The sequence below is a fragment of the Oreochromis aureus genome, linkage group 4, assembly GCF_013358895.1.
Source record: "Oreochromis aureus strain Israel breed Guangdong linkage group 4, ZZ_aureus, whole genome shotgun sequence".
NCBI classification, from domain to species: Eukaryota; Metazoa; Chordata; class Actinopteri; order Cichliformes; family Cichlidae; genus Oreochromis; species Oreochromis aureus.
In genome coordinates this window covers 1,598,604-1,742,782 of record NC_052945.1, presented here as the reverse complement: position 1 = coordinate 1,742,782, position 144,179 = coordinate 1,598,604, and the positions used below count along the sequence as shown (strand labels likewise).

The 144,179-nt window shown below is 43.3% G+C and overlaps 3 protein-coding genes and 1 long non-coding RNA gene across 8 annotated transcripts; 2 read left to right on the top strand and 2 right to left on the bottom strand.

Annotated features, from left to right (window-relative positions):
* Positions 1 to 72,313: 72,313 nt before the first annotated feature.
* LOC120439777 lies at positions 72,314 to 98,036 on the top strand. The gene is made up of 3 exons (XR_005612755.1): positions 72,314 to 72,941; positions 95,813 to 97,398; positions 97,927 to 98,036. It is a non-coding gene; the product is annotated as an uncharacterized LOC120439777 (long non-coding RNA).
* A 6,676-nt stretch (positions 98,037 to 104,712) lies between these two features.
* On the bottom strand, positions 104,713 to 122,098 carry si:ch73-366l1.5 (FILIA-N KH-like domain-containing protein). Of its 4 annotated transcripts, none has more exons than XM_031739078.2 (5): positions 121,658 to 122,096; positions 114,089 to 114,683; positions 112,583 to 112,682; positions 110,598 to 110,673; positions 106,180 to 106,608 (listed from the first exon to the last, which is right to left on the bottom strand). In XM_031739078.2, the coding sequence occupies exons 1-4, from the start codon at positions 121,904 to 121,906 to the stop codon at positions 110,640 to 110,642; spliced, it is 978 nt and encodes a 325-aa protein (XP_031594938.1). In that variant the 5' UTR covers positions 121,907 to 122,096; the 3' UTR covers positions 106,180 to 106,608; positions 110,598 to 110,639. The 4 variants fall into 4 exon arrangements, with proteins under 4 accessions (XP_039467278.1, XP_031594938.1, XP_031594939.1 ...); XM_039611345.1 differs by lacking the exon at positions 106,180 to 106,608 and adding an exon at positions 110,284 to 110,407; XM_039611344.1 differs by lacking the exons at positions 106,180 to 106,608; positions 110,598 to 110,673 and adding an exon at positions 104,713 to 104,935 and having other exon boundaries at positions 121,658 to 122,098.
* A 2,401-nt stretch (positions 122,099 to 124,499) lies between these two features.
* Positions 124,500 to 134,939, bottom strand: jmjd6 (jumonji domain containing 6, arginine demethylase and lysine hydroxylase). Its single transcript, XM_031739075.2, has 6 exons — positions 134,523 to 134,939; positions 132,713 to 133,101; positions 131,259 to 131,545; positions 129,419 to 129,554; positions 129,127 to 129,265; positions 124,500 to 127,081 (listed from the first exon to the last, which is right to left on the bottom strand). Exons 1-6 carry the CDS (start codon positions 134,649 to 134,651, stop codon positions 126,950 to 126,952), a joined length of 1,212 nt encoding a protein of 403 aa, XP_031594935.1. The 5' UTR covers positions 134,652 to 134,939; the 3' UTR covers positions 124,500 to 126,949.
* A 160-nt stretch (positions 134,940 to 135,099) lies between these two features.
* Positions 135,100 to 141,814, top strand: LOC116319673 (methyltransferase-like protein 23). 2 transcript variants are annotated; one of them, XM_039610564.1, is made up of 6 exons: positions 135,100 to 135,353; positions 136,458 to 136,821; positions 138,674 to 138,778; positions 139,165 to 139,402; positions 139,927 to 140,011; positions 140,782 to 141,814. In XM_039610564.1, the coding sequence occupies exons 2-6, from the start codon at positions 136,762 to 136,764 to the stop codon at positions 140,975 to 140,977; spliced, it is 684 nt and encodes a 227-aa protein (XP_039466498.1). In that variant the 5' UTR covers positions 135,100 to 135,353; positions 136,458 to 136,761; the 3' UTR covers positions 140,978 to 141,814. The 2 variants fall into 2 exon arrangements, with proteins under 2 accessions (XP_039466498.1, XP_031594940.1); XM_031739080.2 differs by lacking the exon at positions 136,458 to 136,821.
* Positions 141,815 to 144,179: the final 2,365 nt, after the last annotated feature.

The following is a 144,179-nucleotide window of genomic DNA, read 5'->3' as shown; positions in this document are numbered from 1 at the left end:
GTTAAGAGTCAAATTGTGAGATGTTTTCTGATGATTGAACAACACAAGTGATTACTGATGGAAAGAAAATTCTCTTTTGTGAATTTAAACATGATCTTAAGAATTTGAACATGTGCATGTTGTCCTGTCAACTTGGTGAGTTATGAGTTGAATATATCGTGAGAGAAAAAAAAAAAAAAAAAAGGGGGGAGAGAAGGCTGACACAGGGCCTGGCCCGGTGTTTCTCCCCTCTCGTTGTAACACAGCCAACACAACATAATTTTCCTGTTCGTACACTTCTGTTTGTTTTTGTTTTGTTTTGTTTTGTTTTTTTGTTTTTGTTTTTTCTTTATGTTTAATTACAGGCTGCTTTGCCGGCCCTGGAAGCCGAGGCTGACCTGGACTCCTGCTCTCCCCTATACGTGACCCTGACCAAATGCTGCAACAGCTGGACCCACAACAACAACCTGAAAAGGTCAACAGTGCTGCAGGAATGCGATCTCATGCAGCAGAGACGGAGAGCACTAAACCTAAGGCCCGTTTCACTACACGGGGGAAAATTCTCAGACAGCTTCAGCTGACAGAGCTGTGACGAGACGCCCGCCAAGCCCGAATGAAAAGTAAGGCCGAGCAAAAGAATGCTGACCTTGATAACTCTGCATTTACATTGTGCAGGACAGTGATGGACCAACACGGCAGCAAAATGGGCGTGACAGAGACAGGAGGAGCAACTGAGGTCAACAGGCACCTCAGAATGGACAAAAACACAGAAGAAGATGCAGGTTTCACCTGCGGTGAGCATGGACATTGGAGAAAGGACTGCCCCAATTGGGGTCAGAACCAGGATGGACAGAACTTTGAGCAGCAGCAGCAATGGTCGCAAATAGACTGAAAAGGAGGAGGGCAGGACCCCAGGGGATGCTTCAGGCTGTGGTTTACCCAAGACACCAGAACAGGAAAGTGATGAGCACAAAAACACACAAACACACACATCTACATACACTGATGAAAAGAAACACACACATGAACAGATGTGCACTTGTTTTTTGAGTGAGAAATGACACACACACACACACACACACGCACACAAATTGAAATGCTGATTCACTGAGAAGTGATCCACACACATACACATACACATGCACACGCTTGTGCAACGGAGAGTGATGCGCACACACACACACGCTGATGCAATGAAGAATGCTTTGCTAACAAATGCTTATGCTGATATGCAAAATGCTGCACACAAATATCCCAATACATAATTTTTATGAGGAGCCATTGATTACCATTGATTACTTAAAATGTGTTTTATGTCACCCAAAGGGCATTTATGTAGATTTTAGGGGTAAGGTCTGAAACAGTTTGGTTATGAAAACAATGTCTGTGCGTGATGTCTGTTTATGGCTCAAGGCCTTGACTGAATTCTTTGCTGTGCTTCACACAGCCCTGATGAGGAGCAGAGGCACAGAGTGAAAATGATGAATTAATAGTGTAAGTTTTAGGTCGAAGTACCGCATTTTCTGTGATTGAGATTTAAGTCAAGGAGGAACAAAAGGTGCTACGGTACCTGAGGTTCTCATTCCCACACAATATTGTCCCGGCAGGAGGCAAAACGTTCCTGTGAATTTCTGGTTGATTTTTTGGTTTTGCTTAGTGCTAGCTTGATTTTATCAGTGAGCTTTGGGTTGTGTTCTTTCTCGTAAGCGAGAGAGGGATAGTTTTATGCTTGGACATGTCTGCAACGGGCCCTAGTTTGTGTTGTTTTTTAGTATTTTGTTGGTTACGTCTGTTTTCGTTTTTGTTACAGTGCACTGAGATAAGAACATCTGAGAGGTGTGATCCACTGGTGGTGATATTTTGTGGGTTCATGATTTAACAATCAGCTCTTTAAACCAGGCCTGAAAGATTGAAATTTAAAGCGCTATAAAATATTATTACTGAAAACAGTTGCAAAGTGTGTTTCTCCATGATTGTAATTGGCTTGAGAGAAATTCACTTATATGGGACATTGATCACGTGAGAAGTCCTGAGTCTAAAAGGATTGCAGCGAGTCAATCCAGTCCAAAAAACAAGGAATTGTTTTCCTTTAAAATGATGACGTCATCTTGCTGGTCATGGATACTCGAATAGGTCGCGCGTGAGACTCCATTATCAGCAACATCTGGTATGAATGTGTGTGAAGGAATGCATGTGACTGGACTGGGATGGACTGATGACTAAAAGTTTTGACTGACTTGATACTGAGACAATGACTGCACCAACTTTAGGATTAGTAAATTCCAACAAACAATTCACCCAGCCGGCAAGAGAAGGGTGGATGCTTTGCTTTGTTTTGTTTTGTTTTTGCAGGAGCAGGAGGATAAGAGAGACTGAAGAGGAGACGGTAGCTTCACATGAGAGTGTGGAACTGCAGATTTAACTCGTTGGTTGCTAATTTTGAGTTCTGAGATATGATGTCACTAACCTTCTCTTTTAATTTTCTAGCTCCGATGGATTGACACATGGGAGTGTGTCAAAAAGGGGGGAGTTGAGTCTGAACATCAAACAATGGTTTTATGAACAGTTTATGACTTTATTTGTGTGTTTAATAATTTAGGTATGGTAAAACTTAAGCTTATAGTGTGTTAGACTTAGAAATGGTTCATTAATTTTTGATTTCTTTTTTTTTGATTTCCATAGATTATGATTAGAATAAGTCCCTGGGTCAGAGAGTCCTGAACATAATATTTTAAACCAAATTTGAATCATTAGAAGAGCAATGGATAACAACGTTAGATTATCAAGGCTGGGGAGAGAGGTGTTTTGGTTTTCTGTCTCTTACAGAGAGAGGAACAGACACCAGACGAGGTACAGAGATACGAGGACCCTTCACAGCAGAGACAGATGTAGGGACTGCCGAAACAGCAACTGGGGTCAAGTGTCATGGCGTTTGGGCTCCTTGAGAAGATGGATCCCATAAACACAGCAATAACCATGAAGGGGTTGGCGAAAATCTAGGAACACCAGACCAACGAGGTTCGAGAGGCTCTTGGCAAAAAGGGGGACACGGCGGTGACCCCCCCAAAAAAAATTACACAGATCTTTGTTTGAAATCGGGGCAGAATAATCCCCTGATCTGTGCACCGACTAAAGGGTGGTCTAACCCCGGAGGTCGAAGAAAGAAGCTGAGAATCACCCAACTGGAAGATACTGGTAGCTGCAGCAATAAAATAATGGTTAAAAGCTCCTTAGACAGAGGTTCTAGTCTGAGTACATTTGAAAGGTATAAGGTGGCACCAAAAATGGGAGTGGGAAACTGTAGCACCAAAATAAAGCTGTGGGAGAACTGGGAGTGATGGGAGTGTCATCTGTAACTGCTGTTATGGTTGTAAATCTAATTTTTCTTGCATCTGAACTGCGTAAACACAGAGGTCATCCCACATATGGTCCACCCGTTAAAGGGGGACAGAGGGCCTCAGGACCAAGAAGAGCTGGACCTTGTAACGCTGGAGTGTATGTTATAAGTGATCTCTTTTTTTAAGAGATCAAAAGGGGGAATTGTGAGATTATTCTGTTATCATATGTTACCTTATATCTGTAATCAAAGTAGTTGAATTATGATACTGCTGTAGATCATATTATACCCCTTAATATAGAGTGTGTGATCAGTATGTAGTTTTAGTTTGCATTATACTTCTGACTTAAAAGAGTGTGAAAATCATTAGATCTATTTGATTGACCTGTATTATTCGACACTGTTGAATGTGTTACACTGTTTCTTGACATTTCATACTGCTGAATCATGAAGAGAATGTTGTGTGCAGAAGACCTTGTGTCTAGAATAGAAGAAGAGAAGACCACATTCCATACCCCCACCTTTACAGAGAGCAGAAAGACAGGGAGCCGAGGTCATAACTTAGGCGCCGTAAGAGAGAAAACATGTGAATGTTTAGGCTTTTTATGACTAGGTGGGGGCTACGGGAGGCTATAAAAGGCTGAGTAACCCGTCACCATTTTGAGACTTGCTGTGACCCTCTGCAGGCAGGTCTCCCCATCATGATGGTTCTTATGCTCTTAAGTGTTGAATTATATGGAAATAAATAATTGTTGATTGAGCATTTATACACCGAGTATTGTCCTTCCTTCAGCCCAAAGATTAAAAGAACTGGGAGATTTTAACAGCCCAAAGGCTGTCTTTTGATTCTCAGCTTTTATGTGTCAGGATAAAAAATTATCTGATTCTTACTGGTTCTTAAAATGATCTAAAATCAATCTCATATGGATAACACATAACTTATTAGATCATCATTATTTATTTCACAAAAACAAATCCAAATGAGGTTTGTGGGTATTTGTTTATGCACAACTCTCTGAAGGTCCCAACACAGCGTCCCAGTCAGGCTGAGGTCTGGACTCTCTCTCTCTCTCTCTCTCTCAACCCAGTCCAGTTTACTATCTCTGTGTACTCTGAGGTATTTATAGTCCTCCACATTGACCTGCTGGATTGAAACAGGGGCCACAGGTTTCCTGGTCCTCCTAAAGTCCACAATCAATTCTTTGGTCTTTGTCACGTTGAGCTGCAGATGATTCTGCTCGCACCACATGACAAAGGAGTCGACCACAGCCTGGTACTCCATCTCATCACCCTCACTGATGCATCCAACCACTGCGGAGTCATCAGAAAACCTCTGAAGATGGAGGTCTCTGTGCAGGGGCTGAGGTCTGTGGTGCAGAGGGTGAAGGGGAAGGGGGAGAGGATGGTCCCTTGTGGTGCCCCTGTGTTGCTGATCACCTCACTTTACAGCACTCATTTTACAAAGCTCAGACGTAAAGTATGAAGTTGTTCTTGGTAAGTGTAACGGTGGCAAGGCAATGTGAAGGGGACCAAATGGAAAAACAACCACACGAGCCTTCAATTGTTTTCAAAGCTTTGAATATATTCTCTCTTTTTCTGGTACAGAGGTTTTTTTGTCATGCTCACCAGCAACACATCTAGAAATAACCAAACAAGCCGCTCAACAAACCCCACCTTAAATAGATGCTGGTCATACCATCACCAATAAAATGTAAAAGGTCTTCCCACCCCGACACAGCCCAGCTACAAAAACCTATACAGTGAAACATTGCAGTTATTTTGACACACCTCACAAATATCTGATTACAAAACACCCCCCAGCTAAACAATATCCCAACTAACTAAATCAAATCAAACTGAAAACTCAACCCACTCCCCCCCCAGCTCCCATCAGATGGTTCAACCCACTATCAGTGGGTGATTGGAGAACTCCTTTCAGGTGAACATCATTAGGCCATAATCATGTGTGCACTCCATGACTAAGGCCTTCAGGAAGTTGACTTCAAGGGAGAGAGAGAGAGAGAGAGAGAGAGAGAGAGAGAGAGATTAATGGACTTCAAACAAAAACATAACAAAATCAAAACTTCCTATCAGACACTGTGAGTGCGTGCATCACTTAGTGAGGGAGATGCTCCCCAGCACCCTCACAGTAAGATTAGAGAACAAGATTGCCCTGATAGCTGACATCTGGAAGAGTGTTGCCAGACAGTTACATATCTCAGCATCACTTGTCACTTTATAAGTGATGACTGGGAGCTCATGAGCTTCTGCCTCACAACCATGCCATTAGAAGAATGACACAGTAGGCCAAATATTGCTGTTTGGATTGAGCAGACTGTGGAAAACTTTGAGATTCTTCCAAGAAAAATTTGCATTTGTTCGTGACAATGGCTCCAATATAGTGCAAGAAAAATACAGTCTGTCTACTGTACTGATCACACTTTACAGTTGGTATTGAATAAAGCACTGTGATCAGTAAAGCACTTGGAGCAGCGAGGCCTCTCATAAAGCATTTTAAACAAAGGAAACTGACTTCAAGTAAATGGAAGCAGAGGCAGCTGGGGATGCAGGAACACAAACTTGAATGAGATGAATTATCCTACTGTCAAAGAAGAGAGGAAGTCTGACTGCACAGCATGAGCAGATGCATTAATTAAATGTTCTGTAAACCTTTCATAGTTATTTTACACTGGAAACAATTTTTGAAATTTAATTTGAAGCCCTGTTTGGTTTCTTGGACAGAGGCCACTTTTACTGACCTATTTGCACATTATCTTTTTGTTTAAAGATTTTATTTTTTTGTCACATTAAATAATGTTAAAAAAGATTTAATTGTTTTAAAAAATATGTTTCATGGGATTTTCAGAGCTTTGGGCTGTTTTTAAGTTACTTATTTGCACATTATCTTTTATGTAAAAACAAAAAATTACTTGCACTTTAATTTGTATTATTTATTTGATTTGATTTATTTGATTTATTTGATTTTAATGTGATGGTCAGATTAATGTTAAAAATACATTTCACTAGTTTCAAAATCATTTCTTCCATGGGTCATTATTTTATTTGCTGTGGGCGGTGAGGTAAAGCATGCACTGGAGCCTAGAACAGACGGTGTGCCCACAGAAGGCGGAGATCTTGGAAATTAGATTTTTAATTTCAGTGGGATATTTACCTGTTTAAATAAAGGATTATTAAAAAAAATAACAGAAATGAGTGATTGAAACAATGGTAGACTAATCGACTAATCAAAAACATTACTGACAGATTAGTTGACTACTGACATCTTTCTTTAGTTGCAGCCCTAGACATCCACTCTTGGGAAGATTGCCACCTCAATACTCCAAAGCAGCAACCTGAAGAAAAATGATAAAATAAAAGCACAATTCTAGCTGTCAGTCAAAATGGCCACGACCCTAATATTACAAACTTCAATACAATTTAAACAGGTGAGTTATAAAAACATCTATCCCTGTACAGGTGTTATGAAGGGGGACATTTTCTATAGACATCAGAACAGTTTCTGTATCAGGCTATAAAGTTATGCATTTTAATCTGGAAGTCTACGGGACTGACTCATGCCCCCAGTGGACATTAGAGGAATTACACATTTTTGTGCATTTTTTCACAATGAATTTGTGGCGTTACAGATGTGTCATTGTTGGTATTTGCCAGTACAGAGGGGTTTGCTACCTATGCAAATGGGCCTGCATGCAGTCGTCCAAAAACCCAACAGCACGTAGCTCAACATGGATGAGAGCCCGTTCCCATTCCTGACGCATAACATACCGGCGATTACCTTGGGCGCTCCCATGATACGCTCCGGATTCTGAATGACATCCAATAGAATGACGGTTCCAGCGGTAACACACGTTCCAGCCATGTATTCCAGCCCTAACCATAACCTTATGCCTAACCTTCACCACAACATTAATGGTGTTAGATGTTTTCCAAAAAAATAAAATAAATGTAAATGTGCAGATTCAGTCCAGACGGTTCTCATGTTTCCTCCTGTTTCCCAACGCGTAACATAGAAACGTGTTGGGTGCCCGAAAGCGTAACATCCCGACGATTTGTCACATAGCGTAGTATGTTACGCTTTGGGAGTGAGAACGTGTTGTGAATGATGCCGTGTGTCCATCGAATGCTGATTGGGGAACATTTTTGGTGAGAATAGAGAACTTAAGCTTAGCTCTTTGCATTATAACATCGTGCTTCCCCGTGACTGAAGGACCAACAACAACACAAGCAAGAGTCTGGATGATCGGGCATTTGTGACACCTCCCCCTGGTGACAATAAACAGTTACAACATGTAGACAATGACCGCTGTCCATGGGGTCTGTGAAAGACCACCACAGAGCCGTGTTTTCCTCCTTCCTCAGTGTTTGGTTCATTTTTCAGCCCTGGAGGTTGAGGGGTTATTTGCACCTGGAATGTTTTATGTGAAACTTTTAGCTTGTACATGAGAAACACATGGATGTTGGTTTTCTTGTAATGTTTCCAGTTGTCTTTATGTAATGATGTAAATGAGAGAAGATTATGGGTGAGGAGGTAGACCCATGGGGATGCACTCTGCTTGATGCACTTTTTGTTCAGCCCTCTGATTGGTTCTTTTCAACCACAGTTCTGATTGGACAGCCAGTGTTGTAGGGGAGGGACCTAGCAGCAGGCTTTAATATAGAGGTGACATGGAATTGTAACCACTCAAAATAAGTCATGGACTCTCTTGAGCTAGCACGGTGTTGCAGGGTACCTGTTCCCAGTGAAGATCCAGATAAGATGGGTGAGTGTATCTGTCATGCACTGACAGTCATGGTGGTGTTTAGTTTGATATTTGGGACAGAAATTACAGTAAAGACAGAAGCCAGTGGCAGCTCCTTCTTTGTGCTTTACTGTGAAGTTATTTTGTTAGAAATTCATTTTCAGCCTCGTTCTGAAATTTACAGTTTTTAAGTCCAGAGATGTCAGATTGTTCCTTTATGTTAAGTTTAGAGTCTGATTATCACCAACCTGCATTTAGAGAACTTTTCAGTGGAACTGAGTGCAGTGAGTGTGAGCTGCTGACCAGTTCAATATGAAGGATTTCTACTTAGTTAATCAACTAATAAAACTATAAACATTGATATTTTACAGATGTCCTAAGGAGAGTACATTTTTTCTTCAACAATGACCTTCTATATATTACATTATATTAAATTGTAACTTTTATGTAGAATACACATAATGTATATCATGAATGTAGGGCATAGTTATTTAAGTTTTTCAGAGTAGGTCAAACATCTGATCCTTTCAACTGAAGAAGTTGAACTAAAATAAAGTTTTTTTAATTACTTTCTTAAGTTATAAGGTTATATCTGCTTTATGGTTTGATTTTCTCTGTTTTAGGAAACTGCAGTTTGATTTATTCACATTTTACAGATAAAACAAAATGATCCTCAGATCAGTTGATGATAAAAATGAGTTAGCTCTCCTCTGGTGATTTTTACACAAACACTCAGAAAAAGAAAACAATCCCAAGCTCTTTTAAATATTTTGACTTCATTCAGTAGGTTTCATAATGAGTCCTGATGTTGTGATTGGTTTTGTTTCCTTTATGATGTTTCTCGTGCTTTGGACGTGTCCATTTTAATCTGGGAGAATAATCTGTCTGCACACGTGACTGCATTTTGCCGCCATTTCACTTACGATTCTTTAAATGTCTTTAACCTCTGTGGTTAAACGTGATGCTGAATTTTGATTTGATACTCCAGTGAAGCTCGCCTTAAAACTGAAAATTAGGACTCTGCAAACATTTTTCTAGGTAAGTAAACAGAATAAATACATTTTCTTCTACGATTTATACAGTTAAATGAATGAAAATGACAGCTAGCAGTTAACCAGCTTTGTTGTGGTAGATTAGTATCAGTAGGATTAGCTTTTTGTGTAGATAATGAAGCAGCTAATGAATCTTTGAACAAACTAAACATCAACTTCTAGGGCTTTAAAAAGTCTCCCTGTTAAATCCAGAATTCCTTTCCTTTATGCTAAAGCTAAAGCATATAGTTAGGGCTGGACCAGGTGACCCTGAATCCTCCCTTAGTTATCCTGCAATAGGTGTAGGCTGCCGGGGATTCCCATGATGCATTGAGTGTTTCTTCATCACTCACTCACGATTGTTGGGGTTTTTATCTCTTTTCTTTGAATTATTGTAGGGTCTTTAGCTTACAATATAAAGTGCCTTTAGGAAACTGTTGTTTTTATTTGGTGCTATATAAATTATAAAAGTTGTAACACATATTATATAATAATATGAAATATATATGATATAAATTGAATTTAATTGTTGAAATGAATGTTTATCAAGTGTGTTGGACATTCAGGTGTGGAGCTGGGTGAAACTGTCAACTGATCAGTACCTAGTGGTGTCTTGGATTAGGTGGCACAGGAGAATGGCAGAGCGGCCTGGTCCACCTAACCATAGAATGAGGGTGTGCTAAATAGTGTATTTTAAGTTTGCCTAACTTTCTTATCTCTAGAATAGAATAGAATAGAATAGAATAGAATAGAGTAAACCTTTATTATCCCACGAATGAGAAATTTGTTTGTGACACAGCTCTCATAGCAAGGGGAATATAAAATATAGAAGGAGGACACAAAGTGCTCCTACATACATAAGTAACTGAGGTTTGTATATACAGAAACACACAAACACACGGTAAATAGATAGTTCTCCCAGGTTCACAATTCTAAGCACACTAAGTCACGGCTGCTCTATCTTGTGTTCCAGCGTTAGCTGTTGTCTGACCACACCATTAAAAAGGTCTGCTTCAGGATGGTAAATGATTAGTAGCAGCCTGTGAGGTGATTAAGCCACAGGTGCGGCGGCTCCTGCACGGAGCACTCCTTCCGGGTCAGCTGCCATTCGGTGCCTCGACTCCCAGAAGTACATGCGCCCACATCAAAACAAAAACAAACAACAGGACAGAGAGGAGAAAACAGCAAAGTGCACACAAACACAACCCGAACAGGCAGGTCGACTGGCGAGGACCGTCTGGCCGTGACATCCTCGGCATGGGTGACATCCCATCTCTAAGGGAGTGGCCAGCCACCCTTAGGAGAAAGCTCATTTCCGCTGCTTGTATCTGCGATCTCGTTCTTTCAGTCACTACCCACAGCTTATGACCATAGGTGAAGCTAGAAATGTAGATCGACCGGTAAATTGAGAGCTTGACTTTCACACTCAGCTCTCTTTTCACCATGATGGACCGGTACAGCGTCCACATCACTGGAGCCCCAGCACCAATCCATCTGTCGATCTCTCGCTCTCTTCTCCTGTAACTTGTGAAAAAGACCCTGAAATACTTGAACTCCTCCACCTGGGCAGGAACTCGTCCCTGACCCAGAGTTCTCTCTCCACCCTTTTTCAGCTGAGGACTATGGCTTTGGATTTGGAGGTGCTGATTCTCATTCTGCTGATTCTGAGGTGCTGATTCACTGCTTCACACTCAGCTGCAAACCGTTCCAGTGCGAGCTGGAGGCCATCATCTGATGAAGCCAGCAGGACCACATCATCTGTGAAAAGCAGAGATGAGATTCTGAGACCACCCAAATGACAGCTTTCCTCACTTGGCTACTCCTAGAAATTCTGTCCTTAAAAATTACGAACAGAATTGGTGACAAAGGGCAGCCCTGGTCGGAGTCTATCAGCCACTGGAAATAAGTCTAACTTATTGCCGGCAATGCAGATGGTTGTATAAGGATCAAATGGCCCGTAGCAATGGGCCAGACATACCATACTCCTGAAGCACCTCCCACAGGACATGCCGAGAGACACAGCCGAATGCCTTCTCCAAGTCCACAAAACACATGTAGACTTGCTGGGCAAACTCCCATGCACCCTCAAGTATCCTTGAGAGGATAAAGAGCTGGTCCAGTGTTCCACGACCAGGACGAAAACCGCATTGTTCCTCCTGTATCTGAAGTTCGACTAGCGGATGAACTCTCCTCTCCAGCACCCTGGCATAGACTTTCCCAGGGAGGCTGAGGAGTGTGATCCCCCTGTTGTTGGAACACACCCTCCGGTCCCCCTTCTTAAAGATGAGAACCACCACCCCAGTCTGCCAGTCCAGAAGTACTGTCTCTGCTCTCCACCATTGTACAACATTGTAGAGGGATGTCAACCATTAAAGCCCTACAACATCCAGAGCCTTCAGCAACTCAGGGTGAACCTCACCCACCCCAGTGGCCCTGCCACCAAGGAGTTGTTTAACTGCCTCTGGGACCTAAGATAGATGAGTTGTATCCCTTGTCCCCAGACTCTGCTTCCTCCACAGAAGACATGCCAGTGGGATTAAGGAGGGCCTCAAAGTATTCCTTCTACTGACTGACACTGTTCTCAGTTGAAGTCAGCAGTGTTCAACCCACACTAAACAGTGCAGGTAGAGCACCGCTTTCACTTCCTGAGTTGCCTGATGGTTTGCCAGAACCTCTTTCAAGGCAGTTCAAAAGTCTTTTTCCATGGGCTTCTGAACTCCTCCCACACCTGAGTTTTTCCTGCAGCCACTGCCTGAGCTGCGTCTGGTGCCTTCCTTCACCTCTGGTGTCCACCATTTGGTTCGGGGGTTACCACCACAACAGGCACCAACCAGCTCAGTGCAGCGGCTTTGGCAATCGAGGTGCTGAACATGGTCCATTCAAATTCAATGTCCCCAGTCTCCCTCGGAATGGTGTTGAAGCTCTGCAGAGGTTTTAGCTTCTGCTAGGAATTCCCAGCGCACCCTCACTGTACGTTTAGGTGTGCCAGGTCTGTCCAGCATCCTCCTTCACCACCTGATCAAACTCACCGCCAGATGGTGATCAGTTGACAGCTCAGCCCCTCTCTTCACCCGAGTGTCCAGAACATATGGCTGCAGATCTGGTGATACAATCACAAAATTGATCATCCGCCTGTGGCCTAAGGTGTCACATCCACTTATGGACAACCTTATGTTCGAACACAGTGTTTGTAATGGACAAACTCTGGTTTGCACAGAGGTCCAGTAACAAATCACCGCTCGGGTTCAGATCCGGGAGGCCGTTCCTTCCCATCACGCCCCTCCAGGTCTTGCTGTCATTGCCCACATAAGTGTTAAAGTCTCCCAGTAGGACAATAGAGTCTCCAGGTGGAACTCCCTTAAGCATCCTGCCCAGGGACTCCAAGAAGTCTGGGTACTTTGAACTGCTATGCGATGATGACAGTCACAACCTGTTTCCTGATCTGAAGGCGCAGGGAACAAACCCTATTGTCCACTGGGAGAAACCCCAACGTAAACCCCAACAGACTTTGGCAGCAAGCCGAAGTCTGAGAATGGAGGACCCATCAACAGCAGTGCTGCAGTTTAACACGTCTTTATTGGCTTTCCAGCTGCCCTGCTCCTGTAGCACAGACACCACCCCCTCCTATGGTCCCTGCATGATCTTTAACAGGAGAGAACTGATTAGATGATGGGGTCAGGTGTTTGAGTCAGCCTCCCCAACACCACACTCTGAACCCACTGCTGAACCCACCCCTCCCCTGCAGCTGAGCCACAATCCACATCCCGCCACATACCCCCATCGCCCGACTTAGGCTGGGGAGCCTGACAACCCATGACAACCTCCCCATTGTGTGCAGCTTTGCTCTAAGATCCAGAACATATTGAATCTAATTTTTCGCCGCGCTCGGACCTTCCTCTCAGTTTCTTTAATCAGGTCCAGCACTCCCTGCGGCTTCCTGCCAAACAGCCACTCAAGGGGAGAAAATCCCATGGAGGCCCGAGGCGTCTCCCACACTGCAAACAACAGGAGGTCTAACCATCCCTTAAATCTGTCCCCTGAATTAAGGGATGCATCAGGTGCGGGCTAACCGCAGCCCTCACTGCAGGGCTGCAGGGCTGCAGTTTTCCCTTGTATTTAATTTGCAGCAGGACTATGGGACAGTGGGACATGGGGCATAGGACATTCGTGGAAGTCCCCATTCACAGACGTAACCTCCACACACTTTGCCTCCAACAATGCCACGGGTCAAACCAGGGTTTGGTGAACCAGGGTATGCTTGATACCTTACAAGTACGCTGTACGTCCCTCTCAGTCTGAGGGAGTTTGTTGGAGGGCCGGCGACACTGAAAACTTGTCCTACCTCCATCTGTGGGCACTCCCGTTGGAGATGTCCCAGTTGCCCACACTTCCAACATGCCTGCCCTGGCACTTGTTCTGTTCCTGGTGAGTGAGGTGCAGTGTGTGTACTTGCCAGGACTTGTGCACTGAGTGCAGAGGGGAGGGAAGTTAGTGTCCGCACGCAGCCGCTGTTCCAAGGCGGTGAGCTGCGATAGTGAAACATCCCAGAGCGTCCTCCTTGGATCTGGCAATAGTCCTCAGGCGTGAGGCCAAAGTGGTTCACTACTGCCTGCTGCGGGTAAGCTGAGAGCTGCCTGCAGCAAGCTGCCTGGGCTTCACCGGACAGCGCGGGAGGCAGCCTCAGCGCCCACTCCTTCTCCGGCCAACAGCACGCCACCGCTGTGGCCCGAAATACCTCTGGGAAGGCATGAGGGTCATCTCCCTCCACCATGCAGTAGTGGGACATCACAGGCTCTCACAGACAGACTATCTTGGGCTGCTGCTGCCTCTAAAAGTATCTTTTATTCTCAGTGCTGTGTGCTCCGTCCCTTTCTCTCTCTCTATCACTCTTCTTGTCCTCTGTTTTTCTCTCCCCCTCCTGTTAACTTTCTCCCTAACTTAACGTTCTTTCTTTTTTTTTCTTTTCTTTTCCATCCCCCGGTCTTGTCTGTTATGGTTGTAATAATCCAAAATAAAAAATCCTAATAAAGCTCTAATAAAATATGACTATCAAGTGAACCATTATAGTCAATGACGCAATGCTCCACTTGTGAAAGTTAATTTGTTTGGCATGACAACAATTCTGATTGACACCCAGTTGTTGTCTAAAACTAAAGAATAATAGATTTGATCAGCTGGTCTCTCAATGCAATTTACACGCTGTTCTCAACGAGAAGCCTGGGCTTGGGCAAGCCTGATTGTCCTGCAGAGATGTTTGAAAAGTGGCGCATCGTCTGCCTGGCGGCACTCTCGATGGAGGACATTGAAGACATCTACCTATTCGGAACCACGACAACAGAGTTCTTGCTGATTGGAGCTGGCTGGGCGCTGGCTTATCGAAGAATAAAGAAAGTGGTCACAGCTGTTCAAAACCGCACAAGACTGGACGGCATGATTGAGTAATGTTTAGGGCCGTGAGTACTCAACTCAGACTGTGCTTATGACTATGCTTATTGAACACAATATTGATAAGATCTTGGAGAAGCTCACGGCTCTGCAAAGGAAATTGGATAGACTCGGGTACCAGTGACAGATATTAGATTACATGCATAATTACATACAGCCTGCTCGCTCTAATGCTAAATCAAATAACTGTGATCTCATTTGGTTACCCATTGCTAGTTGGAAGGCCTCAAGGCCGAAGCTGGCTGGAAAAACAAATTCTTCCTGATTATGGAACTGTGTTTTGATTCTCTGCCCAGACCCTTCAAGGTCACCTGCGTTGGCTGGAGGACTGTTGACTTTTGCTTAAAACTAGGTGAAAAGACACTCTCTCTTCAGCTGATACAGGATACACACACACACACACACACACACACACACACACACACACACACACACACACACACACACACACACACACACACACACACACACACACACCAGACACACACACATATACAATCACACTCCTTCCCCCCCAAATGCTTCCAATGCACGTTTTTTATGTTTTGAGGTGTGAAGATTCATGTGCTGGGTTTTTGTGGAGAGGGGGGGGGGGGTTAAAAGTGATACAATGATGGATGCAACATTAGCAATAAACTTAACATTAAAAGAAAATCTTGTGACACTAAATGAACATTTTTCTCATGAACTTTCTGAAAATTCAAGACACTGGCTAACTTTAGGACGGTCCCCAACTTACATACATATATTTATAAAATTTGTCACTCGTCTTGTGGGCTTCTGTGGGCCTCTGTCAAAGGCCTGGGAGCTTCAGGGTCCTGTGCAGTGTCTTTGATATTCCTACGACTGTGCTCTTGTGTACAGAGATCTTGGACGTTGTTCGTTGGGTCTGGTGGAGCCACTTGCCCAGATTGGGGGGCATTGCCCCAAGTGCTTTGATTGCCACTGGGACCACTGTTACCTTCACCCTCAACATCTTCTCAGGCTCCTTACTGAGCCCTTGGTACTTCTCAGGCTCCTCATGTTCTTTCTTTCTGATCTTGCTGTTACTTGGTATAGCTACATCTATCACTACAGCCATCTTTCTCTACTTGTCCACCGTTAGCCATCACCAGTTTGTATCTCTGTATCTGGAAGTCCTAAAGGATCATTCTCAGCACCCTAGATGGTGGGAAGCCCTTGGGTCTCTGGTCTCTGGGCCCAGAGCTCGGTCTGCTCTGGCGTAGCTGGCTGCCAGTGGAGCCTGTGGGCTGCTGGGTGACCCCCCCTACCCTTCCAGTCCATTGGTGGGTCACCCACTTCCTCTGTCTGCTGGTGGTACATTTCATGCAGGGGCCTGTCCTTCCAAAGGGGTTCATCTTCTTGCTCCTCTTTTTTCTCAGGCATCTGTTGCCTGAAGTATTCACTGAGCACACTATCAGTTGTGGCTTCTTCCTGATGTACTCATGAAACTTTGTTGTCTCATCCTAGATGGTGGTTTTGACACTCACTAGTCCTCAGCCCCCTTCCTTCCACAGTGTACAGTCTCAGGCTGCTGGACTTGGGTTGAAACCCTGTCCTGCCCTGCCTTATTACAAAACCTGCCATTACTGTGCATTTAGGTGACCATGATGAGAGAGACAGAGTCTGGCTGGCAGTTCTCGCTGCAGTCTACCAGTAGCGTCTCCTTTCAGGCCAGGATAGACGAATGTCACCGAGCAGTGACTAAGTTTGTGGTCAAAGGCTTGCACCCATTTGCCACAGCAGATGCCCCCGATTTTCGGTAAGTGAATGTGTTTAATTGTAGGCAGGGACATTACTGGATATTCTTGTGTAATTGCTACAGAATAATTTATGTTATACTTTGTTATTGCTACAGAAGAATATTTATTTTATTGTTTTACATTTACAATTTTTTCCTGGGGACCCTGTGACACCCCATTGAAGAGTCAGTGGGCTGTGGATCTCTTAAGATCTCACTGTTGGGTTTGTAAGGCCATGTTACTCCTAAATTTCTATCTTGTTCAAAGAGAAGATATAAAACAAAGTTCTAAGCTAATCGACCTTAGTGTTCTCCTTTTTAAAAAGAATCGATAAAGAATCGAATCGTTAAACAGAATCGAAAATGGAATCGGAATCGTGAAAATCTTATCAATACCCATCCCTAAACATGAGTCTATCTACTGTTTGTGTGTGTGAGTGTGTCACGACCTCAGCATCCACTCGGCCTCACTCCGCCCGTTGACGCTTCTGACCTTTTGCCAGACAGAAGCTCTCTGTGTAATAATCTTAACTAAGAACGTATGTAATCTATTGAATAAATGCTTTACCAAAATGCCACTACGCAAAGCTTAACAAAAAGGATATAAATGAATAAAGAAATACTAATGGATAACCTGATATATGTGTTTTGTAAGCGTGTTCTTTCCATAGCTCAAAGACTGAGCTTCAGCTCTTCATGAAATGCAATATGTGTATACAATAATTATAGCTGCACCTGTAATAGAAAATGTTAATATGAGGTCAGCATGTTCAATAACCATCTTAATGCAATATCAATGCTGTAGATTATATTATTAATGCAATGTTAATGCTGCAGAATATATTGTAGCTGCAAAATAAACTCTTTAATCCCACAGCGCCCAGGAATATTCTTTGTTCTTCCCTTTGTCGTCTATGAGACGAGCAGGTCAGAAGTTTGAAATTCCAGCAGAGATGCCAGAGGGATCAACAGCTGCCCAAACTGTGGACTTAGTTTGGTTTTGTATTTTTTTTTTTTTTTAACCCAGAAGGATTTGGACTCCCATCGTTTTCCTGGCAGAATGCAGTTTCCCGAGGTTTCCAAGATTTTCCCTGTGGATTATAAAGTTGAGAAGATTTGGATTTCCACAGTATTCCTGAAGGTGTTAGGTTTAGGCTGTGTGCAGGCAGGAGTGGTGGTAAGGAGGACCCACAGTGCAGACTCTCGGAGGCAAAAAGGTGAACTCAAAAACAGCTTTAATGCTGAACTCAAAATAACAATCTTCCAAAGTGCAAAATAAACTCAGGCAAGCAGACAGAAACACACAGCATAGTAAACGGTAGAACGCGACAGAGAGCACAGGAAAACACAGGGCTTAAATACGCAGAGGGGGTAATCAGGGAATGGGCAACAGGAGGGAAACACAGCTGGGGCAAATCAGGACTAACGAGACAAAGAAGCGTAAACTGAACACACTGAGAAAAGACAGACCCTTCAAAGTAAAACAGGAAACACAACACAGACTGAACTTACAGACACAGACTGACTGGACACGGGATATAGCAACTAAGGATACACAGAGACGCCGAACTAGACAAGGGATACAGCTGACAGGGGAGACAGAGCAACTAGAGACGACAGAGACATAAACCATAAGACAGAACTCAAAGAAACCAAAGACTAGAAATTATAAATAATATAACAAACTCAAAAACCCTGGGTCAACGACCCAGGCCTCCTAACAGTACCCCCCCCCTTAAGGGCTGGCTTCCAGACAGCCCAAACCAGAATCACCAAAAACGAAAAACAACCCAACCAGGGCGGGCGGTGGGGGAAACAGGACGGAGGGCTCGAAACAAACCAAACAAGGAGCCAGAAACAAAAAAAAAAAAAAAAAAAGCGCAAACAACGGAGCCCAGAAAGCAACATAACAAAACACACAGGCGGCCAGAAAAAACAATTCACACAAAGTTCAGGGGGCCGGCCCGGAGGACGATGGCCCAAGAGTCCAGAAAAAAAGTACAGGAGGCCGGCCGGGCGGGAGGCACCGGCGGCGACGGAGCAGGTCAGGAGGCCATCCACGACGGCGAGGACGTCTAGTCATTGGCCTGGAAAGCGGCCGGACAGGACGTGCAGGGCGAGCAGGGCGTGCAGGGCGGACAGGACGTGCAGGGCGTGCAGGGCGGACAGGACGTGCAGGGCGTGCAGGGCGGACAGGACGTGCATTGCGGACAGGACGGGCAGGACAGAAGGGCGAGGACGTGCAATCAGAGGCCTGGAAGGAGGCCGGCACTGTCGAGGCGCCGGCGCGGGAGCCGGAGATGTTGGCGCTGCAGGCGACGCTGAAGCCTCGGAGGCCGGACCAGGCGACGCTGAAGCCTCGGAGGCCGGACAGGGCGAAGGCGAAGCCGGCGAAGGCGAAGACTCGGAGGCCGGACGGGGCGAAGGTGGCGCTGCAGGCAACGGTGTGGGAGCCGGAGATGGTGGCGCTGCAGGCGACACTGAAGCTGGACCCGGCGACGGCGGAGCTGAAGCTGCCGCTGCTGCTGGCGGCGTGGATGAAGCTGCCGCAGGCGGGGATGCTGCAAGCAACGAGGTGGGCGCTGCAGGCGGCAACGTAGGTGGTGGCTGAACGGTCTCCCCGGAACCGTCAATAGAGATGAGGATGTGTTGGCTGGGTCCTCCAAGACCCCAGCCGACGAGGCAGGAGGCTGAACGGGCTCTCGGACCTCCAGCGGAGACAGGTGGCTGTGGCTGGACGGGCCCCTCGGACCTCCAGCGGAGACAGGTGGCTGTGGCTGGACGGGCCCCTCGGACCCTCCAGCGGAGACAGGTGGCTGTGGCTGGACGGGCCCCTCGGACCCTCCAGCAGAGGCAGAAGGCTGGACGGGCCCCTCGGACCCCCCAGCGGAGGCAAACAAAGGCTGGTGGGGTTCTCCAGAACCCCCAGCGGGAACAGAAGGCTGGAAAACTAAACAATCCAAAGAAGCATCTTGGCTAACAGTCTCTGTATTAGCTGGCTCAGATGAAACAGAATCCTCAGAGTGAAACACAATGTTACTCACAGTGGATGTGACGTCAGAATGTCCAGAGTCAGAATGCTCAAATGGAGCATGCAATAAACAGTCACTGTTTCCCCTGAGAGGAGTCTGCTCAACAGTGCTGGAGTGGCGGCGGCATGAACGCTGTTTCCTTCGGGATGAGGAAATAGGAACCGTGGAGAAACGGAGACCTCCTCCTCATCCCCTGACCACATAGCCGCCAGGAAAAAGGCAGGCGAACGGATAGGTGAATGAGATCCGCTGGCGTGGGGAGGAGAGGAAGTCTGTGGCAGCGGTGCGGAAACTCTGTCCCGCTGTGGTGACCGCTGCGGAAACTGCTTTACGGCGAGCTCAGACCGCTGCTGCATTGGCGTGGTGAGAGAGAGGGCGAGCTCACTTGCCCTGACCTGCTCCCTCCATGCAGCGATCGTGCTGCCCAGATTGGCATCCGAAGCAAACTGCTGAAGCCGGGGCTGGTTCTCACCATTGCTTCCACTGTGCTCAGTCCCACAGACATAGCCCGTGGGCTGTCGGACTGGGATATGCGGTCCAGCAATTTAACCAGCCTTTCCATCTCAGCGCCTGACTCAAGTGAAAACGTCTGCGGGGTCCATGTTCTGGTCGCGTTCTTCTGTTAGGTTTAGGCTGTGTGCAGGCAGGAGTGGTGGTAAGGAGGACCCACAGTGCAGACTCGGAGGCAAAAGGTGAACTCAAAAACAGCTTTAATGCTGAACTCAAAATAACAATCTTCCAAAGTGCAAAATAAACTCAGGCAAGCAGACAGAAACACACAGCATAGTAAACGGTAGAACGCAACAGAGAGCACAGGAAAACACAGGGCTTAAATACGCAGAGGGGGTAATCAGGGAATGGGCAACAGGAGGGAAACACAGCTGGGGCAAATCAGGACTAACGAGACAAAGAAGCGTAAACTGAACACACTGAGAAAAGACAGAGACCTTCAAAGTAAAACAGGAAACACAACACAGACTGAACTTACAGACACAGACTGACTGGACACGGGGATATAGCAACTAAGGATACACAGAGACGCGAACTAGACAAGGGGATACAGCTGACAGGGGAGACAGAGCAACTAGAGACGACAGAGACATAAACCATAAGACAGAACTCAAAGAAACCAAAGACTAGAAATTATAAATAATATAACAAACTCAAAAACCCTGGGTCAACGACCCAGGCCTCCTAACAGAAGGATTGAATATCCAAGAGATGCTGCTTTCCTGTTGGATCTTTTTCATTAACATGGAACACTGAGATGAGATCTTCAGGCCTGGATGCGCCCGTATCTTCTCTAACCTCTCTCCTCCCAGTGATAACAACAAATAAGGCTTAGCTCAGAGTAGGTTAATGAGAGAAGTCTAATGGATGGGATTTGATTTTTTTTTTTATTTTATTCTGCTTCATCAGTAGAAGAAATGTTTCATCGTCATCCAGGTGACCTCTTCAGTCTCAGCTGACTGCAGGTTTCCAGCCTTATAAACAGTACATTTGTATGATGACTGAACCTAGCCCACTGACGGAACAACAGGCTGTGACGTCCAATTACGTGAAAAGGGAAAGACCATCTCCGAATCGAGGAGGTGGCCTAAAGGTACATCTGTCACCATCTTACAAAGCTGTGATTGCAGCCATTCCCCAACTCTCTGTTAATGGTACTCATGTCCATCAATTAGTGGTCAGTTATCAAAGACAACTTGATTTTAAGCCGTATTGGGAGTGTCCCTAAGAGGGTCGTGGACCCTCTGCCTAATCACACGACCCATTGTGAGACCTTGCCCTACCCTATCATATAATCGGGTGGGGCAATTGCTCTGAGAACTGAAGAAGCTTCTCTGATAAAACATCTTTAAGAAAGTTAAACAAGTCCAGATGATTTTCTTTTCAAGCTCCTTAGACTACGATGACCTGGATGACTGAGAACAATGACGATGTAACTGACCTCACAGCGCATTGTTCCTTCAGTGGTGCTAGTTTCAGTCATTATGTAAATGTTCTGTTTAAAAGGTTGGAAACCTGCAGTCAGCTGAGACTGAGACTGAACGTTTCTCCCACTAAAAACATCCAGAAAAACAGAGCCTTTTGTGAAAGGCCCTGAGGGCCAAAAAACAGTCCATAACCAGCTTAGCGGCCGACTCGAAGGCCACCGGCCCAACAGTCCACAGTTCAGGGGTTCTGGGTGTCGACCCGGAGGGTCACAGCACCAGAGCATCAGGTGACAAAGTTCGGGTGGCTGGCCGCGTGGAAGACGGTGGCAGTGACAGAGCTGGTCCAGAGGCTGGCCACATGGAAGACGGCGGCGGCAGCGACAGAGCTGGTCCGGAGGCCGGCCGCGTGGAAGATGGCGGTGGCGACAGAGCTGGTCCGGAGGCTGGCTGCATGGAAGATGGCGGTGACACAGTTCAGAAGGCTGCTCACGCCAGCCGACCACAGGACCATGCGAGGCAGGACCAGACGAGGCATGGAAACCGCAGGTGGTGGTGCTGCAGGCTGGATGGATACCTCGGACCCTCCAGCGAAGACTGAAGACAGGTGAACGGGCTCTCCAGAAACCCCAGCAGACACAAGGAAGTGCTGGCCGGGCTCTCCAGAACCCCCAGCGGAGATGAGGTAGTGCTGGCTTTGCTCTACGGGAACCCCCAGCAGATGGCGGCGTGGGCGCCACGGAGTGCTGGACTGGCTCACCTGAGCCTCCAGCAGGAGCGAATGCAGGGCCAGAAGGTATGGAGACCCCTGGTTGAATATGTAACTGACCAGGTGGTGGAGTGACAAACAGAATTGGTGGGTGAGCTAACGACCAGATGTTTAACTGATTTGCTAACAGTGGCTGAGCAGGAGACTGAGCTGCTAAGCGCGACTGAGCAGGAGACTGAATTGAGAGCAGCTGAGCAGGAGTGGACTAAGCTAAAGACTGAGCAGAAACCTGAGTGAATGTCTGTAGTGATGGCTATGATGGGAGAAGAGCAGGGCCAGAAAAAGACATTTCTGTGGGAGTAACCTTTCTCTCAACATGAGCAGATGCAGTTGAGAAACGTCCCTTAATAATCTCTGGCTTTAAATTAACAGCGCTGGGCATAGTAATTTCAGGCTCGGAAGAAACAGAGAAAACACAGTCATTCTTACTCAATATGGGCTCAGAAAGTCTTAGAAAAGTCTTAGAAACCCCAGAATAAACTGTCCTATTGTCTGAAAGAGAAAAAATGTCCTTCTCGCTCACCACAGCCGGCTGTTTTGAAGTCCCGACATCCGGCTGTGGGGTGATGTGCCAGTGGCACAGCCGCTGCTTCCTCTTTGGAGGTGGCTCCAACAGGCCGGGTAGTACAACATCTAGCGGGCAAGGCCCTAAAACCTCTGGCGGGTGAAACTGACACAGCTGCTCCTGGGTGGACTTTGTCCGCTGCCGCTGGACAAAGTCTGCTAATTCCCGAGCTTGCACCGCCTCCCGTGTTTCATGCAGACCTGCAATTAGGTCTATAAATCTTCTGACCTGGTGGAGGTGGGGATTTCCCCCGAGGATCGCTTCTATGGCGTTTATTCCCTAAACCATCGCCCTTGTATTCGAGGTGTGGGTGATCCATTTAACCAGGCGTAGGTCTCGTGTGAGATCACTCTCTCCAGGTAAATCCTCTGGGTCCATGTAATGGTCGCGTAGTTCTGTCAAGATTCGGCTGTGTGCAGGCAGGAGTTGGACACAAAATGCAGACTCTCGGACACGAGGGATGAACTCAAAAACCACAGCTTTATTGCAGGCAAAGGAAAAGGCATACAACACAAAACTAAACTAAACTAAACTAAACTGGGAAAGAATAAAATAAAATCACAGGGAAACACACAGAGAAACACAGCCATGAGGGACGACGCGACACTGACACAGAGAAACACAGGGCTTAAATACACTGGGGAATAACAAGGGGAATGTGTCACAGAAGGGGAGCACAGCTGGGAGAAATCAGACATGACGAGACCAAAGGGAAGTGAAACTCAATACATTCACATAGGACACAGACCTTCAAACTAAAACAGGAAACATAACACTGAGACACGAACTTGACTAGGGGATACAGCTGACGGGAGACAGAGCAACTGAGAAGCACAGAGACCAAACATAAGGGAGGCACAGAGAACACTAAATACTGGGAATGATTACAAATAACACAAAACACTGGGTCACACCCAGGACCATGACATCTTACCTGATTGTTCTTTAAGTTTGGAAAGTTCTGATCAACACTGAGCCATTGCTTCAGGTTTAATAAGTACAGGCTCCACTCTGAAACCGTTGTATTATATTGAAATCTGTGATTAGTCACCATGATTGTCATCATTATTCTCAGACATGGCAATAGGTCATCCAACTAATCAGGTTGCTTTTGAAAGGAACATTACAATGTGTATGTAATGGAACTGAAGTTTATAAAGGTGAAAAGGAACATGTACATGCAGCATATTCAGTGATGTTTACTGCAGGGCACTGCATCCATGACATTGTGATTGGGGGCTGAGCTCCCAATCACAATGTCATTTTAACGTAAATGACAATCACAAATGCTCCCTGGTTGGTTTTTACTATTAATACCAGCCTGAAATGGCCTCAGCAGATGTCCTGCAGCCACCAGAGGGCAGTGTTTCATTAAAAATCACAGTGAGCAGCAGCGACTCCTTTCCTTCATCCTTCTTTTCTCTGGAATTTGCTTTTGTTACCTCAAAAAGCTTAAATGAGAGGTGATGTTTGTGGATGCAGCTTGTGCTCAGCAGAAAACCTGCTGACCTCCCGTTCCAGACAGGTGGGGAGTTGAGTTATTGGAACCCAGAGGGAAGTCCAAAGACACAGTCAAGTCAAGTCATCTTTATTTATATAGCACATTTAAAAGACATCAAGTGTCAGCCAATGTGCTGAACAGAGGGATAATATGATAAAAAGAATTAAAATAGATGAGATGAAAACATTATAGAAAACATTGTGAGACATCCATATATGTTTGTAAAAAATATGTGTACATGCAAATATGTACATACATATACAAAAATGTACACATTCACACACAAGCACACATAGGTGAACATAAAATACATGTATACGTGTCTACACATGCAAACATCATCCAATGAGATAAAAATAGCCGAACAGCTAAAACAAAAGTGGTGTCAGAGAGACCTGAAAGCCTTGGAAAATAGGTAGGTCTTCAGATTCGATTTGAAGACTTCCAAGGATGAAGAGGATTTTATAAAAGAGGGAAGAGTGTTCCAGAGTCTCGGGGCGGCAATGGAGAAAGCCCCGTCACCTCTAGATTTGAACTGGGAGCGTGGAACTAATAAAAGCATCTGACTGGAGGAGCGCAGAGTTCGAGTGGGTAAGTGCAAGCTAAGAAGATCTGAAATGTAACCTGGAGCCAAACCATGGAGAGCTTTAAAAACAAATAATAAAACCTTGAAGTCAATTCTATATTTAACTGGCAGCCAATGTAGAGATGTGAGTATCGCAGTAATAGTCTCTCTCTTTCTGGTGTCCGTCAGGAGACTTGCGGCTGCATTTTGTACAAGTTGCAGGCGGGACAGGCTTGAGTGACAGATGCCTAAATAGAGAGAGTTACAATAGTCGAGATGTGATGATATGAAAGCATGGATAACAGTTTCCAGGTCTTTAGATGACAGGATATTTTTGAGTTTAGAAAAAACTGCTACGAACAACTGAGTTTATTTGCTTGTCCAGCTTGAGGGTAGAATCAAAAATGAAACCAAGATTTTTTTACATGGGGATGTACATTAGCTGAAAATGGGCCCAAGTCATATAATGTCATATATACTCTGTTAGTCATATAAGACCAACAGAGTCCTGCTTACCAAAAATTATAATGACTGGGCTGCTCAGTCTGAAAGGAGCAGATGGAGCTGGAGTGTTGAAATTTCACCACAAATGCTTCATGTATATAACAAGTATGGTTTTTCACTGTAATTCAGATTTTAGCCGAAGGGCTCAGAGGTATGCTCCCGCTGACCAATACTTCTTATCTGTGCCACACTTTGGAGTCATTTCAAAGACAGAATAAGTGAATTGGCACAACCATCCATGTTAACAGTGAGCTACACACAGCTGTTAGCCTCCAGGGCTGAAAATGAAGCTAACACTGAATTGCCAAAAACTTTGTCTTCATCTAATCTCTACTTGAGCTGATCTGGTACAAACTGACAGAAAATCTAATGCTGACCAACATACAGACAAACAAACTGAGCTACGAACTTCCTTTGTACTTCCTTTATTAAGTAAGGATGTTTCTATAAGTCACCTGTTTAAATTGTATTGAAGATTTTAAGGTTAAAGTTTGCATTATTGGGGGTGTGGCCTCTTTGACAAAACTAATTATCAGGATCTTCTGCTGCATATTTGCTTTAGCAGCAATAATCTGCAGTGACGGATTTTTGTGTGATTTTTTTCCCTTTGTCACATCACTGTGGAGGAATTTTGGTCCACTCTTCTTGACAGCATTGCTTCAGTTCATTGACGTTTGCAGCATTATTTATGCACAGCTCTCTGAACGTCCCATCACAGCACGGTTCAGGCTGAGGTCTCGACTCTGAACCACTGCAGCATCTTCATTCTTCTCTTTTTCAGTCGCTCTGTTGCAGATTTGCCGCTGTATTTAGAATCATTGTCCTGTTGATAAACAGCTTTGGTCCAAGCTTTAACTGTGGGAAAGATGGCATCACATTTGTTCATGCAAGGTGCTCAAAACATGCAAAAAACCACCGCCCTGACAGCTGGTCTGAGCTTTCTGCGGTGCATTATGGACAAACATCTTCACTTTGGTCTGAGACTGTTCAGATGTACCTTTGCCAAGCTAAACTGCAGCACCATGTTCTTTTTAGAGAGTAGAAACTTTCTCCTGCAGCCCTTCCAAACAAGCCAGACTTTTGTTTAGTCTGTTTTTTAATTGTATTGGCATGAACTTTAAACTTTAACCTGCTAACTGAGGCCTGCAGACTCTGACGTGGAGCTCTTGGGTTTGTTGCAGTTTCTCTGAGCACTGCACTGATGTTGGGGTGAATTTGCTGGGATGATTAGCAGCACTTGGCTGATACTTATCCTCTTAATTCCTGCGGAAACAGTAAGAGTGCACTGAGTTTTTAAATGTACCACATGTGGCAAAAAATACAAAGAGAGGACATTTCCTGCTGTGACAGACATGGAGAAAAATGTGCCCTGTGACTGATGTACTGATTTATGACATCGACAGATTATTAAGCAAGTTTTTCTGTTTTATAAAGATTATTTTCATGGTTATTTTCTCCATTTTTGTTTAGCTTGTACATATTGAGTGTTATCAGAAAGAAGACTGAACTTTCCTTTAGATGAACTCACGATGTCAATGTCCCTTTAACACTGAGCCACTTTAAAAGGGGTTAACAAACACTCCATGTGTTGGCAGTATTTGCTTGGGTGGTTATCAGTCTCTTCTGAGGAACCGAGGAAGGGCTCATTAAAGGAGTCATGCACATGATATAAAAGTCTTACTGATACAGCAGTCATAAAACAAATATTGACAGTAAAAAATAAATGTTGCATTTGAGCGAATCAGAATCCAAAGACTGTAATCTCCCCGGGGGAAACTGCTTTGTTCCAGAAGCTCAATGAAAAAACATGAAAGACAGAAAAATGTAAACTCTTAAAAATAAGATCATCATCAATGTTCCCTCTAAACTGCGCGCGTGCGCAATTGTGCACTGCTGGCACGATCTCCGTGCACAAAAAAAAAAAAAAAAAAATCTAACCTGAATTGAAATTAAAATTAAAACTTGAACAATTCTGTTTTGCAGTGTTAGTAAGTGACTGGCTGCTCCCGTATGGGATTAGAACGATGCCACCTTATCCTTTAGTCCAGCCAATAATGCGATTCACATTCGTATATACGCAGCTAATCAACGTCGTTGACAGGCTATGACAGCGTCCTTATGTGCCGACACCGGTGTTTTAGCTAGCAAAGCGGCGTGGCTGATGTGCAGTGAAGCCACGTTAATGACAACGTGTACAACCATTGGAGATGTGAGCAGGACAGACGGAACAACTGACGGGAAAAGTGTGGACTTTATACCAGTTTTTAAATTGTGTTGATCGGCCACGTAAAACCAGAGTTATGATGAAAATATCTGCAATGTTTGGTTTTCTTCCTGAATACTATCGTTGTTTATATTTACTGCGGGAAGAAACGGTAAAAACGGCGTTTTATAAGGAAAACGCTCGAAAGCCTGTGAGCAAAACCAAAACCCACCCCCGACCCTTTCCTATTGGTCAAAAAAAGTACCGTGTCGACCAATCAAAAAATGATATGGCAACGTGGCATCTAGATGTTTAGGAAGGGGGAAGTTTTAGGAGTGACGGCGGTGTTCTGAGATGTGAGAAATTTGAGACGTTTAGCGCAAATCTTGTGTAGTTAGTGTGTAGTTAGTGTGTAGTTAGTGTGTAGTTAGTGTGTAGTTAGTGTGTAGTGTAGTCAATAGTTTTGTTGTGTGTGTCAGAACAATGAGGCGGCTGCTGAATGTTACAGGTGTTACAGCAGTGATACATCTCCTGTTGTCAGGCCTGCAGGTATCAGGCTGTTGTTCTCCTTTATCTCATAGTGGACAGAAATGATTTTTTGGAGTGGCACAAATAATTTGTGTGGCATCAGATTTGATGCAGAACAGCTGATTGTTCTGTAAATAGTTTGAAATGTTTATTTAAAAAACGCCTTGGCTGCATTTTTAGGTAAACAGCTGCAAAAAACTTTGTTGTTTGCAAAACTCAGTTACTTTTTTGAAGAAGTAACTATATAATGAATTGCCCAACATTGGTCATTATATACTGTATTTTGCAGACAGAGTTACAGACTCTCTCCCAGACCACAGACTCATAATACAAGTCAGAGCTTTATAAAAAAAAAAAGAAAAAAGAAAAAAAGTTGTGTTTTCAAAATTGGAGTTCAAGTTATTTTTACTTCCAATAGTGTTAACATACTACACAGGTCATGAACAAGATTTTTTAAAATATTCATTGTAAGTGGGCTAAAGCTGTTAATTAAAAGTAGTCTAACATAAATGTAAATGCTGTAATTTGATTATTTTAATAAACCATGTAACTTGGATGGATTAGATGCTGGCGTGACCACAGTGCACACGTCTGATGTCGCTCACAGTGGTCCAAGGGACGCTCAGGGAGTTTGTGTGTTTGCTCAGACACGTGAAAAATTAGAGGGAACATTGATCATCATTAAAGCTCCCACAGCCTCACTGGATTCATGGATCAGTCTGTTAGTGTCCACCACCCTCAGTCTGCTGCCCCATGATGGCACCACAGACTCAAAACGTCCCGAGCATCATCCAGCAGATGTTTAAGGATCTCCATCGCGTCAGCAAACAGAGAAGCTCTTGTGTTCTTCTATTGCGTGTGAAGTCCAGTTTCAAGATTTCAAGATTTTTATTTGCTGTTTGCACAAAGGACCAACGTCCATACACATTGGAACTCTAGTGCAGAGCTCTCCAGGTCAAGTCATACTTTTACAAGATAAAGACAAAGCGACTAAAAAGGAAAATATTAATAAAGTAAGGAATGGAGCAATCATAGTATTTACTATTTACAAAAACACTGTACAGAGAGGGTTGTAATACACTTCCTAATATTGCACATTTTCACAGATCTGTTACACAAGTTTATTGTCAGTGTGAACATCAAAGTACTTCTCATCCTCCACTGTCTCAAGAGAAACCTCGTGGATGGAAACAACGTTCATCCCATCTCCATGAGAGACGTAAGGAAAACTAACAATGCAGAAGAACAAGAAGAAGTGTAAGCATGTATTTTAACATAAATGACAATGTAATTCTTTTTACTTACAAAAGGCTGAAATGAGGTAAAATCAGGCTTTAACAGGAAACAAAGAAATTACATTTTAATTAAATGTTAGCAGTGCCTAAAATCTTTTTAGATACATCACTGTCACGTTCCTGGGTCTGTGGACCCAGCGTTTTGAGTTTTAGTTTATTTTGATGTTTATGGTTTATAAGTTCATTAGGTTATCTAAGCTCATTTGTTTATTTAGATTCCCCATGTGTCTTCTTCCCCTATATTTAAGTTTCCCTCACCCTTTGTCTGTGAGGCTGTTTTGACTGCGTGTCTTATGTTATCAAGTTTGTATTGTCATGTCTGCTTCACATGTTTCCTGTTTTATTTTGAAGGTCTGTGTCCTATGTCAGCATAGTCAGCTTTGCTTCCTTTGTCTCGTTATGTCAGATTAGTGTCAGCTGTTTCCCCATGTGTTTCCACTTCCCCTAATCACCCTTGTGTGTATTTAGTCTGTGTGTTTCTGTTCATTCTTTGTCAGGTCGTCTGTTGTCCACGCCATGTTTCTCACGCCATGTTTTCAAGTTTCATGTCTAGGTTTTTCTTGTTGTTTGTTTAGTTCTCCCAGTTTAGGTTATGTTAGTTTTACTTCAGTTTGCCTTGCCCTTTCTTTGTACCTTTTTTACCAGCCTTATTAAACAGCTCGCTTTTGGTTAACATTCAAGTTCTGTTCCAAGTTACTTCGTGTCTGCATTTTGGGTCCACTCTTCACAACACATACAGTCTGCCTCAGCCAGACTGTGACACATCACACTGTAAGTAATTCTAAGCTCAATGTAATTGTGTGGAGAAAAAAAAACAATTTTCCCTGACCTTACAATGTAAGTACACTGTACTGTTTGGGGTGCTGACTGTATTAATGAGTGGCTTAAGTTCCAAGTGTTTTACAGGAAAGGAGACACTGCTGTTTAAAGTTATTTTATGATTGTGAAATAAATAAAAAACCATGAACTCTCCATCATTACAGGGTCTCATAGCCATGTCGTTCTCACATTTATATTGGTAAAATAAAAGGACAGTTGAATAATAGAACACACATTCTGCATATCAAAATAAATATAAAAAAGATATAAAAAGGCAAGATGACCCGTACCCTGAAAATTACAGCATATTGTTACGGAAATTTTAACAATAACCTGCAACACACGCACTGAGCGTTTTGAAGTAGTTTAATAAACACATTGCAATGTGGGATGGTTCCCACATTGCAATTGCTGATCCCAGCCAAACACTAGGATCACCCCTGCTCCATGGCCGCCACCCACACATCTTATATACACACACAGACAAAGACAATCCACAACTCTTACATGTTGACTGCTTGGCCATCACCTAAGGATTTACATCCCTGATGAGCAGAAGGTGTCTCATCTTTTTAACGTCTCCCATGAACTAACAATGGCCTCACTGTGTGTGCATATATGTGTGATAGAGCATAAGGCCCATCTGTAGTGCACATGCATACAACTAAATGAGAAAGTGATATTACTATTAGTAAAGTGATATGATTAAAATATGTGATTAATACATGAATAAAGAAATCTGCCAGTACAATATTTATGATGTAAGTGTAACCACGGTAACATCTGACCCCACTTCCGCCAGTCCCTTTATTGTGGCGGGAATGAACCCCGTATAAGTTCCGGGTCAATCAGCTGCATGTTCCCTGCTCCTCTGGCTGCGGTTGTCCCTGTGGTTGGCGTACTTGTCAGATATCGACAAATTATACACTACATACCAGTTGACAGCGTGCAATAACCCGGCCGATTCATTCATCTTTACACCACCTCACAATCGACTCAACGGTCAGGTTTTTTTTTTCTCCCGCGATCAGCCCTGATCAGTGCAGGGTGGCGAGCCACCCGACCATCACTGTATTGCGGTAGGACTTGTGAACCTTTGGACTAAACTGAACTGTTGACACATGACCTATCACAGGTCAATGAAACTGAAGTGATGTTATACTGGACTAAACCTCATCCCACCTCCTTTTTGGAATGTAATAAGCTGTTTTGTATTGTCAATATTATTTTTGTTTGTGATATATATGCATATATTTTTTTTTATTTTTTTGTACATCTGTCCGATTCGAAATACTGAGATCCACAACAAAATACCAAAGGCCCAGAAGGATGCAATCAAACGGAAGAGTTTATTGAATACACATGCGGGGAGGTACGAACTGCCAAACATCAGTTGTAGAACTCCGCCCAAAAATACACTTCAGATTGCTTTTATAATATCAGGGTTGGTTAACGCCCCTTCATGCGTTTACAAACATTATGATATGTCAGTTACAGTAAATATTCATTTTAATAAACTAGAATAGACATAGAAGTTCCTGTTTTCTATCACAATTTCCATATAAGGCCACTCGCTGCATCCTCCAGATGGTCCTTGGGGATGGTAGTCATCTGGCCACCTCTTCTGTCACCTGTATCTGGGCAAACTCAACTGCAACAAGAAGCTGAATACATTCAGGCCTTCACTCCAGCCTGTTTCTTGATTAAATGTATTATATGTGTTTTGTAGGCGTGTATGCATTGAACCTTCCATAGCTACAAGCCACTTACTCCATGTTTCGCCGGGACATTCACACCCAACGGAGCTTTCAACCTTCTAACCAATTGACTGAGCCACAACTCTTTAATAAGCACCAAATTGCAATGTGTATAACATGATTACAGTTGCGCCTACAATGAGAGATTATTATGTGATTATGATAACACCTGTAATACAGACTTTAATGTAATGTCAGCAGCTTCAATAACTGCTTCAATGAAGTGATTATTATATGGTTTAATGCAATGATCATGACTTAATGCAAAGTTAATTAATGCAATCATAATGCTGATAATAAGTATGAGTAGCAGTAAAATATTTCCCTTATTCCACAATATATTTCTCATAACATACATAATATATATATTTTTTGAGCTCTATTTTGGTTTCCTGTGTTTTATTCACACACTCAGGCTCCATAGTCGAAACTACTTCTGTTTGCTCAATATCTATGAAGCTGCAGTCAGGCGCCCCGGTCCTTTACTGCATTACATAAGACGGAAAATTTTGGGTGTTTCTCAGCAAAACTGCTGTGAAGTTGCACACTACTTAAAAGTGCTTATGCAGTACTTCAATTTACTTATAGTATAAATATTTCATGTTCTCCTGTAGTCTAGTGTGCCTACTGTTAAGTAGTTGTAGGTTAATATAATTCCATCATCATTTCAAATAAAATATATTGAAATACAATTTAGAATTGTACATAATCTGTTCATAGCTATTCCCACCTTTTAGCCTGACCCCTATCAGTATATAATCTGCTCTTATTGCACTCCTGATTAGATGCAAACTGTATTTCATTACCCTGTATTCATGTGTAATGACAATAAAGTCTAATCCTAATCAAGCCCTTAGTGTTATAAAGTGTTATCTAAATGTCAACTGTAAAAACGTAGGAGTGCACACTGAGGTGTTATCTTTTACATCTAAACAGGAAGTGTGGCTCCTCTTTAGTTTGTGCTCCTATCATCTACAACAGGGAGGCTGCTGAATAAGAAAATACAAACATTTTGTAAGCTGTTAGCTTTTCCAAACTTTACGTTTCTAACTAATGATGATTTTATAATTAATGAATTCACTTTTTTTCTTACTTTCTCTCTCTCTCTATGCTGCATTTTGCACATATCTAGTGTTCTCAAATGAACTTTTAGATCAAACTTTTTACTTCTCTAAAGTAGCAACAACCTTTGATACCAGTTTAATCATCAACAGATAATTAAACAATCATATTGCTCTGTGTCGTTCTCAGTGCGTTGAGCAGCCGACCACATGCCATGCAGCTGCCACATGTCTTCCCCTCTGTCTCACTGCCCCCGCTTTCCTGTCCTCTCTACACTGTTTCTATGCAATAAATTAAAAAAAAGGTCAAATCTGACAGAGAGGAGAATGATAAGAAACTATTTAAATAAAGGCTTTGTAATACTCCTGGCTCAGTGTCCGTCTGTTCTCTTGTGATCATTTTTATTACCACAAACATAAAAACATCTCTACTTCAGTCTGGTCTGTGGGAAGGACAGGGTCCAGAAGTTTTGTGCTTTGCTCAGATGCAGGTTTGCAAAGCTGCATCTGAAACCAAACAAGCCATGTTTGTCCAGTCTGTTTCTAATTGTACTGCCATAAACTTTAACCTTTAACGTGCTAACTGAGGGTTAGAGAGCCTGAGATGGAGCTCTTGAGTTTGTTGCAGTTTCACTGAACATTACGTGGCCTGAATTTGGAAAATTAAGACTTGAATACTCCGAAATACGACAGAAAGTGTCAGTGTCCCTTTAACACTGAGCTTTAAAAGGAGTTAACAGTCACTCCACATGTTGGCAGCGCTCGAGTATTTACTCCAGTGGTTATCAGTCTCTTCTGAGGAACCGAGGAAGGGCTCATTAAAGAAATCATGCACATGATATAAAAGTCTTACTGATACAGCAGTCATAAAACAAACATTGAAAGTAGAAAATAAATGCTGCGTTTGAGTGAATCAGAATCCAAACACTGTGATGTTTCTGGGGGGAAACTGCTTTGTTCCAGAAGCTCAATGAAGAAATATGAAAGGCAGAAATAATACTCAGTTCTGAGGAACTCGCCTTTTTTCTCATCAATACTTGTAATGATAAAAACGATAAGAGGAGAACATTACCCAGTTTCATTTATTAGTCTCCTCTGGGTTAATTTCAGATGTTATCAAATTCCATGCAAAAGGACAAATCACCTGTCCCGTTATCAGTTTGTGTTGTTACTGTTAGGCTTGTCTCGCTGATAAACTCGAGGATGTTTCAACTTCAGAGCACTTCATTTTAAGCACACATCCAAAGCTAAGTGATAAATGATGTCTGAATGACTTTTTTAATTGCAGGCTTTTCATTGTGGTGCTCCAAATAACATTCAAATACAACAACAACAACAACAACAAACTTTATTTATATAGCACATTTAAAAACCAGTGGTGTACCAAAGTGCTTAACATTCAAGAGGGTGAGATGAAGTAACAGGGAGAATGAGGGCTATGGCAAGGTACCAAAACGTGCTAGCAGGTTGAATGGCATTAAAAGACACAAAGGCAAAAGAATTGCATATAAAAGCATAAAAGAAAGCTAAGTGTAGAGGATAAAACAGTCAAAAATTAAAAATGAATTTAAAAGTAATTAAGAATAAGCCGAAGATAAGAATAAGCATTAAGCTAACTATCAAGCAAGCGTTAAATGGTAGAAAAAGCGAGGCTAAATAAGTGAGTTTTTAACCGCGATTTGAAGGAATGGATGGAATCAGACTCGTGTATAGCGATGGGGAGGTTATTCCATAAATCGGGTGCAGCCAAGGCAAACGCGCGGTCACCTCTAGTCTTCAGCCGAGATCTCGGCAGTACCAAGAGTGACTGGGAAGATGATCTTAATGCTCTAGTAGGGGTGTATGATCTAAGTAGCTCAATGAGGTAGCTTGGCGCTATATTGTTAATAATTCGGAAGGTAAGCAGCAAGATTTTGAATTGAACGCGGTACTTAACGGGAAGCCAATGCAGATCAGCAAGGACAGGGGTAATAGAGACACGCCGCCCACTACCAGTAAGGAGACGAGCAGCTGCATTCTGAACAATTTGGAGTCTATGGAGGAGAGGAGAGTTAAGACCGAAGTAAAGTGAGTTGCAATAATCCAACCTAGATGTCACAAAGGTGTGGATAAGCTTTCCAATGTCCCTATGTGGAACATAATGTCTGGCCTTGCTAATAAGACGCAATTGATGGAAACAAGATTTAACAACAGAAGACACTTGTTTATTGAACTTAAAAGAGCTATCCAAAAATACACCCAGGTCACTAACAGTGTCGGTGATGAAACTGTTAAAGGAACCGAGGGCGTCAAGGAGTTGGCCACGGGGGACTCTACTGTCAAACACGATAATTTCCGTTTTTCTGTCGTTTAGAATAAGAGCGTTACCTGCGAGCCAATTTTTGACCTCACGCATGCACTCGCGAAAGCCGTACAAAGACATAGAGGAATCATCAGTTAGCTCGAAATACATCTGTATGTTGTCGGCATAACAATGATGTGCGATGCTATACTTCTCAAAGATTGTGCCTAAGGGGAGCATATACAGTGAGAAGAGCAGGGGGCCAAGGACAGATCCTTGAGGCACGCCGCAGGAGACAGGTGCAGCAGAGGAGAAATAAGGGCCAAAATTGATCGAGAAGGACCTATTAGAGAGGTATGACTTAAACCAATCTAGGGCGGCACCTCCAATGCCAACTGTGTGTTCAAGCCTCGCTAATAGGATGTTATGATCTACCATATCAAAGGCCGAGGATAGATCTAGTAGGACCAAGACTGAAGAGCATCCGGAGTCAGCAATCAGAAGGAGATCATTGAGGACTCTGAGCAAGGCCGCTTCAGTACTATAACAGGGTGTCATGATGTGCGGTGTGGCAGGCTGGGGTAGGACCCAAAATGCAGGACTCAGAGGAGGAAACGTGAACTCAAAACTCTGCTTTAATGCAGGCTAAGAAGGCTTACAAAAACAACAAACTAAACTAGGAAATCCAAGAATATAATTTCACAAATGAACACACAGCACGAGAGAAAAACCGACATTAACGACGCGACAGAGAACAAAGGAAACACAGGGCTTATATACACACGGCAGTAATCAAGGGATGAGAGACAGGAGGGGAACACACCTGGAAGAGATCACAGCTGACGAGACAGGGGAAACGTAAACTGAGCACACTCACATAAGAAACAGACTTCACAATAAAACAGGAAACTCAGACACGGGGAACCAGAGAAGATGCTGAACTAAACAGACAGATTCACAACAGACGGGGTGACACCATAGACAGACAGAGACTCAAAGGCAGGCCGAATATAACACATAGAACTCAAACAATAATAATCATCATCATAATCATCACAGAATATAATTATAATCAAAACAGTATCACCAGAGACGAACTAATGCAGAAATAAACCAAGACATAAGAAACTCAAAATGCTGGGTCGAAGCGACCCAGGACCGTGACACAGGGTTTGTAAGCAGACTGAAATTTATCATAGATGGCATTCGTATCCAAATACGGCTGGAGTTGTGAGAGAACGATCCTCTCCAGTATTTTAGACAGGAATGGAAGCTTAGAAATCGGCCTATAGTTCCCAAGATCGTTATGATCAAGGTTCCTTTTTTTAAGAACGGGCTGGACAACAGCGTGTTTGAAGGCTAAAGGAACAGAGCCTGCAAGTAGAGATATATTCATTAGAGATAGGATGCTGGGTCCAATTACACTGAAGCAATCCTTAACTAAACGAGATGGAAAGATATCATGAGCAGGAGAGGTGTTCTTTGATTGGTCAATAAATCGCTTGAGAGTATGGAGTGACACCGGCTCAAACTGTTGAAATGATGATGAACAACCAGGGGTGGGAATAAAACTCGACACTGAAGGGAGCGAGGACTTAAGATGTAAAACTTTACAAATAAAATGAGTTAAAAATTTTCACAGAGAGAAGGAGAGCACGCCAGTGGCAATTCAGGACAGGGGTTAACCAATGAGTTGAAAACATTAAAAAGGGATTGGGGGTTGTGACCATGAGTAAGAATGATTTTAGACAGAAAGGCAGCTTTGGCCGTTTTAGCAGCAAGTTGGAATTGCAACCGGCTGGCACGCAAGATATCATAAGAAACCTGGAGTCTATCTTTCTTCCATCTTCTCTCATCCCGGCGGCACACACGTCGCAAAGCACGTGTAGAATCATTTAGCCAGCATCGGGAAAAGGATCTAGGGTGCTTCATTTTAACAGGGGCAACAGTGTTGAGGATGGAGGAGCATGTGGAAAAAAAGGTGCTAGCAAAGTCATCAATCGTGGAAGCCAGGGAACAGTCAGGAATGGAAGAGGCAAGTTTCAAAAAAGACATTGAAAAATTCTCCACAGTTCCAGAATTAATTATACGTGTAGGGCGTAGGAGAGCATCAGGGTGAAGTTCAGAAGTACATAAGTTCAGAATCAGAATACTTTATTGATCCCTGGGGGAAATTAGTTTTTGTTACAGTGCTCCATTATAAACCAACATTAACAAAACAGACAACACGCTAACTAAGAATAGTACAATATATATATATATATATATATATATATATATATATATATACATATATATATATACATATATATACATATATATACATACATATATATATATATATACATATATATATATATATATATATATATATATATATATATACATATATATATACATATATATATATATATATACATATATATATATATATATATATATATATATATATATATATATATATATATATATATATATATACATATATATATATATATATATATATATATATATATATATATATACATATATATATATATATATAATATATATATATATATATATATATATATATATATATATATATATACATATACATATATATACATACATATATATACATATATACATATATATATATATATATATATATATATATATATATATATATATATATATATACATATATATATATATATATATATATATATATATATATATATATATATATATATATATATATATATATATATATACATATATACATATATACACATATATACATATATACATATATACATATATATACATATATATATATACACATATACATACATATACATAAGTCACACATTAATAAATAGCTGGAAAAGAAACATGTAGTTGTAGCAGTAACCAGTGTGTTAAGTGGATGAGTTGTACAGGGAGCCACAGGCAGGAATGATTTCCTGTGTCGTTCAGTGGTGCATTATGGGTAATCTCAGTCTCTCACTGAACGCGCTCCTGTGACTGACCAGCATGTCATGGAGTGGGTGGGAGGTGTTATCCAACATTGTCTTTATCTTGGACAACATCCGCCTCTCCGACACCACCTTGAGGGAGTCCAGCTCCATCCCCACAACATTACTGGCCTTACGAATCAGTTTATCGAGTCTGTTGGCATCTGCGACCCTCAGCCTGCTCCCCCAGCATGCAACAGCAGAGAGGATCGCACTGCCCACAACAGACTCGTAGAAAATCCTGAGCATTTTCTGGCAGATGTTGAAGGACCTCAGTCGCCTCAAAAAATAGAGACGACTCTGGCCCTTTCTGTAAAGTGCTGTGGTGTTTGTAGCCCAGTCCAGTTTATTGTCAATATGTAGTCCAAGGTATTTATAGTCCTCCACAATGTCAACACTGACCCCCTGGATTGAAACAGGGGTCAAGTGTTTCCTGGTCTTCCTGAAGTCCACGATCAGTTCCTTGGTCTTTGCCACGTTGAGCTGCAGATGATTCTGCTCACACCACGTGACAAAGGAGTCGACCACAGAAACGATGTGGGCTTCATAGATAATTGGCAAACCTTCTGGAGGAAACCTGGTCTTGTTAGGAGAGACGGCATCCATCCCACTTTGGATGGAGCAGCTCTCATTTCTAGAAATATGGACCAATTTATTAAACCCCCCAAAATATGACTATCCAGAGTTGGGACCAGGAAGCAGAGTTGCAGTCTTACACGCCTCTCTGCAGCTTCTCTCCTCCTGCTACCCCCAAAACCCATCTCCATTGAGACTGTGTCAGCTCCCAAAAAGACAAAAACAAACCAAAACCAGCAATAAACAACTTAAACATAAAAAATCACAAAGAAAGAACAATACAGTATCCACATCTGAACCAAAAGTAAAACAGTGAAATGTGGATTATTAAATATTAGGTCTCTCTCCTCCAAGTCTCTGTTAGTACATGACTTAATAATTGATCAACAAATCGATTTACTCTGCCTTACAGAAACCTGGTTGCAGCAGGATGAGTATGTTAGTTTAAATGAATCAACACCCCGAGTCATTCTAACTACCAGAAATCTCGAAGCACAGGCCGAGGGGCGGTGTGGCAGCAATTTTCACACCAGCCTATTAATCAACCAAAGACCAAGACAGACTTTTAATTCATTTGAAAGCCTGATGCTTAGCCTCGTCCACCCCAGCTGTAAAACTCAGAAACCAGTCTTACTTGTTATTATCTATCGTCCACCTGGGCCTTACACAGAGTTTCTCTCTGATTTCTCAGACTTTTATCTGATTTAGTGCTCAGCTCAGATAAAATAATTATTGTGGTGATTTTAACATCCATGTAGATGCTAAAATGACAGCCTCAACATGGCATTTAATCTGTTATTAGACTCAATTGGCTTCTCTCAAAATGTAAATGAACCCACCCACCACTTTAATCACACCCTAGATCTTGTTTTAACATATGGCATAGAAACTGAACATTTAACAGTGTTTCCTGAAAACCCTCTGCTGTCTGATCATTTCCTGATAACATTTACATTTACAATAATTGATTACACAGCAGTGGAGAGTAGACTTTATCAAAGTAGATGTCTTTCTGAAAGTGCTGTAACTAAGTTTAAGAATATAATCCACCCACTGTTATCATCTTCAATGCCCTGTACCAACATAGAGCAGAGCAGCTACCTGAACGCTACTCCAACAGAGGTCGATTATCTTGTTAATAATTGTACCTCCTCACTACGTACGACTCTGGATACTGTAGCTCCTGTGAAAACTAAGGTCTCAAATCAGAAGTACCTGACTCTGTGGTATAATTCTCAAACACGTAGCCTAAAGCAGATAACCCGTAAGCTGGAGAGGAAATGGCGTGTCACAAATTTAGAGGATCATCATTTAGCCTGGAGAAATAGTTTGCTGCTTTATAAGAAAGCCCTCCGCAAAGCCAGAACATCTTACTATTCGTCACTGATTGAAGAAAATAAGAACAACCCCAGGTTTCTCTTCAGCACTGTAGCCAGGCTGACAAAAAGTCAGAGCTCTACTGAGCCAACCATCCCTTTAACGTTAACTAGTAATGACTTCATGAACTTCTTCACAAATAAAATTTTTATCATTAGAGAAAAAATTACCAATAATCATCCCACAGATGTAATATTATCTACAGCTACTTTTAGTACCATCAATGTTAAGTTAGACTCTTTTTCTCCAATTGATCTTTCTGAGTTAACTTCAATAATTAATTCCTCCAAACCATCAACGTGTCTTTTAGACCCCATTCCTACAAAACTGCTCAAAGAAGTCCTGCCATTAATTAATGCTTCAATCTTAAATATGATCAACCTATCTCTAATAATCGGCTATGTACCACAGGCCTTCAAGGTGGTTGTAGTTAAACCTTTACTTAAAAAGCCATCTCTAGACCCAGCAGTCTTAGCTAATTATAGGCCAATCTCCAACCTTCCTTTCATATCAAACATCCTTGAAAGAGTAGTTGTCAAACAGCTAACAGATCATCTGCAGAGGAATGGCTTATTTGAAGAGTTTCAGTCAGGTTTCAGAGCTCATCACAGCATAGAAACAGCTTTAGTGAAGGTTACAAATGATCTTCTTATGGCCTCTGACAGTGGACTCATCTCTGTGCTTGTCCTGCTAGACCTCAGTGCAGCGTTCGATACTGTTGACCATAATATCCTATTAGAGCGATTAGAACATGCTGTAGGTATTACAGGTACTGCACTGCAGTGGTTTGTATCATATCTATCTAATAGACTCCAATTTGTACATGTAAATGGAGAGTCCTCTTCAGACACTAAGGTCAATTATGGTGTTCCACAGGGTTCAGTGCTAGGACCAATTCTATTTACATTATACATGCTTCCCTTAGGCAGCATCATTAGAAGACATAGCATAAATTTTCACTGCTATGCAGATGACACGCAGCTCTATCTATCCATGAAGCCAGGTAACACACACCAATTAGTTAAACTGCAGGAATGTCTTAAAGACATAAAGACCTGGATGGCCGCTAACTTTCTGCTTCTTAATTCAGATCAAACTGAGGTTATTGTACTCGGCCCTGAAAATCTTAGAAATATGGTATCTAAGCAGATTCTTACTCTGGATGGCATTACCTTGGCCTCCAGTAACACTGTGAGGAACCTTGAGTCATTTTTGACCAGGACATGTCCTTCAACGCACATATTAAACAAATATGTAAGACTGCTTTCTTCCATTTGCGCAACATCTCTAAAATTAGAAATATCCTGTCTCAGAGTGATGCTGAAAAACTAGTTCATGCATTTATTACTTCCAGGCTGGACTACTGTAATTCATTATTATCAGGATGTCCTAAAAACTCGCTGAAAAGCCTTCAGCTAATCCAAAATGCTGCAGCAAGAGTCCTGACAGGGACTAGAAAGAGAGAGCAGATTTCTCCTGTTTTGGCTTCCCTTCATTGGCTTCCTGTTAAATCCAGAATTGAATTCAAAATCCTGCTCCTCACATACAAGGTCTTAAATAATCAGGCCCCATCTTATCTTAATGACCTTGTAGTACCATATCACCCTATTAGAGCACTTCGCTCTTGCACTGCAGGCTTACTTGTTGTTCCTAGAGTATTTAAAAGTAGAATGGGAGGCAGAGCCTTCAGTTTTCAGGCCCCTCTTCTGTGGAACCAACTTCCAGTTTGGATTCGGAGACAGACACTATCTCTACTTTCAAGATTAGGCTTCAAACTTTCCTTTTGCTAAAGCATATAGTTAGGGCTGGACCAGGTGACCCTGAATCCTCCCTTAGTTATGCTGCAATAGACGTGAGCTGCCGGGGATTCCCATGATGCATTGAGTTTTTCCTTCCAGTCACCTTTCTCACTCACTATGTGCTAATAGACCTCTCTGCATCGAATCATATCTGTTATTAATCTCTGTCTCTCTTCCACAGCATGTCTTTCATCCTGTTTTCCTTCTTTCACCCCAACCGGTCGCAGCAGATGGCCGCCCCTCCCTGAGCCTGGTTCTGCCGGAGGTTTCTTCCTGTTAAAAGGGAGTTTTTCCTTCCCACTGTCGCCAAAGTGCTTGCTCATAGGGGGTCATATGATTGTTGGGTTTTTCTCTGTATTTATTATTGTGCTATCTACTGTACAATATAAAGCGCCTTGAGGCGACTTTTGTTGTGATTTGGCGCTATATAAATAAAATTGAATTGAATTGAATTGAATTGGTCCAGATGGGTGTAGACACGATTGGGCAGGTAGATGATGGCGTCCTCAGTTCCGAGACGAGGCTGATAAGCGAATTGAAGGGGATCCAGATGTGGTCTTACTATGGGTCGCAGCTGGTCCAGGGTGAGCCTTTCCAGGGTCTTCATGACGTGGGAGGTCAGTGCCACGGGCCTGTAATCCTGGGGGCCACTGGGACGTGGCGTCTTTGGAATAGGGACGAGGCATGATGTCTTCCACATCACTGGGACCCTCTGCAGACTCAGACTCAGCATAAACAGTTTATGAAAGACTCCACACAGCTGGGGGGCACAGGTCTTGAGGAGGCGGGGACTCACTCCGTCTGGTCCAGCAGACTTGCCTGAGTGGAGTCTCCTCATTTGCATCTCAACCTGGTATTGAGTGAAGGTGATGGGTGGGGGAGGGGTGTCAGGAATCTCACAGGAGGCAACAGCGCCATGTGAAGAGAGAGGCTGGCACAGTGGTGTGGCTCTGGATTCCAGGCTGACTACAGGTGAGGTTGTGGGGGTGTGAGCAGACACTGTGGTGTCGAATCTATTGAAAAACAGATTAGCTCGTTAGCTCTATCCTCACCTCCCTCAGCTCCCCTGCTGTTGGTTGGCCTGAATCCAGTGATGGTCTTCATGCCCCTCCACACCTCTCTCATGCTGTTCTGCTGGAGTTTCCACTCCAGCTTCCTCCTGTAATAGGGCTTTGGAGTTGACGTCACTGGAGGTGGGCCACGCCCCCTTTCCGCCATGACAGTAGGCTAGACACGGGATACAGCTTCAGCTATGGTTCGTACGTGTTGTGTTATCAGTTGCAACGTTTGATCACACGATCGTGAAGGCAAGAAGCTGGATAATGGGCTCTCTTTTCATCGTTTTTCAACCTGGAGGCAATGTGAGGGATCCCATGTATCCGATATTACTAAACAAAGACGTCAGGCTTGCATTGCAGCGGTGAGACGAGCGGATCGAGTTCTGTGCAATCCCCAGCTTTTTGTTGGTTTGGTCTCTGCATCTTCTTTCCGGTGAGTTCTAAATTAATTCATATCACTATTAAAATGCTTTTAGTGTTATTTTCAATGTGCTGAGGTCATAGATAATGAGATAAAACATGCTAATGTGTGATGCTGCAGAACCACGTCATGTCATCATGTCGACTGAGTAGCTTATGATTTAGCATTATTGCAGGCAAACCAGCATATGAAATGGATGTAACAAATCCAGACTGGGCACCAACACTGCTCATGGGCCTCTAAAAACATACTAAATTGCTCTCATTGTACACTAATCCGCACATAACTTCCAGATGAATCACACACCTGTCATGTGCACTAATTTTATCTTACAGGCTTTTATGCAGCTGCAGAGTCTGAAGGTGTGCCCCGTGCAGAAGTAATTGATGAAGATCTGACAGAAGAACAACAACAAAATTACAATGTCATAGCTGTGGACAGCAGTTGTGTTGGACAAGTGGAGGTTGAGGTACCACCTGTAAATGTGGACAGTGGTGATCGGACAGACAGCATCACAGAAGCTAAAGGGCAGACGAAGCATTGTGTGTGCAATGAACAGGGCAGAGCAGAAATAAACACAACACTGCTTGATAAGATTGTTAAGGTTTGCTGTGTTTTGGTGAATATGTGCCCCAGTGTGGTTGTCAAACCAGCGCCAAGTGACATCACGCTCCAAAGCCCTATTGTCCTTAGCCTCTCTGATCTTGTCCTTTAGTAACACCTGGACCTTCCTCACCTCCTCTTTGTTGCCCGCTCTGAAAGCCCTCTTCTTGTCGTTGAGGAGGGCTTTGATGTCCTTAGTCACCCACGGCTTGTTATTTGGTAACAATGAACAGTCTGAGCTGGAACAATGGAGTCGGTGCAGAAAGTTATGTAGTCTGTGATACACTCAGTTAGCCCATTGATGTCCTCGGCGTGAGGCTCACAGAGTGTTTCCCAGTTGGTCACCTCGAAACAGCCCTGTAGTTCCGCTAAGGCCTCCTCTGACCACCTCCTAACGTTCCTCGTGGTCACAGGTTCCCTCCTCACAAAAGTCTCCTGTATCTCCTGTATCGTTTCTTATACAGATTAAAAGGGGGTAGGCAGGGAAAGCAAGTGGGGGGGTCTGGTCGTAGTGGGGCAGCAAGTCCCAAAGTCCAGTGTCGATCGAAGCGATGTGAATAGGAGAAACGGAGGTCTAGGAGTGTTTGCCGGTCGTATGTTAATAATGCACAGCCACCTGATGAGCATAATATAAAGAAAATAAAAAGTACTATGCCATGATCCAGAAGCCGGGATAAAGAGGGTAAAGAGCAAAGAGGCAGATGCAGGCGAGAGCGAGAGTAAAGACGGCCAGCCATAGACACCGGCGCCATCTTGCAAGCCTGAAGCCTGAAATACAAATACAACAAGAAGGAAAATCAAGAACTAAACTCTAAACTTCCATTTGTTGATGAGGTCCTGATAAGAGGCAATGAGTTCCACAGGTACATGTTTAAGCTGTTGTTTTTCTTTATTGTACCGTGCTAATTTACTGATCTGAAGCCAGACTGAAGGAGCATGCAGCGGATTCTCAGGCAGTCCAGTCTTCCTACCTCCCTCCTTTATATGTGAGCAGAAGTGTGAAGTTGCTCTACTGAATTTATTTTATTCATACAGGGATGTGAGCTTCCTCTGAGACACAGGGGCAAAAAACTAAAGGTAAAGCACGAGAAATAAGGTCTTGCAAAGAGGAAGTAACTATGTGGCGTTTGTGTTGGACTCTGTTGGGCTGGGATCAGCTCGTCTGGTGACAGTAATTAGCAGACTCTGTTATTAAGCTAACATGTTGTTGGAGTTTTACTCAGCATAACTGCGATGGATTTCTTTCCCATGTTCATTGCAGCTGCACAGTATATCCATAACAGTTTGTCTATGGCGACCAAATGCCACCTCATTTTTACAGATCAAGCTGGCTGTAGTTAAACCTTTACTCAAAAAGCATCTCTAGACCCAGCTGTCTTAGCTAATTATAGGCCAATCTCCAACCTTCCTTTCATATCAAACATCCTTGAAAGAGTAGTTGTCAAACAGCTAACAGATCATCTGCAGAGGAATGGCTTATTTGAAACGTTTCAGTCAGGTTTCAGAGCTCATCACAGCATAGAAACAGCTTTAGTGAAGGTTACAAATGATCTTCTTATGGCCTCTGACAGTGGACTCATCTCTGTGCTTGTCCTGCTAGACCTCAGTGCAGCGTTCGATACTGTCGACCATAATATCCTATTAGAGCGATTAGAACATGCTGTAGGTATTACAGGTACTGTACTGCAGTGGTTTGTATCATATCTATCTAATAGACTCCAATTTGTACATGTAAATGGAGAGTCCTCTTCACACACTGAGGTTAATTATGGTGTTCCACAGGGTTCAGTGCTAGGACCAATTCTGTTTACATTATACATGCTTCCCTTAGGCAGCATCATTAGAAGACATAGCATAAATTTTCACTGCTATGCAGATGACACGCAGCTCTATCTGTCCATGAAGCCAGGTAACACACACCAATTAGTTAAACTGCAGGAATGTCTTAAAGACATAAAGACCTGGATGGCCGCTAACTTTCTGCTTCTTAATTCAGATAAAACTGAGGTTATTGTACTCGGCCCTGAAAATCTTAGAAATATGGTATCTAACCAGATTCTTACTCTGGATGGCATTACCTTGGCCTCCAGTAACACTGTGAGGAACCTTGGAGTCATTTTTGACCAGGACATGTCCTTCAACGCACATATTAAACAAATATGTAAGACTGCTTTCTTCCATTTGTGCAACATCTCTAAAATTAGAAATATCCTGTCTCAGAGTGACGCTGAAAAACTAGTTCATGCATTTATTACTTCCAGGCTGGACTACTGTAATTCATTATTATCAGGATGTCCTAAAAACTCCCTGAAAAGTCTTCAGCTAATCCAAAATGCTGCAGCAAGAGTCCTGACAGGGACTAGAAAGAGAGAGCAGATTTATAAACACACCTTTATTTGGAAACAAGGAAGTCCATGAATGCGATAAATCCAAAGAAGGCAAGCCTAATCCAAACAGCAGGCATAGAGCTGATATACATACCCCAAGAAGAGTCAAAGCCAGCTGAGGCGTTTTGTACACACTGAGTAAAGGGTAATAATAATACATTTTATTTGAAAGCTCCTTTCAGAACACTCAAGGACACTGTACAAGGTAGAATCATAAAAGCAACATAAAAGCAAACAGTTTACACAATAAGAAAAGCATAAGACATAAAACAAATTTAAAATAGGAGAGTGGAGAGGTTATGTGGGATGAGCTATTTTGAACAAGTGAATTTTGAGTTGGGACTTAAAGAGAGAGAAGGAAGAGATATTTCTTAAATCAGGAGGTCGGGAATTCCAGAATCGAGGAACAGCTCAAAGCCCTGCTCCCCATGGTGGCAAGACGGTGGGAGGGGATAGAGAGAGAAAGGGAAGAAGAGGATCTAAGACACGGAGATGGGGTGGTGATCCGAACCAGATCAGAGAGATATGGAGGAAAGAGATGATGAATAGCCTTAAATGTGTACAAGAGTATTTTGAAATTGATACGATGATTGACCAGGAGCCAATGAAGCTGCTGCAGAACAGGAGTGATGTGGTGGACAGAAGGGGTCCTGGTGATGATACGGGCAGCAGAGTTCTGGACGTGTTGAAGCTTGTGGATGGATTTTTGAGTAAGACCAAAAATAAGTGAATTACAATAATCAATCCGAGAAGTAACAAGGCTGTGGACAAGAATGGCAGTGGCATGTGGGGTGAGAAAAGGACGGAGACGATTAATGTTGCACAATTGAAAATATGCAGACCGAGTGACATTATTAATGTGTGAATTGAAAGTCGAGGATGACACCAAAGCTTTTCACAAAGGAGGAAACGAAGACCGGCGAGTTATTGATAGTAATAGAGAAACTGTTGGTTCTGGATAATGTTGATTTAGTGCCTACCAAGAGAAGCTCGGATTTATTACTATTGAGTTTGAGAAAATTAGAAGAGAACCATGAACTTAGTTTGGCTAAACAAAGGGTGAGGGAGGATGGGGGAAGAGCAGAATCAGGTTTAGTGGACAGATAAAGCTGGGTGTCATCGGCATAACAGTGAAAATGAATATTGTATTTATGAAAAATGTGTCCGAGCGGTAGAAGGTAGATAATGAAAAGAAGGGGCCCCAGGACAGATCCCTGGGGCACGCCAGTGGTCAGAGGAAAGGGCTGAGAAATAAAAGATTTGAGGTGAATAAACTGAGTGTGATCAGACAGGTGCGATTTAAACCAGGCCAGTGGAGTATGGGAGAGACCGATGGAGGCTACTGAGAAGAATGGAGTGAGAAATAGTGTCGAAAGCAGCGCTCAGATCGAGGAGAGTAAGAATGGAAAGTAAACCGGAGTCAGCTGCCATAAGAAGATCATTGGTTATTTTTATAAGTGCTGTTTCAGTGCTATGGGAGGGGCGAAAACCAGACTGGAACTGTTCATACAGATTATTATTAGTTAAATGTGAGTGGAGTTGTGTGGCAACTATCTTCTCATGAATTTTTGAAAGGAATGGTAGATTGGAAATAGGCCGAAAATTCTCAAAATTACTGGGATCTACACCAGTTTGTTTCAATATTGGTGTGATGGCAGCAATTTTGAGGGAAGCAGGAACAGTTCCAGTGGTAAGTGAAGAATAGATTATGGCAGATATTAGGGGAAGCAAAGAAGGTAGACATGCTTTAACCAAAACTGTAGGAATGGGATCTAGCTGACAAGTAGAAGGTTTTGACTTAAAGATGAGATCTGAGATATCAGTAACCGAGGGGAGCTGGAAAGCAGAAAAACAGTGTGATGGGAGAGGAATTACACAGGAAGAGCTAAATGGAACATCGGAAACCAGGTCTTGGTGTATTTTGTGAATTTTCTCGATGAAAAATAACATTAAAGAATCACAGAAAGAAGACGAGTAAAGGTGAGCAGGTAAAAATTCTGGTGACCTGAAAGAAGAGTTGAACAGTGAAAACAGTATCTTGGTTGAGTCATCTTTTGAACAGATAATGGAGGAATACTAAGCAGATTTTGTTTGATTAATACACTCTTTATAATACATAATATGATTATTAAACATTTCCTTGTGGATATTCAGACCAGTTTTCTTATAAAGGCGTTCAAGTCGTCGTGCTTTTGCTTTCAGGAGCCCGAGTTCAGCTGTAAACCAGGGTGCTGACTGAGAGAATGATACAGATTTGGTTTTGAGTGGGGCAACAGAGTTTAGAACACTATTGAGACTACAGTTATAATAGGAAACCAAGTCTTCTTGGGTGAGCAGGTTATGAAAATACAAATGACTAGAGAAAGCAAAAGATAGAGTATCAGGATTGATTTTCTTAATATTCCGAAAAGAAATGGTACGAAGGTTCTTAGTTATAGAAAAGGTCATTTTGACATTGAAAGAAAGAAGCAAGTGATCGGGAAAGGAGTAAGTCCAGAGCAACAAACTAGGTCCAAAGTATGGCCCTTAATATGGGTAGGAAAGTTTATGTGTTGTTTAAAGCCAATACTATCGAGACAGGATGAGAAGTCTTTGGTGAGAGGAAAAGTCTTTGGTGTTGTCCATATGAATATTAAAGTCTCCCAGGAGTATTATATTAAGGGAAACAGTAGCTATGTGAGTCAGCAGATCAACAAAGTCACTTATGAAGACAGAATTAGACTTTGGAGGGCGGTAAATAACAGCTATGACAGTTGGAACAGGTCCTGAGAGTTGACAAACAACGGATTCAAAGGAACTGTAGACAGGTACAGACAACGGCGTGACTTTCCAGTTCTCGTGATAGATTACCGCGAGACCTCCACCACGGCCGGACTTATGAGGTTGGCAGGTGTAAACAAACCCTGGGGGAGTGGAGTCGTTGAGCGACGAAAAGTCATTGGGCTGTTGCCACGTCTCAGTCAAACAGAAAAAGTCAAACTTACGATCTGTGAGTAGATCCCGAATTAGATGACCCTTGCTCGTAAGCGAGCGGATGTTAAGGAGGCCGAAGTTGACATCGGTGCTCTCAGACTGGACAGAGGTGTTATCTCCAAAAGTTGATTCTGTTCATCTGGACGTAGCGTTTTGTGGGAGAAACGTTTCCTCACTCATCCAGGTGACTTCTTCAGTCTCAGCTGACTGCAGGTTTCAACCTTATAAACAGGACATTTGCATAATGACTGAAACCAGCCCACTGAAGGAACAATGGGCTGGAAGGTCAGTTCCTTCATCATAATTATGCAAATTCTCATGACCATTGATCAACAACCACTGACCAAAACCCACTGATCTAAGAACACTGATCAATGTCCATGAGTACCATTCACAGAGAGTTGGGGAATGGCTGCAATCACAGCATTGTAAGATGGTGACAGATGTACCCTTAGGCCCCCTCCTCCATTCAGAGATGGTCTTTCCCTTTCCACGTAAATGGCCTCCTTGACTCCGCCCTCAAACCAGCGTTCCTCCCTGTCCAGGATGTGTTCATCCTCATCTTTGAAAGAGTGTCCACTGGCCTGTAGGTGTAAATAGACTGCAGAGTCCTGGCCTGACGAGGTAGCTCTTCTGTGTTGTAGCCAGAGGTTGTTTGGTTTCCCCGATGTATAAATCCTGGCAATCCTCCTGGCACTGAACAGCGTACACTATGTTACTCTGTTTGTGTCGGGGGACCCGATCCTTGGGGTGGACCCATTTTTGACGCAGCGTGTTTTGGGGTTTGAAAGCCACAGAGACCCGGTGTTTAGAAAAAATGCGTCTCAATTATGATTAAGGAACTGACCTCACAGCCCATTGTTCCTTCAGTGGGCTGGTTTCAGTCATTATGCAAATGTACTGTTTATAAGGTTTGGGGAAACCTGCAGTCAGCTGAGACTGAAGAAGTCACTTGGATGAGTGACGAAACGTTTCTCCCACAAAACGCTACGTCCAGATGAACAGATTCAACTTTTGGAGATTTACTTTCCTGGATGATTGAGAATGCATCAAGACGACAGAGGTGTTAGTCGACCTGGGCAGGCTGGCTAAAACACTGTGGTCAGCAGCCCTGTCGGAGTTCCGTGGAGGACGACGAGAAGTGGACCAGAGGGTCTGTATTGGCTTAGAGTTGTCATGGTGGAAATTCCAACAAGAGCCCCAGTGAATGTACTTTCGGCGAGGGAAGAAGGCGATATCTGTGTGGAGATGAAGCGGCGGTGGAGAAGCGAGGTGAAAGCGGAGGCGGAGAAGCTCGTCAGCTGAGTATTGGTAAAGTCCAGCACTAGGTCGGTAGACCAATGACATAAAAATCCAGACCCATACGAGCAAGACACAGATCCTGCTAGGCCACATCACGGACAGTCAGGTAAGCCAAACAGTCAGGTGTACGGATCCAAGGGAGAAAATGGCCAAACAAACAGGCAGATGGACTAGACCCAAAATACTCAGGCACACAAGTTTTACAAGCAAAGTTATATGCAGCCATTTACCTTTTACCTTTTTTAACATAACAATTTCAAACTATTTAGATAACAATCAGGTGTTCTCCATTAAATAAGACACCACACAAATTATTTGTGCCACTCCAAAAAATAATTTCTGCCCACTATAAAGGAGAACATCACAGCCTGATACCTGCAGGTCTGACATAAGGTCATATGCAGAGAGATCTTGCTAGCGCTGTCCTTAGACGGTAAATGTGACAAAACTATTCAGGAAAAAACACACGTATAAATTGTTTATCATGACTCTGGTTTTACATGGCCTATTAACACAATTTATAAACTGGTATATATCACCTCGTTGCTTTGTCATCTTGAAGTGGTCATGTGATTGGCTTACAACGACTACTTTATTCTTCCTCAGTCAAACAGCAGCACTCATGCGATTATTTTGCCTCCCTTAGCTCCAGGTGTTGTGCCAAAAAGTGACCGTCTGCCAGAAAGTGATTGCTGTCCGCGGGAGCGCGCAGCTGCTTAAAGCTGTAGCGTCCAGATTACTTACAGCTACTTCCGTGCAACTGATATAAGATGCAGTAAGCTGAACACAGCTTCAACCGTCTGTTTATTGAAAAATAGTAATGGACCGCATTTTCTTGTTAGTAACTGTAACGGCGTTGTAACGATAGAAATAGTAATTAGTTAGATTACTCGTTACTGAAAAAAGTAACGCCGTTAGTAACGCCGTTACTTATTACACCACTATTCCCATCACTGGGACTGACTTCAGGAATTTCTTAACAAAAAAAATTTTAATCATTAGAGAAAAAATGACTGATAATCATCCCACAGATGTAATATCATCTACAGCTACTTTCAGTACCATTGATATTCATTTAGACTCTTTTTCTCCAATTGATCTTTCTGAGTTAACTTCAATAATTACTTCCTCCAAACCATCAACGAGTCTTTTAGACCCCATTCCTACAAAACTGCTCAGAGACATCCTGCCATTAATTAATTCTTCAATCTTAAATATGATCAACCTATCTCTAATAATCAGCTATGTACCACAGGCCTTCAAGCTGGCTGCAGTTTATCTAATAGACTCCAATTTGTTCATGTAAATGGAGAGTCCTCTTCACCCACTAAGGTCAATTATGGTGTTCCACAGGGTTCAGTGCTAGGACCAATTCTATTTACATTATACATGCTTCCCTTAGGCAGCATCATTAGAAGACATAGCATAAATTTTCACTGCTATGCAGATGACACGCAGCTCTATCTATCCATGAAGCCAGGTAACACACACCAATGAGTTAAACTGCAGGAATGTCTTAAAGACATAAAGACCTGGATGGCCGCTAACTTTCTGCTTCTTAATTCAGATCAAACTGAGGTTATTGTACTCGGCCCTGAAAATCTTAGAAATATGGTATCTAAGCAGATTCTTACTCTGGATGGCATTACCTTGGCCTCCAGTAATGCTGTGAGGAACCTTGGAGTCATTTTTGACCAGGACATGTCCTTCAACGCACATATTAAACAAATATGTAAGACTGCTTTCTTCCATTTCATTTCATTGGCTTCCTGTTAAATCCAGAATTCAAAATCCTGCTCCTCACATACAAGGTCTTAAATAATCAGGCCCCATCTTATCTTAATGACCTTGTAGTACCATATCACCCTATTAGAGCACTTCGCTCTTGCACTGCAGGCCTACTTGTTGTTCCTAGAGTATTTAAAAGTAGAATGGGAGGCAGAGCCTTCAGTTTTCAGGCCCCTCTTCTGTGGAACCAGCTTCCAGTTTGGATTCAGGAGACAGACACTATCTCTACTTTCAAGATTAGGCTTCAAACTTTCCTTTTTGCTAAAGCATATAGTTAGGGCTGGACCAGGTGGGGATATGTTGAGCAAACCTGGAGAAGCTTCAGCTCAAGATATTATTGTTGTCATTGCTGTGGATCTTTACCTGATACACTGACTTGGTGAGTAAATGTTTACTCTTATTCAAAGTGATTTTGTGGCTTCTCTTAGTTTAGCACCAGGTTTATAATCTTGCTAGCTACTTAGTGTTAGCCTAGCGTTGCTGCTGCCGCTGGGCTCATGTTACTTAAAAATTAACACCACAGCCTTAAAAAGGAGGTGCAGCCGTTACGGGTGGGGTGTGGGGGGTATTTTCAATCTGTAGCTATAACTAACTAACTATATATATCATGTTTAACCTGAGTAGCAATTGACCGCAGGGGGGTTGAAAACAATACGCCAAGAGTTAGCTGTGCTCGCGGACTCTATCAAGCCTTGACCTCCCGGTCAGCTATCGTGCTGGTGGATAACAGAGCTCTCCGAAAACGTCCAAGCACTTTTGCAAATATGTGATATTTTGATAAATTAAGTAGATATTTGAGCATTACACAGCTACATTCTCGCCTGAAAATATCTTAAAAGTTTATTTTGTGACCCAGAAAGGGTAGTCTGGGGAAAAGGAGGATCGCATTTGTCGGCCGCGGTTGTCTGAGCCTGTCTATGCGTACTTGTGTGTACTTGTGGTCTCGTGGACTTGTGATACGTCGGAGACCAAGTACTGTTCCAATTCAAAGTACACATGAAGCCGAGAACGCGAAAAATTCCGGGATGTGAACTAGTTTTTCAGCATCACTCTGAGACAGGATATTTCTAATTTTAGAGATGTTGCACAAATGGAAGAAAGCAGTCTTACATATTTGTTTAATATGTGCGTTGAAGGACATGTCCTGGTCAAAAATGACTCCAAGGTTCCTCACAGTGTTACTGGAGGCCAAGGTAATGCCATCCAGAGTAAGAATCTGCTTAGATACCATATTTCTAAGATTTTCAGGGCCGAGTACAATAACCTCAGTTTGATCTGAATTAAGAAGCAGAAAGTTAGCGGCCATCCAGGTCTTTATGTCTTTAAGACATTCCTGCAGTTTAACTCATTGGTGTGTGTTACCTGGCTTCATGGACAGATAGAGCTGCGTGTCATCTGCATAGTAGTGAAAATGTATGCTATGTCTTCTAATGATGCTGCCTAAGGGAAGCACGTATAATGTAAACAGAATTGGTCCTGACACAGAAGATACCTTCTTTTATTCAGTCTTACGAGCTGGTTAAACGTAAGCACTTAAAAAGCACCTGGTTATGTTCAGGCACTGCCAGCCACCTGGTTAGAGCTAGTTCATAAAGTTCGTAGTTTGAGTTCAAACACATCCATTTACCACCTGTGACCTTTTGTGCTGAAAGGTTGGACGTGACAGCCACATGTGACTCACCCCAGTCAAAGAAAACCTTTTGTGTAAATGAGACAGCGACCTCAGTACATGGAACTGTTTTCTGTGTCAGGTAAAGAAGGACTGGGTCGTCTGCAGGTTTAGCTGATAATCTCTCATGATTCTTACAACATCTTCTTGCTGTCATGGAAAGGCCAACAGGCAAGAAGCACCAACAAAAACCACCCTACAGTTCCATCATTTGTTAATTCTGCTCCATGCAGCAATAATTCACATCCGCTACTGAAGATTGAGGTTAACGACTGATAATACCAGATTAGAAAGTTCATTCCCCAGACTGCCCTCTCTAAATCCAAAGACAATTTTTCTCTAAAGCAGACCATTTGTTAGCTTCCTTGATTTGTCTTCTTTGGGAGCTGCATTCCAGGTAAAGGTAAGTGAATGCCACAGCACCCATACCACATGGGAACAGGTATAGTAACATATGATACTATAAATTCTATATAAAACACTGTTTATATGAAATTAAAGGCAACTAAAATGTGCTCACATCTAAAGTAAAGTGGACTTTTCTTAGCTGCTTGCACAGATTTTGTTTTCTGGTCTCTGATTGGTTGGCTTTTTGTCAAACCAGTGAGGTAACAGATGACCTGTCTTTAGTGGGAGGGATCTAAAGGCAGTTGAAAACAAACTGTACAAACTACAACTACACCACATCAACTCTCCCAAGACTTCTGAGATCAACCAGGACCAGGAACCATGTCCAGCTCTGGTAAATATATTTTAGTTGCATTGAGGTTGTAAACCAGCAGAGCAATGCCATTTCTCTTCCTGTTACTGTTTTCAGGTCTTATTACCCACCAGAAACTTCTCACTTATCACAGTACATCCTACACTTTTATATATTTTAATGTCAATCTTTTTCACCTGCAAATGTTAGTTTGCTCTTTGTGTTTTAGTTATTTTAGTCTTGTCTTGTTGACTTCCCAGCAATATACACATGCTGCTTCAACTCACAATTACTGGCTTATACTGATGTTACATTTTTTACATTGTTACATTACTCATTCATGAATGTGCATAAAAGTCTAGAGATTTCTGTCTGATAACTTTATCATGAACTGGCACCAAAAATTTCCAGTGTAGCAAAATAAAGCAAAACCATGTAACTGATATTATTGTAGGGTCTAACTTACAATATAAAGTGACTGTTAATAAATAAAACTGCACAGATGCAGTCAGTATCAGTAGAGTATCAGAGCAGCTTACATGTTCATTTTTAACCCTTGTATGAGCCACGTGCCAGCTTTGATGAAACAATAGCTGCTATTTGCATTATTTTACATTGTTTTGATTAAATTAATTAATTGGGCATTTTTTGTTGTTTTTTTGGGGGTCTTGTTCATTTTATAGAAAAGCTGATAATGGCAGACTCATAACTGACGATTTACTGAATTATAAAGAGTTCAGCTGTAGACTGATTTCTTTGCACTGCTGAATTTATTAATTTTCTACTTAATGGTTTAAAATCTTTTGAGCTTACATTTTATTAAGAAATTACATTCACTATTAAAGTATGGTTTGCTGAGCCTTGATTACTCAATATTAAAGGAGAAATTAGAAGAAAATTGGGTGCCAAATCTAATTTCAGACATATGTCAATTTAAAAGATATATAATATATAATATACATTTGCCATGAGTATTGAAAGGTTTGGATCTTAAGTGTAGATTTGAATATTAAATACAGAAAAACTAACCTTTATATTGGCGAGGATGAACAAATCAAGTGGGGAAAAATTCACAGGAAGACAAAAGACAGAAATGGAAAGCAAATAGTAACAATGAGCACATTCAAACTGAGGCTTTAAGTACATGGGAGGCTTATGTGAGAAAACGACACAGCAGGTAAAGATAGAAACAGGTGAAAGTAATCAGGTAACAAGACACGTTCACTATCTGATTCAGTCCAGGGACTGTTTGCACAGAGCCCTGCTGCCCGATGCAGGCAGTGTACAAAGTATGTGGTATAACTGGCCTCTCGTCCTTGTGCTGTTAGTGGTTCATCAGCCAGTCACATAGAAGAGCAAAGTCATACAAAATACAAGGAGCTTTTGTTGGTTCTCCCATTCCTGATGAACTCCCCTCTCTGCTCTGGCTGAATGTTGATTGTCAACCAGTCAGTCTGGACTGCATGGGAGCGTGTCGGGGGGGACGATCCCTCTCCTGTCACACTTAAATGTTTCAGATCATCAAACAAGATTAAATTAAAGATGACACAAGCAAACACAATGTGCAACTTCTAAATGAAGGCGTTTATTATTTTGTTTGGGTGTTTGGGGGGAAAAACCCAAAACCACATGGTCCTGTGGAATGAACAAGTCAAAGTCCTGAACTGAATCTGATGAGTCTGATTGAGATGCTGTGGCATGACCTTCAAACGATGGTTCGTGTTCGAAACCCTCCAACGTGACCAAATTACAACAAGTCTGCAAAGATGAATGGGTCAGAATTCCTCCACAGCTGCCATTGCCAGTTAATGCAAATGCTTGATTGGTTGCCCACCTTTTCACACAGGGCCATATATATCTTTCCCCCCCCCCCCCCCGTGTCTAATATTTTAATTTGTTTGATGATCTGAAACATTTAAGCGTGAAAAACATACAACAAATAGGAAATCAGCAAGGCGGCCAACACTTTTCACAGTTCGCTGTATAAGTTGAGAACTCCTAAAGCCAGATGACTGCAACAGAACGTACATGGAATAATAACTATAATGATATATGTCAATATAAATTCTCCAACAGGGCCGAAGGAGCTGAGGATTGTCTTCATTGGAAAGACTGAAATCTTGACTTCAAAAATTGAAGACTTCCTGAAAGAAAATGCTGTGCAGGAAGACTTTACAATGGTTTTGGTGAAGACTCTGATCCAAGACAGTCCAAGTCAAGTCGACGAGACAGAAAACACTGAAGTGTCAAAGGAAATGAAGAAAGGAACTACAGCATCCATCTTCTCTCCTGGTCCCCATGTGTTTCTGTTCGTGCAAGACTGGGAGAACGGCTTTAAAACACATGACGTGGAGCGAATGAAACTCGTTAGGGAGTTCTTTGGTGACGAGTCAGTGCGTTACTTTTTACCCTTGATCACCCACGAAGATAAAGAGTTGAAACCAAAGGATAGAAATACAATAATGAGTTTCATTGAGACACAATTGGGGTGTGAAAAAGAGAAATGCAGTGATATTAATGTTTATAGTGACAAGGTCCAAGATCAAGTGAGAAAGTTAGTGGACAAGCTGAGAGAGGTGGCTGAAAACAACAAATGGGAGTGTTACACAGAGGAAATGTTCAAGAAGGCACAGGAAGCCCTCTGCCAGAAAATGCAGGAATTAGAGAAGACGGGACAGAAAGATAATGTGAATGACACACTGACCAAGATAATTGAGTTGGTAACTGGAGGGGGCGAATTAAGCAAGTTCCTGTTTCAACTACATAGAAAAGTGTCAGACTATTTCAGTAAATACACGGAGAAGGTGGCTCAGAAACACAAGAAATGAGGATAAAAAACTGGCCTCTATTCACAAAAGAATCACAAAGTTAAGAGCAAGTTAATTAAATAACGGAAGAAAGAATGAGACTTTACTCATGAACCAAAAATGACTGATTAATCAATTCTGTTGTTATTAAATCTGCAGCTCAGTCAGAGAAACAAACAAGAGGGAAATATTTGATGTTTTTAATCCGAGTTATTAATCTGACAGACTCGGTTCCTCTGCAGACTGAGATCAAGACAACAAATAAATCGATCATGTTTTTTTTTATCATTATTATAATTTGCATTATAGCAGAAATGACATTTGCATGCTCACAGATTCAATTGGACTCCATATTTTCCAGCTGCAACATTATATTCTAAATGATTTAATGCAAATACTTCTCTGCTTATTTTCATTGTGTTTTTTTTTTCCTTTTATTGATGGTGAACAAGGAATAATCAGGAAAAACAATAAGAGCAGGATATACATGTGTATATATGTGGGGCAGGAGTAACTTTTGTGTCTTCTGTGTGGTAAAATTGTAAAGATTTCTTCTCCATAAAGATCTGAGCTCTTTCTGCGCCTCTGCTGCAGTTACAGGGAAACCTGAGAACAGATGTTTTCTGGAGAATTTGCAGCACAGACTGTATTTTTCTATCAAAACTTCTAAAACTTCTTTTCTTTTGTTTTCTGAGAAACATGTTAAATGTTAAAGCCTGATGGATTTTGTGCTTCCACTCAGTGGACGTGTTTAAAAAAAAGAAAGATTGTTTTCTTTTTCTTTTCCTTTCTTTGTGGTGCTTTTTCATTCCTTTCTATGATGTAACAGAGTTAAGATGCTAATGTACGAATCAGTGTGTGAAATGATGCAGCTTCAGTCAGATATTAACAGCAGAATCTCATCAATAAATCAAACATGACTGAGACAAATCTGTTTCTCTCCTGTCATTATTCAGCTGATTAAGAAATGATTCATAGAAGAAATTAACTTGAAACTTTGTCTTTTAGTTTTTGGTTGTGTGTCTCTTTGTGTTAGCCGTGCATCAGGCTGGCGGCCTGTCCAGGGTGTGCCCCGCCTCTCGCCCTACGTTAGCCACCCGCGACCCTGACAGGGATAAGTGGAAGAGAATGGATCGATGGTTTTTAGGGACCTCAGTGTAAATGTGTCTCTCTTTAAAGCACTTTGGGTCAGCTTCTGTTATTTAAATTTGTAATGTGAATAAAATAGACCTGACATTAAACACAAGTGGCTCTAATATTCAGACGTAATAGATTCATTCTTGATGTTCGAGATATGTTTTTTCTTTTCAAATAAAATTATTTACTTAACACAATCCAGTGGGCTGAATTTATTACCTGAATGTCTGGATATAGTCTGCAGGTAATCAGTCTGAAAAGTAACAGCTATCAACAAACATAATTCATGCTGAATACCTGGCATCCGTTATGAATGAAACATTATTTTCAGCACTGTAGAAGCTACCTGGTAATTCTTTGCTTATCTGGAGGGACTGTGACAGTGACCTCTGACCTCTGTGCTGAGGTTGTGCGTCCGTTTGAAGAATTTCCGTCCTTCTTTCTTCTTTTCTTTTGCTGCTTGTTTGCTGCTGTGCTCAGTGCTGCTGAGTCACATGACCACAGAGGGGGCGGAGCAAGGCGTGTCTGCATTAGAGGAGCAGAGGTTGCACAGATGTGTCCATTCTGTGATGAACAGCAGCCACGTACTGACCTTAGAGAAGGCGAATCACTGAAGTACTGATCCCATCACACTAGTAATGATCTGACATCAGTACCAGTGTTGTATCAATACTTTAGATATTTAGATCGATCCATGCCTAACTAAACAAACTGCAGTCGACCTCTCCACCACCTCCAAGATGAGCCCAGGATGTGCCGGTCCATGTGGCACATGCAGGCTACGCCCAGCTGGGCTCACTGTGTTTTACTTGGCTCTCTGCAGAAAAGCTGCATTGCACTCAAACACCTACTAGAACTGATCACAGACTCAGAACACCTGTGATTACACCTGACGGTGTTTCACACAGAGCACAGAGCAGCTTTGAAGGACAGGAAGTGAGGCACAGAATGTCATGGGTCTGGTTGTGGGTTTAGGATGCGTTCTTGGTTTGGGCTTCATGCTTTGATTTATTGATGTTTATGTTTTATTTAGCATTTTGGAGTCCATGGTTTCTGTTATAGTTAAAACTAGTGTTAGAGTTTCTTTTGTTCCTCAGTATTCGCATCCTGTTCTATCAGCTCCCCTATGTTAAATTCATGCATTTTCCCATTTCTCACTTCCTGTTTTATTTTGATGGTTACTTGTTGTGGCGGATATGGTTTGTGGCGTGGCTGCAGGGGAGGCCGACACACCGGAGCTCAGCAATCACGCCTCCCCTGCATAAAAAGAATGAACTGTGTCCTGAGTTGTTGTTGTTGTGTGTAGAACGCAGCTAGAAAGCTGCAGCCGAGGGTTAGCTACAACAACCGAAAAAAGGCGCTGGGCTAAATGTGGGCTGAGCTGGCAGCTATGCAGACGGAGCGGGCGGCGGCGTTTCGCCACCAGGTGGAACATTTGCAGGACCGGTCCGAGGGCTGGATGAAGCTAATAGAAATTTTGGCAACTCGGATTGGTTCCTGGCTGACACCGCTGCCAGCCCTGCTGGTGTCCCTTGACCACATGGGGGAGGGAGGTGATCCCCAAGGGCCGGAGGTCAGCGTGTGGGAGGGACCTGCTCAGCTCAAGCCAGAGGTCGGTGCGCGGGAGGGATCTGCTTTGGCCAAGTCTGACGTCGCCATGCCATCCGGTCCAGAGGCCATATGGACGTGCCTAGTCTTTTCCAGAGGCCAGGGCGCTGTCAGGACCTCCCCGGCCTAAGTCGGCGATGGGGGTATGTGCCACACTTCTCTTTATTGTCTTTGTTAAATTCTACTGCCCTTCTGTATTCTTGTCTTGACTGATCGACTGCACCAGCTGTGTCCACTTTGTCCCAGGATATGTTGCTGCTCCTGGTGTCTTATGGTATTTTGATTATTTAAGACCTTGTGTGTGAGGAGCAGGATTTTCAGAATCAGAATCAGAATACTTTATTAATCGCTAAGCAAATTATGTGGGGTACAGTTGCTCCAATACAGTTACAGACTAAACTATTAGTCCATATAAACAATACAATATGTTACAGATTTACAAATTTAGGAAATAGCACTAATACAACTGTAGAGGCTAAGCCTACGCTTGAAGCCACTGAGGTGGCCGTTAACGGGGGGGGGTGACGCGATGTCACTGGTATGGATGAATTAAGTAATCAGTCCAATAACTCCAGCTGTACTTATCTTGTCCTTTTTGTTCTTTATTCCAACATCATCTTGACATAACAGCGCAGCGGTCACAAACTGTTTGCCTTCTCACACGTAACGACACACCTGACGCCGATTACGTGCGTTTACCTTAAATACCTTTACATCAACAAAACAGAAAGGTGACCTCTAGCGGCCACATAAGGTATTAACCCAAAAATGGCTCCTACACCCCGGCCCCTAATTCCAATGGCTATCAGACATGGCAATTTTAATCATAAAGAAAATAAGGAGCCACTAATACAGTCAACTTTAGACATATACATTCACATAAATAAACATAAGTAATAGAGCACTTAAACACTTTTAGATTACAGTCTCATGTAACAAGCAAAGTTTAGTTACAGGTCTTTCCAGAATATTAGTCTTTGTTTTTAAACGTGCAGATCGCACAAGTCCCTTTTTGTCATGAATGGTTTCCAGAACTCTTCCAAGTAGCCAGGAACCACGCGGTGCAGAGAAATCCATTATAATGACTATATCACCAGGTTTTAGATTCTTCTTCTTTTTCTTTCTCTCTCTCTCTCTTTCTTCTTTTTCTTTTTTTTGTTTCTTCTCTCTTCTTTTCCAAACTCTCTTGGTTGTATACACCTTGTAACCTTGAAATGGGAAAGCATTTGCAAATCACTGAGCCAACCTTTCCACCTTTGCAACATGGTTTGGGGTATTGGTTCATCCCATCCCAGTTTCCTTTTGCAAAGCTCCTGCTGCATTCTTTTGGCAGGCAGCAGGACTGGTGCAAGAAATCCCAATGGATCATAAATAGAACTTGATATTGACAACATTCCACGCCTAGTACAGGATTTTTGAGGAACATCCATTTTGAAGTTGAATGTATCAGTTTCCACACACCACTGCAAGCCCAGAGCTCTTTCTACCGGAAGTTTGTCTCTGTCAAGATTTAATTCTTTCAAGTCTTTAGCCCTTTGCTCCTCTGAGATACTTTGCAACAGGGTGCTATTGTTACTAACCCACTTGGTCAGTGTAAATCCTCCCCTTTGACAAAGTGCTGAAAGATCTTTGACCAAATCAACAGCATCTGAGGTGGAGGCCACACTCTTTAAACAGTCGTCCACATAGAAGTTCTCTTTTATTGTTTCACATACCTTGTCTAGGAATTCAGTTTGGTTGTCCTCAGCCGTTTTTCTCAAAGCGAAACTGGCACAGCTCGGGGAAGATACTGCACCGAACAGATGAACAGTCATTCGAAACTCAGTTATGTCCTTGCTCAGATCTCCATCTGGCCACCACAAAAAACGCAGAAAGTCTCTGTCCTCTTTGGCAACTTTAACTTGATAAAACATTGCCTTTATCTCACCCATAAATGCGACTCGTTCCTGTCGAAATCTAAGCAAAACCCCAAGCAATGTGCTTGTGAGATTAGGACCCTGTAAGAGCTGCTTGTTTAATGATGTCCCCTGGAATGATGCCCCACAGTCAAATACAATTCTTATGGATCGTTTTCTGGGATGGTAGACTGCATGATGAGGAATGTACCACTTCTGACCATTTTCCGAAGACAGCTGCTGTGAAGGTATTTGCTCTGCATATCCATTACTTATCATCTCGTCCATAAAGCTTTTATATTCTTTATGCAACCGTTCATTGTTGAGGAGTTTTTGTTTTAGACTTTGCAATCTTTGTTTAACTATGGAGAAATTGTTTGGCATCTTTATGTTATCCTTTTTAAAAGGTAACTTCAAACAGTAGTGTCCATCTTCCATTGTTACAGATTTTTCCATGATCTTCATGAACTTAAGGTCTTCCCTTGACAAACCCTTTTCCTCGGTAACCTTTTCATTAAAGTCATAGTTATATTGACTTTTCAGCATTTCCTCCAGCTTACAAACAGATATCCTATTTACAACTGTTGGTGGGTGCTCACTGTCCAAGTTGTTTTTCCCATCCTCCATGGGCCCATTTATGACCCAACCCAATGCCGTTCTTATAGCATATGGGCCATTCCCCTGGCTATGAATGACCTCCCATGGTTCCAATAACTTGGGAGCGTTGCATCCAATCAACAGGTCCACGTTAGCCATTATGTGGGGAATTTGAACCTTTGACAGATATGGCCACCTGACCAGATCTTCTTCCTTTACGAGGTTATCTGTGGTGACAGGCATCCTTTCCTGTGTTAGGATTTCTGGAAGTTCATAGAAGGCATTGCTGCCTAAACCAGAAACTTCAAGACCAGTAAGTGAGTGGGCAGAGACGACCTTTTCTTGACCCATCGTTTGTAACAGGAAGTGAGTTCTTTTGCCCACAAGATTTAGCTTTTGCATGAGGTGCTCTGAACAGAAGCTAGCTGAACTGCCAGGATCTAAAAAAGCATATGTCTGTATGACATGACTACCTTTAACAGACTTTATTTGAACTGGCAGAATGGAAAGCAAACTGCTGTCTCTCCCGGCCCCTGTATGACCACAAGTTTTCATAGGAGTTACATTCTTTGGAGAGGAGGGCTCTCCAGCGGTTTCTGGACTTAAACCATTGTTATCAATATGGAGGACAGTGGGATGACCTTTACCACACATCCTACATGTCAAACGCTTAGCACAGTCTTTACTTATGTGCCCAGCACCTAAGCAACCAAAACACAGCCCTTTCTCCTTTAGAAAAAGCATTTTGTCTCTGTGCTTCTTCCGCTGAAACTGTTGACACTCCTCCAGTGTGTGTCGTTGAGTACAGCAGACACAAGATGGCTTTACTGTGAAGTCATGGTTTGTTGTGGTAATCAACCTTTCCGTGCTGTAGGTTTTATTCATGTTCATGGGCGTGACTGTAGCAGCAAAGCTGTTCCCTTTAGTTTGTTTGATTGGTTGTGATTTCAGCCTGCTGTCAGCCTTTGAGACAGGGATTGTTGACGTTACAGTCTGAATGTCCCCAAATAAAGGATCCGAAAGAATTTTCACCTGCTTTTCAATAAATGCAACCAAATCTTGAAACCGAGCTCTGTGTTTAGAAGTTTCTAATATATCATATGCAAAGGCTCTCCATTTCTCTCTCATTTTATATGGCAACTTGCACAAAATGATTTATGTTCACTGGCATGTCCAGTTCGTGCATATACTGCAATGTTTTCATGACATTACAACTCCCACGTAAGAAAAGAGAATATGCTTGCAATGATTTCACATCTTCATTTTTAATTGCAGACCAAGATAATGCCTTTTCAATGTAGGCAGTTGCAATTTTATGTTCATTTCCGAAGTGTTCTTTGAGCAGTTGCTTTGCTTGTGTATAGCCTTGTCCTGCAGCCATATGTTGACAACTGCGTACCAGCTCTCTCGGCTGTCCTGTTGTAAACTGTTCCAAATAATACAAGCAGTCCTTCATATTGGCCTTTTCTTCTACTCCTTGTTCAAACGCATTAATGAAAGAGATGTACTGAAGGGGATCACCATCGAATACAGGTATTTTCCTGGATGGTAATGACGATGCACGCTGATGCTGAACAAGGGTTGCAGTCATTTCATTTTGTCTTTGTAAGATGGTACAAATGTCCTCCGACTGTCTTTCTCCCGTTGTAGGAATCGGCCTGGGCGGTGGAGGATCCACATTGTGAAATTGTGTTGTGATGACCATTTGAGCTTGTGGCTCACTCATTTCTGTTTCTGGCAGGATCCTTGCAGATATGTTGCTTTCAGTCTGTAATATTTGCTTTGCAGGTTTATCTTCATTGACTGGTGTACTGGGCTTGACTGCGCCTGAAGCAGCCGTTTTCCAGATTTCCCTTTCATAATATGAAGTCATAGCATTGGACGATATGTGAGATACACTTTGAATTTCAGCAGCTTGGAGAACAGCTAACTTTGCAGAAGAGGCAGAAAGCAAAGCTTCAAGCTCGAGCTGTTCACGTTTCCTCCTTAGCTTTAGTTCTTGCTCCTCCAAAGCATGCTTCTCTTTTAGGACTGCCATACGAGCGAGTAATGCTGCCTTTTCTGCTTTTGCTTTTATTTTGGCAGAAGAAGTTGTGCTCACTTTACCACTAGATCAGCTTTTAGTGACTGAAGATTTACCAACAACATTTGAAACACTGTCCTCTGGCTTAACATCATCATCAACACCATGTTCACCCTTTAAATGTAAATGTTCGCAACCCGATAACCATTCTCTCACTTCATAAGCAAACTCATCATAATGCATTGTTTTTGCTTTAAACCATGTTTCATGCTTTTCTTTTTCATCATCTGGTAACAAACACATCAATGAACCATGAACTGTTTTTGCTTCATTACACAAACCAACAAAATCATTGAATGATGCTTGAACCATAAAAGTTTCATTTTTTTCCATTGAGACCCTTATACTCTCTTTTAAATTATTAGCTTTATTTAATTTAACTTTTCTATCACGTTGCAGTCTGTCCAGTTTCTCTGCAAGTGCCTTAGCAGTCAATTTCACCACTCGTTTTTCCTTTTCTGAATACATCCCAGCCTTGCTGGCGTTGCTACTTTGCACAGCTGATTCTGCAGCAGGCTCAGGGGGCCTGTCAGCAGCTTCGTTTGTGTCCATAGTTCAAATTTTCCAAAACTCAAATATTTACCAAGTATTGAGAGTTTATGCGCACATGCGAAGTTTGTTTATAAATCTGATTTATTATGTTTGACCACCAATGCATTGGAATTACGTCTTCTTAAATAAGTGTGCACACTTTTTATGAATGGCCATTTATTAGTAGCGCTACTCATACCTTGCGTTGGGCGCCGTGCTGATTCCGATGAAGAATTCTGAGTCCTCTCCAACATCCACTGAACAATCGCCAGAAATCCCACGTCGTCAGCTGACAGACCGATACTCCAGCTGTCCGCTGCTCGTGAACCCTCCACGCTAACGTTTCCAAACGGCATTCAGCTCTCCACGGCGATTGATCACTCAGACTTTAATTGTCCTGTTTGCGCCGAGCCCCCAAAACACCGCGGCGCAGTTGGCGTAAACTTTTCCCCATAGAAAAGCAAGTTTGTGACTCTAATTGTAGAGGCTAAGCCTACGCTTGAAGCCACTGAGGTGGCCGTTAACGGGGGGGGTGACGCGATGTCACTGGTATGGATGAATTAAGTAATCAGTCCAATAACTCCAGCTGTACTTATCTTGTCCTTTTTGTTCTTTATTCCAACATCATCTTGACATAACAGTGCAGCGGTCACAAACTGTTTGCCTTCTCACACGTAACGACACACCTGACGCCGATTACGTGCGTTTACCTTAAATACCTTTACATCAACAAAACAGAAAGGTGACCTCTAGCGGCCACATAAGGTATTAACCCAAAAATGGCTCCTACAACAACTATCAAGGATTGACAGAGGTGATTATAAATAAATATTAAGAATATTGACAGGAATTTTGATGGAATTTTGAATTCAATTCTGGATTTAACAGGAAGCCAATGAAGCGAAGCCAATACAGGAGAAATCTGCTCTCTCTTTCTAGTCCCTGTCAGGACTCTTGCTGCAGCATTTTGGATTAACTGAAGACTTTTCAGGGAGTTTTTAGGACTTCCTGATAATAATGAATTACAGTAGTCCAGCCTGGAAGTAATAAATGCATGAACTAGTTTTTCAGCGTCACTCTGAGACAGGATATTTCTAATTTTAGAGATGTTGCACAAATGGAAGAAAGCAGTCTTACATATTTGTTTAATATGTGCGTTGAAGGACATGTCCTGGTCAAAAATGACTCCAAGGTTCCTCACAGTGTTACTGGAGGCCAAGGTAATGCCATCCAGAGTAAGAATCTGCTTAGATACCATATTTCTAAGATTTTCAGGGCCGAGTACAATAACCTCAGTTTGATCTGAATTAAGAAGCAGAAAGTTAGAGGCCATCCAGGTCTCTAAATGTATGCTATGTCTTCTAATGATGCTGCCTAAGGGAAGCATGTAAAATGTAAACAGAATTGGTCCTAGCACTGAACCCTGTGGAATACCATAATTAACCTCAGTGTGTGAAGAGGACTCTCCATTTACATGTACAAATTGGAGTCTATTAGACAGATATGATACAAACCACTGCAGTGCAGTACCTGTAATACCTACAGCATGTTCTAATCGCTCTAATAGAATACTATGGTCAACAGTATCGAATGTAGTATTATGCTACTGTCCCGTACACAGTTGCTGACTGCAATCTGTAATCTCAGGTCATCAGTTTTGTTGGTTATGGACCTGAGGTTGGAGAGGAAAATACTCAGAAGGCTTAAATGGTTGTTCCTTTAGCTGGGGGCTCGCCCTACAGGCACGCTTTTACCTCCCACCGCTGGAAAGAACCAACCATGGAGAACCTGGAGTTCTTATTATGTCCTCCGGAATGCTGTGGAAGTGGTGATAGTCTGATGTAATGTTCCTTGCACAGCATAATCCCAAACTCAGAAGGTCCTGATGACTGTAAGTAGAGTCTACGCGACATAGAGTAGTAGAAAACACATACAACCTCACATATTCACGTACAAAATATAAAAAACAAAGCACCGAACGTGAGGAGCAGTGAGCCACTGTGTCTATGCGTGCCGCCATCTTAGTACATCTGTAAAGTGCAGTGGTGTTTTTAACCCAGTCCAATTTATTGTCTATGTATTAGTGCTGTCAGCATTAAAACAAGCTAATCCACGTTAACGAGTTAACACAGATTGGCCGTGTAAGGGGTTACTCAGCGTTAACACGTTAATGCGGCTTAAATGCGTTAACGCTGTCATCACAATTAACGCGAATAACAAGTAACCCATCAATTAATCGCGATAAACACTAATGTGATTAATGCTGACAGCACTACTATGTATACTCCAAGGTATTTATAGTCCTCTTCAATGTCTACATGGACCACCTGGATTAAAACAGGGTTCACAGGTTTCATGGTCCTCTTAAAGTCCACAATTAATTCTTTGGTCTTTGTCACATGGAGCTGCAGATGATTCTGCAGCTCCATGTGACAAAGGAGTCAACCACAGCCTGGTACTCCATCTCATCATCCTCACTGATGCATCCAACCACCGCAGAGTCATCAGAAAACTGTCATGGTCAAGTTGAATGGCTAGAAATTTCCACTAGGTTCCTGAACTTCCCTTGTATCCGCCCATGGGCAGGGCCGCCACACCCTCTTCCACGTTGACCTGATTAAGGACATTAGACTGGGAGGATTTAAGCTCCATGCTGACGTCCCTTCTCTGCCAGTTTGTCGACTACTCTGTGTAGGTAACCAGGCCTTATGCTTCTTGTTTCTTACCTTAGATGCTTTACTTACCTTGTTTTTTTTTTTTTTTTTTTGCTTCAGTGCTCCCAGATGCTCCACGGTTCTGAACCACGCATCCTTTTTCATTTTGGGTTTACATCTTTGTTTTCTGGGTTTCACTCCATGCCTCATCTGTCTACCTTCCTGCTGTCCCTCGGCCTCGGAACCAAAGGAACTCAGGTCAGCCAAATCCACATCATCAAACTCACCTGGACCCACGCTTCAATGCATCCATTTCTCTCCTGCAAAGTAAGACAAAAGAATTATTACACTGACTTTCTCTGGAACACCCCTCTGGCTAAGATCTAATTTAGTTTTCCTCTCTCCCAAGTGTGACCATACGTACTAGTCCCGCTCTGGTTACCTTCTCAGTCCTGCCCCTTTGTTTTACCTCAGCCACGTCTACCAAGCCCCTGTGTAGTTTGTCATTGCCTAGTAGTACTCTTGTGTTGATCAATAAAACATTGTTAAAACTTTCCCTCTGCCTCCACTCCACTCTGCCTCCACCCTGCGATTGAATCGCAGGGGTTAGAAGTTTGTAGGTCATGATGGAGGGTCTCACACTATACGGCCCGATGCTCTGACGCGATCTGAGCAGCAATGTCCATCCAACTCTTTTCACAGTTGTTATGGTCGTGATAATTTTGTGAGGCCACATCAAAAAGGCTTGGATGAGCCAGAGTTCTAAAGTTGTGCCTCCATCGCTTGAGTGCAGATTACATGCCGCACTGCTGTGCTGCTACGTCTTTTTCACCTTTATTTCTGTGTTTGCACGTGCGCAGTGTGAGAGGCTGCGGTGACACCCTCACGACGGGCGAAAAGATTTCAAGCAGGTTTGATTTTCTTGCGACCAAACGATTGATGATCGGGAGCTGGTCGTGAGGTGTTAATCGCTTCTTGTTATTGCATGTATACTACAGGATGCACGACATACGATTAAGGCGAAACTCGGGGCGATCCCCAAAACAGTCGCACGACTAAAAATTGTCTCAAAATGGGACAAAAGTCGCACAGTGTATGCCCAGCTTAAGATTAAAGAACAAGATTGCCCTGATAGGTGACACCTGGAAGAGTGTTGGCAAACAGTTGCATACCTTGGCATCAACTCTCACTTCATAAGTGATGACTGGGAGCTCATGAGCTTCTGCCTCACAACCATGCCACTCGAAGAACAACACAGTAGGCCAAATATTGCTGTTTAGATTGAGCAGACTGTGGGAAACTTTGAGATTCCTCCAAGAAAAAATTGCATTTGTTCATGACAATGGCTCCAATGTAGTGCAAGAAAAACATGGTATGTCTGCGGCACTGATCGCACTTTACAGTTTTGAATAAAGCACTGTGATCAGTAAAGCACTTGGAGCAGCGAGGCCTCTCATAAAGCATTTTAAACAAAGGGAACTGACTTCAAGTAAAACACAAACTTGAATGAGATGAAGTATCCCACTGTCAAAGAAGAGAGCAAGTCTGACTGTAAAGCATGAGCAGATACATTAATTAAATGTTCTCTAAACCTTTCATATTTATCATAGTTATTTTAGTTTGGAAAGAAAAAAATAATTTGAAGCCCTATTTGGTTTCTTGGATAGAGGCCACTTTTACTTACCTATTAGCACATTATCTTTTTGTTTAAAGATTTAAATTTTTTGTCACATTAAATAATGTTCATGGGATTTTCAGATCTTGGGGCTGTTTTTAAGTTACTTAATTGCACATTATCTTTCATGTAAAAAAAATAAATAAATAAATAAATCTTGCATTTATTTGATTTTTAATGTGATGGTCACATTAATGTTAAAAATACATTTCGCTAGTTTCAAAATCATTTCTTCCATGGGTCATTATTTTATTTGCTGTGGGAGGTGAGGTACAGCATGCACTGGAGCCTAGAACAGACGGTGTGCCCACAGAAGGCGAAGATCTTGGAAATTAGATTTTTAATCTCACTGGGATATTTATCTGTTTAAATAAGATAAGATAAGATAAGATAAGATAAGATAATTCTTTATTGTCATTGCACAGTCATACATAGTACAGTAGTACAATGAAATTGGAAAAACTGTCCTCGTCGGCACTACATATAACACAACACGACCACGATATGACACATCACAACATAACACAAACAACACAACACAGTATATTAACTTAGAAATAAAAAGAAGAATAAGTGTTATGTGTATTGCACACTGTTATTATTGCACATTAATTATTATTGCACCTTGTTATAAATATAAATATTATTATTGTTATTGTTTTAAACATTGTTACCTCTCCTAAAAAAAGTCCAGGAGGTAGCCAATCAGGTCAGCTATTTGCATTGATCAGGGCTGTTGCCCTGTTGTAAAAGCTGTCCTTGAGTCTGTTTGTTCGGGACCTCAGCAGCCTGAACCTCCTGCCAGACAGCAGCAGCTTAAACACCCGGTGTCCTGGGTGTGTACAGTCTCGTGGGATGCTGCGTGCCCTCTTGAGACAGCGAGTGCTGTACAGGTCCTTCAGGGAGGGAAGAGGATGTCCAATGATTTTTGGGCCATATTGATGACCCTCTGGAGTGCCTTTCTGTGTGCTGTGGTGCAGCTGGAGAACCATACACCGATGCAATATGTCAGCACACTTTCAATGGAGCAGCGGTAGAAGGCGGTCAGCAGCTCCTTCTTCAGGTCCATTTTTCTGAGGATTCTCAGAAAGTGGAGACGCTGTTGGGCCTTCTTTAAGACCGCAGAGGTGTTTGAGCTCCATTGGAGGTCTGTGTCTATGTGCACACCCAGAAACTTGAAACTGGAGACCCTTTCCACGCACTCCCGTTGATGCTGACAGGCTGCAGCTCGGACTTCCTCCTTCTGAAGTCAACTACCAGTTCTTTTGTCTTGGTGGTATTGAGGTCCAGGTTGTTATCTACACACCAATCTGACAGCCTCTGAACTTCAGCTCTGTCGCTGTCTCATCTCCCCTGAGATGAGCCCCACCACGGTGGTATCATCTGCAAACTTGATGACTGCGTTGTCTGGGTGGGTACTAACACAGTCATGTGTGTACAGAGTGTACAGTAGGGGACTCAGTACACAGCCTTGTGGAGAGCCGGTGTTAAGGCTGAGGGCTGAGGAAAGATGAGGCCCCACTCTAACTCTCTGTACACGGTCTGACAGGAAGTCTCTGATCCAGCGGCAGGTGGTAGAAGGAAGTCCGATTTCCAGCAGTTTAACTATTAGTCTGTCCGGGAGTATCATATTGAAAGCAGAGCTAAAGTCAACAAAGAGCAGCCTGGCGTAACGGCCCTGCACGGCCCCCCAGAGATGGTGGTGTGGAGCGTTGTAGCAATGGCATCTTCAGTTGATCTGTTAGCTCTGTATGCGAACTGGAGTGGGTCGAGTGTGGGTGGCAGGCAGGACATGATGTGACGTCGGACCAGTTTCTCAAAGCACTTCATTATAACAGGTGTTAGAGCAACTGGTCGGTAGTCGTTGAGGCTGCTAATGTTAGTACGCTTTGGCAGTGGGACAATTGTGGCTGACTTTAGGCACGGTGGGATGCAGGACTGGGACAGTGAAGTGTTGAAGATCTTAGTGAAGACCCCAGCCAGCTGGTCTGCACACTCTTTTAGGACCTTTGCGGTTACCCCATCTGGTCCGGCGGCCTTCCTGGGGTTCACTGCCCTCAGTGTGCGCCTCACCTCATATTCCTGCACTATGAGGCTTGGGCTGCTGCTGCTGTCCGATGTTTTTGCTGCTGCTGCCTCTGGTCCCTTCACCTCAAAGCGTGCGAAAAGTGGTTCAGCTCCTCCATAGCTCCGCATTGCCCTCAGTCAACGTGGTATTGCAGGGTTTGTAGTTGGTTAAGTGCTGAACTCCTTGCCATACCTGTCGTGAGTTGTTGGTGCTGAAGTGGTCTTCGATCCTTCTCTTGTACACTGCCTTGGCTTCTCTGATGCCTCTTTTCAACTCAGATCTGGCTGCACTGTACTGCACACCATCACCGATCTAAAAGCAGCGTCCACGTTGCTTCAGCAGGACCTGGACCTCTTTAGTCATCCAGGGTTTCTGGTTGGAATACACCGGAGACGTTTGTCCACAGTGACACTGTTGACACAGAAGTTAATATATGAGAGCACTGATGTTGTGTGCTCTTCGAGGTCCGGATGTTCAAACACGCCCAGTCCGTGTTTTCAAAACAGTCCTGCAGCTGATGTGATGCACCTTCTGGCCAGGTTTTCACAGTTTTTGTGACTGGGGGGGCTCTTCTCCTAATGGGAGTGTATGCAGGGATCAGCAGCATGGACATGTGGTCTGACAAACCTAGATGTGGTAGAGGGGTTGCTCTGTAGCCTTTTTGGATGTTGCTGTATGCTTTATCCAATGTGTTTTTCCCCCTGGTTGCACATTTAATATGCTGTTCAAATCTGGGGAATACTGACCTTAAATCAGCATGGTTGAAGTCCCCAGCTATAATGTGCACTGCGTTTGGATGGGAGTTCTGCTGGTTGCTTATTGTCTTGTGCAGCTCCTCCATGGCCGAGTTAGCATTGGCATCGGGTGGTACATACACGGCCGTTACCATGACAACAGTAAACTCGCGAGGTATGTAGACGGGTCTGCACTTCACAGTCAAATATTCCAAATCCGGGGAACAATGGCTGTCTACAGTCTTTGTGTTTTTGCACCAGCTGTCATTGGTGTAGATGCATAAACCCCCTCCTTTGTTCTTACCGGAGTGGCCGTTCCTGTCGTGACGGTGGACCGTGCAGCCTGCTAGCTCAATAGCCGAGTCCGGAATTGATGGCTGCAGCCAAGTCTCTGTGAGTAATATTATGCTGCTGTCCCATACACACTTGTTGATTGCAATCTGTAATCTCAGTTCGTCGATTTTGTTGGTTATGGACCTGACGTTAGAGAGGAAAATACTCGGAAGCGGTGGCTTAAATGGCTGTTTCTTTAGCCGTGCTAGTGGGCCCGCCCTGCAGCCACGCTTTTGCCTCCTTTGTTTACGTTTCCTCTTTGTCTTGCCGCTGGGAAGAACCAACCACGGAGACCCTGGAGCTCTTATTATGTCCTCCGGAATGCCGTGAAAATGGTGGTAGTCCGATGTAATGCTCCTTGCACAGCGTAATCCCAAACTCAGAAGGTCCTGACGACTGTAAGTGGACTCTACTCGTTGTATAATAATAAAAAACACACATCCACACAGATACACGTAGAAAAAGTAAAAAAACAAAACACCGAACGTGAGGAGCAGTGAGCCGCTGCGTCTGTGCGCGCCGCCATCTCTAGTGATGGATTATTTAAAAAAAAAAAACAGAACTGAGTGACTGAAACAATCGTAGACTACTCGACTAATCAAAAATATTACTGTTATGAAGGGGGCATTTTCTATAGCGATCAGAACAGTTTCTGTATCAGGCTGTAATCAGGCAATGAAGTTGTGCATTCAAATACTGGAGTCAGGGAACTGACTCATGCCCCCAGTGGACATTAGAAGAATTACACATCTTTTTCCAAAAGTTGAATCTGTTCATCTGGACGTAGCGTTTTTCTCCCATCTGAACAGATTCAACTTTTGGAGATTTACTTTCCTGGATGATTGAGAATGCATCAAGACGTACACATTTTTTTTTTTTAAACACGGAATTTGTGGCGCTACAGTTATGACAGTGTTGGTATTTGCCAGTACAGAGGGGTTTGCTACCTATGCAAATGGGCTTGCGTTCAGTCATCCAAAAACCCAACAGCATGTAGCTCAACATGAGTGAGAGCTCGTTCCCATTCCCGACGCATAACATACTGACGATTTGTCGTGCCATGAGAACCATGAGGCGTGCCATGAGACCACGAAATGTAACCTTCCGCGTTCCCATGATACGCGCCAGATTCTGGATGAAAACCCATAGAATGATGGTCCCGGTGGTAACACACATTCCAGCCGTGTGTTCCAGCCCTAATCTTAACCTTAATGGTGCTAGACAGTGTTTTCCAAAGTGATTAAAATAAAATAAATGTAAATGTGCAGATTCAGTCCAAACGGTTCTCATGTTTCCTCCTGTTTCCCAAAGCGTAACATAGAAATGTGTTGGGTGGCTGAAAGCGTAACATCCTGACGATTTGTGACATAGCATAATATGTTACGCTTTGGGAGTGAGAATGTGTTGTGAATGATGCCGTGTGTCCATCGAATGCTGATGGGGAACATTTTTGGCTAGAATATAGAACTTAAGCTTAGCTCTTTGCATTATAACATCATTCTTCGCGTGGCTGAAGGACCAACAACAACACAAGCGAGAGTCTAGATGATCGGGCATTTGTGACACTGTCTCCTGGTGTTAATAAACAGTTACAACATGTAGACAATGACCGCTGTCCATGGGCTCTGTGAAAGACCACCACAGAGCCACGTTTTCCTCCTTCCTCTGGGTTTGGTTCATTTTTCAGCCCTGGAGGTTGAGGGATTATTTGCACCTGGAATGTTTTTTCTGAAACTTTTAGCTTGTTCATGAGAAACACATGGATGTTGGTTTTCTTGTAATGTTTCCAGTTGTCTTTATGTAATGATGTGAATGAGAGAAGAGGGTGAGGAGGCAGACCCATGGGGATGCACTCTGCTTGATGCACTAGTTGTTCAGCCCTCTGATTGGTTCTTTTCCACCACAGTTCTGATTGGACAGCCAGTGTTGTAGGGGAGGGAACTAGCAGCAGGCTTTAAAACAGAGGTGAAATGGAATTGTAACCACTCAGAATAAGTCATGGACTCTCTTGAGCTAGCACGGTGTTGCAGGGTACCTGTTCCCAGTGAAGATCCAGATAAGATGGGTGAGTGTATCTGTCATGCACTGGTAGTCATGGTGTTGTTTAGTTTAATATTTGGGACAGAAATTACAGTAAAGACAGAAGTCAGTAGCAGCTCCTTCTTTGTGCTTTACTTTGAAGTTATTTTGTTAGAAATTCATTTTCAGCCTCGTTCTGAAATTTAGTTTTTGAGTCCAGAGATGTCAGATTGTTCCTTTATGTTAAGTTTAGAGTCTGATTATCACCAACCTGCATTTAGAGAACTTTTCAGTGGAACTGAGTGCAGTGAGTGTGAGCTGCTGACCAGTTCAATATGAAGGATTTCTACTTAGTTAATCAACTAATAAAACTATTAACATTGATATTTTACAGATGTCCTAAGGACAGTACATTTTTTCTTCAACAACGACCTTCTATATATTATATTATATTAAATTGAAACCTTTATATAGAATACACATGAATGTGGAGCATAGTTATTTAAGTCTTTCAGAGAAGGTCAAACATCTGATCCTTTCAACTGAAGAAGTTGAACTAAAATAAAGTTTTTTAATTACTTTCTTAAGTTATAAGGAAAAAATTTATCTGCTTTATGGTTTGATTTTCTTTGTTTTAGGAAACTGCAGTTTGATTTATTGACATTTTACAGATAAAACAAAATGATCCTCAGATCAGTTGATGATAAAAATGAGTTAGCTCTCCTCTGGTGATTTTTACACAAACTCTCAGAAAAAGGAAACAATCCCAAGCTCTTTTAAATATTTTGACTTCATTCAGTAGGTTTCATAACGAGTCCTGATGTTGTGATTGGTTTTGTTTCTTTTATGATGTTTCTCGTGCTTTGGACGTGTCCATTTTAATCTGGGAGAATAATCTGTCTGCACACGTGACCGCATTTTGCCGCCATTTCACTTACAATTCTTTAAATGTCTTTAACCTCTGTGGTTAAATCTTTAAACGTGACGCTGAATTTTGATTCGTTACTCGAGTAAAGCTCGTCTTAAAACTGAAAATTAGGACTCTGCAAACATTTCTAGGTAAGTAAACATAATAAATACTTTTTTTTCTACAATTTATACAGTTAAATGAATGAAAGTGTCAGCTAGCAGTTAACCAGCTTTGTTGTGGTAGATTAATATCAGTAGGATTAGCTTTTTGTGTAGATAATGAAGCAGCTAATAAATGTGGAGATTATATTTCTGTAAATCTGTAAATCTTAACTGTTTGTTGGAACTTTCCATGCAGTAATCTCTGTGAAATTAATCTTTCTGTCTGAATGAAATTAGGGCTGGGTATCGTCACTGATTTCTAGAATCGATTCAATCCACGATTTAATTCAATTCGATTCGAATTGGGGAAATTTTGCCTCAGACAGTCAGAAATGTTATAATTCAGATCATGCATCAGTACATTTCCATATTTTTATATCTATAAAAAGAAAACTGACACTTGCGAAACTTTATCAAAGGTGTAAGCATCACAGCAGATGCCTTTGTGTCAGAGTAACTGAGGATAAAACACAGAAAAACATGTAGGTGGTTTTCCTGGCCTGGGATTTATAAAAATATTCTGCAGTAGGTCAAAAATGAAAGAAGACCATTAATCAACATCTGAACATTACCTGATGCTGCTGAAGTGAAGCAGAGCAAAGTTACAAAGGTTTGATTACAGACACAGCGTCTTGCAATTTTGCATAACTTTAAAAAGTTTAAATTTGTTCAGTAGCCTATTGAACAGCAGAAATGAGGTTTTCTTTTCGGAAGTATGTAAAAGGAAAAACACAGCGGCCGACAGCGCCAGTTGCGTGTCCAGCGGGGTGGCCTGGGGGGGGCACAGGCCACCCCCCCAACCAGACTGGCCACCCCAGGTGCCACCCCGAAGCTAAAACAATCAAATTCAATCAAATATCAAATGTACAATTATGTTTTCACAGTGAAGCTCATATATCCGAGTGTAAGTGAATGCAACATCGGCTTCTGCAACATGAGAATCACGTTAGCGAAGGTAGGAGAGCCAAGCATGAAAGAGGCACCACAGAAAACTGAAACTTGAATTTTTCGGCGAAAGAAAATGAGGAGAGATTAAATGTCCCGGTAAGTAATATCAAGTTTGTTGAGTTTAGTAAACTTCGGTGAAATTAGAATACCAAGGAAAAAATAACACTTATAGAATTATTGCAACCGTAGAATATTTCAGACAGTAGGCTACTGGGGGGAGCTAGCATAAGAGTTATGAGTTATAAGATATAATCCGAGTCGTAACATAGCTGTATGGAGCTGCAGATTTGGTTGCAGGTTAACATAGCTGGACTGGCCATCGGGCATACCGGGCATTTGCCCGGTGGGCTGATGACTTATTATTATTATTATTATTATTATTGTAACGGCATGAACAATGAGAGGTGGTGGATTGTCCAGATGCTGGTCGATGTGTAAAAATAACTCAGTTGTTTGGTGGTTGCTGTGGCGGAGCTTCCACAGAGGCAGCAGGTGGATGAGGGAAAGGGGAGGCAGGAGGAGGAGAGACCCGAGGCAGCCGCCAGTCCGAGTGTCAGGTGAACTGAACTTCAGGTAAGAAGTTATGACCTGCAGTCTATCTGGGTCAGATATAAACCAAGTTTAGTTTATTTTCGTTGTGCTGACTTTTACAGTCAGTTACAATAACTCGTACTGCGTACTAGCTAGCATGACGGAGTTTCTACACAGCTGGGTGGGCGCTATGATGTTACTGATAGTGAACTTTATTTTATTCATAAGGTTAGTTAATAGAGTTGCCAACTGCTCCTTAAAAATGGAATCGTCCCTCATTCAGAGAAAATATTACGCGTTTCGTATTGAGCTGAGAAGAGACACAGTTTGTCCCGGACTTTAGCTACAATGAAAAAGACACAAAGCTGGATTTATTCTGCATCTTTACGCTGCACAGCTGCCTCTTCTTTTCTGATTCTCTCCCCTCCCTCTCCTGTTCTTACTTCAATCATGAAACTGATCAATGATCAGCTGATCGGCTTTTCTCTCTTGTTTGTTTATCGCCCACTTTGCACCAGAAAGAGGAAACCAGCGGATGTCGCGCTAAACTACAGCAGCACGTTTAAACTTGATCAGCTGTTGTTAGAATTGATTTAATATTAATTTCTAGTATCAGCTGATGTTTGCTGGAGCCACAGCTGTAAAAGCTGCTGGTCATGATGTCGGTTTGGATATGTGGTGAGAGGGAAACATGAAGATGAAACCAGGAGATGTCCTGACTGAATCATCAGAGCTGAACAGGTGATGGAGAAACAGGTTTACCTTTTAGGTGACATGAATGAGTTGAAGGGAAGTTATGAACTGTTTCTGAGAGACAAATAACACCAGGATCCTTTTCTATGTAGCTGACAGCTGGTAACTGTGCAGGGGCGGGTCTAGCAAAGTTTTGCCAGGGGGCCAGGTAGGGCATTAACAGGGAAAGGGGGGCACAAAGAAATACTTTCTTATTCTCATTTAAAATATCTCGCTTTTATTAAATAATTATCTGAATCTTGCGAACAAAGTTTTTATGTTACGTAAAATGTATAGAAATCATACATATACCAACAAGACTGTGCATCACTGTCACAACAGCGTTTGTTTTCATTCAAAGGCTTCATGGCTTTAATACCTGGTGGGCTGGTCTCTGGTCAAAATTTGGCCCAGTCCAGCCCTGCAGGTTAATACTGGCAGTGTCACCATGCCAGCTGACTGTATTTCATCATCAGCCAGTGTTGTTCTTTATACATCAATATTACCAAAGTTTATCATAAGGCAGCATAGAAAGTATTTACTTGCTTTCAGGTTTCATTCAAATGTTAGTCTTTTCAGTTGTTTCCCCACTTTTTCCTGTTTCAAAATCAAACACTAGTTTGTGAGAAAGATTATCTTCTTTTTTAATAGGCAGATAAAGTTTTGCATTGGCTAATTTGCCAATTGTATGTTAAAAATGTTTGTATTTTAATATTCAAAAATGTTTTTGCCCAAAACATATGTGCCCTATATGTCAGTAATAATACTATGCAAATATTGCTGTCCTTGAATGCTGACTAAACACTGACAAAGCACTGATTGTATCTCTTGTACTTTATCAACGCAGTATCTAAAAACTTTGCACTGTAGTGGTTAAAATCTCATTCTAATAACAGTTAAAAGTGCATTTGGTTATTAGGTTTATAGGGTTATTGAATTATGGTTAACGGTTGGTAGAATTTTTTTTAAACATTATCTGCCACCCTTCTCCAAATCTGTGCCCCTACCTGGCCCCCCCAACAAAAATTTTCTAGACACGCCACTGGACAGCGCTGTAAACAACGGTAGACTTGTGCGTAACAAGCAAGCGAATAACGCAGAAAACAGATTTTTAGACGGGAAACTGTTCTTGAAGTACAGAGAGAGAGAGAGCTGTGCATGAAGTGTGATTTCATCATGGTGGAAGCAAAACAGCAAAAAGAGGGAATTCATGACGATGTTTATGTGAAGCGTAGTTTGGATCTTCTTTTCCTGCTGGTTCACTCAATATTGTTTGGAGAGAGATAAAACCTGCAGCTTCAGAATCTAACGCAAAAAGGACGTAAACACAAAGCGCGGACCCGCTGAAACATCAGAATCAGCGAGCTGCCGCGACATCTCACTGATTCTGATCCGTCGGCGGCTCCGCGCTTTGTGTTCACGTCTTTGTTCAGAATCCGTGTTCCTGCTCTCATTTACTGTTTTAGCTGTTTGGTGGTTGTTGAAAAGTTGTGAGGTTTAACCTGAGATTCTGGCGTTTCGAGGAAAATAAATTTATATTAAAAAATCGATTCAGGATTTTAATGAATCGATATCACGTTATCCAAGCAAGAATCGATTTTAATCGATAATCAAAACCCACCCCTAAATGAAATAGTTGGTGATCTAATCGGCATTTCCAGAGCTTTGAACAAATTAAACATCAATGTGCTGTCCTCACCACACGTGACAGCCAGCGAACAAAATAGACGAGATCTCCACACAAGGCTTGCTTTTCTTGATTTTAATGAAGATCCTCTCTCAAGGCTTCTCCTTGCTGTTTCTTTTTTGTAACTGAAATATACAGAAAATGAAAATAAATTGCTAGCTAATACACATCTTAATGACAAACTTAATGATTAGCCTAGCTTAACATGTGCATTACATTAGCATCACAGTTCACTCCATGTAAACACATATAAAAGTTGTTTCTGAACACATTAATACTCACAAAGACGAACGTTTTCCAAGGTACAAGTGTGTAGGGCACTTTTAGTGTGTACATGCGCTTATTCACTGTTTTACTACTGCTGAAGCACTTTTCACAGCGTTAACGGAGAAAATACATCATAGATAGGTTAATGAACAGAGCGCTCCCTCGCTCCCATTCCCGCACATACAATACAAAGATCGCTTGCGATAAAGATGTCTCACTCTGAGCAAATTTCAAACCCACACATTTTAACTGTTTTTAGCATGAATTACTTATAATGTTTCTTAACTTTGAACTTATTTATCACCTTGCTAACGTAACTTAATCAGATTATGCACCAACTACTGACTTTTGACCAAAAGGCATAACACTCCCCACTTGACACATTATATCACCATAAACATCAACACAACATATTCAAACATTATTTAGCATCGAAGAATATTCATTCAGTCTCTGAATGAAAACTGGTCTGAGAAACATTTTAACAGTCCCATCTTTTAAAGTCCGCACTTCCACTTTTCGGACCTTCTTGTCACTGCTGGGGAATGTTTTTACTACTACTCCCATAGGCCATTCATTCCTGCTGGCTTGGGAGTCCTTTAGCAGGACCACATCTCCTTCTTTGACATTAGGTCTAGTCGCAGTCCATTCCACCTTACAACTGTAAGGTGGACAAATATTCTCCTTTCCACCTTTTCCAAAAGGTATCAGCAAGGTGTTGAACATGTTTCCACTGTTTCCCAAACAACTGCCCTGATGAAAAGTTCCCAAGTGGAGCAGACACAGCACTCATCTTCTGCGTTAGTAGCATTGCTGGAGTGAGTACTGCAGGACTGTCAGGGTCAGTGGATATGGGGACAAGAAGCCTTGCATTAATAATTGCCATCACCTCGGCCATGAAGGTGCACAACACTTCATGAATAAGACGTGTTTGTTCAGTCTTACTGGCGACCCCTATAAGGGGCTCCCATGAGCCTCCCATGTGATACGCATGAGGGGGGTTGAATGTCCAAACACACCCTATCTCTTGCAGGTACTTTCCTACTGCTCTGTTTCCTGAGTCTAGGCCTAATTCCTTACAAGCGCCCACAAAATCAGTGCCTCTGTCTGAGCGCAGAAACTTGGCTGGGCCCCGAATAGAGAAGAGCCTTCTTAATGCATTGATAAAACTGTCAGCAGACATAGTCTCTATCAGTTCGATATGCACAGCTCTAGTTGACATGCATGTGAATAACACAGCCCAACGTTTGTTCTGGGAACAACCACCTCTTGTACGACGCGTCACAATTGTCCATGGCCCAAACACATCTAGGCCTACAGTGGTAAAGGGTGGTTCAGGGGTGACTCGGTCTGCGGCCAAGTCTGCCATTTTCTGGATCTGCATTTTCCCTCGCAACTTGCGACATGTGACACACTTATGAATGACAGATGACACAAGCCGCTTCCCTCCAATTATCCAGTACCCAGCACGACGGATAGCTCCTTCAGTTATGTGTCTTCCTTGATGAGCTACTTGTTCATGATAGTGAGTTACAATTAGCATGGCGATGTGGCTGGTAGATGGGATAATCAGAGGGTGCTTTTCATGTTCTGTGAGATCGGCAGCAGAAAGACGCCCACCGACTCGTAAGAGACTGTCTTTGTCCACTTTGGCTCGGGTGAGTTCTTGGACATTTGGTGTCTCACTGAAACTTTTCCATACCCTTTGTCCACTTGTCTTTTGTGCAAAGGATGCAACTACATGAATGAGTCTGGCTATGACTCTGCAAAGTGTGGTCCAGTTTGAGTACTTTTTGAAATGCTCAGAACCTAACTGTGGCTCTGCTACAGTAGTTTTCATTACTTATATTTCTGGATGTATCTCTTTGTCTTTTTCAAGTTCGATGAGCGTGAAAGGAACAGTGTGTGGTTCTGTGTGTGTTTCAGAGTACAGAAAGGTTGGACCTGACAACTGGGTACTGTTCTGCAGGTCTGCTGCTGGAATGAACCGAGTGGCTTGGTCAGCTGGATTTAACTCAGTTGGTACATTATGCCATTGACTCGGATGGGTGGATGCTCTAATGCGCGTAACCCTGTTGGCAACATACATGTAGAATCGTCTGGAGGTATTGTGTATGTACCCCAACACAATCCTACTGTCTGTGTAAAATGTCACAATGTCTACTTTAATGTCTAACTCGTCTCTGATGAGCTCAAACATTTCCACCGCGAGCACAGCAGCACAAAGTTCCAGGCGTGGTACTGTATGTGCGGGGCGGGGTGCGAGTTTAGACTTCCCCATTACAAAGCCAGTATGACACTGTCCTTTACTGTCAACTGTACGCAGATAGACTACTGCACCTATAGCTACAGTGGAGGCATCACAGAAAATGCATAGTTCTTTCGCTTTTGTTGTGCTTAACGTACCTGGGCTGTAGCACCTCGGTATTTGGAGGTTTTCAAGGGCTTGCAAAGAGTGTTTCCATGAGTCCCACCTCTCCTGCTTCTCAGGGGGTAAGAGTGTGTCCCAGTCTTTCCCATCAGATGACAGTTCTCTGAGTAATGCTTTGCCCTGCATTATTATGGGAGCAGCAAATCCCAAAGGGTCATAGAGGCTATTAACTGTCTACAATACTCCCCTCCGTGTGAATGGTTTGCTCTCGTTTGATACCTGGTAAGTGAAGCTGTCAGATTGTAGGTTCCAACAGAGTCCCAAGTGTCCATTATTGTCAGGAATGCTTTGTCGTCGAAAGACATGGCTTGTTTGTTATCACCCTCAGATCTAACAAACACAGAGTGTCCCAAATCGTCTGTGACGCAGGTAGCATTCATAGTGACCCCATAATTCTCTTTAACGTGAATTGTGTTTGGGCAAGGCTCAAAATAGGATGCACGTCCATTATCTAAGGTGTGTGTTTTGTAGACATTGACCTCTGACTGACTGTGCGCTTTTCCTAGACACACCTCCCCCACAGTAACCCAACCCAGGTCTAGCCTTTGGGCGTATGGTGCATCATTGGGTCCGTTGATTTGCTCACGTACCTTATGGACCCTGAGGACGTCCCTTCCTAGGAGCAAAAGGATTGGGGCGTGGTGGTCGACAGGTGGGATGTTATCTGCAACTGGAAGAAGATGTGGGTGATGCTGGGCAATCTCTGTAGAGGGTATTTCAGATCTATTATCAGGAACAGATTCACATTCAATTAAAGGGGGTAGTTGGATATTGACTTCTCCATCCAAGGACTCGAGGAAGAAGTTTACAGCTCTCCTACCTGAGGTTTGTTCTCTGCCAGAGCAAGTCTTTAAGGTGTATGGAGTGGGTCTGGCATTGATTTTGAAAAGGCTGACAAACTCTGACTTGTTGGACTGTTCATCTATTACTGCATACAATTTTATAGCTCTCTCTTTTTGGCCTGTGGGATACACTTTGACTAAACTGATCTTAGAACATGAAGGTGGGCTATCACTTTGGCCACATACCTCTGTGCACTTCGACTCAACTGAAGGTGAGCTCTCAGTTTGCTCTTTATTGTCGCTGTTTCCTGGTGTAGTACTCTTAGGGGCAGGAGTAGGACCAGGATGCATTGCAGATAAGTGTTTAAGGCTGTCACACTCGATACACTTAACCACTGCTTTACAGTTTTTTGCAATGTGTTGGACAGACCCACAGCATATGTAGCAGATGTGATGCTCTTTGAGATAGGCTTGTCTTTCTTCAATTGGTTTGTCCCTAAAAAGCTTACACTTTTTGAGTGGATGTGGTTATTTGTGGATTGGGCACTGGCGATCCGGTTCCTCCATTTTCTTTGGACTGAGACTATTCTGGTCGGGCTCTGCTGTAATGTCCATTTTGTGTGCTGACACTGTAGGTTTGCGACTATATGACCTCAGTTTTTCTGTGGAAGTTTATCCACTATTTGCCTGACTCCTCTAGCTGTGTCCAGGTAAGAAAGTCCTGGTAGTGCGCCATCTTGTTTAGCACACTGTAGCTCCGATAAGATGTCACTAAGTTCTTGCAGCTTAACATTGTCTTTATTTGTGAGTTTGGGAAAGTCCTCTATCTTTTTTAAGAGTGCGTCTTCAATAGCCTCAGGTGAGCCATAGTACTCTTCAAGGCGTTGCCAGACCATCTTGGCACCTGCGGCAGGATTGAGGGTGTGTACAGCACGAATGCGCTTAGCCTGTTCGGATGATGTTGGACCCAACCATTTTGTTAGCAAGTCTAATTCCTCTCTTGGAGACAAATTTAGATCTTTGGTTGTGCTGATGAATGAAGTTTTCCATGCCCAATAGTTTTCAGGTTTGTCATCAAATTGCAAAAGACCTGTGCTGACTAGTTTTTTGCAAATTAGGTATTTTGCAAACTGTTGCGTTTCACTTGATTCAGGTATGCAGTTGTTAAGGTTGGGGGAATGCTTTGGGGAGTTGGACCAGTACGTGTCCACTACACATGTGTTCACTGTTTGCTCCTGTTTCCTTTCTCTGTTTGCAGGTGGTGGTTTCGTTTGAGTGTTGGTTATAAAAGGATTAGTTATTTGTGTACTGTCTTGTACATCTACTTCATTGTCATTCCCTTTAGGAAGCTGTGCTGGGTCGTGCTGAGTGTCTGGGAAGAGTAACTCACATTGTTGTTGAACATATTCGTTAGTGCGGTGCACTGTACTGATGGGCTCAGCTTCCTCACAAAGTTCTCCATAGAGCTCCCCGCTCTGAATCTCTACTTTTTCATAGGCTGAGGCCTCTGCTTCAGCTGCAGCTATTGCTTTTTGGCACTGGAGGACATGTAGATAAGCATCCAGTTCAGCTCTCTGTTTCATTGCATTGGCTTCCTTTTCAGCGAAGGCCAGTTGAGCTCGTGCTGCTTGAGATTTGGCGTAGGCCCTTGGAGCTGCAGAAGCTGTTGATGAGGATGTCCGTTGAGACCGCCTTGTCGATGTTCTGGATTGCTGCGACTTGGTGTTGAATGGCTGAGACCAAAACCCTCTGCTGTCTGATCATTTCCTGATAACATTTACATTTACAATAATTGATTACACAGCAGTAGAGAGTAGACTTTATCACAGTAGATGTCTTTCTGAAAGTGCTGTAACTAAGTTTAAGAATATAATCCACCCACTGTTATCATCTTCAATGCCCTGTACCAACATAGAGCAGAGCAGCTATCTGAACGCTACTCCAACAGAGGTCGATTATCTTGTTAATAATTTTACCTCCTCACTACATACGACTCTGGATACTGTAGCTCCAGTGAAAACTAAGGACTCAAATCAGAAGTACCTGACTCTGTGGTATAATTCTCAAACACGTAGCCTAAAGCAGATAACTCGTAAGCTGGAGACGAAATTGCGTGTCACAAATTTAGAGGATCATCATTTAGCCTGGAGAAATAGTTTGCTGCTTTATAAGAAAGCCCTCCACAAAGCCAGAACATCTTACTATTCGTCACTGATTGAAGAAAATAAGAACAACCCCAGGTTTCTCTTCAGCACTGTAGCCAGGCTGACAAACAGTCAGAGCTCTGTTGAGCCAACAATCCCTTTAACGTTAACTAGTAATGACTTCATGAACTTCTTCACAAATAAAATTTTCATCATTAGAGAAAAAATTACCAATAATCATCCCACAGATGTAATATTATCTACAGCTACTTTTAGTACCATTGATATTCATTTAGACTCTTTTTCTCCAATTGATCTTTCTGAGTTAACTTCAATAATTAATTCCTCCAAACCATCAACGTGTCTTTTAGACCCCATTCCTACAAAACTGCTCAAAGAAGTCCTGCCATTAATTAATGCTTCAATCTTAAATATGATCAACCTATCTCTAACAATCGGCTATGTACCACAGGCCTTCAAGCTGGCTGCAGTTAAACCTTTACTTAAAAAGCATCTCTAGACCCAGCTGTCTTAGCTAATTATAGGCCAATCTCCAACCTTCCTTTCATATCAAACATCCTTGAAAGAGTAGTTGTCAAACAGCTAACAGATCATCTGCAGAGGAATGGCTTATTTGAAGAGTTTCAGTCAGGTTTCAGAGCTCATCACAGCACAGAAACAGCTTTAGTGAAGGTTACAAATGATCTTCTTATGGCCTCTGACAGTGGACTCATCTCTGTGCTTGTCCTGCTAGACCTCAGTGCAGCGTTCGATACTGTCGACCATAATATCCTATTAGAGCGATTAGAACATGCTGTAGGCATTACAGGTACTGCACTGCAGTGGTTTGTATCATATCTACCTAATAGACTCCAATTTGTACATGTAAATGGAGAGTCCTCTTCACCCACTAAGGTCAATTATGGAGTTCCACAGGGTTCAGTGCTAGGACCAATTCTGTTTACATTATACATGCTTCCCCTAGGCAGCATCATTAGAAGACATAGCATAAATTTTCACTGCTATGGAGATGATACGCAGCTCTATCTATCCATGAAGCCAGGTAACACACACCAATGAGTTAAACTGCAGGAATGTCTTAAAGACATAAAGACCTGGATGGCCGCTAACTTTCTGCTTCTTAATTCAGATCAAACTGAGGTTATTGTACTCGGCCCTGAAAATCTTAGAAATATGGTATCTAACCAGATTCTTACTCTGGATGGCATTACCTTGGCCTCCAGTAATGCTGTGAGGAACCTTGGAGTCATTTTTGACCAGGACATGTCCTTCAACGCACATATTAAACAAATATGTAAGACTGCTTTCTTCCATTTGTGCAACATCTCTAAAATTAGAAATATCCTGTCTCAGAGTGATGCTGAAAAACTAGTTCATGCATTTATTACTTCCAGGCTGGACTACTGTAATTCACTATTATCAGGATGTCCTAAAAACTCGCTGAAAAGCCTTCAGCTGATCCAAAATGCTGCAGCAAGAGTCCTGACAGGGACTAGAAAGAGAGAGCAGATTTCTCCTGTATTGGCTTCCCTTCATTGGCTTCCAATTCAAAATCCTGCTCCTCACATACAAGGTCTTAAATAATCAGGCCCCATCTTATCTTAATGACCTTGTAGTACAATATCACCCTATTAGAGCACTTCGCTCTCACACTGCAGGCCTACTTGTTGTTCCTAGAGTATTTAAAAGTAGAATGGGAGGCAGAGCCTTCAGTTTTCAGGCCCCTCTTCTGTGGAACCAGCTTCCAGTTTGGATTCGGGAGACAGACACTATCTCTACTTTCAAGATTAGGCTTAAAACTTTCCTTTTTGCTAAAGCATATAGTTAGGGCTGGACCAGGTGACCCTGAATCCTCCCTTAGTTATGCTGCAATAGATGTAGGCTGCTGGGGATTCCCATGATGCACTGGGTGTTTCTTCTTCAACACTATGTGTTAATAGACCTCTCTGCACTGAATCATCCTTGTTATTAATCTCTGTCTCTCTTCCACAGCATGTCCTGATCCTGTCTTCCTTCTCTCTCCCCAACCGGTTGCAGCAGATGGCCCCGCCCCTCCCTGAGCCTGGTTCTGCTGGAGGTTTCTTCCTTCCCACTGTCGCAAAAGGGATTGGTCCAAAGGGTTCAAATGATTGTTGGGGTTTTCTCTCTTTTCTTTGTATTATTGTAGGGTCTACCTTACAATATAAAGTGCCTTTAGGAAACTGTTGTTGTTATTTGGTGCTATCTAAATTATAAAAGTTGTAACACATATTATATAATAATACAAAGTTTATGATAAAAAATTACATTTTATTGTTGAAATGAATGTTTATCACGTGCGTTGTTAAAAATTGTGCAGAAAAGATGAAAAGTTCATTGTGATTATAATCCATCACGAATTGCCACCTTACCATAGTGGAAGGCTCTTTGTGTCCCAGTAGCTATGGGGCTATGTTGTTGGGGGTCTTTTGCCCCGTGGTTTGTCTTCCTGGTCTCTCAAGGCAAATTGGTCTTAGGTGAGGGGTTAGATGAAAAGAGATTCAGTCAACCACTATGAGTTAAAAGAATTCCAGGGATCAGTTTGCCTGGGAAAGGTTTACCTGGGCCCCAGGGTCTGGCCCAGGTAAACCCAAATTTTGGGATTTTTAACGAAGAATGACAGGGTTGCTTTCTTGCACTTTTGGGCTTATGGTCCAGTCAACGCTGTATCCAGCCTTCTTCAGAATCAGAATAAGAATAGTATAATTAATCCCTAAGGAAATTATGTGGTTAAAGTTGCTCCAAGACAATAAAAACGGTAACAGACTGGCCTAATATAAATAATATAAATTAAATAATACAATATATTACAAAGTTACAAAATTTAAGAAATAGCTCTGATACATACAAATAGTTGTATGTATGTCCAGAATATTATAGAGATTAAGAAATTATTGCCTGTGTCATTCAGTGGTGCATTTTGGGTAATCTCAGTTTCTCACTAAGCATGCTCCTATAACAGGGCAGCACGTCATGGGGAGGGAGGTATTGTCCAGCACTGTCCTTATCTTGGACAACATCCATTTTTCCAAAACCACCTTAAAAGAGTCCCACTCCATCCCCTCAACATTACTGGTGTTGTGGATCATGTCATATCCACATCAACCCTCTGGATTGAAACAGGGGTCACAGGTTTCCTGGCCCCTTTAAAGTCCACTATCACATCTTGATGCATGCATCCTTAGCATACAGTAGGTCTAAAATTCAGACCACATACTGTGTGAAAGTTGGTAGTTTAGTGTCCATCTATTCCGCCATGCCTAAAGTCGGCCACAATTGTCCCACTTCCTAAGAACACTAACATACTACCAACCAGCTGCTCTAACACCTGTTATAATGAAGTGTTTCGAGAAACTGGTCCGACGTCACATCATGTCCTGCCTGCCACCCACACTCGACCTGCTTCAGTTCACATCGGGCTCTCCCAAGCCCAGCTGGGTGTCATTTCCGTTGCGGGACCAGTTGATCAAATCCATAATTCTTTAGGTTTTAGAGAACAAGACTGAGAAACTCTTTGAGGGTTAGAGTTAGACGAGACTAGACAAACACATAGAAGCAGCAGCAGGGAACATAAGGGAGGGAGGAAGAAAGATGCTTCCGCCTCCTCTGAGAGCAAAAGAAGTCTCTGGATCAGAGACTTCTTGTCAGATCGTGTACAGAGACTTCATCTTTCCTCAGCCTTAACACCGGCTCTCCACAAGGCTGTGTACTGAGTCCCCTACTGTACACTCTGTACACACATGACTGTGTGTGTACAGAGTCAGACAGACTGTGTGTAGTCAGTGCCCAGGGAACATGGGTATATTCCCTTGGCAAATAATATGGCCTGAGTCCAACAGCACACAGTCCAATGTCCCTGGGTCGCTGGATGGGTTGCTTAGGTGTGGGTGATTTGGTGATTTAGTCATCCTACTGGGAGACTTTATTACTCATGTAGGCAACAACAATTGGAGGAGTATGGAGGGGCAGGACTGGAAGGAACAGCAGGCACCAGGACACCCTAGGCCACAGGTCAATGATCAATTTTATAAGCATATCATTTAATCTGCATCTGTATGTTTTGGACACTTGGGTGAAGAGTTGAGTGAAACCGTCAACTGATCAGCACCTGGTGGGGACTTGGATTAGGTGCTACAGGAGAATGGCAGAGTGGGCTGGTGCACGTAACCATAGAATAAGGGTGTGCCTAACCCTTTAAGACCTACTAAAGAGCCAAGTCCGCCAGAGCTTATCTTTATATTTTTACATGCTGCAGTGCTCTACATTAATACAAACATTATATCCCAAATTTTAATAATATGTATGTATTAAGTCCATAGTAACTACATAAATTACAAAAAAGTGCATAAACTACAAAAAATGAAAATCATTTTTGTTTTTTTACAGTTGTTTTATCTAGCTAGCAAACCTGTAAATGCAAAAAAGTTGCACAAAATATTGCACAATCACAGGAAATTTATTTTGAGTCTTCACAGTTTTGAAATAAATATTATAATGCAAAATTGCAAAAAAAAAAAAAAAACAGCATGTGCATCAAAATAAACTATTTCCAGCAGTGCAATTTGAGTTCTAAGCATCCCAGAAACTATTCAGAAAAGCATAAAGTCAAACATTAATTTTAAAAACACCAGCATATCTCTGTAAATGCCCTATAGGAAAAAACTACATTTTTCGTGAAAATGACATCACTTCCGGTTTCGGCCAGGTAATGGCGGACATGTGATAGTTCGTGCTGACGTCTATTCCAATGTAGGAAGTAGTGTGTGTCGTAGTAGTAGTGTCTCTCCCCGGCCATGTCCTCCAGCTTGTCCAGCTGAGAGATAGAATCTCTCCAGCATGTCCTGGGTCTGTTCTGGGGCCTCCTGCCGATGGAGATGCCCCAGTTACCTGCCTTCCAACATGCCTGCCCCGGTGCTCGTGCTGCTCCTGGCGAGTGAGGCGCAGTATGTGTACTCACTGGGACCTGTGCAGAGAGTGCAGAGGGGAGGGAATTAGCTGACCCTCCTAGAAACGCTGGCGATAGTCCTCAGGCATGAGGCAAAAGCAGTCCACTACCGACTGCATTTGCAGTCGGGCAGGCTGAGAGCTGCCTGTAGCAAGCTGCCTGGGCTTCACCGGATAGCGTGGGAAGCAGCCTCAGCGCCCACTCCTCCTCCGGCCAACAGCACGCCACCGCTGTGGCCCGAAATACCTCCCGGAAGGCATGAGGGTCATCTCCCTCCCCCACAATAGTGGGGCACCACTATTGCTCAGTAACATTGTCAATGTTATTTATGCATATGTTGGTTGTTGCTGTGGTTTCTCTGCTGTTTTTTTTCCTCTGTGCAGGTGTTGAATCAGACTCTCAAAGTTTTTTCTCTCTCTGTCCCTTTCTCCTTCTCTCTTTCCCTCTTCTTGTCCTCTGTTTTTCTCTCCCTCTCCTTCTGTTAACTTTCTCCCCAACTTCACGTTCTTTCTTCTTTTTTTTCTTTTCTTTTCCATCCCACGGTCTTGTCTGTTATGGTTGTAATAATCCAAAATAAAAAAATCCTAATAAAGCTCTAATAAAATATGACTATCAAGTAGACTTGTAGTCAAGACCGCCTAATCCGAGACCAAGACAAGACCAAGACAATAGGGTATCGAGACCAAGACCAAGACCGAGACCGAGTCGAGACGAGACCAAGACCAAGACCGAGACAAAAAAAGTCTTTAAACTGCAGCCAGATGCTGCTTCGTTTACAGGTGTCAGGCATATTTATGTGTTTTTGCTTTCGCACAGCCCTCACACCGCTGTCTACTGTCTCACTCACTTACTGAGAGGACAGACGCACGCTCCACTTGACTGTCGCGTCTCTCACCCTCTCTGTTTTTCACATAATGATATTATCCCTCCATATTGTGATTGGCCACAATATGGAGGAATTGGAGCATAGCTGAGCCACTGTGTGAGAGCTGAGCAGCGAAAGGAAATTAAGTGAGGGTAGAAATAACTGAAAGATTATTAGGCTCCGTTTTGAGTTTTGTTAAAAAAAGAATGACTTCATATAGGAAAAAAAATAAATATCACATATGCAGGACACCTTAAACTAGTTTTTTAATTAAGCAGCAAGGCAGAACAAAGTCGGGGCTGTATCAAAACACAGGGACTAAACCCCAATTCAACCAGACCCAGAACTGATCCGGAATTAAAACAGGACTACAACAGTTCAAAATCAGGACTACTTAGGACTTAACCAAGACAGAACCAGAATCAGAACTAGATGATAGTAGCACTGAAAATCATCATAGACCTGCACTACACTTATTTTTTAATTCTACCAAAGTACACTATTTAGATTGAGAAAGTTTATATAATTATTTAGCCTTGTTGTGCAAACAAGCCTGCATAACTTACTAATATAGAATTTGAAAAGTAACAAATGGTATCTAAAAAGAAACAGGTACTAGATACATGTTCTGATGAGTTTTGGCAAACAACCATTTCACTAACATGTGTGTCTCACCTGCTCTTGTTCCATCTCTGGTCTGTCCTCATTCTCCATCTCCCTCTCTGTTCCTCTCTCCCTCTCTGCTCCTCTCTCTCCCTCTCTGTTCCTCTCTCTCCCTCTTTGTGCTGACAATCAAGCCAAACACCAACATCATCAAATATACAGTTGAAACCAGATATTTACATACTCTTCAGATAAAAACACAAACACTTTTTAATTGTAACATCAAATCAGACTAAATGTTTATTTTTTAGATTGATAAATATAAAAACATATTTGTTAACTTTAAGAGTAAAGAGAAAACTATATATGTATTTCTTAATTGCAAATGGCACCAAATTGTATTCAAAATTGAGCCACACTTATGGAGCTCCACAGTTCTTTTCCTGGTGTTTTGGTTGACATCTCTTGATTTTCACATGTCACAGAAACAGGCTCTGTGTTTTGCCTTATATGCATCCACAGGTGTGCCACCAATTTACTCACATGGACTCTACTAACCTATCAGAAGCTTCTTCAGCTCAGAATGGAATCGTCTGGAGTTTTTCTTATTAATTAACAATAAACTTAGTGTATATGTTCTCCTAAATTTGATGAAAGGGATAAAAATAGACAGCTCTGTCTCTCTTTATTCTGTCATTAAACTAATTCAAAGATATTTCAACATTTATTTATCTAAAACAAAAGTTTACTCTAAATTAATGTTTAACAGTAAAAATAGTTTTATGTTTTCTACCTAAAGTGTATGTAAATATCTGGTTTCATCTGTGAATATACTGCTGTGTATTGAAATTTCTCTTGTTTTGCATAGATATACTGAACAACATACAAAGCATAATATATAAAATAACATCTACCTGAGTTTTTCTTTGAAAGAAGCTCCTTATGTCCATTGTTGTGTTCATCAGTACACAATTGAAACCGATTTAGAGAGTTTGTTTAGCCGTGGAGGGTAACAACTGAAAATATGAAATGTAAGCTAAGGCTCTCTAAAAATCAGCATTGTTGTTCGGCTTTTTATTTATCCATTTGTTGATTCACTCAAGAGCAAGTAACGCAACCAACTGATCAGTTTGATATCAATCTTTTGTGATACACCGTCATATTTACAGTATTAGTTCAGTACGAATGATTTGCTTTGGTACCTGGTCAAACTTAAGCTCTCCTCTGTCTGCAGCAAACTCGCAGGCAGCAGCTTCTCCCTCACTCACATGCGTGCTGTGCTCAGTCGCCTACTGCCTGAGCTCGGATCATACCAAAATTAGGGGATTTACGACGGTGCCCCATGCTTTCTGAAAAAATGACCCGGCTTAAGCCCAGTAAGCCACCCCGCTCCGCTAATGGTTGACTCCAAATCTCCCGAACACTATGTCGATTTGAGAACGGAAGACTGAAACAGCGAGACCAAGACCGAGACAAGACAAAAGTCCGTCGAGACCAAGACAAGACCAAGACAAAAGTCCATCGAGACCAAGACGAGACCAAGACCACGTAAAAGTGGTCTCGAGACCGGTCTCGAGACCAAGACCGGTCTCGAGACCAAGACCGGTCTCGAGACATCCAACTCTACTATCAAGTGAACCATCATATTCAATGCCATAATGCTCCACTTGTGAAAGTTAATCTGTTCGGTATTTTTTGGTTTTCAGACAACAATTCTGATTGCTACACTGCTGGACGGGAAAAAAAATGTTGCATGCCAGTGTAGACTGTTTTTTTTGTTGTTGTTGTAAAAGTGATACAATGATGCATACAACAGTAACAATAAACTTAATATTAAAAGAAAATCTTGTGTCAATAAATGAACATTTTTCTCATGAACTTTCTGAAAATTCAAGACAATGGCTAATTTTAGGAAAGTCACCAACTTTACATACATCTATTTGTATAAAATTTGTCCCTCGTCTTGTGGGATTCTGTGGGCCTCTGTCAAAGGCCTGGGAGCTTCAGGGTCCTGTGCAGTATCTTTGATATTCCTACGACTGTGCTCTTATGGACAGAGATCTTGGACGTTGTTTGTTGGGTCTGTTGGAGCCACTTGCCCAGATTGGGGGGCATTGCCCCAAGTGCTTTGATTGCCACTGTGACCACTGTTGCCTTCATCCTCAACATCTTCTCAGGCTCCTTACTGAGCCCTTGGTACTTCTCAGGCTTCTCGTGTTCCTTCTTTCTGATGTTGCTGTTACTCAGTATCGCTACATTTATCACTACGGCCGTCTTTCTCTACCTGTCCACCGCCACTATGTCCGGCTGGTTAGCCATCACCAGTTTGTATCTCTGTATTTAGAAGTCCCAAAAGACCTTAGCTCGGTCATTCTCAACACCCTAGGCAGTGGGAAACCCTTGGCTCACGGGTCTCTGGGCCCAGAGCTCTGGCATAGCTGGCTGCCAGTGGAGCAATCGTTGATTGCCCAGATCATGTTCGTCCCATTCACTTGTCTCCTCAGGACGTGTGACGCTTTGTAGGTATTCCTTGTGGCATCTTTATGCTACCCATTTGCCTGTGGGATTCCCAGGTACTTCTAGTTGTCCTCGATGTCTGCAATGTTGCCTTCTGGTAGTACAGTTCCCTGAGACCTTACTACCTTCCCTCTCTTTGTTATTGTCCAACTACGCTTGGTGGTGTGCATTCCATAGTTGGTATCTGTAGCCAGTCTCGTCAATGATCTCACCGAGGGGTCCAGATTGAAATTGAGCTGCCATCCAATTTCATCCCATAGTACAAAAATAGCTGAAAATCTTTTGCTTGCGGCTGATTCTGGACTCATCACCATCATTTACATTCTCTATGACCTCACTACAGCTTTCAATACACTTTCCCAACACGCCTTTTTTATAATTTATCTCCTACGTCTTTGCAATATTTTCGGAAAATACAACATTCAACTCCACTGTTACCCAGATGACACCCAGCTCTACTTGTCTTCTAAAACCACCACTATCCTCCCACCCTCATGCGTTTCTGTTTAAATGAAATTAAACTTTGGTTTACATACAATCTTAAACTTAATGGCAATACAAGTGATTTTTTTTCCTTTTGGCACCAAATTTATACCATCTAAATATAACATGATCTTTTAATAACTCAGTTGTCATATCTTCCCTTTAGGTTAAGAGTCTGAGTGTCATCCTCAAAGTATTTACCTTCACAGCGAACATAAACAATATCACCCAGCCTGCCTATCTTCATCTCTGCAATATTAATGCCCTTCATTCCTCACTCACTGAGCATGGTCCCAGCATGTGCCGCTAATCAGGTGCCTAATTGTTATCACCTGGGGTACCAGATGCTCAAAACAAGAGTTAATAGCTAAAAAAACAAAAAACAAAAAAAACCAACCCACAAATGTGGCACCATTTAAGGGTAAAAAACAGGCTTTCCCAGAACCCCTATTTCTTGTCCAGAAGCATTGTTACAACAAAGAAATAATCAAATCACAGTTTATTTCAGAATGTTTTTAAAATCTGTGGTACTGTTATATTTCTGTGTTTGCTGTATGTGCACGTATTTATTATCAGAATGATCTTCAATAACCTACAATGCATCTTTAAAACATGTTAAGCCAATCAGGTCGGATGGAATTCAGTGGGAGTTTAATTTTAAGATTTTAAGATTTTAGGATTTTTACATCAAAGCAAATTCTTGAAGTTACAAAAAATATCTGTAACCTAGTGCAGTATGTGCACTTTAACGTCTGATTAATGATTTCTGGATGAAACATTTGGATGCATGTTGTGCCTAAGTGTTAAAAATGTATTTTGTCAGGTTTGAGTAAGACTGGCTAATTCTCACTGACATTCTTCCAACAGGTGAGCTGAGGATCGTCCTGTATGGACAGAGTGGACAGGGTAAAAGTACTCTAGGAGGCATCATCCTGGGCAACAGAGAAATATTCACTTCTAATAAGGACTCAAAGAAGTGCCATAAGGAAAGAAAGACCATCACGGGTCGAGAAGTGGTTGTTGTCGACACTCCAGGTCTGTTTAAAGTAGGTGATGATCGAGAGGAAGTGGTGGAAGAGATCAAGCGGTCCATCAAACATGCTGAACCTGGTCCTCATGTCTTCCTGTATGTGGAGAGGTTTAAAGAGATCTCACAAGAGAAATTAGACGCACTGAAGGTTTTTCAGGACACGTTTGGTAAACAGGCAATGGACTACACTATAGTGGTGTTCACCACTACAATGAAGAAAATCGACGACACTATCATGAAGGAAACACTGAAATCCCTCACAAGATTAACCGATCAGTTCCAGCAAGGTAATTGTGTTTTTAACATTGAAGACATCGAACAACAAGAGTCTCAACTCGACAAGCTGCTGGAGATGATAAAAAAGATGACGGGAGAAAAACGTCAACCTTTCTACACGTCTAAGATGCTCCAGGAGTCTGAAGAAGCTCTGAAAATACGAAAGGAAACAAAACCAAAACCAGAAGAAGAGTGGCGCTCTTTTTATGACCGGTGTGGTTTGATTGGAATGGCTGTCGGCTGTGCAGTAGGGTATTTTATTTGTGGTGGTGAGCTGACGCCTACAACAGGAGCTGGGGTTGGCGCTGTAGTTGGTATGATGCTGTTCGTGGGAATAGCGTTTTTAGGCGTACTTGCTAAAATTAAAATTCAGGCATGATGCAGATAGATTTCAAACAGCGTCTTTGATTTGTTGCTTACGCTGATCAGACCAAATCTAGTGTAGAAAACCATAAAGGGGAAATCATGGTGGATGTATGTTTAGCTATTTTAGTTAATGTTGACATGATTTTACCTAAATTTTTATGCTGCAATAGATGTGGGCTGCTGCGTGCTTCCCATCACGCACTGTTTCTTCTTAATTCACCATGTGTTTATACACCTCTCTGCATTTAGTTATTGGTTCTTATTAATCTTCATCCTGTCTTCCTCCCCTCTTCCCCAACCAGTCACAGCAGAAGGCCGCCCCTCCCTGAGTCTGGTTCTGCTGCAGAATTCTTCCTGTTAAAAGGGAGTTTTTCCTTCCTACTGTCTCATAGAGGGTCATATGATTGTTGGGGTTTTCTCTGTATAATGTGAGGGTCTTTTCTGTACAGCTTAAAGCACCTTGAGACAACTGTTTTTGTCATTTGGTGTTAAACTAATAAAATTGAATTGAAATGACCTGAACTGAAAATCACAACAACAGTTGCCTCAAGGTGCTGGTGTTATTAAAAGTGATTTGTCACATACCAAGTGGACCAATACCCAACAAGACCAGCAAGTTACTGTATCTACAAATTCAGTAAAGAACTGTAATAGTGACCAACTGCAAATGGAGAGCTATGTCCACAGAATGATCACAGTGGGTGTGGTTCAGCACCATCACGGCCAGCATCACTCACAAGCGAACCATGAGAAGTGGGCCAGTTTTTCCACAACACTACAGGTCAGAGCACACAGCACCCCACCAGATGGAAACTTTTGGTACATGAATACATCAGCTTTGTCCAATATCATTTAAAACTGAGCACCCACCAGGTCACCAGATGTAACTCTGTCTGTGAAGCTGGATTTAAGAAATAAATACTTAAAATTAGAGTTTTAAAAACATATTCTTGTTGTAACAAGAAATCAGTTTCTGTTGGTCTGGTAAACCACCTGTCATCTGTCTCAAACTATCTCTACTCCACACAGTCCTCATTTTCTAAAGTGCTTTAGAAACACAAACGTTACGGCTAACAGCTCCATTTTCCAATTTGAGTGCAGCTAGCCAAACAGCAAACAGCCACTTACAGAGTGAAAGTGGAGAGCATATCCTTGATTTCTTAACATAAACTCATTGTTGCAGCACTAAAGTGATCCCATTAAACTCATGTTTAGTTTTAATGTCCTCATTTTCCTCTGAGTTATCGATTCTGTCACTAGTTAGCTAACATAAACTATCCATCCATCCATCTTCTTCCGCTTTATCCAGGGCCAGTTTGTGGGGGCACCAAGGTGTTCCCAGGCCAGCCGAGAGATATAATCTCTCCAGCGCGTCCTGGGTCTGCCCCGGGGCCTCCTGCCGTTGGAACATGCCCGGAACACCACGCCTAGGAGGCGCCCAGGAGGCATCCTTGTCAGATGTCCAAACCACCTCTACTGGCTCCTTTCGATGTGGAGGAGCAGCGGCTCTACTCTGAGCCCCTAATGGATGGCTGAACTTCTCCCCCTATCTCTAAGGGAGAGGCCAGCCACCCTTTGGAGGAAGCTCATTTCCGCGATCTCGTTCTTTCGGTCACTACCCACAGCTCGTGGCCATAGGTGAGGGTAGGGACGTAGATCGACCGGTAAACTGAGAGCTTCGCTTTTACACTCATCTCCCTCTTCACCACAACAGACCGGTGCAGCGTCCGCATCACTGCGGCCGCAGCACCAATCCTTCTGTTGATCTCCGGCTCCCTTCTCCCATCACTCGCGAACAAGACCACATGTTAATAAAAAAACTGGAAGATGTTAGATTCAGATGATGTTTCTAATATTTTGGCTTTACGATTTTTCCTTTTGTGAGTCTGAAGCAACTGAAACAGGATAGAAACAGGTGGAGCCTAACTCTGGATTTGCTGCAGTGACCTGCTGGATGTTAAGTGAACTTTTATCTTCATTAACGTGTGACTGTTTTCATATCCAGTGCTGATCTGTGAGATAACACACAGTAATGTATTTAAATGTGTTTTTGTGTGTTGGACAGATCAGTAATCTATCAGTTTGATCAGATTAGATCCTGCTGGCCGTCACAGACTCTGTTCTACATTCATGCAGTTTGTTCTCACTTTAAAGGATTTTTGGGTTTCAGGGTTTCTTGTGTTTGTTCTCCTGGATAAACTCCACTTTCTTACTTTAGGAGTTTCTAAAGGACTGTTTCCTGATACAAATGTAAATGTGTGCTTCAGCTTCAGTGCAGACGGTTTTCACATGTTTGTGGATGGAAACACTTTGGTGTCTTAAACTTGTATATAAACATACTACACTACCCATACTCCAATACACATGTAATCCAGTATTTGTACTCTTGTATCAGTATATGTTACAGCATGTTTTGTAGTCCAGAGCATGAGCACATATAATCACAGTCACATCTGTCCTGATGTGAACCCACAGGCTCGTGCTGAGGAGTTTGCTAAACAGTCTAAATGATGTCTGACTTTTATTGTTATTGTGTGTTGTATTAAGTACCAGCTCTGCTTTGGATTTTGTGCCTGAACTTGTTGTACAGGAAGTGCTGACCTTGTGCCTTTGAGCAGCAAACACATGTGAACGTGCAGCTCAGGTTCTCTCTGCTCAGGTCAAAGGTCATTCTCCTGTACATGTCGCACCTGTTTCACTTGTTTCCTTTGTATAAACTCGTGCATGTAATAAAACAGAAGTAGGTTGTTGATAACCTGCTGAAAGACAGACGTCTTCTTCTCTTTGTGTCCTGATAGTCTCTGAGCTCCAGGAGCTCTCCACAGGAGAACGCTCTCAGATGTCCTCCTCTGGGTGATTGGATGGGCTGACCTGTATCGTTCACTGAGGGGAATACAGCTCAGAGTGCTGTTATGGAAGCACCTCAACCTGGTTCAAGGATCTGCCCGTCTCAGGGCTGCAGTTTGTTCTCACACACCACTATTCTCTGGAAAGACAGATATCTCTTCCTCTCTCACACAAACACAACCCAATCAACAACTCATAGTTTTGGTATTCATTCCCAGCGTGTCCTGTCAGGCTTTGGTGTAAATCCCCAGTAAGTGCCAACCCACCAGGCTTGGCAGTGAGATAAACTCCAACCTTCAACCACACCTGAACCACTGAGCACAAATGTTTGATGTGAACAGATTATTCTTCAATAATTAGACACATCAAACAGGAATGAGTGCATACACATGCACAGGATAGTTTAACACTGATGGATCTGAACCTTACTGAGAAAATGAAACTGAAAGCTTTAAAGTGTCTGATGCTACATGGATATAAAATCATCTGCAGCTGACTGACAGACCAAACTGTGACTCACAAAGTGAAGCAGGAGCTCCATTCAGCACGAAGACAGTAAAACATCCCAGCAGAAACAAGCTGAACATGTTTCTACTCACAGCAGAGTCTCAGAGGTGAAGCTGGGCTGTTCAGTGAAACGCTGCCCTCTGCTGCTCACAGGAGGAAACAGCCTCCAGCTTCAGCCTCTCAGAGCTGCAGCAGAGCAGCTGTGAGCATCAGACAGCCCTGAAGGTGAAACACTGTCAGCAGGTCTGACCGCGCACCAGGCTGGATTCATTCAACTCAATGTAATTTTTTCAATTTTATTTCAATTCACAGCAACATTTACTTCAAAGCACTTTACAAATACAGGTAGTCTTCACATAGACTCTGTCCGGATAAAGGCCCAGCAGAGGTTGTGTTTCCTGCAGGAACTCAGGAAGTACAACCTGCCACAACCTGCTGGTCGTCGTCTACACAGCCATCATGCAGTCTGTCCTGTGCACATCGATCACTGTCTGGCTCAGCCGGAAGCAGGACAGGCCCAGACTGCAACACACAATCAGGTCTGCTGAGAGCATCATGGGTGCTGATCTTTCCTCCATTCACAGTCCAGGGTTTGGAAACGGACAGAAAACACTGGGTCGTGGGTCTTAGGTCTTATTGTGAGTGTTTGCACTTCCTGTTTTATTTTGATAGTCTTCTGTTTGATGTGTACAGTGGTCTCTCGCTATGACATAGTTCACCTTATTTTACAATCATCTTTAATAAATTATAAATTGTGTTCACATGATATATTAAATTATAACTGTTTGAATCATGTAAAGTATTATTTTATATCATAGTTATTAAGAGATAAAAGCCTGAATAAATAAAAACTCAGACCCTGAGAGCCTCTGTGATCCAGCACCTTCAAGGATTTAAAAAAAACTCTTCAGGAGTTTTGATCCAAACTGTTAAAGAGAGCATGAGACCACCAGTGACGTCACATTCAGAGTTTAAATATGATAATAAAATCATTCTGACTCAGAGTGAATCACAGCTAGAAGGTGATCCTGCATCAAATCCAGGTAAAAGGACACCTTTCCATCTGCTCTAAGTTGTTCTGAGCAGAAAACTATCCCACATGCTGATATGAGTGTTCAAAGTTTACCCAGAATGCACTTTGTGGTAAATTATCAGAAACAGATCAAAGATCAGCATACACCAAACATCTGCTTTCTGCTCCTCTGCGTCACAGCCATGAACCTGCTGCAGGTGATTCACACTGTGGTGGATCCATCACACTGATGCTCACAGCTGGGTCTGGAGAACATTGACCTGAACTAAACCAGATGTTGTCTTCAGACTGTGAGTCTTGGAGTGTAAAGCTGATGTGGATCAGCTCTCATCGTGGCTGCAGACACTTCAGGTCACTTCACCCTTTAACCTCAGCCTGTGCCAGACGTTTCAAACCCAGACAGACCAGCGGGTGTAGTTTCTCCTGTGGCCACCAGAGGGCAGACGTTCAGCAACCAGCTGCACTGCTCCTCAGAGTCCAACATCTTCAAACCAGGAGGCGGGCTCAGTGCTGGGGAGGAGCTGGACCATCAGAGAGGAGGGGGTTATCAGAACTGAGCAGAGGAGCGCGCTCAGTCAGGACGACTCACTGCTCCTCTGAGCATCACAGGGAAGCACGTGTGATTTAAGTGTTGCCTTAAAGCTGTGATTTTTAAACCTCAAACACACTGATGTAGCTGCTGTTGGAATCAGAGGTTGTCAAAGATTTTCACTTCAAAAGCCAAAATAGCTCACGCCCACACTCCGACCCACAACTTTTCTCAGTCATTAATGAGAAAAGAGTTTAAGGGTTTGAGAACAGCTTGATTGTTGAAGCTGCAGCTGTTAGCTTATAATAACATATAACCTCCAATCAAAGTCCTGGAAATTCACTCACAAAACTGAAGCTCAGATTTCTTAGAAGGTCTGTTAGTACAGTAACCTCACAGACAATGTGTCATAATAATGAAAATGCTCCAGCAGCACAAACACGGTCCAGAGATCCAGTTCAGGGACTCCAGTTAGCTGAGGTGAAGCCCAGAAGACAGCAAGCAGCTACCTGTGTCACCATCCACCTGTCTGAGCGTTTTCTGGTCTGATTACTGACCTGCAACATCCACAGTAAAAACAAAGGAGAAATTTCAAGACAAGAAATGTGTCATGTGTCTATTCAGAAAAATCATTTTTGAATTGATATTTGTGATTCCTGTGAAAAAGAAAGGACGTGTCCTTTCTATCAAAGGTAGTCGTACTGATGTGCACTTCTGCCAGCTCTACTCAGGATCTTTGCTAACGGCTTCATTTTAGTTTCAGGTCCTTGTAAACAGAATAATTACAAAAATCCATAAAATAAGTGAGTAAAACAGAGCTGATCTGTAACTGAATATGTTTACATTTGTGTAGAAATGATTCTGGTCAGTTTTATGCCATTTACTGTGATATGCATATGAAAATAAACAGAACCTTTTTTTATTTGCTTCCACTAAAGCTTTATCCAATGAAAGATCTGCTTAATTCACAAAGCTTCACTTGTTCCACATTTTTTCATGTTACAGCCTTTTGATTTTTCGTCTTTAAATTCTCATACAACACCTCATAATGACAAAGTGAGAAATGTTTGTTTGAAATCATGTGTTTGATTGTCTTCACCTGTGTCCACTCTATAAGACAATGAACACACAAGCATGGTGCTCAGAGCATCAGACTACCACACATCAGCTGCTGATGGTGCGTAACTATGGATTATCTCCTTCGTATAAGGATGCTCCAGTGTCTCCTCTGCTAAAGGAGGTAACAAAGGAAGCACTGAGGGACCTTTCTTTAGTATTCATCCTACCAGCTGTGATTATGGCTGCCACACAAACACGTTCAGGTCGCGTCGGTCAGTTCAGAGCCTTCTCTTAATGTTTGTCTGATCCCTCGTCTTGCACTCTGTGGTTTCCCACTCTGAATTTTTGGGAATCTTGTTTTGTGTCTCTGCTGAAAGGATTTTGTGTTTCCTTGTTAATAAATGCTTATTGTTCATTCCTCCTGCCTTCATGTTTATATTTCCTTCCTCGCAGCTGCTTTATGATTTATGTCAGTGCTGTAAGAGATCATGACTGGGACAGTTCTCACATACTAATATTCTTCCAACAGATGACCTGAGGATCGTGCTGTTTGGGAAGACCGGGGTTGGTAAAAGTACTCTAGGAAACATCATCATGGGGAACACAGAGACTTTCATCTTAAAGGATTGCACACAGAAATCCCACAGCACTGTCGAAGGTCAAAAAGTGGTTGTTGTTGATACTCCAGGTCTGTTTAAACCTGGAAAACATGAAGATGAGCTGGTGAACGAGATCAAGTGATCCATCGATCTTGCCAGTCCTGGTCCTCATGTGTTTCTGCTGGTGCTGAGATTCGGTATGATCACCTCTGAAGAATTAAAGGTACTGGAGGTTTTTTGAGCGCACCTTTGGCAGACGTGCATTGGCCTACACAACAGTGGTGTTCACCCATAGAAATGAAGCCTAGCCTAGACATAGCCTTAGATGCTGGGGAATCAAAGGCAGACGGCTCTGCTGAAAAATGAATAAGGGAGGGTGAGAGGAAAAAACAGAGAGCTCGAACAGGAAGCACAGCGTGTTTCTGCTCACAGTCTCAGAGGTGAAGCCCTGAAGCTGTGTGGTTTAGTGAAATGCTGCCCTCTGCTGCTCACAGGAGGAAACACAGCCTGCAGCTCCAAACAAACAAGCCTCTGCTGCTGAGCCTGTTGTTCTGCAGTTTCACCATCAACCACTAGGTGGCACTGATGTTTCTCTCTGTGAGTTGATCCAGCTGCCCCGACATGAACTCATGTCTCCTTTTCCAGATCAGTTTCCACACAGTGGGAAAAGGCCGTGGAGTGAAGGAAAGGTGTGAAGGAGAGACTTATAAGGACTTAGGAAAGGAGAAGGAGGCTTTTACGCTGGACTCCTTAATCATGTCTGCACTGCTACACTGTCTACAGGATGGACTACAAAAGCCAGTCTTACGATCATCCCAGCGTGTTCTGTCGTTTCCTGCAGGGAAATATAACACTTCACTCAACTGCGAGAATTCAAACAGCTTTATTGTGACTGCAGATACTCCGGGGTCAGTGCAGAAAAACAGCGACAGAAGAAGAAGCAGCCAGAAGTGTGTAGGAGGCCAATCACAGCTCGGGAGACACTTGGGGACATTTTTATTATTATTGTGAAAACTAATTAAAAATACTATAAATGCTTTAAATGAACTAGAAAATAAAAAATGAACGGTGGAGGAAAAAAAGTTGTTTTCATGACAATCTTCATGCAAAAAAGTTACATTAATATTATTTTAAAATAACAATATTCGCAGCAAATATTTGAAAAATGTTTGTTAATGAGCACTGAAATGTTTTTTTTTTTTTGACTAACAGAGATTAATGTAGAAAAGAGTTCAGTGAGCTTTGAGGCTGAAATCATCCCACACACTTTCTTTTTTTGGTCTTTGGTGACGTCAGAAGCTCTCAGACGAGAGCCAACGTGAATATGAATCTGAAGCCTGCCAGCTTCCATTACCGCCTTCTTCAAACTGCTACTAAAATTTAGCCTAGCATTACTTTGGCAGGAAGTGATGTCACTATTAAGAGTCTGACAGATGGCGAGCTGCAGTCTGGAGTCACTCTGAGCGTCGAACATCAGAACAGGACAGGAAATCCAACTTTTTAATAAACAAGCATGTGACATCCAGCTGTGGTGATTTGGACACGATGCTGGTGATGGTGGTCATGGTGATGGCGGTCATGGTGATGGTGGTCATGGAGATAGACTTCCTGAGTGGACAGATCGATGGCGTTTCTCGTGTTTCAGAGGGAGTAAAGCTTCAGCTGCTCCTCTATGTCGGCCTCCGTCACCTCCTGGTTCGCCTTCAGCAGCTGGAAGATGGCTGCCAGCTGCTCCTGTTGCACCCTGGGATGTCAACACACACACCCACACACACACACACACACGGTTAACAGTTTAGCCTCCAGGATCGTTTTTATTGTTGATCCTCGCTCAGGTGTTTTCAGATTGTGGATTTGGATGTTCACCGAATTAATTCATATAAATGAACCAGATTATTGCAAACAGCTAACAGTCTCACCATCTGTAATGTGTTGATATGAGCCTTACATAGCTCTGCCTGCAGCTAGCAACCAGGTAGCACATCATTAGACAGAACTGCGCTGAAGTCTACAGCCAATGAGCTTGACAATGAATGTTTGGTGTGAGCACCTTCATCCTTCAGCTCTCTGAGGATCTCTTCTCCAGGCTTCTTGAAGGACGTTCAGAGCTCTTCTTTGGATGTTTCTGCCTCAGGATCTCCCCACACTGCTTCAGGGATGCTCCACTGTGTGTTGGCATGCTTTCACTGCACTGGCAGTGTGTTTGGGATCATTGTCAGGCTGAAAAATGAGGCTGCCAATCAGAATCTTCCAGATGTTACTGCATGTGGATCAAAATCTGATTTTCTTCATTAATCAGCAGTTTTAACTCCAACACACATCCAGCTAAATGAAACCAGTCCAAATACTCTAGCACTGCAAATGTCTCTGAAAGTGTTTCCACTGAGGAATCCCGGCAGTGGCTGTAAGCTGACGGTGCTGAACCATCTACATTTGATTCACGAGTGCTTTTTGTCATCACGTTTCTTGTCTTTACATCTCTCTCATTATTTCGTCTGCCCCTCGTCTGTGTTAGGTCTTCAGCCTGAGATAAAACAGGAGCATTTCCGTCATCTGCATCTTGATATTTTGAAACCAGATTTGTGACTCGTCACTTTTGATCCTAAATTCTCTGAGAGAGAGAGCGAGGAACAAAAGCCAGCTCCTCCTGCTTCCGGCTCCTTTGCTACTCTCACGGGAAAACAAACGTCATTTTTTATTGAATACGACCTGAAACCAGAGACCGAGACCATCGACCCGACCGGCTTGCTGAGCTCAGAGATCAGCTGAGCAGCAGGCTCACCTCCTGACCTCTTACAGCCAGAGGAGGTCTTAATGCAGGTTTACCATTTTTGGAGGGACATTCATTTTTTATGTCGTCTGTGGTTACACTTTTAGTTTTGCATGTGTTGCCTCTAAACAAGCACCTGATGGTGCTATTGTCTCTGTCAGCTCCACCTAAACTTTGAAGCAAAAACAGGAAACAGGAAAGAGTAAACAAATACTGAGAATGGGCAAAAGTATTTTTAATAATCCAGAATTTACAAAACAAAGATCAGAAAGAATCAACAACATGTTTCACACTTTTATTTCATGGTTAACATTTAAAATCACAACTGAACACTGAAGCTAGCAGGAACGTTTTATTGCAGCTTGTCGTCTAATTGTCTTTTTTCATTTGAAACCAGCAGTGAGAACTAGGTTATACTGAGGTTAACTTCATTAACATTCACTCACATAATTAATTTGTTTGCTTCAGAAAGGCTGGACACGAAAAGCAGACAGTAAAGAAACTCCTGAAGGCACTTTGGTGTGAAGATGTTTACTTTTCACAAGCAGCTCAAACCTCAAAACTCAACAACAAGAGAAGAAAGCAGGCAGGACTTTCTGCAGGGTCTGATCTCCATCTCTTCAGCGCTCCTCATCCTCACGGATCAGCTGTAAGAATACAAAGGAAACACAAGAAGCTGACGGGAGTTTGAGATCACAACTACAGGAAAACTTGTAAAAATGACTCAAACCGTCTGAAAATCTAAACCCGGTGACGCTAAAACGCACCACAGCGTTAGCGCAGATCTACGGTGTTTAACGTGACGTTGCTCACCTCAGCTCTGAGAGATGCTAACGCCAACATTTACTCTACTCGAATATTCAGGTTTATAGATGCTGAAGTTTTTTGGGCAGAGGAGCAAACGGTGCTGCACCGAAAACCTCCTCGAGGTTGCTTTGGTGCCTCGTAGTTTGCATAGAAGTCGCTGACTTGCAGCGAGTCGTCAACGACTCACTGAGCTGTTGTGACAGAGCTCACCTTCAGAGTAAAAGCTGCATGAAATGTGTTGGCTACAGCTTTTACTTTGAAAGTAAATGTTCTGTTTCCAGTCTGTGGTTGGTTGGTGTTTGCAGTCTGCATCTCCAGAGCAAACTACAGGAGACTGCAGAGGTCTGCTACCAGTGGGAACATAAAACACACACAGGTTTTAGGTGCAGCACCGATTTGGGACTGAGGTAACCTAGGCAACAGTCACCCTCCAGCCGGGGACAACACATTTTTCCTTGACTGGAGGTTGCCGAGCGGTCACTGGGAAGCCTAAGCTAACATTTCAGTGGAAAGTCCTTCACGAGCGACTCCAGCTGTTAGATGCAACCAGAGTCAGTTAGGTTAACGTAGACAGAGTTCGACTCATGGAAAACGTTGCCTAACATGGTTAACAACGGCTCTCCTGACAGGTAAAGCAAAGGGCGGCACTCACCGTTAGCTGAGCGTTAGCAGGCAGCATGCAGGGTTAGCAGGCGAGCAGCACAGCTGGACAGAAGCTGACAGATGTGACGAGACCAGAGCGAAGACAGAAATAAACGAGCAGAGGCGAGCGCTTGATCAGCAGCCGGTCCACAGCGACACAGCAGCTGCCTCAGGCTACATCGACAAAGCAAAGTTCGCAGAAGTGTTTCTCCAGCTACAGAACACACCTCCACCCTGAAATTATTTATTCACCTGGATCAAAATACAGAAAATTCAACAGGAAAAAATGTTGATGATGACAGTCGTTCAGTTCCCACACCTCTAACCCACAGGTCAAAATAAAGATGGCGAGGTTTAAAGTCATGAGAGTCCACAGTGCTGCACATTCACGACTGACCCGCGGTTCATCCCCGGGGACATGAATCCCTGCGGGGTCGCGACAGGAAGGACATCGAACATGTGGAGCTTTAGGTGGAAAAATAGAAAAAGTAAAACTTATATTTTAACAGCACCTGAACATGTGCCACTAAAACGTTTAGAAACGTCACGGTCGGCGTGTAATAAAATACTCCATATGACAGGGGTGGGGAACTCCACAGTCTCCTGGTCCAGGCTGACTTTGACTGTGTGACAGCTGATTATATTAATGAGATGTATTATTATGGTTCTTTTAAATGTGTGCTGTGTTTGACCAGAGGAGGGCGCTCATGGACAAGAAGCGGCGATCAGTTTTTAAAGAGGAGAGCTGGTGAGCTCCATGCTGCGTGCAGTGGAAAAGTCCAAAAAAGAAACTGAGCTCGGCCGCTCAGACGCAGGCGAAGGACTCTCCAACAAACACGAAGGTCCTCGCTGCTCGTTTTACAGCAACCATTAATTATGGGCCACGGTTTCCTGTGCTTTGGATAATGCGCTGAACTGTTTGGCTTAAGTCAGTGGTCCCCAACCCCCGGGCCTCGGACCGGTACCGGTCCGTGAGTCGTTTGGTACCGGGCCGCGAGAGTTGAGGCTCAAGTGTGAAATGTATGGTTTTCAGGGTTTTTATCGGTTTTCAGCGTTATTTTGTTATCGTTTTTATCGTTAACTCGGTTTTCCTGGGTCTTTTCACGTGTGTTATGAGTAAATCTTCTTTTTTTCGGTACCGGTACTAGTTTTATTTTGTTGTATTTATCCGCGACACCTTAAAGGCCGGTCCGTGAAAATATTGTCGGGCATAAACCGGTCCGTGGCGCAAAAAAGGTTGGGGACCGCTGGCTTAAGTGATTCAACCTCTATTTTTATGAATGTCTTTAAGCGCCTCCAAAATCCCGTCTGAATCATTGTAACCCTGCTCTGACGTCTGCTGCACAGTCGAGTTTCTGCAGGAGGCTGATATGAAGTCTGGCAGCCCGCTGCTAGAATCACAGCAGCAGTGATATCAAAGTCCACACCCAGAAATTAAACTGCTCCGGACGAGGCAGCAGCTGTGACGGGCGTCTGCTCTCAGGCCTTTTTGTTTGAGCGCTTCAGGAGATGAACTCAAAGTTTGCAGCTCCACTCGTCTGTGAGGGAGATGAACAGTAAAATCAAGTTACCGTGTCCTCTGCAACAAAGTGTTCCAGTAGTTTATGCAGGTCAGGAAAATGTGTGTGTGAAAGCTGGAGACTGAATCAGGGACAACCGGATACTTGCAGGACAAAGAGACGGGTTGGTAGGAAATATGAAACAGTCCCAGGAATAAAAACCAAATCGAATGATTGTAATGATTCTCAGTATGAACACACCTCTGCCTCCATAAACAGGCAGTAGCCCTGAAGTAACAGAGATAATGAAAGCAGTCTGTCTGAGGTGAGCGGTTGGACTGAAGAGGACCATCTCACCTGTCTGAGGTAAAGAAGGCAGCGCACACCGAACCACATGAAGGGGAGTCTGAGGACGTGTTCACGCTGTGACTGCATGAAGCCTGATCTTAAGATCTGGATTCTTCACATGACTCAGAGAGTTCCCATCACACTTCTGTGAAAATGCTCCCAGAGCTCGTCCAACCCTGGAGCCCGGGAGACTCAGGTCAGTCCCAGCGTGGTCACATGACCCCGGCGCTCTTTTCTTTTAGATTTAAAGCCCGTGAAGCCGCCCTTTCAACACTGAGCGCGCTCCTGCTGCAGCTGGAGGTGCAGAGCGTCTCCTTTGTGTTTCCTGTATGGACGTCTTATCCCCTCGGAGAACATGTGACCCACATCGGCTGCCTTTTGTCCACACTGGGTCACACTCAGTCGGTACACTGGTGCATGCTGGGAGGTTAAAGGGGCAGGGCTGAGCTTCCTGTTAACAGACGGTGAAAGACAATAATGATAAGAGGATAAGCAGCCGCTGTCTGGAGCGGCGGGCTGGGTGTAAAGACAGACCATGTGACCAACAGCAGAGGAATGAGCGTGAAACGGGGAGGAGCATCAGCCGTAGGGATAGACCGATCAATAATCAGTCATCAGCACCTCATGCAGAATATCTCACTGCAGAGACAGGAAACGATTAAAAGTTGGGACACGCCCACTCGTGGGCAGAAAACACAAAAACATGTTTTAAATGTTCTCCACATGAAGCGTCAGCAGGGACCCAACCAAGAGTTGGACCCGAACGTCCACAGGAGACACAAACACAGACCCTCCCCACAGAGGAGACTCCACAGTCACAATGAAAGAAATAAGAAAATCATAGCTACACACACTGCTTTAATATGCCTTCAACTCGTTTTAAATTCCAGTAACATTTTCTGTTTTCTTTTGAAGTTGCAGCTGAAACGAATCACATGACTGCTTCTGTGGTTCCACGAAAGCTGATTCTCAGAGTTTATTTTATTGTCATTTTGCAGATTGAATCAAATAATCAAATCATTGCAGTTATTTCAGATGTTCTTTAATTATGTTCCTCCAGCACATTTAATTCCTTTTATCAACATGTTTGTTCTTCTGAAGAAACCCAGACTTCAGATGAGGGACGTCTCTCCTGCAGCTGCTGTCGGCTCTGCAGGAGAGACGTTAATCAGTTTACAGCTTCTTACTGGACACTTTGATCTAACTGGCTGCATTTGTCCCACCGGTTTGCAGCTCTGTTTCTCACTGTGAATGTTGGCGTCAGTCTATCTGTGCTGCAGCGTTAGGGGTGATTAAGGACGGGCAGGGCTGAGGGTTTAGGGAGGGGATATTCTCCTTACCATCTCCTTCCTAGCACACTAGCACGAGTCTGCTGAGGCTGATTACAGAGAGGTAAAATCAGACGTGAGCTCTATCCTGGAAAGATAAAGGTGGAGGCTGTCAGACACGTCACTCATACAATCCAGAAAAACGTGCAAAAGGTTGGTGCATGCTGGGATATTCCAGGAGGGAAGGATAAAAAAGAAACTTAAATTAAAAGTTTGTTTCGTGTCACTTAAAAAAGCCTGATGATCACGATTCTGTGTATAACTGAACAGGGCTATCAGACACATGCACACGGTGTCATAAAGAACCAAATTATAAGTGAGACCAGCACATCACAGGTGTCACATGATGATGTTCCTCCCAGTATGCACAACATGTATTCTAATGAAGAAGGAGGCAACAGTCCCAGAACAGGACGCATCAGGCCGCTGCAGCGGGACTGGATTTGGGCTGCTGAGACCAATCAGGGATGAACTTTGACCCAAACCTGTGCAAAACAAAATGCTCCCACACAAACTGCAGCACTGGCTGTATCAGTCTTTGAAACACGCCCACCTCTCTGCATCCAGCACAGCTGCTGCTGCATGCAGGTACCTTATGCACTAATGTGGTCATTTATGTTGCTGATGAATGCATATGATCCATCACATGATGCATGACAGCTGATTACAAAAGGACAGAAAAATGACTGTTTGTGGTCAGTTAGCATCTTTTGTGCCCTTTGTGCAAACCTCTGTGTCCCACAGTGAGGAGCGACCTTTCCAGTCCTTCAGTCTGGAGGGACTCGCCCGTTCTCGAGTTTCTCCTGACTCAGAAGGTTTTGGCCTCCAGGTGTTTGACACCCCGCCTCAGGGAGGACGAGGCTCGGGTCAGACTGAACACAAACAAAAGCCTTGAGGTGCTGAAGGTAACGTTACGCTGTGCAGCTGGAAGCAAACACTCAGAGTTTAACAGATGCTCGACGAGGATTCTGCACAGGCTTCTCTCAGCAAACTGAGAACAGAGAGACCCCCCCCCCCCCCCAGGAACAGAGTGCAGTAGCAGCGCCAAGCCACACAAAGCTCCAGTCTCCAAATCAGAGCGCTGCAGACGTGCACTCCCCACACCGACAAGAGCAGAGAATAAAAACGGTGAAATCTGTCAGACCTTCATCCGCAGGCTGCTTCTCTACTCAACTCTGATTTAACAAAGAAGAAACAGAAACTCCGTCCAGCTGCAGGCTCACAGACGGGCACAGACAGCATGTAGCAGCACATTACATAACGCTGCGTTCAGGCAGTGTCAGCCTCAGGATGTGTTGAACAGACACGAATGGAGGAGACAGAAGCTGCTCTGGATGTACGAACCAGAACGCTCTCTCACTCCGGCGAGGACGGACCGAGTCCTCTGCATGAAGGTCCTCAGCTACAGTCTCTATTTGAATTATCAGCTGCCTCAGTTAAAAATCTGCTGGGATGGAAACATAGGAGTGGGTGAAGAGCATCAGGAGGCGGAGCTGCTCCCAGCACAGCACAGGTATGACAAAGGTGTACCTGGGGTGGTAAAGGGGAAGACATGGTTCTACGTGGTTCTGGTTCCACACAGAGCCCAGTCTACACGAAGCAGGCGTTTACTGTCAGTGGGTTAAAGCCTCCACCTTTCCTGCTTCTCCCATTCATGGCGTTGCACCCTTCCCTGTTCGAGCCCACTTATCCACCAATCAGCATTTGACCGACACACAGCATCGTCCACACTGAGCCACGTGCTGAGAGATACTGCTCTCTAACCACATCAATACAATTAAAGCCTGATGAGTTAAAATGAAACCACAGCTGTTTTTTGTTTCCTGAGCTCTTCCATCAAATCACAAATGTCTTCCACGCCGAGTGTCATAAAGTTTCAAGGAACCAATCAGCTTTGGCTGCTCTGTGCAGCTGTCCTGTCCATGCAGACAGCACACAGGATAGAACAGGGTGTGTTAGCATGCAGTGAGACCATCGGGCAGCCCGAGGAAACCAACCTCTGCTCCTCCTCCATGTCCTCCTGGGTCATCAGCACCGCCACCTTACTCTGTTTCATTCCCGGGGTGAAGTTCAGCACATCAGCAGCTGCAGCCACATCTGGAACAGCAGAGGGAGCGCACACATGTTAGCATCTGGCTGATGTCAGCTCTAACTCATCAGCTCATACCGACCTGAAGCACATTTTACAGGACTCTTTTTTTTTTTAAATGTACTTCAGCTCAGGCATACACATTAATATGCTGAGTAACTAACAACTAAAATATTCTGCATCTCTGTTTTCATTCTTGAAATAACGAGAGCGGCAGGACTCACAGTTTTGGTGACGATGAAAAACGTCCTTACTGTAGATTTAAAAGAGCTTAGAAGCAAAGTCCAAGCGGTCACATCACTGCAGTCTGTGGTTTATCATGTCTGTAATTGTATTAGTGCAGCAATGACCTCAGACCACACAAACGCACCTGACGCTCCACCTGCTGTGTGACAGGTTGGAGGTCATATGGCGAGCCGTCAGCGTGCACGCCAAGAGCTTTGCTGCCTGTTCAAGATTAAGTATCATCCTCCTGCAGCAGATGGCTGCTCCACCTCTACGCACGCCAGCTGATACGGTAACCACGCTCCGGCTCAGCCAGCGTCGACAGCCGGCCGCACACAGCACGGTTACTCATCATGCATGAACCTGGATACTGATCCAGACATGCAGGTCACAGTGATCACGGGGAGCAGCCGGATTTCCTCCTTGCTGATTCATTAACAGCAAATCAGCTGTTCTAAAATATATTCCTCATGGTCACACGTTGTATTTCAGTAAGCCCAGCATCTGTGTACACTCCTAATGTTTCCTGGAAGTGACTTATCTGTGACGCGCAGCTGCTGGCCTCTACAACGAGCCGTTTTCTGCTCAAAGATTATCTTCAGTGTAAAAGAAGCAGACATAAATCCAGAGCACAAGTATGTGGGCAGCTTCAGTGTTCACAGCTGGCTCAAACTTTCAGCACGTTAAGTCTGCTCTGCAGAAGTTCTGCATGTTTTAGCAGCATATATACCGATCCCGAGAATCAGTATGACCAATGTCATTGTCACATACATGTTACACCACATGTCACTGTACAAAGTAAATGTTTTTGAGGTGTTGGTATCGAGAAGTTCAGGAGCCTTGAGCCAACTGTTGTCGTGATTTGGCGCTAAATAAATAAAGTTAAAATTGAGGAACCATCATTCTTCACTAAATAATTCAGTACACAGGCTGTACTGAATTATTTAACAGGTTTAGGACTGGCTTTTCAAATGTATGTTTAACAGAAGAGGCCCCAGGATAGAGCCTTGAGGAACTCCTAATATTTAATTACTGGAATCTTAGACACTAGGCAGTCCTTGGCCAATAAATAAAACCAGTTCTGGACTCTGTCCTCAGTCTCATGTGGTCCACTGAGGTCAACTAAGACCAAAACCTCTCTGATCAGAGAGAGGAGAGTAGAACTGCTCAGTCCAGCTAGCAGACTTACCGTCATCCAGGACGGTCTCTGGTTCGGGTTCCCGCTCACGCGATGGTTCTGTCAGACCTTCATTGGGTCCGGGCATCTGCTCAAGCAGTTCTTCAGGTTCAGTCGCGGGCTTCTGGGCTGCCACTTCAGACACGAGCACAGGCTCTGGATCAGTAACAGGTTCTGGGACAGTTTTGGGTTCAGATATGAGTTCAGGGGACCTGGCTGGTTCTGATAAGGGCTCTGCTACAGGTTTGGACTCTGGGGTAGGTTCTGCAGCTTGTTCTGGGCCTGATACCAAGCCTGGTATGGGTTCAGACACTGGTGCTGCTTCTTGTGCTTCATCTGGTTCAAGAACAGGTTCTGGGCCTGACACAGCTTCAGAGACAAGTTCTGATACTGTGACTGGTTCTGGAACAGACTTTGGCTCTTTTGTTGGTTCAGGGACTGCTTCTGGCGCCGGTGGTCGTTCTGCTCTTGTCTCTGGCACTTTTTTTGGTTGTGCCACAGGTTCTGGTGCTGTGACTGCTTCTCTGTCCTCTGGATCTTCTGCTGCTTCTGGCTCAGCTTCTGGTATCTTCACTGGTTCAGGGACATGTTGTGGTTCTGGGACAGCCTGAAAAGAGAAAGATTATGAAAACAGTTCACAGCAGTGGACGTCACAGCTGAATGAGCAGCTCGCCGACTGTCAAAACTGAGAAGTGTTTACTGATAAACCTGCTGAAGTCTGGAATCTGCTTTGGGAAAGTTTATGAATGACGTCATTCTGTAATTCGAAGTATTTTTTCCTTGTGAGAAAATTAGATTTCATGAAGGTTGGTTTTTGATAACTTTAAAGACATTTATTACAATTTTTTTTTTTTTTAATGATTAGAGACCATTATTACACAGGAAAAATGCAGCTACCCTGTCAATGTGCAAATATTGTCTGCTTGTGCAAATTTCACTGGTGCTGAATTTTGCTGCCTCAGGGAACCGAACACAGACCCTTTGAATCCGGGGCTCAGAGGAAAACCCAACAACCACCATGAAAAGAAAATTTAATGAAGCAGAGAAATGTAATATCAGCCAGAATTGAAGGAAGACTTATATTTCAATAATGAAAAATACCTGTACACATGTGGACTCCGGCTCCCTGAAATGACCTCGGCACAGACCAACTCATCTGGAGGTCATTACTGTCACTTGCAGCACCTCCACAGCAACACCAGGACAAATAAAACCCTCCTCGGCTAACCCGTCCCTTCCTTGACACCCAGCAGCTCATCCATACATCTATATACTGTGTATGTACTATATATACACACAGGTATATATCTAGCAGCTGACCTCCCTGCTTGGCTGTACAGTTGCACCTGTCTGTATCTTTGAAGTGCTGAGGTTGCACACATCCAAGCAGCAGATCTGGTTTCTGCCTCAGCCTCTCTGCTTTACCACCATCCAAACTTTGCTCCTGTCCTCGTCTTTAGGAGGCGCTTGTGGCCTTAAAGAAACCAAACAGTTGGAAGGCTTTATGGAGACTAAGGAACTGTGACATGGGCGTTTGTATCGCGGCTTATCGGATACACGATTTGTTTCATTTGTTGACTGCATCCACTCTCCCGTTCCACCACAACCCAATGGTGCTCTGTTGGACTGAGATCTGTGACTGCGTACAGCGAGCTCATCGATCTGAGCTTTGAGACCTGGAACTGGCCTCGGGTCATACAGGGATGGGCGTGGCCAGCAGCAACACTCGGGCATGCTGTGGAGTGTAAACCAAGCTCAGCTGGCACTTTTCTTTTCTATTCTTAAGAACAAAATAAATGTCTCTGGTCACACAGTTGGTTCTTCAGCTCATACTTAAAAACGCGATCTCATCAGGAAACGTATTAGCAGTTCTTGAGCCCAGAGAAATGGAGGCAGAAGCATTTTTTGGAAAAACTAATAAAGGTCCGCTCTGCTCCATCAGTCTTGCCCTGACCTGGAGAGACCCCACAGTCTGCTGCTGGTCTCACCACCGAGACAGCTGGTGGCCGAGTGTAGAAATCTTTCCCCTCAGCCTGGCTGCTGCACGCCTCTTTTAATCCCACAGCAGTCCTCCATCACACCCTCAAACTGGAATGGCATCCGTTTAGCCGGAAACACGGGTTCCTTCCTCTGAATTCCTGAGCTCTGAAACACTGAAATACCCACGGTGTTAAATGCAGCTCATTAAATCGCTCTGTGAGTCAGCAGAATGATGAGGACGGGCCCTGTTTGGACTCCGGACCTAAACCGGAAAACAGTTTGTTAAAGGAGTCGTGATGAGGTCATCGTGTGCAGCGGCGTCCTTTCAGGCAACAAACATTAACTTCCTAATTTGGAGAATTTATCAACCAGGCAGCACGGAAGTTAATGAGCGACGTCACAGACTGAATATCAGGGACCAATTTACCATCAGCTGATAAATAAACCATCGAACTCAGATTACACAACTTAAACTCTATCGACAGATTATATTTGACATGAATATGCACTGAAGGAATGAGACGTTTGCTACGGGAGATTTTCTGCCTTCTCTTCATAGCCTGACTTCAAATGAGCGATTGCAGTCATTTAGTCAGAACAGATTATGACACCAAATTAGGATTGTGAGCTTTTAATTGGGACTATGTTATAAACTCATTAACAGTCATTATAAGATACAATTGCAAGAACTTGGAACTTACAAAGGATTCTGGAAAACAAGCTCTTCCACTCTGGATCAGGCCCAGTCACCGCGGCCTTCACCACCTCTGAGAGCACTTCCTGCTAAGCATATCTGTAACATTACACTGAGTGCTGTGCTCCTAAAAGCCATTTCAGCTCCATAACAGACACAGAGGAAGCATCAGCTCAGCTGGCATGTGAGGAATTCACTGAGCTACCTGGGCAAACCGTACAGAGCACTCAGATGTCGGGCATCAACCAAAATCCTGCATAAAATGATGCAAATGTTCTGAACTGCCGAAGCTTTGCTTTGGTTCTTTTCTTAAACTCTGTTTCGTACACCTGCAAATTACAAAGAAGCCTTCAGGTTTTCTTCAAACCACATCCAGATAGGGAGGAGGTCGGGGTGGATGGATGGGTCAGCTGATTACTTCAAGCTTTCAGGTAATGTTACAGTGGAGCTACAGCAGGTAAATGTTACTGAGGGCAGCTGAACACTGAGAACACAGCTCTGCTCTTCTGTTATATGAGATCATAAAGGTTACAATGAAAAAGAAAAACGTAATTAATCAGAATAAAATCAATCCACCAGCTGGGGCCACGTGGATGTTACAGACTGCAGGTGATTTGGTCTCATCTGATATAAGAATTCTTGCTCCACTGATTTTGGAGATGGTCGCTTGGCTACAGTTATCATTTGCAGGTCTTCCCATAAATTTAATCCCAGTATGATTCAGCTGAGGCTGAGGGCAGCGTGCCGAGGCAAGTGTCCAGCCTCTGTGTGAACAGACTCTTTATTATCCTCCTGCTTGCTGCCCTATCTCCACTTCAGCTGCTGACTCCGCCTCCATTTACGACGGAGACACTTCGACCGGGTCCTCTCACACAGATCATCTTACTTCTACTCATACAAACCAAGATCTGTGAGGCGTCCACAGAAATATTTAGATTCAGAGTGCGAGGCCGATCGCTGAGACCGGCCCTCGGTGTGTCTGCCTTTCCTCTGTTTCAGGCTCTGGTGGTGCTATAAAGAGCAAACTACTCCCCAGTGCCAGCAGCTACAACCAATAAACACCAGGAAGCTCTCTCAGAGGCCGGGTGGGGACAGGGTGTGGTTGCAGTGGTGGTGGTGAGGGTGATGGTGCCAAGCTCAGTGTAATCACCACATTGTTTTGTCCCGGATTTGATGCCCGGCCAGCAGCTCTGTGGAGCAGAGGAGTACTGAGCCAGAGCCGAGCAGGCCTCAGAGGGAGGAGGAGGAGGAGAGGCAGGAACGGTGCCAGGCCGGGGGAAATACCAGCAGAGGTATGTCAGGCTGGAGAGAACGGCTCACAGCTTCCATGACTCGCTGCTGCTCAGTTTGATAAAACCCAAAGGAGACGAGAGTCGTGTTTCAATTCATGTATAGTTGGTCCTCAAACACCGAATGTGGGACTGTTTGCTCCAGGAGTTCATGCACATCCTGTTAAAACCTCTGCTCTTCTTATCTTAATGACCTTGTAGTACCATATCACCCTATTAGAGCACTTCGCTCTCGCTCTGCAGGCCTACTTGTTGTTCCTAGAGTATTTAAAAGTAGAATGGGAGGCAGAGCCTTCAGTTTTCAGGCCCCTCTTCTGTGGAACCAGCTTCCAGTTTGGATTCGGGAGACAGACACTATCTCTACTTTCAAGATTAGGCTTCAAACTTTCCTTTTTGCTAAAGCATATAGTTAGGGCTGGACCAGGTGACCCTGAATCCTCCCTTAGTTATGCTGCAATAGACGTAGGCTGCCGGGGATTCCCATGATGCATTGAGTTTTTCCCTTCCAGTCACCTTTCTCACTCACTATGTGCTAATAGACCTCTCTGCATCGAATCATATCTGTTATTAATCTCTGTCTCTCTTCCACAGCATGTCTTTCATCCTGTTTTCCTTCTTTCACCCCAACCGGTCGCAGCAGATGGCCCCGCCCCTCCCTGAGCCTGGTTCTGCCGGAGGTTTCTTCCTGTTAAAAGGGAGTTTTTCCTTCCCACTGTCGCCAAAGTGCTTGCTCATAGGGGGTCATATGATTGTTGGGTTTTTCTCTGTATATATTATTGTACGATCTACCTTATAGTATAAAGCGTGTTGAGGCGACTGTTGTTGTGATGGTGAGTTTTCACCATCAGCAGGTCAGTTTTTCTAAGAGTGAGCAGCATATATGGCCGAGAGCGTGGAGTCATGAACCATCACATAGCCTGGTTATCGAGCTGCGTGCAGACTGCATGATTAGTGCTCACTCACCAGGACTGGAGTTCAGACTTAATGAGGCCCGACTCATTTGAAGCCTCAGGATGTAGAAGAACTGCAGGTTTGGCTCCAGCTCGTGTTTTAATGAGAAATCTGCTGCTGCTCTCATCACAAACTGATGTTTATAATGACAGTAAGAAGAAAGTCGGGATTCTGGCAGCAGATAAAAATCTGTTTCTGTTGTTGGTGAACTTTAACTCCTGAGTCTGCTAATAAATCTGAAGCTCCTCCAAACACGCTCAGCTGTTTTCATGCGTCTCAGCCTGGTTTCTCCTTCCTGTTCAGCTGGTGTGACTCTGTGACAGGTTTCTGCTTAGCATGTTGGACTGATCCTTCTTCCTACGTTACAAAACTCCACCTCCATCCAGACTGCAGCCTAGATAAGGCACACGCAGAGAGAGCAGCACTTTTTGCCCAGATTAATGCAATAAAGTATTTTTTATTGTCGCTGGTGTGCTCGGGCTGGAAAAGGTGCTGCTTCTCGTTTAACACGTGAAAACAGAAGAAACATCTTTAGCTCGAAGTCAGCAGTGAAAGTTGTTTGTTCAGAGCTGGTTAACATTTCCTCTCCTTCCTCATTCTTTGAAAGTGTGTCGCTCGTGGCGAAGCAGCTCTCCATTTATGGAGATGTGAGCGAGCTCACGTCGTGCAGCTTTCACAGGAGGAACGAGACGAAACTCTCCTGTTTAGTCTCTGCATCAACATCAGAATCAGCACAAGCATCTGCTGACAGTGAAATAAAAATACATATTTTTAAAACTTGAATATTCTTCATGGATTTTCTTGGAGTAATTCCACACGTCTTAATTCTTTCCTTTGTGGCAGTAAATGTTAAATTAATATTTAAACGATTCTAATTAATATTCATATTATTTTAATTGTTTTCTACATTTCCAAAACATAATGTTCCTTATGTTTTGGTCCCCAGCTCAAACACACCACAAGTCAAATAATCCAAACTAAACAGAGTGTTTTATTACAACGGTCAGGGCAGGAAACTCTTCTACAGCACATCTATGGAGCTGGAAGGTTGAGGGTTTGATTCCCGACACTCAGCATGAGCAAACTTTCTTCCCTCTGTCTAAATGTAGGTTTCAGGTCAAATAGAAAGTGCAGTCAGTGTCCCTTTGGCTGTGCTGTGACTCCCACACAGAAAACAACACTCGCTGTGTTCCAGCGCTCAGACAGACGTCCTTTATGAACACTGTGAGACGGCCCACGATGCATTGCGGCAGTCGTACAGTAAGCTGGACAGCTGCAGCTCGGTGTGCTTGGGTAACGTTATCAGAGGAGACTCAGCAGCTCAGAGTCGCTGGATTTAAAAAGTGGCATCAGCAGGTTGAACTCACAGCTGTCAAACATGCACGTACCCACGCCACAGCACCATACCCACCTCCTATAGGTGGTGTCAGTGTGGGGTTAGTGTCTGGCGCCAAATATAGATGGTTAGTCGGAGGCCTGTTACAGCAGCGGTGAGCACATTCTGCAGGCTGTTTAAAGATGGCCGGCAGATGGTTTGCATGTTTAACAGCTCTCACATCAGCAGGTATTCAAACGAGTCCAACACCACAGCTCGTGTGTGCGTTTCACTCCACCCCCCCAAAAACAGTTCAACATTTCCATAGAGACGACTCAGAGTGTGCACAAGCAAATCCACCAATCACAGGGAAAAGGTGGTGACCATGTTTGGGCATCGGGCCTCCAGTCATCAGCAGGACTCAGTCCAGAGTGCACCCAGGTAGCTCTATGAGAGCAGGTGGCAACCAAACATTCAAACGAAGCTCTACAAGCTGCAGTTTCTCTGACGTCCACTAGAGGCTCCAGCAGTGAGTCAGTCCCATAGACTCCCATGTTAAACCTTTACAGTAGAAATAAACATGTTTACAGCCTGATGCACAAACTGTTGGCCTCTGTGGATCGTTTCCTCCTTCACAACACCTGTTTATAGCTCACCTGTTTAAATTGTATTTAGGCTAAATGTTTGCATTAAGGCTCGTGCATCTGCTAGCTTCACCTGGACCTCTGGACCTGTTTGTGCTGTTGGAGCATTTTTAATGACATCATGTGACCAATAATGTGTCTGCTGTGAGGTCACTGTACCAACAAACTGTCCAATAAGCCTGAGCTGGATTTTGATTGGCTGTTACTGAGAAGTAATGATAAGGGTTGCTATTGTTAGCCTTCTTTTATTTCGGGTTTCAGAAAAGCCAAGATGGCGACAGTCAGTAAGCTCCACGTCCGTTTTCAATATACAGTCTGTGATAACTGCAGTTTCACTGAGAGCACAAAGTATGTTGCTGTTAATCGTCGTTTTAATCATCTGTGTATATAAAGTGACAGTAAATAATTAAAAATATCTGTTACCAGCTCCTTTAGATACAGGTGATAAAACTGAAGGACTTTGAGGTATTTAAGGGCTTCCTGTCTGACAGGCTGCAGTTATAAACTGCGTCTATGACCCCGTTTGTACTTTTTACATCTTTTATTGCTTATTGATCAGTTTTGGAACAAAAGTTAATTTCCCGGATTCGTAGATTTGCCTTTTATCTTTTGGAATCGGAGAAAATCTATTGAAAGTCGCCGCTTTTCTAAATAAAATTATTGCCTAAAACCAATCGGCTGATCAATAACAGGATCGATGGAGCTCACCTGGATCTTCTCGGCGGCTCCTATGTCCTCCACAGCCGGAGCTGGGGGCTCTGGTCGCAGGGAGGCTTCGGGCTCTTCTTCCAGAGCTCCTTGCGGAGGAAGGTCGTCTCTGTACCCGAGTTTGGACTTCTTGCTCCCGGCAGACGAGGAGGAGGCGTCGGGCTTCCTGCTGAGGAGCGACGTAGCGAAATAAATGGCAACGACGGTGAAGAGGATGGCGGGGATGATGACGGCGGGGTCCAGGTCCATGATGGAGAGCCGAAAAGTCACGGAGTGTGTGTGTGTGTTCAAGAGGAGGCTGAGGACCGTGTGTGTTAATCAGGCTGCGATCACACACACACTGAGCCTCATCCCGCCTCCTCACACAATCTGACCTCAACAGCTGACACACACACACACACACACACACACACAGCAACGGGCAGCCGGATCTGCTTCAAAACAAAATGCTCCAAGTGGATAAAAAACTAATTTCTTGCAAGCGTTCAAAATAAAAGCCTCACATTCAGGATACAGAGGTTTTCACAATTAAAGACCTAAAACTCAAATGAGTAGGTAAGAGAGTAAGTTTTTAATATAAAACAACAACAACAACAACAACAAAACAGTCTAACGTTTGTTTAGCGATACTTTTCAAAATAAGAGACCTGACATGTAGGACAACAACTCGCAGGCTTCTTGTTCAAGTGAACATGACTTATACAACTTCAAACTTTCAAAATAAACTATCTTACAGACGGGCTACCACAGCGTTTAAGAATGGGTTTCAAAATAAAACCCCTACAAACAGGACGTAAGTGAATTTAGAGATATTTCAAAATAAAAGTCGTTAACAAAGGGGTAAAAGAGGCACCGAGGGCTAATTTTCAAAGTAAAATATCCCATGAAAGTGTAACCCAGTGTTACTTTGGTTATCTGATATTCAGTGTATATGTATATATCTATATTGGGTGTTCAGCTACAAAATGTTATTCAATGATTTTGAGGTTTTTTTTATTATTGCTGTTGGTTTGCGGCTGCTTCACGACAGTCACTGTGGTAGTACATCCTAGCAGGAGGGGCTATGAGCTCACATGGCTTGTAGCTGTGCCAGAGAGCAAGCTTGGGTGAGCTAGCGGGGAATACCTTCATCTGCAGTAGCCTTAAAAAGACTATTGTCTGTTCTCCTGCCAGACGCCTCGCTGCTGTGCTGTCGCGCTGGTGCCATTAAAGGATCGGCGGCTGCCATTCATTCATCCATCCGGACCTCGAGTATTTGGACCGAAGTACTCACACACACACCCGCACTCAGTGCCATACACTCTCTTTATTTTGCTGGCCAGCTAACACAATTGTTTTGTTTTGTTTTTTATTCGCAAAGACATTTTGGTTATTGTCAAATAGACACTCTCTGATTACGGACTGAGGAGGTTGTAATGTTACAACCCCAGGACTGAGAAAAAAGACTCTTTACACAATATATTCACTTGTCACCTGGTTAGAAGTGGCCATTGATGAAAATATTTTTTTTCTTCTTGTTTTTGTTTACATTGTATCCCAGGGAAGTTTTAAGTTGTTCAGGTTGAAACATTTGCACTTAGAGTCGGTTAAGTTTCCTTTGATGTATCAGTGTCAAGCTGATGTTTAAGAGGGTATGTTAAGGACGTACAGTATGTGCTCCAGTCCATCAATCCTTTAAAGTGCTGGACACTGATGGTAAATTGCCATCAGACCCTAGATAAATTGTCCTCTGCTGTTATCCATATTGCTTCACTCATTCTTTGATGAGTAGATGTATTGGTTACAAAAGCAGTTAAGCTGCTTGTCAAAACAAAATCCCCAGCTTAGCGTGAAGTGAATTCAAAGGCACCGGAAGCTCTGCTCGGACTGCAGCCCGACCATCAGGCTGACCAACAAGAAGCTTCAAGCGGTTACGTGCTGAGCATTTCCTGTGCAATACCTGAACTGCAAAGTGCGAGTCTGAAATACCTGTTAGTATCTGTTCCACTGTGTATGAACGCTGCCATCATCAGCATTATTATCTATGTATTTATTCTTTTTATTGATGAATCTATTCTTTTCTATTGCTCTTTTATTCTAGTGGTCTGACATCAAGTTCTGCGGTGCTTACGATCAGAATAAAGATCAACTTATGTTTTAACTAAATAAATCTTTAAATGCTTTTTGTTTCCAGGATTTAAATTTTGATTTTTAAAATCAGTTCATCATTTAAACCACAACAGACAAGAAGCCTGCCGAGCAGCAGGCACTTCAGAGGTCATAAATGGTGTACGTACACTCGTTGGCCACTTCATTAGGCACACCTTGTTATCTGGTTGTTAAATAATGAATCAATAAGCCAATCACATTGCAGCAGCTGCTCCGAGCATTTAGACACGCAGGTATGGTGAAGACGAGCTGCTGAAGTTCAACCTGAGCATCAGAATGATGAAGGTGATGTGACGGTGGCGGGGTTGTTGTCCCGACTGCTGCGGTGCTTGGATTTCCCCTCCAGTCATCATACAGAGAAAATATGCAGACAGCAGCGGCTCTCTGAGGGCTACTGTCTCATGGATGTACTAACAAGGTGTATCGAAGAATGTGGCAGTTCAGATTTTAACATACAGATCTCTTTCTACCTGAAGAAACACATTTTTAAAAATCTTATGATTACTCTCCCAAAACACTTCAGAAAATGAGCGTCAGGTTGAAGACCAGAGAAATGATGTAGTTTATTTTATAACATATTTTTTATCATCCTGTTGATCTGCATAAACAACTAAGCGTTAAAAGTAAATGAACTTTATTTCAGTGATTTTTCAGTTGAAATCAGGTTTTACTGGATCAGAAAAACAAGACAATGTTTCAATCATAGAAAATTTTTATTGAGTCACATGTCTGAGTTTCTCATCATCAACGCTGAACACAGACCTTCACCTAAAGGCACCGTGTGACGGCGTCACAGAGCAGCAGTGTGCCTTTGAAAACAGGTAAAACAGCGCCCCCTACAGTCAGTCACAGCACTGTTAGGCACTTTAAAGCGACAGGTCGGCAGGAAGTGAATGCACAGGTACAGCCGGCATTCTGACTCGTGTTAATTGTGTTTGATGACAGAAAACTAAACAGATCTGGGCTCTGATGAGACACGTCTCTGATTGTTTAGAGAAAAACATTTGAAGAGGAATTAAAACATCTTTAGTTTAATTTCTGTTTGGTGGCGTTTATATTTCATGCCTAGCGTAGTGACAGGTCACCCAACAAAGATTCGAAGTTCCCCTCCAGCCTGCAGTCACCGGCTGTGCCAGTGTGAGAGTTTGGCAGACATCTTTGCTTCTCCTGAACATTTAAAAACCTCAGCAGCTCCAGACTTTCAGACAAATATCAGACTGCATGATTACAGATTACTCATTAAACTGAACAGTGATTGGGTCGAGACTTCTACAGGTTTTTTAATGGATTTTTGGAACTTGGAGCGTCATTGCTGTCATGCTGAAGAAGACAGACCTTAAAAAAAAAAATATATATAAATGAAACCCTCAACTTTGCTCTGAATCAGAGGTGACAAACTCAGGACAGGCTGGAGGAGACGGTGGATCATTGGGGTGAAGCGTCCCTTTAAACAGTCACACGTGAGCCCGTTTTCACTGTTACGATATTATTTTAATCGCTGTGATCAGAAAGTTTATGAATAATTAAACTGACTGAAGCCTCAGCTGTTATTCAACATGAAGCAAAATGCAGATAAGTACTGACAGGCTCCTCCTACACGCCTCCGCCGTTGTCCACGACCTCTCGGCTGTTCGTCTCTTGATTTTGGCACAAAGTAGAAACATCAGCTGAGAGGTGCAGAGGTCCTGCTCTAATTTCATTAGTCAGTTTGGTTCAAACAGGAAGTGTCAGACAGCAGGCAGGAAGTCTGTGTGGCACGCTAAGGCGCCAAATTGACGCCTCCATGACTTCAGCGTCAGGTAAAGAGGAGAGGACCGGGCCTCAGGTCACATCAGGTTTTTAAGACAGTTTGCAAACAAACGAACAGAAATGAACCGCCAACCCGAGAGACGTGGACGCCGCCACGCTCCTCTCTCCAGGTAAGAGGAAACAGCTGAGACAGAACATGGACCCAGTTTAAGCTCGTGCACGCAGGCAGAAACGAGATGGAGCTCACGAACGAGCTGTGAGGGTGTGAGAAACAGCCCAGCCTGTGGACGTTTATCTAAAACAGTCATAAACGGTGTGATCTGAGCCCACGCTAACGGACGAGGTTTAACACTGTCAGAACAAAATACGTTTATCTAAGAGGCGTTTAAAAGCGCTGCTCACGTCCTTCAATCAGGAAACTGTTTTTAAGGCATCACATCAGAAACTCATCGACCGCAACCAACACCAAAGGACCACCAGCTAACCGTGATGCAGTTTTCTAGCAGTCTCCATGCTCTTATTTTGAAATCTGAGTCCCTACCAACTAGCCAGGCCTGTCACTTCCTGTCTTGCTGGTGTGGTGGTTTGACTTCTTTCAACTGCTTCTCCAGAGAGGATCTTCCCCCACAGCTGCACTCCACCTCCTCCATCTTGGACCACAGCTGCCTGTTCTTCTCTCGAGCTTCTCTGAGGGGAAGCTGGGGGGGGTGTCACCTGTGCACACCTGTAGCAGGTGGAGAGTGGGAGCCTAAAAGCTGCAGTCCAGGACTGGAAGTCTGCCCATGAGATAAGAGCTCACTGGAGAGGCAGCTGATTATTACATTTATCATAAAAGGACATCGAGATCGGTTTGTTTCACGCTGCATTCGAATCAATCAGGATTTTCAGAAACAAACGTTCTGTTATAAAAATATTCCACTGGAACCTTCAGGGGGAGAATTAGAGTTCCTAAAAGACAGCGGCTCGTGAGGCGGGATCGCCCCCATGTGCACTGCCCAAAGCACCGAAGAGCTCAGATTCACGTAGACGAGCAGCGAGTGAGTCGACGGCGAGAAACTGAAGAAGCTTCCAGTGTTTGAAAAGTAGACAGTTTACATTAAAGTTGGAGAAATGGTGGAAAAGCTGAAGTGCCGGTGAAATCCTGACCTGCTCGAAATGTGACGCACGGACGTGCTGACAGTTCGTTTACAGTTAAACACGCCCCCACCCGCCCCCCAAGCAGCTCACAAAACCCGTCCAGCTCCATGAACGCGTCTTCACGTCCTCATCCTTACAGAAGCTACAGAGGAAAAAGCACAGTGGTGGCAGGTCTCCTCCTCCTCCTCTTAAGGGTTTCACAAGTTGAGCGATACAAGGAGCAGCTGGAGCTGTAGAGTCGCCGCCGCCGGGCGGAGGTCACCGTGACGAGCTCCTCTCCTTGCTGACGCAGTCATCCTGGCTGCTCGTGTCTCCGTTGGCCGCCATGCCACAGGTGCGTCTCTTCTTCCTTCGGTGAGACATGGCGTCCCCCTCAGAGCCCGACCCCGCCTGTGGGAGGAGACAGAGTGCACATGCTCAGACAGGTTCCACAGCGGCGACATCAAACTACCAGTATGAGTTTTTACACGTTTTCCAGAGGAAGCTTGTTTGTTTCCTGTTAGTCTGACCTTCACCTTTTATAAAAACAGTATTTGTCAGGGACAACTTTAAGGCGTGCGTACACTCCCACAGACGCACCTCGTCACTGCATCAGTAAGAACCCTGCTGCCAGCTCAGGTGTGATGTGACAGCTGGGATTAATATAAGCCGGGATTGTACCTGAACGATCACACTTTATATCCTGCAGCCAGGTGCCGGATCTCATTTCGGCGTTCACCTGAGTCTGCTGCTGCTGTGAATATTTAAAAACACAATGCAGGAACTCCAGCAACACTTAAAGGGAAGAGGAACAACTTTATTGACTGACCAATGCGTTTCAGCTTGTGGCCTTCATCAGGGTCATGACCGTCGAAACGTGTTGGCATTGTGATTTTTTTCATCCTGTCCACACACCTTGAAAGTAGGTGAAGTTGTGCCAGAAACTTTTGCTAATATTCAAAAACACTCTGCAGGACGACAGACCTTAGCGATTTTGATTTTCCTCCTTGGTCTAAAACTTAAACGCTTCACAGAAACGTAGAAAATAAGGAATGATATCGTTTCATGTTGATGGAAGTTTACGGGTGTTTCAGAACAACATCTGGAGTAAAAGCACTGTTGGATGCTCTGCCTCTTACAGCTCCACATACAGTAAATATGTTCTTCTTCTAAACAGCTTCTAAGAGCACCACTCCCCCCTGCTGGTGGTGGTAGAGTATTACATACTATAAAAAGGAGAACGTGTGTTAGCATAAATGTAGCTTCATAACTGGTTTTGTAATTTACAAGATTATAAACTAAGGGGCACTCATCTGCACAGCTGGTGACGCAGCTGTGACAAACGACCACATGTGAGCTGATGAGGCCACACGCAGCCCAGCCTGGCGTCTCTACAGGTATGTCTACAGTTCTGTGCAAAAGTCTGACTTTTCTCCTGCTTTCTGAAGGTCTTTGGCTGCTTTTTCAGTCATTTTCAGTCCAGTCTTTGTGTGTGCTGAGCCCCCTCCTGTATTCTCTCTACACCCACGACTGCAGTCCGACCCACAACAACACTCTCATCATCAAGTTTGCTGATGACACCACGGTAGTCGGACTCATCTCAAAGGGAGACGAGGCAGACTACAGAGAGGAAGTCCTGAAGCTGGCAGCCTGGTGTTCAGAGAACAGCCTGGCACTGAACACCAAGAAAACCAAAGAGCTCATTGTTGACTTCAGGAGGCACAGCACTGACTTGGCCCCCCTCTACATCAACGGGGAGTGTGTGGAGAGGGTCCACACCTTCCGGTTCCTTGGTGTCCTCATCTCTGCTGACATCTCCTGGACAGACAACATCTCAGCGGTCGTCAAGAAGGCCCAACAGCAGCTGCACTTCCTGACAGTCCTCAGGAAGTACAAGCTGAACTCCAACCTGCTGCTGACCTTCTACCGCTCGTCCATTGAGAGCCTGCTAACCTACTGCATCACGGTATGGTACGGCAGCTGCACTAAGGCGGAGAGAGCGAGGCTTCAGAGTGTGGTCAAGACAGCACAAAAGATCATGGGCTGCCCTTCTCCCCTCCCTGATGGACATTTATTCCTCCCGCTGCCTCAGCAGAGCAGCAAACATCACCAAGGACAGCTCCCACCCTGGTTTCAACATGTTCAGCCTGCTTCCCTCAGGGAAGCGCTACAGGTGCATCAGCACAAAAACCCACAGACTCAAGAACAGTTTCTTCCCCAAAGCCATAACCACCCTGAACTCACCCCCCCCCCATCAACCACCACTGTGCAATACCAAATTCTATGTGCAATAACACAAACTGTATATACATAACACTATTTATTACATATTACTTTTTAAAACTGGCTTGTATATTTGTACATTTTCTATATTTTTTCTCTGTTAATACTGTTCATATGTATATAGTGTGTGTGTGTGTGTGTGTGTGTGTGTGTGTGTGTGTGTCAGCACATACGTCAGAGTCGGAGTCGGACGAGCTGGAGGACGAGGACGATGACGAGTCACTGGAGCTGTCCGATGCGATGCCGGTGGACTCCTGCAGGTCCACTTTGTCTGCCAGCGCCGCCAGGTCAGGCCGCTCCTGCTTCAGGATCCTGAAACAAAAAACGAAGCCGCCGTTAGCACAGCCTGAGGAAGTCCTCATGCCACCAGCTACAGTATACATTCAAGTCCACCCTAAAACTTAGACTGGGACCACAAACAGATAATTCACATCTAACGATGTCCTCCTCCTGACCCGCCCTTACCGGTACCATTTCCTGGAGAGTTTGGGACGTCCTCGAACCGTTTTGTGCCACACGATGGGGAAATTAACTGAGCTGGCAAAGTTCTGAGTGACGGCGATCGTCGTGTCCAGGTTGAGGACCACGTGCCACCATCCGCCTACAGAAAGACACAAAACTGGTTCAACATCAAAAAACAAAAAGATCTGAACAAACCGAATGTAGCTCTGCTCGATATCAGCTGGCTCCGCTGGGACATCAACGCCGTGTCTGAAGGGAAACTGATGATGCAGTTTCCACAGAAGTCCGACTGTCTTACAAACCAGAAACGACGGGATTACCAACATAGCCGTTAAATGCACTGGGTGTCGGTTCGGCTCACCGGGTTGAGCAGGCGAGTTTACCAACAATACCTGAAGTCACAGCAAACATAATACACTCGAGCTGAGCTTCCAACTTTCTGCTCATCTCCGTCTCATTAAATTCAGTGTTTGGCACTTTGGTCAGGTGAGACAACGGTGAACTTTCAGGGCGATGTGGGCTCTAACAGACAACGCCTCCCTCCTGTCTCTGTGTCTGTGCTGTCTGTCAGGTGGGTCTAAAACCTGGAGCAGTGCCCAAGGAGCAGCTGAGGGTTTAATCCGTCCTCATCGCCATCAGCTCTGTTGGCATTATGTGAATGTGGTCAGTGCGTCCTGAAAGGTCGGTGCCGCTGTTAAGTCACGGCTGGGTCAGTGAGCATTCCCACTCAACACGGGGACCGCTTATATCCACTGTAAACACTGAACACCAGCCTAGAGTCACCGGTTGTCGATGACATCACTGTCATCAGCACATGTGATTTCCTGGATGGAGCTGAGAGGCTGACAGTGCTCAAAACACAAAGTGTGTATTAATCAGCTTAGCTGCCCGACCAGTGCCTGTGCAAAATACAACAGCTGTGGATGAACGACATTTTATTCAACTTCATCTGCTGTGTCTGTTTGAGCCGACTGTTCCATGTACAATGGGAGTTTTTCTTTCCCACTGTCACCAAAGTGAGGGTTTCTCTGAATTATTGTCGGGTCTTCACAGTGTAAAGCACCTTTAATTGACTGTTCTTATGATTTGATGCTATATTACAAAATGAATTAAAACACAGACCCCGACATACTGATGTCATATTTTAGCGTTTAAATGTAATAAGAATAAACATGACTCACATGCATACAGAATGAAAGATGGATTGAAAAGTGAAGCCAGTATGGAAGCGAATTCTTTTTAATGGAGGAAGCAAAACCCTGACGAGAAGTCAGAAGTGTTAAATAATAACATCTGAGGAAAACAATCAGATGCTCTGTGAACGTGTTCGATTCAGTTTTTAACTCTATAGCATCGAATCACAAGAACAGTCACCTCAAGGTGCTTCATATTGTGAGGCAAAGACCCTACAGTAATTCGGAGAAAACCCAACAATCATATGACCCCCTATGAGCAAGCACTTGGCAACCGTGGGAAGGAAAAACTCCCTTTTAACAGGAAGAAACCTCCAACAGAACCAGGCTCAGGGAGGGGCGGCCAACAGGTTGGGGAGGTAGAGAGTTTAAACAGCATAAAAGCAGCATGTAAACACACCAACACCACTTTGTAGGATTGATTGATCTTTCTGTATATTTTCTGCGTTTTGTTGTTGTTGATAATCTGACTGGCGACCTGTCCAGGATGTACCCTGCCTCTCACCCTAGCTGGGATAGGCTCCAGCGCCCCCCCACCGCGACCCTGACACGGATAAGCCAAACAGAATGGACGGATGGATAAACTGAATTAAAAATAAAAATGAATCGAGAGCAACCCTACGGACAGAAGCCGTTACAGCCTCACTGACCGGGCACGAACACCGTCTCCCCGGGTCGCTGCAGGATCTCCAGCGGTCTGAACTCTGCGGGCCAGGTGGGCTGCTGCGTCCGGGGATAAACCACGCTGAACCAGGTGATGGCCTCATCCTGCTGGTTGCCGCCGTCCTCCCTCGTCACTTTGATCAGCTCCCGCGGCGTGTTGGTGGGGAACAGACACCATCGCTTGTGTCCCTGAACCAGGGCGTTCCAGGCGCTGGTGCCCAGCGGGTCGATGTGGATGCCGGTGCCGGAGCGGGCTGGGCCCATCACAAACCATCTGTGGGGGAAATTAAGCGAATGAAATCAGACGTCACAAGCTCAGAGAAACTAAAGAGTCGCAGTAGCTCATGACTGCTCCAACACACCTTAAAACAGTGGTGGGGAACTCCAGGCCTGCAGGTTTTAAATATCAGCCTGGGTCAACACAACTGAATCAAATGATTAGTTCATTACCAGGCCTGTGGGGAACTTCAAGACATGTTGAGGTCATTTGACTCAGCTGTGTTGGATCAAGGACACATCTAAAACCAGCCCTTGAGGCCGGTGGAGTTCCCTCACCCCTGCCTTAAACTTTCCCCCGCTTCCTGTTCCAATTTCCAATCTCAACTCAAGCTTCTTTTAATAAGACCTGAAACCATAAACTCATCAGGAAAGTCATTACAGAGGTCAGTGTTGAAGCAGCAGACACATTTTCTTAGACGCATTTTTACAACCAGAGGACTCGCCTCCTGCTGGACCTTAAAAGAATGCAGGTTTGAGGCCTTCAGACCTGGACACTTGGTGGATGCAGGAAGCTACCTCCTCTGTCTTTTTCTAATCACTTTGCTTCAGTGCAAAACTTCATGAGGTCAGGGAAAGGGGTGATGTTATCCAACTTGCTGCTTCATAAAGTGATGATGCCGTCCTCCTCAGGATCCACTACAAAGCCCTCCTTTTTCATCTTTTACACATCAGTTCTTCCTGCTGAGCTTCATTCAAACTGAAAAATATTTAATTTAAAAATTCTAACCTTTGTAAAAGCAAACAAACTGAACTAAAGGTGTCATGCTGAGGCGAGAAGCCTTCACAAGAAAATATAAATGAAAGAGGAAATGGGCTGGAGTGGCCCAGTGTGCGCTCTGCTTTAGAAGGGAATAAAAGAACAGCTGTGATTACGGCTGCAGGTACTTCACGGTCAATTAAGGAAGTTGAAGATGCTGATTATTTTAAAGTTTAATTTGCCTCCAGCAATCAAGAGGGTTAGTGTGATCAGGATACTGGGACGACATATTGGTGAAATCTGAGGGCTCAAGCGCCAAATAAATCTGAACATAAATCAAAAATATCAAATAATCCATCAACAGTTCAAATTACAGCCAACAGGGTCTGAGATCTGACCAATCAGTTGATCAAATGAAGAGCAGTGCTCCTGATTGGATAGAGATGTAGCAGATAGACAGCTCACCTGTAGGGCGGCCTGCGCTTCTCTCCTGCAAACTGGAAGAGGTCGTCCCTGAAGAAGACGGGAACATCGTAGTCCTCCAGCAGCTTCCGCCGCTTGGCATGTTCACCGTAGCTGCTGTCAAAGATGTAGAGCGGGCTGTCATCACGGGTGGACTCCAGGTACTCCACGTAGTACTTCATCTTCATCTTCACTGAGTAACCATCATTATCCTCACCACACTTGAACTTCTGGTTACGGTATTTGCGTTTTAAGCGCTCCAGCGTCCATTTTTCCCGTGCCGGCCAGTTCTCCTGACAGTTAAGGAGGACGGCGGGCTTGTAGGGCCGCTCGAAGCGCTCGATGAACTCCTCTGTGGTCAGACGGAGGGTGTCCACACGTTCCACATTGTCCTGAAACACAGCACAGAGTGGCGTTCGATGTTTCTAATGTGTTTCCCAAATGTTAAAAAGGTAATTTAACCGCCACAATTCAGGAAAAAGAGGAATGTGTGCAGGTGTGTGTGTGTTGGTTTAACGGCTCTTTGGTAATGCAGGTCACACCTTCACAGACTGTAGTTTGCTCTCAGTCTGCCATCTGTTTTCACTCAATCACGGCTGCTTAAAGTTCGTCTGGCCTGTATTCATAAAATCTTTCACATCATTCCTTAAATCCAAGTCGTACCTGCCAGTCATGATGATCAGTTACATATTACCATTATATGTCTTCTATAACAGTTGTAATTCAGCCACTCCCAAACTTCACACAGCTGCAGCTCAGTTTGGTGTTTTCCTGCTTTTCATTAGATCAAACTGTGAAACGGTCATATGTTTAAATCCTGCACCATCATTAAAATTTAAACAAATAAAGTCTATTTGTGCCCAGTATACTTCATTCTATTTTATATCATGAATATTGTATTTATATAAAATAAATATATATCTATATCTATATCTAGATCGATCGATCTATCTATCTATCTATCTATCTATCTATCTATCTATCTATCTATCTTTATTTGTCTTTTATGTATTAATGTTATTACATGTTATTACATTATTTTACGGTGTCGTTATTGATTTTAGGTCAGACTCCACAACAAAGACTTCAACTGATCAAACACACACATCCACACATGTGCAATAGCAATAACACTAAGTGCATTACTCTTTTTCTGGCATCGCTGTATTATACCCAATTGTATATAGCATTTGTATTCTATTTTATTCGATTGTATATAGTATTTTATTTTATTCTACTCTATTGTGCACAGTATCTTATTGATATCTTATTCCAGTGTTTTTCTCTAATTTTCTATGCAACTTTGCACTGTCCACTGCTGTAACCAAACAAATTTCCCACGCGTGGAACTAATAAAGGTTATCTTATCTTATCTTACCACAGTCTTTCATTATGTTTTGTGTCTCATCGTTTTCGTTTGCCGTTAAATGTCTGAATCACAGTTTGTAAAAGTACTTTATGAATAAAGTTTGATCGATTTTTCTTCTCAAGTACTTTTGTAAAATATTACTAAAGATTATTAAGAGAATATAACCGTCTGCTTCTGTGATGTCACTGATACACCGGCTGTACGTTCAGCACCTTAAGCATTGTTATTGATACTACCCCCAGGCTACCATGCAGTACTTTTACTTCGTCTGTTCCTCCACATTCGTGTTGGCTCTCGGGTGTTAAATGATTGTGTGATGAAGGCAGACGGACATTAACAGGAGCTCATATCAAACACCTCACGTGCCGGCGGCGGCTGCCACATTGTGTACGTGACAAGCTGCACTCCCCTGTTAGCCACAGTTAGCTTAGCATCAACAGTTACCTTCACAGTACGGTGCGACAGGTCGAAGGACTCATAGTAGCCGTGTTTTATCCAGTCCAGCGAGTCCTTCAGTTCGGGTCTGGCGCTACGTTTCGCCTCTTTGATCCTCTTTTTGCTCTTGTGGTTCATTCCTCCGCCCGGCGTGTTTATCTCTGCTCAGCTAGCTGTCAAGCTAACCCGGTGATACCGCACAAACACATCCAACAGCCTGCGCTCTTACCCGGCTAACTGCGCTGCTCTCACACCTTCACCGGGTTTCTCTGACAAAACGACAAAGCCACCCGCCGGGTATGTGATAAACACGTCCTCCGATGTGAGTGAACTCTTAAAACCAGCCGGGCGGATAAAGTTTGGTAAACAGCAAACAGGAGCAGCTAGCTGGCAACTGTGTGACACAATGCTTTCGCAACTGATTACGCAATTAGCCACCGCCCCTCTGTAAAGATTGATAGTTTATTGGCTACATAAGCTAGTGAAAGGTAAGTCTCGATTGGTTGGCCAGTCGAGTGAACCTTCCCGCCCGTGATTTTCATTGGCTGTTTAAAGGCCCTCCTTTCTGTTTTGGTCTGCGCGGAAGTAGTTTCCAGTGTGGCGGTTAGCCGTGGCATGGGGTTTTCATGGATACCAATAAAAAACGTTAATATGAGTTTTATACCTAAAAACAAAGAACTGGACTGATAGCAGGTAGATGTCATAAGGTCAGTTAAAAGTGTGTATGCTCACAGGATGGCCGACAGTGGAGCCGAAACGCCGAGCATAGCTTATAAAGTGTTCACGTTTGAAGACGAGAGGAAAAACACGCAGGAGTCTCTCTGTGTCTCCATACCTGAGGTCTGTTCAAACCTGTAAATGTAATATTATACCGAATGTATAGCAACAGAAAATACACTCAGAGTGACAAACTTATTTAATCCTTTAATATAAATAAAATTCGTTGTTGTGCTGTTTAGAAATCGACGTGTTAGCTCCTTAAAAATGGTCAAATTTAAGTTGTGTACAAATCGAGACTTTTTTGACATTTTAAAATCCTCGATTTAATACAACATACAGGCAATACACATGCATATTTGTGTTTAAGTAAAATTTGTAAGCATTTAACGGCCGTGCTGTTAAATCATGCTTCATTTAAATTAACCATAGGTACATAAGTAATACATAAGTGTTAATACGAGATCTTTGAGTCCCCTGTTTTATTCGGCCTACGTTTATTACACAAAAATTAGTGCTGTCAATAGATTAAAAAAAATTAACTAATTAATCTCACAATTTTCTGTTATTAATTGTGATTAATCGCAATTACTTGATCAATGGCTTGGCTCCAATTACATTTTTTCAACTTTATATTTTAAGATTGTAACAGACATTTATGCAGTACAATGAAGTAAATGCAGAATAAACACAAAGAATGTATGCTGAAATTCAAAGAGAATTTTAATAGTTTTCATCAATCTTTAACACAGTGAAAACTTACAAAAAACTTTAAGGCCATCAACAGTGACCGAACCCAGGCCTACAGGTTAAAGTGAATACCATAACAATAAAGGGTGCACAAAACTCAGTATTTAAAACACAAAAAGACACAGCTGAAAACCCAGAATGTTGAACATTTTTCACTTCAAAGGAGCAATCTGGCTTAGTCCTTCTTTGCACTCAGCCAGTTACTGAGGCAGACTATTCTGTTTACATTGTCTGATGACAAAGAAGCACGCTTCTTTTGAATGATGTGACCTGAGAGTGAGAATAATCTCTCACAAGGCACTGTGGTTGCAGGGGTTGACAGGTACTTGCGTGCAATAGGTGCCAGCCTGGCATGTGCTCCTTCTCTCTTTAACCACCACTGTAGTGGACACTCTCCTATGTCAATTTTGGGCTCTGCTTTGTACAGATTCAGACAGCAGTCTATAGCATCTTCCTCTTCCTCTGTATCTGAATCAGGAGAACCCAGCAAGCAGATGGACATCTTGCTCTTCTTTGGTGATGGTTCCTCTGTTGTCTGAGCAGATGGTTGGTGTGCATCCGTCTCTGCCATAAGAAGGTCATGTACTGATGCCCACACCTCTCTTCTTTCATCTTTGGAAAGGCACTTAAGGTCTTTAAACCTGGGATCAAGGGCAGTAGCGATCTTCAGCCATGTGAGATTGCTGCTGTCCCTCTGCTGAGCTAGGTCTGTGGTAAAAACCTTCTTAAACCTCAAAACGTAGACTGGGTCATCATCTGAGGGCTCCATAATCCTGAACAAATGACACAAGGCTGGCAACACCATGGAACAGGAGACATACCGCTCTCCCCCAGCAGTTCGGTAACATATCTGTAATAGAAAGATCAAGTCTGTATTTTCTATTAATCACACAGAGACAAACATAAATACCACATATGAAAATACACAGAGGTGGAGGTGGAGAACATACTTGAAAACAAAGCTAGAACACAAAGATAGACACACAATCATGAGAAACAAAATGATTTACCTGCAAGGTTCAAGTAGTTCCTCCAGCTTTTGCAGTCTGTCAAGCTCCTGGTCAGTCAACATGGTCACCTTGCTGTTTTGTTGAGTCAGGATGGTGGTCAGCCCAGATTTGTTTCTCTGGATCCGCTTGATCATCTCTAGGATGGAGTTCCATCTTGTTGGAACGTCCTGAACAAGCGGTTCTGTTTGATGTCCATGTGCAGCTTGCTGTGCCTTTAATTCCTGAGCGTTTGCTGGACTATGCTTAAAATGTCCAACAATCTTGCGACATTTGGCCAGAGCCCTTTCAAATGCGCTGTCATTAAGAGAAACTGTGACCGTTCTTTGCAGAATGTGGGCCATGCAGGGCATGTGTTCAAATGGAAGTAGTCTGGCGGCTGCAACCATGTTACGAGCACTGTCGGTGCCAAGCGTTGTTACCTTGTCCTTGATTTCCCATTCGTTTGCAACATTCAGAAAATGGTCAGCACACGCCTCAGCATAGTGTCTCTCTTCAGTTTTACTCACTGTTAGTGCAAACGATTGCATAGTCCAGTCGTTATCAATAAAATGCGCCATGACCCCCAAGTAATTATCGTTGTTCACCGAAGTCCAGTGGTCTCCGGTGAGAGCGACGTTTACTTGCACAAGCTTGCTGGACTGCTGAGCCCTCTGGTCCTCATACAAAGTGTGCAGTCTCGACACAATGGTTCCTCTCAAGGGCAGATTGTAACACTCATCTCCTGATGCAGCGCGAATGACTTCTCTCAGTCCATCATCTTCTACTATGCTAACTGGTCGGCAGTTTTTAGCTATCCAAACAACCAAGGAATTGGTTAATTTTTCTCTCACATTTTTTGTTATTCGTCCACAAGCACCATACTCCTGAAGCGTAGACTGGCGAGGTCCCGTAGAGGCGGATTCAGTTGAGTGTTTTGCTCTCAGGTGATACGGCAGTGATAAACTGCTTCTGTGGTACCTGAATTCAGCTTTGCAAATTGTGCATCTTACTCTCGTTTTGTCCAACAAGCCATCAGGCAACTTCTTAAAGAGAAACTTTCCACCCAAAAGTCCACCCTCGTCCATGCTTGCGTGTGTTAGCTAGTGTTAGCTAGATAGTAGCATGGTGTCACTTCTTCTTCTTCTAATCATTTCTGTCAGGCCAAACGCCAGCATAGCACACTGTTGCCCCCCCCCCCCCTCCAGAGGTGCTCATGCGTTTAAAGGTTTTAGATTACAGGAAATTAATTTTAAAAAATCAGCGTTAAATTTTTTTAACGCGTTAAACATTTCGCGTTGATCTTAACAATTAACGCGATAATTTTGACAGCACTAACAAAAATATATTTATTTTTGTAAACTGGACCATCATAGCTGATTTTCCTGGTGTCCTCCATCAGTTATATCACAGTAAGTGGAAGGAAGGAGGAAAATAACTGAATCCATAAAGTCAGGTTTCTGTGTGCATTTGTGATTGACTCATTTGTGAGCCAGAAAGTCTAAAAGCACTGATTTTCTTAGATGTGGAATTGATTAGGACCACAGCTTTCTGTCACTTTAACAACTGATTAGTTCATTTTCTCAGCTTTTTATCATCACTGGCCAACAGAATATCAGAGGATAACAGTTAACAGATGATTAAAGCCATGAGATGTCTGCGTGTGTTGATTTTGTTCCACAAAACTTGTCTAATCCTGTGTCTCAGGTCCTCGACCCGCAGTTCGGCATGTATGTGTGGCCGTGTGCGGTGGTGCTGGCTCAGTATCTGTGGATGCACAGAGAGGAGCTGAGAGGGAAGAAGGTGCTGGAGGTGAGCAGGAGCACACATTCAGACTCAGACATGTGGAGAAACGTTACACTGATCCAAAGCACCGCAGAGCTGTCAACGATCCGTCTGAGGAGTCATTTGATGTGCAAATGCAGAGCACTGGGACTGATTGAGGGTTCTGGATTATTTTGATAAGACAAACCTTAAATTAATATTTACATGAAGACAATTGAGTTTAAGGTGTTTAGTTAATATGAGTAAAATCACTTTAGGTGCCAAATATAAACTTGAAACTATTAGTAGTGTGTAAGCTACAGTGAGGTCATGTCTGGGTGGAAAAAACAACCTCGTCAGCATCAGAGAAATGCGTGGTTTAAAGCGAACCAGTTGCAAAGCCGCCTAAAGGTGTCGCATTAATGCTGTTTCAGCTCAGTGCAGGCGTGAGTCTGCCCGGCGTGGTGGCGGCGCGGTGTGGTGCCGAGGTGATCCTGTCAGACGCCGCTGACAGACCGGCATGTCTGGAGAACTGCAGGCGAAGCTGCGAAGCCAACGACCTCGGCGACATGCCGGTGGTGGGTGTCAGCTGGGGTGAGATCTCCCCGGACCTCGTCCTGCTCCCCAAGCTGGACGTCATCCTGGGCTCAGACGTCTTCTACGATCCCGAAGGTTCGCAGCACAAAATCAAAACAAAGTATTCAGACGCCGTCACGCTTTCAAACCTGATAGAAATTTTCTAAAAAACGTGTTTTTGATTTTGACTTTGTTGTTATAGTTGACTTGAATGTAGGTCAAAGGTCAGACGTATTAAATCAAGTAAAGGCATCTGAAGCAGAGTTATCATAGTTTGGTATTTCTTCATTAATTTTATGTAGTTTTAAATTGTTCGATTGATATTTCAGTGAAGCTGGGCGTGTTTGTAAGTCAGGTGTGAAACAGCTCAGTCACCTGGACTGTGTCGATCATCTGTGTTATCAGGGAAGAAATAAAGTGCAGTTATTATTATTACTCCACTGTTTATAAAGTGCTCTGCTCCTGTATCAGCTTCTCTAAAATCACACTCGTATCTGACTGGACTGTTTTCCTTTGAGGATGTTTGGAAATGTGAAATATATTTCCTGTTGATGCACCAGGATGTAAAACGATTGTACAAACATCGTTTATGGAGGATGACGAGTTGTTGCCTGTTACAGATTTTGAAGACGTCCTTGTGACCGTTTTTTTCCTGCTGAGAAAAAACCCCAAAGCCGAGTTCTGGACGACGTACCAAGTACGAAGGTACGGCTGCTCCTCTGTGGGCGTTTCACTCTGTGGACTAAAACCTTCACAGCTCTGGTCACCACACGAGCCTCAGACTCAGTCTGTGTGATTTCAGTGATCAGAAAGTGGCATGAGATTAAAAATGTTCTTTTAAAAATGATCATAATAATTTTAATTCAAAACTACCATTCGAATGATTTTAATGTATTTAGATATTTATTTTAAATAATTTGTTCTTCCACAGCAGCTCACAGGAATCACTGATGTAAACAATCACATTTTTCATTTTCATCTTTTTTTAATACAAAAAGAAGAAAACTGAAGCTGTTAAAATTTAATGTGGAAAAGTTTTTCCTTCTGCAGTGTAACACAGTCGTGTGCAGAGCTCTGAGAGACGAAGCACACACGCTAACACCCAAAATATGATCTCATTCATAATAATGTGCGCTCCAGGAAAATCCTTCATTACACCAACGAAAATGAACATATTTACTCTATTTTATTCTTTTGAGTCCATTTTAAAAATGTAATTAGATTTCATTAAAATGTGCAAAATAACATAAAGTCCACGGACTAATCGTACATAATCATGAAAATAAATGTTCGGTTGCAGTTATTTGGTGTTTGTGTTGAAAAAATTCACATTTTGGTTAAGAAGGAGCCAAAGGAGCTGTCGCAAAGTCAGACACGTGGCCTGAGAGACCAATACTCGGATCTCTTCTCCAACTGATGACAAAGAGCTGCAGCGGAGGAAACAGAGTTCACAGCTTCTTCTTCATGTGTTTCAGCGCCGACTGGTCGATCGAGGTGCTGCTGCACAGGTGGAACCTGAGCTGCATCGAGGTTCAGCTCGACCAGTTTGACGCCGACACACCTGAGCTGGCCGGGTCGAATCTGCCCGGCAACCACAGCATCCAGATGATGAAAATCACCCTGAAGACGGAGGATGCTGGACAGGAGTCCGTCCACAGAGCTTCACCATAACCTCCAACCACACCAGCAGCAGCCAGGCTAACCAGTGACTCATGTGAGACATTTGAGGAGCAGAAACCAGCGTTGGTATCCTGATGTTTGACCTGCTTTTTATAGTTTACTGCAGGAAACTTCAACAGGTGCATTCACACATAAAGTTCATATCAGCACGTGGGACAGGTATCTGCTCAGGACACGTTAGAGCAGATCCAGCACATTCCCTCAGCTTCAGTGAACTATTAATGTTCCATTTATGAGTGATGGTTATTAAAGTGACTGTGGAGCCGTCACATTAAGCAGGCCTGAATCCAGCCTGGTGTCTGGTCAGACCTGCTGACAGGGCTGTCAGAGCTGCTCTTCCAGCCCTGACAGGCTGAAGCTGGAGGCTGTGTTTCCTGCTGTGAGCAGCAGAGGGCAGCGTTTCACTGAACTTGACACCTGAGGTCACAATGATTAAACTGCCTCATAAGTGTGTGTGGTTTCTTGGTCTTATTCATGAGTTTGCTCAGATTGTTTAACTCTAGATAAGAAAATGTGGAACAAATGAAGATTCACACATTTTTAGTGCAACAGCTGGTTTTGCTGTTTACACACACATGTGTAAACTGTGTCATAATGGATGATTCTGGTGGATCCCTAAATCTAACCCTCACACTGATACAGATGTGGATTCCAGGCCTCACAGTCTTCTTCCTGTTTGCTGTGAGCTAAAATTCACAGACAAAAGCATATTTTAATATCCCGGACTGTGTACAGCTATATTCAAACCACATGTGATCAGCGCATGGATATATATGTTGTATGATAATAAAATGATGTGTTTTTGGATTTTCTGTCCAATCCAAACCAGATTGAAAACATGTCAGTTAATCTGAAAACTGCTGAGACGACATTCACTCACCTGACATGCACGCTAACCCAGAGCTGTGTCAGCAGCTCACAGTCACACTTTAGCTATTACACCAAACTGGAGCTAAATGAGGAAGACTGCTGCCCTTCACAACCAAACAAGTTTATCTGCAGCAATGCTGTGCTGGTCTGTTGTGGTGAACAGAGAGCTAGCTGTCCATCTATATTCACCTTTGGTCACAGACAGAGAAGTGACTGGAAGGCCGTCTGAGATGGGATGAGGGGGTTTGGGAGGGACTGAGAGTAGCACCACTACTCCTCCATATCAGCAGGAAAGGGTGTGACCTGAGCAGAGAGAACAGAACAGCCTGGAGTCACTGAATTAACCAGACCCCAATTTCTCCGTCAGCCTGTTTTATACCACATCAGTGCCCATAGCAACCGCTTAGCAACCACATTTCCCGTCTCCACATCTCTGATCTCGGTCCATCTATGAGACGGACACAGACATATTCCTCTGCTAACACAGGGAGACGTCTGCAGACACGTCCCACTGTCTGTCTGCACGTTCACATGTGTTTGCTGCTCAAAGGCACAAAGTCAGGACTTCCTGTACAACAAGTTCAGGCACAAAATCCACAGCAGAGCTGGTACTTAATACAACACAATAACAATAAAAGTCAGACATCATTTAGACTGTTTAGCAAACTCCTCAGCACGAGCCTGTGGGTTCAATGTGAGCGTGATTATAAGTGCTCATGCTCCGGACTACAAAACATGCTGTAACATATACTGATACAAGAGTACAAATACTGGATTACATGTGGATTGTAGTAAAACACTGAATTACATGTGTATAATTATTATATGATATGAATTCTCCATAGAACTCCTCATGGTCTATAGTTTCTAATTAGTGCTGTCAAAATTAACACGTTAACGCAAATTAATCCGCCATCATGGTTAAAATTTTTAACGCAATTAAGGCATCTGGAGTGCAGAATGACTCAAAATCCCTGAAATGTCTCTGTCAGCGCATTTCGGGCAGTTTGTCCCAGTAGAGTAACCTTCGCACATGCACAAATGGACAGTTGATCTGGTGATGGGCAGCTGAACCAATCAACTCAATATGGAACATGATAAACGCACATTGGCCCTCTCGATGGGAAATTTGAGTATTAAAAGAATAACAAGACGGAACAGTCGACCGACATAAAGTATTCTGCACATTGTGCAAGAAGGAATTTTCTTTTCACTGAAGCACTTCCAGCTCAAAATATCACATTGATGCGAAGCATACGTTAGCTGGGGATGCTGCTAGCACTTTGGCTAACGTGACATATATAAAAAATATTTTTAATTTTAACACTTTGTAATTTGACAGTTTTCTGAGTTTTGATTATTTAAGTAAATAATTCGATATCTCCTCACTATCTGTCATCGATGTAGACTGAGACATGGCTTCCTGAAAAAACTGGTGATCTTTTTTTCTGTATTAATGTTTCAGGTGATTTTAATATTCATATTTAACAACAACAACTCTGACACCAAACAGTTCATCAGCTTATTAGAATGTTTTGATTTCCAACAGCTTGTGACTGGACCCAGTAATTCAATTCAGTTCAATTCAATTTTATTTATATAGCACCAAATCACAACAACAGTCGCCTCAAGGCGTAATTTGTTCATCAACAAGACAATCCAACAATAAGCAGTCTAATTCTGCTTTTCTGTGTTCATCCACTGCTAAACTATTTAATCCACCCATTCTACTCCACTTATCCTTTTCAGGGCCAGCTATCCCAGCTGTCTCAGGGCGAGAGGCAGGGTACACCCTGGACAGGTCACCAGTCTGTCGCAGGGCTGACACATAGAGACAGCCAACCATTCGCACTCACATTCACACCTATGACCAATTTAGAGTTTCCAGGTAACCTATCTAACTGTATCTCCACTAACTGCATGTCTTTGGACTGTGGGAAGAAGCCGGAGTACCCAGAAAGGACCCACGCAAACACGGGGAGAACATGCAAACTCCACACAGAAAGATCCTGGTCTGATGGTGGAATTGAACTCAGGACCTCCTTGCTGTTTAAAACAACATATTTCAACTCACTGTCTTTTTTTTTTTTTTTTTGTCTGTCCCATTTGGTTCTTTATGTGTCAGAATTGTTGTCTGAAGACCAACAAGGATACCCAATGGATTTACTTTGCCAAATGGATCATCATGGCCTTGCTGTATTGGTCCATTTGATCAACCTTTGTTGTTATTATTTATTTTATTTTATTTTCAGTTGTTACAGACGGGACAGAGATGACTGAGGGATAGGAAAGGGAGAAAGAAAGATGAAGGAAAAGAAAAACA

Excerpts from the sequence above, each read along its gene's own strand:
- jmjd6 (XM_031739075.2), bottom strand. The coding sequence starts at position 134,651 with ATGAACCACAAGAGCAAAAAGAGGATCAAAGAGGCGAAACGTAGCGCC. Across the intron at positions 133,102-134,522 it reads TGTCGCACCGTACTGTGAAG|GACAATGTGGAACGTGTGGA; the intron begins GTAACTGTTGAT and ends GCTGTGTTTCAG. Across the intron at positions 129,555-131,258 it reads GGAGACGGTGTTCGTGCCCG|GCGGATGGTGGCACGTGGTC; the intron begins GTCAGTGAGGCT and ends GTCTTTCTGTAG.
- si:ch73-366l1.5 (XM_039611344.1), bottom strand. The coding sequence starts at position 121,906 with ATGGACCTGGACCCCGCCGTCATCATCCCCGCCATCCTCTTCACCGTC. Across the intron at positions 112,683-114,088 it reads AGAGACCGTCCTGGATGACG|ATGTGGCTGCAGCTGCTGAT; the intron begins GTAAGTCTGCTA and ends CTGCTGTTCCAG. Across the intron at positions 104,936-112,582 it reads GACATGGAGGAGGAGCAGAG|GGTGCAACAGGAGCAGCTGG; the intron begins GTTGGTTTCCTC and ends TTGACATCCCAG.
- LOC116319673 (XM_031739080.2), top strand. The coding sequence starts at position 135,249 with ATGGCCGACAGTGGAGCCGAAACGCCGAGCATAGCTTATAAAGTGTTC. Across the intron at positions 139,403-139,926 it reads CGTCTTCTACGATCCCGAAG|ATTTTGAAGACGTCCTTGTG; the intron begins GTTCGCAGCACA and ends TGCCTGTTACAG. Across the intron at positions 140,012-140,781 it reads ACGACGTACCAAGTACGAAG|CGCCGACTGGTCGATCGAGG; the intron begins GTACGGCTGCTC and ends CATGTGTTTCAG.